The sequence below is a fragment of the Pan troglodytes genome, chromosome 20, assembly GCF_028858775.2.
Source record: "Pan troglodytes isolate AG18354 chromosome 20, NHGRI_mPanTro3-v2.0_pri, whole genome shotgun sequence".
Classification (NCBI taxonomy): Eukaryota; Metazoa; Chordata; class Mammalia; order Primates; family Hominidae; genus Pan; species Pan troglodytes.
In genome coordinates this window covers 14,080,054-14,201,668 of record NC_072418.2, presented here as the reverse complement: position 1 = coordinate 14,201,668, position 121,615 = coordinate 14,080,054, and the positions used below count along the sequence as shown (strand labels likewise).

The 121,615-nt window shown below is 53.5% G+C and overlaps 8 protein-coding genes and 1 pseudogene across 34 annotated transcripts in view; 5 read left to right on the top strand and 4 right to left on the bottom strand.

Moving 5' to 3' along the window:
* The first annotated feature begins 1,853 nt into the window (after positions 1–1,853).
* On the top strand, positions 1,854–31,570 carry ELAVL3 (ELAV like RNA binding protein 3). 3 transcript variants are annotated; one of them, XM_016935111.3, is made up of 7 exons: positions 1,854–2,300; positions 16,115–16,334; positions 16,667–16,770; positions 24,263–24,416; positions 24,588–24,813; positions 25,726–25,764; positions 28,017–31,570. In XM_016935111.3, the coding sequence occupies exons 1-7, from the start codon at positions 2,292–2,294 to the stop codon at positions 28,345–28,347; spliced, it is 1,083 nt and encodes a 360-aa protein (XP_016790600.1). In that variant the 5' UTR covers positions 1,854–2,291; the 3' UTR covers positions 28,348–31,570. The 3 variants fall into 3 exon arrangements, with proteins under 3 accessions (XP_016790600.1, XP_016790598.1, XP_016790599.1); XM_016935109.3 differs by having other exon boundaries at positions 27,996–31,570; XM_016935110.4 differs by having other exon boundaries at positions 2,209–2,300; positions 16,118–16,334; positions 27,996–28,883.
* On the top strand, positions 29,317–30,021 carry LOC107969667 (basic proline-rich protein-like). Its single transcript, XM_016935112.4, has one exon. The coding sequence runs from the start codon at positions 29,317–29,319 to the stop codon at positions 30,019–30,021; it is 705 nt and encodes a 234-aa protein (XP_016790601.1).
* Positions 31,571–31,926: 356 nt separating the features above from the next.
* PRKCSH (PRKCSH beta subunit of glucosidase II) lies at positions 31,927–47,648 on the bottom strand. Of its 13 annotated transcripts, none has more exons than XR_010153545.1 (19): positions 47,439–47,603; positions 47,180–47,241; positions 46,690–46,845; positions 46,381–46,497; positions 44,915–45,010; positions 44,762–44,819; positions 41,529–41,646; positions 40,382–40,511; positions 37,422–37,506; positions 36,536–36,614; positions 35,725–35,811; positions 35,291–35,446; positions 35,099–35,195; positions 34,597–34,666; positions 34,259–34,348; positions 33,900–33,974; positions 33,713–33,812; positions 33,325–33,622; positions 31,927–32,419 (listed from the first exon to the last, which is right to left on the bottom strand). XR_010153545.1 is itself a non-coding variant. In XM_054673581.2 (19 exons), exons 3-18 carry the CDS (start codon positions 46,766–46,768, stop codon positions 33,476–33,478), a joined length of 1,584 nt encoding a protein of 527 aa, XP_054529556.1. In that variant the 5' UTR covers positions 46,769–46,845; positions 47,176–47,241; positions 47,439–47,648; the 3' UTR covers positions 31,927–32,253; positions 33,460–33,475. The 13 variants fall into 13 exon arrangements, 6 of the variants coding, with proteins under 6 accessions (XP_054529556.1, XP_063656621.1, XP_063656622.1 ...); XM_054673581.2 differs by having other exon boundaries at positions 31,927–32,253; positions 33,460–33,622; positions 47,176–47,241; positions 47,439–47,648; XM_063800551.1 differs by having other exon boundaries at positions 31,927–32,253; positions 33,460–33,622; positions 35,270–35,446; positions 47,439–47,646.
* LOC112206456 (small nucleolar RNA U13) lies at positions 43,611–43,727 on the bottom strand (annotated as a pseudogene).
* Positions 47,043–61,132, top strand: ODAD3 (outer dynein arm docking complex subunit 3). 3 transcript variants are annotated; one of them, XM_016934180.4, is made up of 13 exons: positions 47,043–47,196; positions 51,869–51,990; positions 52,113–52,190; positions 55,833–56,003; positions 56,092–56,193; positions 56,305–56,430; positions 56,610–56,732; positions 57,709–57,861; positions 58,876–59,036; positions 59,110–59,266; positions 59,906–60,061; positions 60,526–60,610; positions 60,791–61,132. In XM_016934180.4, the coding sequence occupies exons 1-13, from the start codon at positions 47,115–47,117 to the stop codon at positions 60,901–60,903; spliced, it is 1,629 nt and encodes a 542-aa protein (XP_016789669.1). In that variant the 5' UTR covers positions 47,043–47,114; the 3' UTR covers positions 60,904–61,132.
* A 1,242-nt stretch (positions 61,133–62,374) lies between these two features.
* RGL3 (ral guanine nucleotide dissociation stimulator like 3) lies at positions 62,375–97,315 on the top strand. Of its 9 annotated transcripts, none has more exons than XR_001711627.4 (20): positions 62,375–62,471; positions 62,933–63,046; positions 64,687–64,910; positions 65,079–65,132; positions 65,592–65,803; positions 74,535–74,677; positions 74,765–74,980; positions 75,965–76,068; positions 76,160–76,244; positions 78,674–78,730; positions 78,839–78,925; positions 79,126–79,158; positions 79,244–79,365; positions 81,120–81,215; positions 81,309–81,377; positions 81,466–81,562; positions 83,810–83,962; positions 84,049–84,163; positions 86,602–86,779; positions 86,865–87,344. XR_001711627.4 is itself a non-coding variant. In XM_016935090.3 (20 exons), the coding sequence occupies exons 1-19, from the start codon at positions 62,439–62,441 to the stop codon at positions 96,850–96,852; spliced, it is 2,103 nt and encodes a 700-aa protein (XP_016790579.2). In that variant the 5' UTR covers positions 62,375–62,438; the 3' UTR covers positions 96,853–96,873; positions 97,234–97,315. The 9 variants fall into 9 exon arrangements, 8 of the variants coding, with proteins under 8 accessions (XP_016790579.2, XP_016790580.2, XP_003316122.2 ...); XM_016935090.3 differs by lacking the exons at positions 86,602–86,779; positions 86,865–87,344 and adding exons at positions 96,764–96,873; positions 97,234–97,315; XM_016935091.3 differs by lacking the exon at positions 86,602–86,779 and having other exon boundaries at positions 74,568–74,677.
* EPOR (erythropoietin receptor) lies at positions 96,866–103,865 on the top strand. 2 transcript variants are annotated; one of them, XM_016935096.3, is made up of 8 exons: positions 96,866–97,315; positions 98,177–98,312; positions 99,312–99,487; positions 99,568–99,725; positions 100,208–100,361; positions 100,446–100,533; positions 102,648–102,735; positions 102,831–103,865. In XM_016935096.3, exons 1-8 carry the CDS (start codon positions 97,201–97,203, stop codon positions 103,440–103,442), a joined length of 1,527 nt encoding a protein of 508 aa, XP_016790585.2. In that variant the 5' UTR covers positions 96,866–97,200; the 3' UTR covers positions 103,443–103,865. The 2 variants fall into 2 exon arrangements, with proteins under 2 accessions (XP_016790585.2, XP_016790584.2); XM_016935095.4 differs by lacking the exon at positions 96,866–97,315 and having other exon boundaries at positions 97,954–98,312.
* Positions 103,866–105,249: 1,384 nt separating this feature from the next.
* SWSAP1 (SWIM-type zinc finger 7 associated protein 1) lies at positions 105,250–107,955 on the bottom strand. The gene is made up of 2 exons (XM_512391.8): positions 106,490–107,955; positions 105,250–105,906 (listed from the first exon to the last, which is right to left on the bottom strand). The coding sequence occupies exons 1-2, from the start codon at positions 106,736–106,738 to the stop codon at positions 105,403–105,405; spliced, it is 753 nt and encodes a 250-aa protein (XP_512391.2). The 5' UTR covers positions 106,739–107,955; the 3' UTR covers positions 105,250–105,402.
* Positions 107,956–115,788: 7,833 nt separating this feature from the next.
* PLPPR2 (phospholipid phosphatase related 2) overlaps positions 115,789–121,615 on the bottom strand; it is a 10,460-nt gene continuing 4,633 nt past the window's right edge. Inside the window, exons 5-10 of one of the 2 annotated variants that reach the window (XM_016935074.3) lie at positions 121,527–121,615; positions 119,985–120,256; positions 118,794–118,970; positions 117,668–117,774; positions 117,275–117,326; positions 115,789–117,140 (exon numbers count right to left, since the gene is read on the bottom strand). The exon at positions 121,527–121,615 is cut by the window's right edge and continues 47 nt beyond it. In XM_016935074.3, the coding sequence (XP_016790563.1) occupies positions 117,108–117,140; positions 117,275–117,326; positions 117,668–117,774; positions 118,794–118,970; positions 119,985–120,256; positions 121,527–121,615 (730 nt within the window). In that variant the 3' untranslated portion in view covers positions 115,789–117,107. Of the gene's footprint in view, positions 117,141–117,274; positions 117,327–117,651; positions 117,775–118,793; positions 118,971–119,984; positions 120,257–121,526 lie in introns of both variants that reach the window. The other variant, XM_016935072.3, reaches the window with a different exon arrangement.

Below are 121,615 nucleotides of genomic sequence, written 5' to 3'. Positions count from 1 at the left end.
GGAAGCCGCGGGGGGAAGGGGAGTTGGCGGCGGCTGCCCTGGCCCCATTTCCCGGAGGGGGATGCTGAGGCCGCCGCCTCCTGCGGGCCGCTAGAGAGAGGGGCGGGGAGCGAGGCGCGGCCGCTAGGTGGCGTGCGAGGCGCGTAGGCCCTGGTGGCCGCAGCCACGTGACCCTGGGGACCGCAGCCGCGAGCTCAGGCACGTGCCTGGGGGAGCCCTGTGGCGCCACGCGCAGATTGGCCCCGCCGGTTCCTCACCAGTTCGGGGGATGGGGCGGGGCCCCAGCTATGCCTCAGTTCCTGCTGCGGACCGGGGGGCTACCCCAGCCGGGGACAGAAGAATCGGCAAGGATGAGCGAGTCCGGCCGCTGGGGCCGCCCCCGCGAGCTCCCTCCCCCCGCGAGGCAGGTCCCCTCCACTCTCCCCGCACTGCCGGAGCCGGCAGGTTTCCATGGGAACCGCAGCGGGGTCCGCGCGCCCAGAAGCAGCCCCCCTCCTAGCTCAGTTTCCGATGACGGAAACCGGGAGGAACACGGGGTGGGGAACAGACCATCGCTTGGGGCCCCTAGCGCCTGCAGCCAGGTCGCCCCGGCGAGCCCAAGAGGGGCCACCCGGGGATCTGCACCGCCACCGCCCCTATTGCGCGGGCCACTGCGATTGGCCTGCCCTCTCCAGGCGTGGCAGCATCCCCTGGTGCGCGCACTCCCATTGGCTCGATCTCTAGGGCATCTTCCAGTAATTGGTTATCTCAAGGGCCGCCCCTGATTGGGCAAATTAGGCTCTCCTCGCTGGTGGCGCTCTCTGACAGTCTGGAGCCTAAAGGGCGTGCAGGAACGAGGATTGGGTGGGGACTGCCGCTCTCCAGTTAGGGGGTCTGGGCTACCTCGCCGGCAGCGCCCTCGACCGGACTGTCGGATTGCTGTCTGTGGTGCTGAAGCCTCACGCCCTGGCGACCCCGCCCCAGTGTGTGCTAGTTCCCGCGCCCCGACGTAAACATGCACCGGCGCCCGCGCACCAAAGGTGGCTGCGCCACCCCCAACGCCTTAGAGAGAGGCCAGGTTCCCCCTAGCAGAAAGCGAGCATGACTCCACAGTTAGGAGGACCAATCACGAGCCTAGAAAGCCAGGACATTTATGTGGCAGATCCACCCACCCCAGTTCTGTGGGGTCCAAGAAGGATCCGTGGTTTCCCAGAGCTGCATGGCTCCAGCGATGATTGTCCAGAACACTGAGCCCCAAACCTTTTCACCCCCTTCGGAGCAGTGCGGAGTTTCCTTGCACTGGGGAGTGCCAGTCCTTACCTTTTGAACCCTAGAAGGATCCAGCTCACTCAAAACCAACAGCGTCCCAGTCTCCTTCTGCAGAAGACTAGGGCCACAGTAGCCACCCTCCCCTGTGGTCTTGAGGTGGTCTACACTGGTGCCTCCAAATCTGGGGACCCAGGCCTCTGCCTACTAAAATATTGGTTCCTGATCCCCTGTCCAGTTCCCTCAGTGGACAACACCTCTGGAAGGTCGCATATTCAGGCCACTAATACCTCCTCGCTCTGTTGGCTCCTCCAGCTCTAGGAGCTGGACGGAGGAGGGGAGCCCGTCTCCTGGCCCTAAAGCCAGCCCAAGAAGGGGTGCCAGGGTAGGAAGCAAGGGCCTCGAGGGAAGGAGGGCCCAAATCTGGCAACCCGAGCACCTAGGATGCGCTTTTGGGGGATTCAGACTCCCGACCAGTGCGCGCTCACTTCCACCTGCCGCGCCGTCGGGAGCCGCGAGGAGGCGGAGCTCGGTCGCCGCAGCCAATGAGCGACGCCGGCGCTGGCAGCTGCTGCTATAAAGGGCTGGGGGCGGCGGCGGCGCGGTCCAGAGCGCGGAGCGCGCAGCGCGGGCCGGAGGGAGGGAGGGAGGGTGGGCGAAGGGAGAGGACTTGAACACACGGGACCGGACAGGACCGACCGAGGGGCGGCGGCGAAAGGCAGAGCGCCGCGATCTCTGTCGGGAAGCGCAACCTCCCCGGGCCCCGCGGGGCCGCGCAGGGGGCGTCCTCAACCCCGCGCCCGCTCCCTCTTTCCATCCCCTGCCGCCCGCAGGCCACCCCGGGGCCCGGCCATCCGCGCGCGCATCCCCGGGTTCGGGCCCGTCCCTGGTCCTCGAGGGAGCCGCCGCCTTCATCGCCACATCTGCAGCGGCCGCACCAGAGGCCGCCCGGGCGGGACCCCAGCGTGAGCATCGGGCGCCCCCCTAGGAGTGCACCACCCCCGGAGCCCCCCTCAACACGGACCGCGCCCGCCGGGCACACAAGAATGGTCACTGTAGGTATTCCCCTGTCGCCGAAAGGGAATCGGGACGGGGAGGAGTTGGGCCCAGGTCCCGCGGAGATTGGGCGGGTGCGGCGGGGGGGTGGGGTAGGACCAGGCCTAGCTAGGCCCGGGTTGGGGGGGTAGGACCAAGCCTCGGGGCCTGAGAGTGGGCAGGGCCGCGCCCAGAGTGCTGAGGGCGCTTAGAGCTTGGTCTGAGGGGGCCTTAGGGAGACTGACTGCGATTCGGGAGGCGTCCGACGCCGCCCTGGAGGCGGGATTGCTCCCTCTCCAGCAGGCCTGATGGGGGAGGGGCCGCGGCGGCTAAGGATGCTTCCTCCATCCAGGCCCAGACCCCGCAGGCCGCCCAGGCAAACGCAGGGCCCGATCACTGGTGCTGGGCCAAGCCAAAGCGACAAAGCGTCCCCGAGAGCCCTGGGAAAGCGGGTGGCGTCGGATCGCGCGCCCCGGGCCTCGGCCGCACCCGGGAGGCGGGCGTCTCGTCCTCGAGCCCGTCGACCTTGCGGCAAGCGGGGAGGGGAGAGGAGGGGGCGCGCCCGGAGGCCCCGCGGGCCCGCCGCCGCTGCTGCCGCGTCCCTTTGTTTCTCGGCGCTTCTTCGCGGGCCGCAGCCTCGCGCGGGCGCCTCGGGCTGCGGGGAGGGGGAGGGGAGAGGAGGGCCCGCGGGTTGGGGGGGCACCTCTCGGCTCCCGGGTCTCCGCCCCCCGGGAGATGGGGTGGGAGGCCGAGACAGCCCCCCTAGGCCAGGTCCAGGCTCCCCACCTCGCCAAGGCTCTGGGCCGCGAGGTGACCTTGAGCGCGGCCCGCCCGCCTGCTCGCCCGCACCGCTAGCCCCGCGCTCGGTGCTTTCAGCAGCCACGGAGCTGGTCAGCTCCCGAGAGCGCAGCCCCTCCCGCCCGGCCACGCCCTGCCTGGCCACGCCCGGGCACGCCCATCTAGGCCCCGCCCCCAGGGCCCCGGGGGCCCGGCCTCGCCCGAGCCCTCGGATTCCCACTCGGCAGCCCGGGCGTATCCCGGGGGCGGGGCTGGCCAGTTATAGCCCCACCCCGGCTCCACCCCCGCCCCTGCCGCGCGACTCCGCTCCCCGCGCCGCCGCGCGTCCTTTGTCTGGTCCCGGCGCCTGGGCCTCCCTCTTCCACTCTTCCTATCTCTCTGTCTCTGCGTGTGTGTCTCTGTGCATTGTGTCTCTTTCCGGGCCCCTTTTTCGAGTCGTGGCTAGCACTGGGGGTGGGGGCATGATTGGCGCTCCCTCCATGCCTAAGCCTCTCCCCTCCTGGACCCTGGGACCCGCCCACCTGGCTCTGAGAAATGAGGTCCCGGAAGCCTGGCTCACCTGCTGTGTGACCTCAGGCCGTTTCTTTCCCTCTCTGGGCCTCGTGCTGTTCATCCAGGTCTGGGAACTGGAGTGTGGCCTCCTGAGGACCTCAGAACTCCCGCAACAGTCCAGCATCTCCTAAGCGTCCTCTGATCGGTTCTCTCACTTGAAAAAGGAAACTAATGCACAAAGGGAAAGAGGGTGTGGTCAGAGGTCACACAAGGGCCTTGAGGACCTAGGTTCTCCAGTGAGCGAGCCCTTGGGCAGAGATGTATCATGGGGACAGGCTGGGAGGAAGAGAGGTGACAAATTAAGACCAGGAGGACCCTGCATTGAAGAAGGGCCCAGAAGTAGGAGGCTCAGTCAGCACCACGTGGTAGCCCAGCCTCACCATGCATAGCCACTCAATGCCCTATTGTCGCCGGTATCCAGGCATCTGTCACTGTGACTGGGGCCAGGGGGCGCAGCTGGGGGCTGTGGGGGTCAGACACAGGAGGTTCTAAGAAAAAAGTGGCCTCAGGTGTGTTCACTGCAAAACCCGTACGTCAGATGTATGTGCGATGGTGGAAAAGAGGAAGAGAGAGTGATGAGGCCAGGGACACAGAACGGTTCAGAGAGGGCAGGACAGTGGAGAAGAGAGGGAAACAGAAGAAGAAAGAGGGAGAGAGAAACCAAAAGTCGGGGGAGACTTAGAAGAAGCACTGGAGAGAATGGGAAGCTTCCCTAACCCTCCATCTTTTATCTGCCCTCCTCCTCCCTGACTTTGCCACCCCCCCATCTCTGTCTGGGGCCAGTCGCCGAAGTCCCTTTGATGCCCATGTAGCCACCATCCCAGGCTGTGCACTTACTGCAGGCTGGGGCAGGGCGGGTGTGGCTTCCATCAATCTGATCCCCATTATCAGCTCAGCCGGCTCAGCCACAGAGGAAACGCGACACTGGTCCCGCTAAGCTCTGGCACAGATGGGAGGGAGAACGGGTGGTGGCCAGATTAGCAGGCTAGGCCTCAAGAACCTGGGTCTGAACCACCCAGTCACCTCTTCACTCCGCTCAGGTTGGGGACACCATGGGAGGGGGGCAGCCGGTAACTCTTTCGGCTCTGGGGTCATCGGATCAGGAGTCAGATGTTGACACCATCCCCTCCACCTCCTCCTGTCACCCTGGACAAGTCATAGGTCCCTGTGACTAACCCTCAGTGTCCCCATCTGAGAAATGGAGGAGACCCTTCATACCGTTCACTGTGGTTGTGGGAGGTCAATGAAAACTTTGCACATGCTCAGTGGAGTTCAAAAATAGGATCTAGCGCGGTGGCTCATGCCTGTAATCTCAGCACTTTGGGAGCCCAAGGTGGGTGGATCACATGAGGTCAGGAGTTCGAGACCAGCCTGGCCAATATGGTGAAACACCGTCTCTACTACAAATATAAAAAGTTAGCGGGGCGCGATGGTGCACACCTGTGGTCCCAGCTACCTGGCTGAGGTGGAAGAATTGCTTGAACCCGGGAGGCAGAGGTTTCACTGAGCCAAGATCATGCCATTGCACTCCAGGCTGGGCAAGAGAGCAAGACTCCATCTCAAAAAAAAAAAAAAAATTAGGGATCTAGCATGTCCAGAAGCAGTGGCTTGTGTACTGCCAACTGCTCACTGGGCTCTTATAGCAAATATCAGCAACTCAACATAGAACTCTTACCTCAATGAGCTTAAATGCAAATTCAGAATCCATCTCCAGGGCCAGTCATGGTGGAGCTCACACCCGTAATCTCAGCACTTTGGGAGGCTAAGGCAGGAGGATCGCAGCCTGGGCAACATGGCAAAACCTCATCTCTACAGAAAAAGAGAAAAATTAGCCGGCTGGGTGGTGCAAGCCTATAGTCCCAGCTACTTGGGAGGTTGAGGCAGAAGGAGGTTAAGACTTCAGTGAGCCATGATCACACCACTACACTCTAGACTGGGCAACACAGCAAGACCCTGTCTCAAAAATAAACAAGGAAAAGAAAAACCCCACAAAACTCTTAATGAACCAGGATGCAAATTCAGAATCCAGCTCCATACATGTGAGACCTCTGTGCCATACCTTCCTTAAGGAAGAACAGAGAGGCATAGAGAGGTGACCTAACTGTCAGAGGACAGCATGAGGAGGGTGGAGTCTGACATGTGTAGCCCTCAGTAAATATTTGTTGAATTGTATTAATAGACTCAACCGATGGAGTGGGTTTAAATGTCATGATGCCCAGGGCATGGCAGAGAGCAGGTACTCGGCTTCGCTTTGCTGTTATTATTTTGTTATTATATTACTGGTCTTTTCGTTAGGGGAGTGGGCTCTAAAGTCCAAACCCTGGAACTGAATTCTTTTTTTTTTTATTTTTTATTTTATTTTTCTAATTTTTGAGACAGAGTCTTTCTCTGTCGCCCAGGCTAGAGTGCAGTGGTGAAATCGCGGCTCACTGCAAGCTCCGCCTCCCAGGTTCAAGTGATTCTCCTGCCTCAGCCTCTCGAGTAGTTGAGATTACAGGTACCCACCACCATGCCTGGCTAATTTTTGTATTTTTAGTAGAGATGAGAGTTCGCTGTGTTGGCCAGGCTGGTCTCGAACTCCTGACCTCAGGTGATCCTCCCGCCTAGGCCTCCCAAAGTGTTGGGATTGCAGGCCTGAACCACCATGCCCAGCCTGAATTCTTGTTTCACCATTTGCCGCCTGTGCAACCCTGTTCCTATTCCTTCATTTTTTTTTTTTCCTTAAGAGTCAGGGTCTCACCCTCTCACCTAGGCTGGAGTGTAGTGGCATGATCACGCTCCCTGCATCCTCAAACTTCTGGGCTCAAGTTGATCCTCTCACCTCAGCCTCCCAATTAGCTGGGACTACAGGCATGCACCACCACACTCAGCTAATTTTTTTGGAAATTTTTTGGTGGAAACAAGATCTCACTGTGTTGCCCAGGCTGCTCTCAAACTCCTAGGCTTAAATGATCTTCCTGTCTCAGCCTCCCCAGTCACCCTGTCCCTTCATTGAGACTCTCTTTCCTCGTGTATTAAATGGAGAAAGGAATCTCATCATGTTCAACGGCAGGAGAACCACCTGGAAGTTTCACATGAGGAATTTTTCCTGGCACACAACAGGCACCTCAATACATGGTTACGGGATCAGTTAAGTATTAATGTTAGGAGACGGGAATGCAGAGCTGTGCAGTGCATGTTACTGCATCACTGCGGGTGCCGTGCAGACATTGCTAATCAACCCAATGCATGTTCCTTTTGAGGCCGGATGTGTCTTCAGAGTAGTCCTCCAGGCAGCCCTCCCAGGAGCAACTCAGCCAGTTGGAGATGCAGGGGAGCTGACCTTCTGTGCCATCTGTTTTACAAGAGTAAATGGGCCAGGTGTGGTGGCTCATGCCTGTAATACCAGCACTTTGGGAGGCCAAGGCAGGCAGGTCACCTGAGGTCAGGAGTTGGAGATCAGCCTGGCTAACATGGCGAAACGGTGTCTCAACTAAAAATACAAAAAATTCGCTGTGCATGGTGGCGCGCGCCTGTGGTCCCAGCTACTTCGGAGGCTGAGGCAGGAGAATTGCTTGAACCTGGGAGGTGGAGGTTGCAGTGAGCCAAGATTGTGCCACTACACTCCAGCCTGGGTGACACAGCAAGACTCTGTCTCAAAAAAAAAAAAAAAAGTAGATGGTGACCAGGTGCAGTGACTCATGCCTGTACTCCCAACATTTTGGAAGGCAGAGGCAGGAGGATCCCTTGAGACCAGGAGTTTGAGAACAGCCTGGGCAACATAGCAAGATCCCATCTCTACAAAAAATAAAAAATTAGCTGGGCATGATGAATTGCACTTGTAGTCCTAGCTACTGGGGAGGCTGAGGTGAGAGAATCACTTGAGCCTGAGAGTTCAGGGTCAGCCTGGGCAACATAGCGAGACAAGGCATTGGCCATAATGATGAAAAACAGCTCTGCAAACAGATCCAGGACTGAAATGAAGTTCCCTATTCATACGTCTCTGAATTCACTTTTGTCACCTGTAAAATGGAGAATGTGTTCTCAGTCTCTTAAGATTGTTGGGAGAGTAACTGAAAATATGCCTCAAAGTATTTCCCACAGTGCCTGGCACACGGTAGATGCTCAGTGTAGTGGAATGCTCATTAAAATAGCAGTATTAGGCCGGGCGCGGTGGCTCATGCCTGTAATCCCAGCACTTTGGAAGGCCGAGGGAGCGGATCACGAGATCAGGAGATCGAGACCATCCTGGCTAATACAGTGAAACCCCATCTGTACTAAAAATACAAAAAATTAGCCAGGCATGGTGGTGGGCGCCTGTAGTCCCAGCTACTCCGGAGGCTGAGGCAGGAGAATGGTGTGAACCTGGGAGGCGGAGCTTGCAGTGAGCCGAGATCGCGCCACTACACTCCAGCCTGGGCGACAGAGCGAGACTCCGTCTCAAAAAAATAAAATAAAAAATAAAATAAAATAAAATAGCAGTATTGCCCCATGCAATGGCACATGCCTGTAGTCATAGCTACTTGAGAGGCTGAGATGAGAGGATTGCTTGAGTCCAGGAGTTGGAGGCTGCAGTGAACTACAATTGCACCTGTGAATAATAACTGCACTCCAAGCTGGGCAACATAGAGAGACCCCATCTTTAAATAAAAGAATATATAGGCCAGGCATGGTGGCTCACAACTGAATTCTTTTTTTTTTTTGAGACGGAGTCTCACTCTGTCACCCAGGCTGGTGTGCAATGCTGGAGTGCAATGGCACAGTCTCAACTCACTGCAACCTCTGCTTCCCAAGCAATTCTGCCTCAGCCTCCCTAGTAGCTGGAATTACAGGCACCCACCACTACGCCCGGCTAATTTTTTTGTATTTTTAGTAGAGACAGGGTTTCACCATGTTGGCAAGGCTGGTCTGGAACTCCTGACCTCGTGATCTGCCTGCCTCGGCCTCCCAAAGTGCTGGGATTACAGACGTGAGCAACCGTGCCTGGCTACAACTGAATCCTTAGCACTTTGGGAAACTAAGGTGGGAGGATCACTTGAGGCCAGGAGTTTGAGATCAGCCTGGTAACATAGCAAGACCCCATCTCTACAAAAAATTTAAAAAATTAGCCAGGCATGGTGGCACATGCCTGTAGTCCCAGCTTCTCAGGAGGCTGAGGTGTAAGAATCACTTCAGCCCCGGAGGTTTAGGCTGAAATGAGTCAAGATCATACCACTGCACCCCAGTCTGGGTGACAGAGCGAGACCCCGTCTCTAATAATAATAATAAATAATGTAGGTGTATTATGAGGTACGGATGATGGATGTGACAAGCCTGTTTTTAATTCCCATGATCATGCCCATGACAGACATAACTAACCAATTCCAGATGCTTTCCAGCATATGGCTTTAGCTCCTACCCCAGGCCAGTGTGACTATAATATGGAGTTTGCAGCAAAATGGAGCAGAGGCTCAGAAGCACTAAGTAGTCTATCTGAGGACACACAGCTGGGAAATGTTAGAGCTGGCACCGTTCTTGGTTGGCAGTGGAAGTTGGAAATGCACACTCTGGATCAGAAAAACTCATATGCAAATCCCTGTTCCACCATTTATATGCTGCATGATCTTTGGCAATTTTTAAAATATCTCAGTTTCCTCATGTATTAAGTGGGGGTGAAGTGGGGGAGGAAAAATTCTCTTTTTAGGATTGTTGTGAATAAGAACAGAAAACTTGCATGTAGAGTGCTTTGCATAGTGCCTGGCACACAGTAGTAGCCAATATTTGGGAACAATTAAGATATTGGAGCTTGAGTCAGGGATGGCTGAGATAATATGTACCTGCTGGCTATTTCTAGTTGTGTGGCCACAGCAGACATTGCTAATCAATCACAGTGATCTTTCCTACTGAAAACTGTATGTGATTTCTTTTTCTTTTTCTTTTCTTTTCTCTTTTCTTTTTTTGAGAGGGAGTCTCGCTCTGTCGCCCAGGCTGGAGTGCAGTGGTGCGATCTCGGCTCATTGCAAGCTCCGCCTCCCGGATTCACACCATTCCCCTGCCTCAGCCTCCGGAGTAGCTGGGACTACAGGCGCCCGCCACCATGCCCGGCTAATTTTTTGTATTTTTAGTAAAGACGGAGTTTCGCCGTGTTAGCCAGGATGGTCTCGATCTCCTGATCTCGTGATCCACCCGCCTCAGCCTCCCAAAGTGCTGGGATTACAGGTGTGAGCCACCGCGCCCTGCCTCTTTTCTTTTCTTTTTGAGACAGAGTCTCACTCTGTCACCCAGGCTGGAGTGCAATGGTGTGATCTCGGCTCACTGCAATCTCCACCTCCCGGATTCAAGCGATTCTCCTGCCTCAGCCTCCCAAATAGCTGGGATTACAGGTGCCCACCACCCCACCTGGCTAATTTTTGTATTTTTAGTAGAGACGGGGTTTCACCATGTTTGGTCAGGATGGTCTCAAACTCCTGACCTCTGGCGATCCACCCCCCCCTTGGTCTCCCAAAGTGCTGAGATTACAGGTGTGAGCCACCACGCCCGGCTTCTTCTTCTCCTTCTCCTTTTCCTTCTCCTTTTCCTTCTCCTTCTTCTCCTTCTCCCTCTCCCTCTCCTTCTTCTTCTTCTTCTTTTTCTTTTTTGTTATACAGTGTCTCACTATGTTGCCCAGGCTGGAGTACAGTGGTGCCATCATGGCTCACTGCAACCTCTACCTCCTGGGCTCAAGTGATCCTCCTGTCTCACCATCCTGAGTACCTGGGACCACAGGTGCAAGCCACCATGACTAGCTAATTTTTAAATTTCTTGTAGAGACAAGATCTCACTGTGTTGCCCAGGCTGGGCTTGAACTCCTGAGCTCAACCAGTCCTCCCACCTCGGCCTCCCAAAGTACTGGGATTATAGGCATGAGCCAGCACGCCTGGCCTAAATGTGGTTTCTGAATTCTTCTTAATTCATTCCTCTAGGAAGACACTACCAATCAGTATGTGTGTTTGTTTTTGAGACGGAGTCTTGCTCTCGCCCAGGCTGGAGTGCAGTGGTGCGATCTTGGCTCACTGCAACCTCCGCCTCCTGGGTTCAAGCAATTCTCCTGCCTCAGCTTCCTGAGTAGCTGGGATTACAGGTGTCCACTACCACACCTGGCTAATTTTGTAATTTTAGTACAGACAGTTTCGCTATGTTAGCCAGGCTGGTCTCAAACTCCTGACCTCAGATGATCCACCCGCCTCAGCCTCCCAAAGTGCTGGCTGGGATTACAGCCGTGACCCACCATGCCTGGCCCAGTTCAGGTTTTCAAGTGAGGGTAAACCTATGTGCCAACTGTGCCACTGAAGAAGATGTAAGGAAATGCTGGCTACTTGACCTTCTTATGTCCCTGACAGATAAGGTCAGTCAAATCCCAGCACTGTTTCCTGCTGATTTCTGAAGTGGCTTTAAAATTCTCCTCTACATAGCCCTTCATATAGCCCTTGCCAATTGTTCTGAATTTTCAGCAAAGTGAAACAGAGGCCCTAGCAGGCATATCCAAAGACACATAGTGAGTTGTCAGAGCCAGTACCAGCCTGGTTGACTGTTACAGTAAGAAAATTGGGCCAGGTTCAGTGGCTCATGCCTGTAATCCCAACACTTTGGGAGGCTGAGGCATGAGGATTGCTGGAGGCTGTGAGTTTGAGACCAGCCTGGGCAACATAGTGACACCCCATCTCTACAAAAAAAAAAAAATTTTTTTTTTTTTGAGACAGAGTCTCTCTCTGTCGTCCAGGCTGGAGTGCAATGGCGCGATCTCAGCTCACTGCAAACTCCGCCTCCCAGGTTCAAGGAATTCTCCTGCCTCAGCCTCCTGAGTAGCTGGGATTACAGGCGTGCGCCACCACGCCCCACTAATTTTTGTATTTTTAGTACAGATGGGGTTTCACCATGTGGGTCAGGCTGGTCTCGAACTCCTGAACTCATGATCCACCCACCTCGGCCTCCCAAAGTGCTGGGATTACAGGCATGAGCCACTGCGCCTGGCTCAAAAAAAAAAAAATTTTTTTTTTGAGATGGAGTCTCACTCTGTTGCTCAGGCTGGAATGCAATGATGTAATCTCAGCTCACTGCAACTTCCACCTCCCTGGTTCAAGTGTTTCTCCTGCCTCAGCCTCCTGAGTAGCTGAGATTACAGGCGCACACCACCATGCCCGGCTAATTTTTGTATTTTTAGTAGAGACGGGATTTGACCATATTGGCCAGGCTGGTCTCAAACTCTGACCTCGTGATCCGCCCACCTTGGCCTCCCAAAGTGCTGGGATTACAGGCATGAGCCACTGCGTGTAGCCCAAAAAAATTTTTAAAAATTAGCCAGGCATGGTGGCGCCCACCTGTAGTCCTAGCTACTTGGGAGACTGAGGCAGGAAGAATGCTTGAACCCAGGAGTTTGAGGCTGCAGTGAACTACAATCACAACACTGCACTCCAGCCTGGGTAACAGAGCAAGATCCTGTCTCTAAAAAAAGAAAAGAAAATTGTAGAGTGGTCTTCACATTCGGAGGGTCTGCATTTCATTTCCAGTGCCACAGCAGATAGCCTATGTGACTTCAGCACGTTCCTTAACATCTTTAAGCCTCAGATTCTCCATCTATCATAGCAAAATTAACTTATACCATTTAATAATTAATTATTTTATTTTATTTTATTTTGAGATGGAGTTTCGCTCTTGTTGCCCAGGCTGGAATGCAATGGTGGGATCTCAGCTACTGCAACCTCCGCCTCCCAGGTTCAAGCGATTCTCCTGCCTCAGCCTCTTGAGTAGCTGGGATTACAGACATGCGCCACCACGCCCCGCTAATTTTTTTTTTTTTTTTGTATTTCTAGTAGCGACGGGGTTTCTCCATGTTGGTTGGGCTGGTCTCAAACTCCCGACCTCAGGTGATCTGCCTGCCTTGGCCTCCCAAAGTGCTAGGATTATGGGCGTGAGCCATCATGCCCGGCCTTATTTATTTATTTTATTACTATTATTTTTAGATGGAGTCTCGCTCTGTCACCCAGCCTGGAGTGCAATGGCACGAGCTCAGCTCACTGCAGCCTCCACTTCCCGGGTTCAAGCAATTCTTGTGCCTCAGCCTCCCGAGTAGCTTGGATTACAGGCGTGTGCCACCATACCTGGCTAATTGTTGTATTTTTAGTAGAGACGGGGTTTCACCATATTGGCCAGGCTAGTCTTGAACTCCTGACCTCCAGTGATCCTCCCGCCTCAGCCTCCCAAACTGCTGGGATTACAGGCTTGAGCCACTGCCCCCAGCTTTATTTATTTATTTTTGAGACAGGGTCTCACTCTGTCGCCCAGGCAGGAGTGCAGTGGTGTGATTACGGTTTACTGCATCCTTGACCTCCCGACCTCAGGTGATCCTCCCACCTCAGCCTCCCAAGTATCTTTGCTACAGGCACACAACATCACATTCAGCTAGTTTTTAAATTTTTAGTAGAGACAGGGTTTCGCCATGTTGCCCAGGCTGGTCTCGAGCTCTTGAGCTCAAGCAATCTGTCCACCTTGGCCTCCCAAAGTGCCGGAATTACAGGCGTTAAGTCACTGTACCCAGCCAACTTCTACCATTTTAGAGTCTTTGTGTGAATTAAATAAACAGCATGTCCTCCTCAACATATATGTAAAAAAATGCTAAACCACCAAAAAATTCAGCAAATTAAATCAAGCAATGTATATAAACAAAACTGCAATATGCATGACCAAGTTTGGTTTATCCCATCAAGATTGGTTTAATATTAGAAAATCAATTAACGGCTGGGCACGGTGGCTCACGCCTGTAATCCCAGCACTTTGGGAGGCTGAGGCGGGTGGATCACCTGAGGTCAAGGGTTCGAGACCAGCGTGACCAACATGGAGAAACCCCGCCTCTACTAAAAATACAAAATTAGCTGGGCGTGGTGGCGCATGCCTATACTTCCAGCTACTCGGGAGGCTAAGGCAGGAGAATCGCTTGAACCTGAGAGGCGGAGTTTGGGGGGAGCCGAGATCGCGCCATTGCACTCCAGCCTGGGCAACAAGAGCGACACTCCGTCCCCCCTCCCCCGCAAAAAAAAGAAAATCAATTAACGTAATTCATGACATTAATGTATTAAAGCTAAAAAATGGGCTGTGTGCGGTGGCTCACGCCTGTAATCCCAACACTATGGGAGGCCAAAGCAGGAGGATTGCTTGAGCCCAGGAGTTCGAGACCAGCCTGGGCAATATGCCAAAACCCCATCTCTACTAAAAATACAAAGAAAAAAAAAGTAGCCAGGCTTGGAGGCGCATACCTATAGCCCCAAGTACTGGGGAGGCTGACGTGGGAGGATTGCTGCAGCCTGGAAGGCAGAGGTTGCAGTGAACCAAGATTGCCCTACTGCACTTCAGCCTGGGTGACAGAGTGAGACCTTGTCTCAAAAATTAATTAATTAAAGCTAAAAAATGGTTTCAATTGATGTAAAAAAAAGTCAATAAAATTCAACATCCTTTTTTAAAAAAGTCTTAGGATCTAGGAATAAAAGAAAATGTTCTTAACCCGATAAAGGCCATCTAGAAAAAAACCCATAGCAAAGATCATGTTTGGCTGCAAAATGTTTAAAGCACCTCCCTTAACAGCAGGAATAAAGGGCCGGGCGTGGTGGCTCATGCCTGTAATCCCAGCACTTTGGCAGGCTGAGGCGGGCAGATCACAAGGTCAGCATTTCAAGACCAGCCTGGCCAGCCTGGCCAACATAGTGAAACCCCGTCTCTACTAAAAACACAAAAAAAAATTTGCCGGGCGTGGTGGTGGAAATCTGTAGTCTCAGCTACTTGGAAGGCTGAGGCAGGAGAATTGCTTGAACCTGGGAGGCAGAGGTGGCAGTGAGCCAAGATCGTGCCATTGCACCCCAGCCTGGGTGACACAGGGAGACTCTGTCTTAAAAAAAAAAAAAAAAAAATCAGGAATAAAGAAGCCACTATCACACTGTAGCCCCTGAAATGACAAGAAAAATAGATAACAGGTATAGACTGAAGATGAAAAAATAAAATTGTCATTATTTGAAGGTGTTTTATGTTATACAATAAAAGCAAAAGAACAAAATAGCTCAGTGGGAAAACTGGGGGTGGCAAGGGGAGATGAAGGCAGGTAAATGACTAGTAAGAAACTTATGCATGAAGCAAAAGACATAATTAGCACATTTGGGATAGGAATTACCTTTGGTGGGAGGAGACAAATAAATATGTTTAGGGAAGGGCTTATGAGGCTTCAAAGCTACTAAAAGGGCCAGGCATAGTAGCTCACACCTGTAATCCCAGCACTTTGGGAGGCCAAAGTGGGAGGATCACCGGAGCCCAAGAGTTTGAGACCGGCCTGGGCCACATAGTGAGACCCCATCTCTACAAATAATTTTAAAATTAACCGGACATGGTGGCACGCGCCTATTGTTCCAGCTACTTGGGAGGCTGAGGTGGGAGGATTGCTTGAGCCTGGAAGGTCGAGGATGCAGTCAGACTTAATGGCACCACTGCACTCCAGCCTGGGTGACAGAGCGAGACCCTTTTTCTAAAATAAAAGCTACTAAAAATGGGGCCAGACGCGGTGGTTCACGCCTGTAATCCCAGCACATTGGGAGGCGGAGGTGGGTGGATCACCTGAGGTCAGGAGTACGAGACCAGCCTGGCCAACGTGCCGAAACCCCATCTCTACTAAAAATATAAAAATTAGCTGTGTATAGTGGCATGCACCTGTAATCCCAGCTACTCTGGAGGCTGAGGCAGGAGAATCGCTTGAACCCAAGAGGCGGAGGTTGCAGCAAGCCGAGATCGCACCACTGCACTCCAGTCTGGGTGACAGAGCAACCAACTAACAAACAACAACAACAAAAACAAAGAAAGCTACTAAGTGTTAGATTTACTTTTCTGAGAGCGAAAGCATTTATTTTATTTTATTTTTGAGATGGAATTTCACTCCTGTTGCCCAGGCTGGAGTGCAATGGCGCAATCTCGGCTCACCACAACCTCCGCTTCCCGGGTTCAAGCGATTCTCCTGCCTCAGCCTCCCGAGTAGCTGGGATTACAGGCATGTGCCACCACGCCCGGCTAATTTTGTATTTTTAGTAGAGATGGAGTTTCTCCATGTTGGTCTGGCTGGTCTCGAACTCCCGACCTCAGGTGATCCGCCCGCCTCAGCTTCCCAAAGTGCTGAGATTAGGGGCGTGAGCCACTGCGCCCGACGTGAAAGCGTTTCCGGTGTGAAAGCGTTTATTATTTTGTAAATGCACAGGTTGATTTTAGGCCTCTGTTTGCGTATATAGTAGTCATATAAGGGATTTCGTGCAGTAAAAACATCAGGTGCTTTGTTTCCCCCCAATGCTTATTCCAATATATGGAATCCCATCATTATTCCCATCATTAGAATAATAAAGTGACCCCTCCCCATGACGAAGCCCCTATAAGACATGGTTAATTCATCACCACCAAGGCACTCATTGCCCAGGCCCCTGGTGTGGGGACTGGGCGGTGAGCGGATGCGACCTGTTATCTCCAGCAGATACTGGGGGCCATGGAGTCTCAGGTGGGGGGGGGCCCGGCCGGCCCGGCCCTGCCCAACGGGCCACTCCTTGGTACAAATGGAGCCACTGACGACAGCAAGACCAACCTCATCGTCAACTACCTGCCCCAGAACATGACCCAGGATGAGTTCAAGAGTCTCTTTGGCAGCATTGGCGACATCGAGTCCTGCAAGTTGGTTCGGGACAAGATCACAGGTGTGGCTGCTGGAGTTGCGGGGGGGAACAGAGGTGGTAGCCTCAGAAATACAGAGGTGATGGGGGCAGGTGGGACCCTTGCTGAGGTGTCTCGGGGGTAATCGAGGCAGGAGGTGGTCTAGGGATGTGAGGTCTGATGGGGAGATGGGTGTACCCCCTAGGTGAAGGTCTCAGGAGCGATGGAGGCAGGTGGGACTCTAGCATCGAAGGTGTCATCTGGAAACAGGAAGGTGGGAACTTGGTGGGGAGGGGACAGTCTCTCAGGCCTGAGGTGGGACACTGGCAGGTGTCAAGGCTGGGTGGGAAGGTCATCATTCTGGTTCTGCCCACAGGGCAGAGCCTTGGCTACGGGTTTGTGAACTATTCTGACCCCAATGATGCAGACAAAGCCATCAACACCCTCAACGGCCTCAAATTACAGACGAAGACCATCAAGGTTGGTGCCTCCTTCTCCAATCCCCCCATGACCGCCCACCCCAACTGACTGTCCCCAACCCCCTACTGCCACCTACCCGCCCCCACGCATCCATGTCCACTGCCTTTCAGGACTCATCCCCAGAGGGGCTCAAATCTCCCCTCCAAGACTTCCTAGCTGGGGTGGGGGCAATGGCTTTCCCTCTCTAAACCTCAGTTTCCTCACCTGTCAATGGGGACAGTACTGGCTCCACGATCTCTGGAGGCTCAGGGAGTCAGCCAGGCCCTGTAAGGCAGAGTGACCAGGGTCCTGTGAGCAGTCCCCTCCCTGCTTTTGTCATGGAAATGGGGGTGGGGGCCCATCTGCCATCTGGAGCCTAATTAGGGTCTGGGAGGGCGGGATTGGGGCGGCCCCTCCCCCATCTTTGTGAACGCCCCTCCCCCAGGACCTCCCTTCTCAGCAGCTGCAGCTGGGACCCTACAAGCCCAGGTTCCCTGGGGGGGAGTCGTCATGGAAACCCCCCTCTCTGGGTTCGCCGGGGGGTGTTTGGGCTCCGCCCTGCAAATCTGCTCCCGGACCCTGGAGGAAGCCAGGGTCGGGGGGTGGCCCATCTGGCCCCCAGTTCAACATGAGAACAGAGGTGCAGGAATCTCTTCCCTTTCCTGATGTGGGGGGTTGGGGATTGGGGTGGGGGAGTGAAGTTGTGACCCAATGGGTCCCTTCATGGCCAACGAGACCCAGAAGCCCCAGGGCATGAGGACCCCAGACCCCAGTGACATTGAGATGCAGCGTGTATGTGTGTGTGTATGTGTGTATGTATATGTGTATGCATGTGTGTGTATGCATGTGTGTGCGGTGTGTGTGCATGTATGTGTGTGGTGTGTGTGTGGTGTGTGTGTATGTGTGTGTGGTGTGTGTGTGTGTATGTGTGTGGTGTATGTGTGCGGTGTGTATGTGTGTGGTGTGCGGTGTGTATGTGTGTGGTGTGTGTGTATGTGTGTGGCGTGTAGGTGTATTACGTGTATGTGTGTGTGGTATGTGTATGTGTGTGGTGTGTATGTGTGTGGTGTATGTGTATGTGTGTGTGTGGTGTGTGTCTGTGTGGGGTGTGTGGGATGTGTGTATGTGTGTGTGTGGTGTGTATGTGGTGTTTGTGTGGTGTATGTGTATGTGTGTACGTGTGTGTGGTGTATGGTGTGTGTGTATGTGTGTCTGGTGTGTGTGTGTGTGGTGTGTGTATATGTGTGGTGTGTGTGGTGTGTGTATGTGTGTATGTGTGTGTGGTGTGTGTGTTGTGTATGTGTGTGTCTGGTGTGTGTGTGGTGTGTGTGGTGTATGTGTGTGTGGTGTGTGTGTGATGTGTGTGTGGTGTATGTGTGTGTGGTGTGTGATGTGTGTGTGTGGTGTGTGTGTGGTGTGTATGTGTGTGGTGTGTGTGGTGTGTGTGTGGTGTGTGTGTGATGTGTGTGTGGTGTATGTGTGTGTGGGGTGTGTGATGTGTGTATGTGTGTGTGGTGTGTGTGTCATGTATGTGTATGTGTGGTGTGTGTGGTGTGTGTTTGGTGTGTGTGGTGTATGTGTGTGTGTATGTGTGTGTGGTGTGTGTGTGTGTCATCTTGAGTTGTGAGATACAGTGTTAATGATCCAGGTGTCCCGTGACTCACTGTGGCTCTGGCTGTGACACAATGGTTGTGGGACACAGTGTCTGTGCGAGTGGCTGTGGCCAGGCACAGTGGCCCACGCCTATAATCCCAGCACTTTGGGAGGCCGAGGCAGGAGGATCACTGGAGCCCAAGAGTTTGAGACCAACCTGGGCAACATGACAAAACCCTGTTCCTAAAAAAAAAAAAATTTAAATTAGCTGGGCGTGGCATCTTGCACCTGTAGTCCCAACTACTTGGGAGGCTGAGTGGGGAGGATCACTTAAGCTGAGGCGGCCGAGGCTACAGTGAGTCATGTTTCACCACTGCACTCCAGCCTCGGCAACAGAGCAAGACCCTGTCTAAAAAAAAAATAGAGAGAGAGAGAGAGAGAGAGGGAGGGAGAGAGAGGCTGCTGTCAAGTGGATCTGTGTATTTAAGACTTCGGGTATATCCCTATGTGTCTGTAGGATAAGGTTTTTTTTTTTTTTTTTTGGTTTTTTGGTTTTTTGGGGTTTTTTTTGAGACAGAGTCTCCCTCTCTTGCCCAGGCTGGATTGCAATGGCGCGATCTCGGCCCACTGCAACCTCCGCCTCCCAGGCTCAAGCGATTCTCCTGCCTCAGCCTCCCGAGTAGCTGGGATTACAGGCACCCGCCACCACACCTGGCTAATTTTGTATTTTTAGTAAAGATGGGGTTTCCCCATGTTGGTCAGGATGGTCTTGAACTCCTGACCTCGTGATCCATCCACCTCAGCCTCCCAAAGTGCTGGGATTACAAGTGTGAGCCACCGCACCCGGCCCAGGATGAGGTGCTTATTATTTGACAGGTGCATATGACACTGTGACTCCGGCTGTGACCTGGTGGGGCCTCAGGGATGCGTCTGGCTCTGGCAGGATGTTTGTGTGTCACCGCGATGTTGTGTGGGTGTGTCTACCTGTGCCCTGCTCTGAGGGATTGAGTGTGATATCGTGTGTTTGTGCTGCACTGTGATGGGTATGTGGTTCTACGACCTTCACTGTAATTCTCTGAGACTCCCTCCTGAACGTTGCTGAGAATGTGACAGTGGCCTGTGTCACCCTCTGGCTGGTTTCATCTCTGAGGCTGTGCAGCGGGGCGGCACTGCATGGCCTTCTGTCTGTCCCTGGGTGTTTTTGCCTGTGTGACGGTGTTGCGCGGTCAGTCAGGACTGGGCGCTATGGCAGCTGCCCAAAATATCTCCAGCTGCCTGCCGCGGGCCAGGCCCCATCCCAGGGTGGGGTGTGGGTGGAGTTTGGTCCATCCTTGCCCTTGGGAAACCCATGTCATGGAGGGATGGAAAAGGCCTGTGAAAACCTCCTCTGTGTCTCAGACGGTGTTGGACCTCCAATATCCACCCAGGATCTTACCCCCAAATCTAATCCCTCAACCCAAATCTGATTCATCAGCAAGTACCCTCACAGCTCCTAGCCCCATGGGAGAGAAAAAAAGAAGAGAAAACTGTCAAATACATTGACATGATTTCTTTCTTTCTTTTTTTTTTTTTTTTGAGACGGAGTCTCACTCTGTCACCCAGGCTGGAATGCAGTAGCGCGATCTCGGCTCACTGCAACCTCTGCCTCCCAGGTTCAAGCAATTCTCCTGCCTCAGCCTCCCGTGTAGCTGGGACTACAGGCGCCAGCCACCATGCACGGCTAATCTTTGTATTTTTTTTTAGTAGAGACGGGGTTTCAGCATGTTGGTCAGGCTGGTCTCGAACTCCCAACCTCAGATCATCCACCCCTCTCAAGCCTCCCAAAGTGCTGGGATTACAGGCGTGAGCCACCGCGCCCAGCATGGACATGATTTATTTCTTAATTTATTTATTTATTTTTCTGAGATGGAATCTTGCTCTTACCCAGGCCGGATTACAGTGGAGCGCTCTCGGCTCACTGCAATTCCGCCTCTCAGGTTCAAGTGATTCTCCTGCCTCAGCCTCCTGAGTAGCTGGGATTACAGGCGCCCGCCACCACGCCCGGCTAATTTTTGCATTTTTAGTAGAGATGGGGTTTCACCGTGTTGGCCAGGGTGGTCTCCAACTCCTGACCTCAAGTGATCTGCCCGCCTCGGCCTCCCAAAGTGCTGGGATTACAGGCGTGAGCCACCGTGCCTGGCCTGGCTGTGATTTTAAAAATCATTATTATGGACATGACAATGGCTGATGTGATTTTTTTTTCTGGAGAACCCCAGGTGCACAAAATTATATTAATCAGACCCTGCCCCCCATTCACTCTCAAACTGCTTTATCTATTTTGTTCATTTTTAAACTAGTTATTTCTTTTTTTTTTTTTTTTTTTTTGAGACGGAGTCTTGCTCTGTTGCCCAGGCTGGAATGCAGTGGCGCGATCTCAGCTCACTGCAAGCTCCGCCTCCTGGGTTTACGCCATTCTCCTGCCTCAGTCTCCCGAGTAGCTGGGACTACAGGCACCCGCCACCACGCCTGGCTTATTTTTTATATTTTTAGTAGAGATGGGGTTTCACCATGTTAGCTAGGATGGTCTTGATCTCCTGACCTTGTGATCCGCCTGCCTCAGCCTCGCAAAATGCTGGGATTACAGGCGTGAGCCACCGCGCCCAGCTTTAATTAGTTATTTCTAATGGAGGCATACACTCTCACAACTCACTGTCTCAACTCACTGTCCCAAACAAAAGCCAGAAGACAATGACCCCTATCTATCAAGAGGTTAATTATAAGAAACAGAAAATAGAGGCTGGGCACAAAGGCTCACACCTGTAGTCCCAGCACTTTGGGAGGCCGAGGGTGGGAGGATTGCTGGAGCCCGGGGGGTCAAGGCTGTGGTGAACCATGATTGCATCACTGTACTCCAGCCTGGGCAACACAGCAAGACCCCATCTCAAAACAAACCCACAAACAAAAACCTCACTTAACAAGAAAAAGAAAGAGGAAAGGAAGGAAGGGAAGGAGGGAGGGAGGAAAGAGGGAGGGAGGGAGAGTGGAAGGAAAGAAGGAAGGAATGAAGGAAGGAAGGGAGGGAGGGAGGGAGGAAAAATAGATACGGCAGACATAAGGGGGAGAATTGCTGATGACCACGCCCCAGCCTCTTCCCCAGTCCCTGGTGACAGGTCACCCACTGAGCATTTGAGAGGTGGACTTCCCTACCATGCTTCCAGGACATTGATAAAGACACAATGAAACAAGGTCACACAATATTCCCTGCTTTGTAAATAGACTTTTCTGTCCCCCATTTTACAATACTCACCAGTCACCACCGTTTCTGGGAAATAAATATATATGTCCATCTTTTTCTCTTTTTTTTTTTAGAGACAGGGTCTTGCTCTGTAGCCCAGGCTGGAGTGCAGTGGTGTGATCATAGCTCACTGCAGCCTTTAACTCCTGGGTTCAAGTGATCCTCCAGCCTCAGTCTCCCGAGTAGCTGGGACCACAGGTGTGCGCCACCACACCCAGCTAATTTTTTTTTTTTTTTTTTTTTTTTGTAGAGGTTGTGGCGGTGGAGGATGGGGGCGAGTCTTGCTATATTGTCCAGGCTGGTCTCAAACTCCTGGGCTCCCTTGATCCTCCTGCCTTGAACTTCCAGAGCACTGGGATTACAGCCATGAGCCACTGCACCTGACCCACCATTTTTTTAAACCCCTGCAGAGAGTTTGGTTGTTGGGTTGGACTATAATTAATAATGTGATTCAGATAACAGTGTAAAATGTGTCTAATTCCTAGTTAGGAGAAGTGCTTTGAGAAAGAGTAATAGGGGTGGTGGGGGGAGGACAAATTTAGATGAGAGAGGACAGGGAGGATGTTTCAACTGATACCCAAAGAAAGAAGAGGAGGAAGAGCATTCCAGGCAGAGAGAACAGGCAATGCCAGGGCCCTGAGGCTGAGACATGCCTGGTGTGTTTGGGGAAAATGGGGGAAGTTCAAGTTGCTGGAACACAGTAATTGGGGCAGAAAGTAGGGGGAGATGAGGGCAAGGATGTCATGGGGAAGAATGTGCAGGGTTTTGCGGTCCAAGGAAAGGACTTTGGCTTTTCTGCTGAGGAAGGTGGGAGCCATAGAGGGTTCTGAGCAGAGGGGGGATGCGACCTGGCTCAGGTGTTCACAGGCGCCCTCTGGCTGCTGTAGGGGGGACAGACAGTGGGGGATGGGAGCAGGGGGGCCAGGGTGGAGGCTGCTACACTGGTCCAGGTGATCAGTAGTGAAGGCTGGGCCAGGGTGGGACAGTGGCAGTGGGGTGAAGTGTGTGGATTCTGGATAAGGAGGAAGGTAGAGCCTACAGGATTTACAGTGGGTTGGATGTGCATGTGAAGAACAGGTGTCGAGAACAACCTGAACCTGGGGACATGAGCACTTAGGAGGACAGAGTTGCCATTAGTGAGTTGGGGCAGATTGGAGGCGGGCGGGAGCAGGAGGCACCTGTGCTGTGTATGAAGTGCCCTTGACACCCCCATGTGGGGCACCTGGATGCAGTTGCCACCAGGGGTGCAGATTGGGGACATTTGGGAGCTGATGACTAAAGACCTGAGTGTCCCTGGGGGGCCCAGTGTAGCTGGGAAGAGAAGGGGCCAGTGTCTTAGGTCCACTCTCTATAGGAGTGGGAAGAGTGGCTGGGTGTGGTGGTGCATGCCTGTAGTCCCAGCTACTTGGGAGGCTGAGGTGGGAGGATGGCTTGAGTCCAGGAGTTGGAGGCTGCAGTGCAGTATGATTGCACCTGTGAATAATAACTGCATTTAGCCTGGGCAACACAGCAAGACTCCGTCTTTCAATAAAATAAAAATAGGCCAGGCATGGTGGCTCACACCTATAATCCCAGCATTTTGGGAGGCCGAGATGGGAGAATTGCTTGAGGCCAGAAGTTCAATACCAGCCTAGGTAACACAGTGAGATCCTGTTTCTACAAAAAAAAAAAAAATTTAAAGATTAGCTGAGGCCAGGGGAGGTGGGTCACACCTGTAATCCCAGCACTTTGGGAGGCGGAGGCGGGCGGATCATGAGATCAGGAGCTCAAGACCAGCCTGACCAACATGATGAAACCCTGTCTCTGCTAAAATTATAAAAATTAGGCAAGGCGCGGTGGCTCGCGCCTGTAATCCCAGCACTTTGGGAGGCCGAGATGAGCGGATCACAAGGTCAAGAGGTCAAGACCATCCTGGCCAACATGGTGAAACCCCGTCTCTACTAAAAATACAAAAAAATAAAAAAAAATTAGCTAGGCGTGGTGGTGGCATGCCTGTAATCCCAGCTAGTCAGGAGGCTGAGGCAGGAGAATTGCTTGAACCCGGTAAGCAGAGGTTGCAATGAGCCGAGATGTCGCCATTGCACTCCAGCCTGGCGACAGAGCAACACTCCATCTCAAAAAAAAAAAAAGGAAAAAAAATGCTGGCCAGGCATGGTGGTGGGCACCTGTAGTCTCAGCTACTTGCGGGGCTTAGGCGGTAGGATTGCTTGAGCCCAAGAGGTCGAGGCTGTAGTGAGCTGAGATCACACCATTGCATTCCAGCCTGGGTAAAAAAGTGAGATCCTGTCTTTAAAAAAAAAAAAAAAGGTCAATGTTTGTTGATGGACTGTCAAGCATGTGATAGTGATGTGAGCCGGCTATTCAAGGATCCCTTTGGGGTCACATGTCACCCCAGGGAGACATGTCCTCCCTAGGTGGCAGGTCCCCATCACTCTATATAGGCAGTCCAAGTTGTTACAGCCACTGCCATGTCCCCTCTCCCATATCTGACTCAGCCCCACCCCACAGTGACAACTCTAGAGATACTTATTGAGTGACGGATGGGTCACTTCTGCTAACTCTGTGATGGTTTAGACATGGCCTCACTCTCTCCATCTGTGAAATGGGTCTCCGCCTCACCCCTGTCCATCTGACCCCCTCACCCAGGTGTCCTATGCCAGACCCAGTTCAGCGTCCATCCGGGATGCTAACCTGTACGTCAGCGGGCTCCCCAAGACCATGAGCCAGAAAGAGATGGAGCAGCTCTTCTCCCAGTACGGCCGCATCATCACGTCCCGCATCCTGGTGGACCAGGTCACAGGTCAGGCAGTCAGGGAGGGTGCACCTGGCGGGGGCGCTGGGCAAAGGCAGTCAGGTGGGACCAACGTGGGGAAACCGACCAAGATGCCAGGGCATGAAGCAGGGAAGGGAGAAGTGGGGTTACACAGGAGGGGACAGGGTCGTCGTGATGGACATCCCCGCCCCCTGGCAGGTGTCTCTCGGGGTGTGGGATTCATCCGCTTTGACAAGAGGATTGAGGCCGAAGAGGCTATCAAAGGACTGAATGGGCAGAAGCCGCTGGGCGCAGCTGAGCCCATCACAGTCAAGTTCGCGAACAACCCAAGTCAGAAGACGGGGCAGGCGCTGCTCACCCACCTCTACCAGTCATCCGCCCGGCGCTACGCAGGCCCCCTACACCATCAGACACAGCGTTTCCGGTGAGCCCCCTGCCACCCAGATGGCCCCAGGCCGGGTGCCCCCAAGCTTGCAACCCTCCCTGAACCCCATTCCTGCCGAAGGGAGGGATGCCGGGAGGGTGCGCACACATGGGAGCCAAGGAGCCTATCTGTCAGGTGCCAAGGCCAGCCACTCATATACAGCAGGCCCTCAATGTGTGCTGGCCACGACGATTGGCATTCTTGGTGTTAAAAGATTTTGGCGTCATCTGGGTTCCAGCTCTGGTGGCCCCTTTCTCTTTTGGGCACGTGGCTGTAGCTCTGTGCCTCAGTTTCCCATCTGTAATAACACCAAGTATTTCATGAGTCTTTGCTGTGTGCTAGACACCCTTATTCTTCTGCAACCCGATGAGAACAGAGCTTGTGTTGTCCCTGTTTTATGGACGGGGACCCTGAGGCACAGAGAGGTGTTGGGGTTTGCCTGGCCCAAACAGAGCAGAGACTCAAACCCAGGACCTGGAGTCCAAGCTCATAGCCACTCCAAGGGGAGACAATGGAAGCCCCTTGTGGGCCCCCGGGTGGCCGGGGCAAGTTACCCACCCCCTCAAGTGCTGCGAGAATGTTGGCTGTGGTAGTTACTGTTGCCTTTGTTAGGAGTTATCTTTCCCCAGGGATCCCAGCGCCTGGGCCCAGAGGGGACCCGCCAGCCAGGAGGGGGAGGATGGATGAGGAGGCCAGTGCAGGCTGGACAGCGGTGGGGCAGGCGAGAGGCGGTGCCTGAGTGACCACGGTTCCGTGCCAGGCAGTGTCTAGCTGGGCGGGCGGGGAGCAGGCAGGCGGGGGCAGGGCTCTGCTGCAGGCCTGTTGGGTGGGGGTGGGGAGGGCAGGCCGACGGTGTCACAGCAGGGGGGCGTGACTGGAAGCCACCTCTGACCACCACCTCTGCCTCCACAGGCTGGACAATTTGCTCAACATGGCCTACGGCGTCAAGAGGTAACAGTGACCCCGCCCCACTGTCCCCACCCCTCACCATCCATGCCCCTGATGCACCCCTCCCCAGCTCACCCCCAGGGCTGCAGGCTTAGCCTTGTTTGCCTGGGTCTTGGAGTAGCATGGCCATTGAGAGATGTGACATCAAAGCCAGACGTGATGGTTCTCGCCTGTGCTCCCAGTGTTTCGGGAGGCTGAGGGGCAAGGAGCACTTGAGGCCAGGAGTTTCAAGATCAGCCTGGGCAACACAGTGAGATCCTTCTCTACAATTTTTTTTTAAGGATTAGCCTGATACGGTGGTGCATGCCTGTAGTTCAGGCTACTCAGGAGGCTGAGGCGGGAGGATCGCTTGAGCCCAGGAGTGGGAGGCTGCAGTGAACTATGATGGTGCCACTGCACCCCAGCCTGGGTGACAGAGCGAGACCTTATCTCCAAAAATTAAAAAATGTGGCTGGGCGCGGTGTCTCATGCCTGTAATCCCAGCTACTCAGGAGGCTGAAGCAGGAGAATCGCTTGAACATGGAAGGAGGAGGTTGCAGTGAGCTGAAATCGTGCCACTGCACTCCAGCCTGGGCAACAAGAGCGAAACTCCATCTCAAAAAAATAATAATAATTAAAAAATGTAAAAGAAGATCTCAGTCTGAGTCTAGTGGGGGAGGAGACAGAGAAATGAATGGTGATGAAGGCTGTGAAGTAGAAGGGGTAACAGAGGCCGGGCGTGGTGGCTCACGCCTGTAATCCCAGCACTTTGGGAAGCCGAGGCAGGCGGATCACGAGGTCAGGAGTTCAAGACCAGCCTGGCCAAGATGGTGAAACCCCATCTCTACTAAAAATACAAAAATTTAGCTGGGCATGGTGGCAGGCGCCTGTAATCCCAGCTACTCGGGAGGCTGAGGCAGAGAACTGCTTGAACCCAGGAGGCGGAGGTTGCAGTGAGCTGAGATCGTGCCACTGCACTCCAGCCTGGGCGACAGAGTGAGATTCCGTCTCAAAAAGAAAAAAAAAAAAAGAAGGGGTGAAGGAGACCCAGCAGCAGAGACCCCCCAGTCCCATCTGAGGCAACATCCACACAAAGGCAGAGTGGAAAGGGAGTTCCTAGCAGTGGGAAAAGCCTGTGCAAAGAGGGCCAGAAGGAGCGAGTCGTTTGTTCCTCGTGGTCAGGATTGAATGGTTCAGGCCCTTGGGTCCTCCCTTCCCAGCTGAGGGGTTTAATCCAAGGGCGGGATTGCCAGTGAGGAATGTGAGTGGAGCCAATTCTGTCCTTTCATTAATTCATTCAACAGACACCTCCCAAGTGCTTACTAGGTGTTGTTCAGGGGCTGGAACAAACTCTTGCAGGGAAGATGAAGTTGATGATAATAAATATATGATTTGAAAAGGAAAGCCGGGTGCAGTGGCTCACACCTGTAATCTCAGCACTTTGGAACTCCAAGGCGGTAGGATTGCTTGAGCCCAGGAGTTCGAGACCAGCCTGGCTAACGCAGCGAGACCCCACCTCTACAAAAAATTTTAAAAATTAGCGGGGCATGGCTGGGTGCGGTGGCTCATGCCTGTAATCCCAGCACTTTGGGAGGTCGAAGCGGGCGGATCACCTGAGGTCGGGAGTTCGAGACCAGTCTGATCAACATGGAGAAACCCCATCTCTATTAAAAATACAAAATTAGCTGGGCGTGGTGGCAGGTGCTACTCGGGAGGCTGAGGCAGGACAATCGCTTGAACCTAGGAGGCAGAGGTTGCAGTGAGCTGGGATCATCCCACTGCACTCCAGCCTGGGCAACAGAGCAAGACTCCGTCTCAGAAAAAAAAAAAAAATTAGTGGGGCATAGTGGTGCACCTGTAGTCCCAGCTACTTGGGAAGCCAAGGCAGGAGGATTGCTTGAGCCTGAGAGTTCGAGACCAGCCTAAGCAACATAGTGAGACTGTGTCACCACAAATCATAAAAAAAATTAGCTGGGTGTGAGGGTGCCTGCCTACAGTCCCAGCTGCTCAGGAGGCTGAGGCGGGAGGCTTGCTTGAGCCCAGGAGGTCAAAGCTGCAGTGAGCCATGATTGCACCACTGCACTCCAGCCTGGGTGACAGAGCGACACCGTGTCTCTAAAAAAAAAAATTGCATTGCAGGGGTCACACCATTCCAAGGTCATGGCACAGTCAGGGGTCATAAAGGTGTGAAGGGTCACAACGGGGTCAGAAGCATGCGGGGGGTCAGGGCAGAGCCCGCGTGACCCCCAAAGTAGTCCCCTGTCGCTCATCGCCAGGTTCTCGCCGATCGCCATCGATGGTATGAGCGGCCTGGCGGGCGTGGGCCTGTCGGGGGGCGCGGCGGGCGCCGGCTGGTGCATCTTCGTGTACAACCTGTCACCGGAGGCAGACGAGAGCGTGCTGTGGCAGCTGTTCGGGCCTTTTGGGGCAGTCACCAACGTCAAGGTCATCCGTGATTTCACCACCAACAAGTGCAAGGGTTTCGGCTTCGTGACCATGACCAACTATGACGAGGCGGCCATGGCCATCGCCAGCCTGAACGGCTATCGCCTGGGCGAGCGCGTGCTGCAGGTCTCCTTCAAGACCAGCAAACAGCACAAGGCGTGAGCCCACCCCGCCTGCCCTCCCACCCCCTCCCCGGGCAGCAGAGAGAGAGAGAGAGAGAAAGAGAGAGAGAGAGAGAGAGAGAAGGGGCCCAAGAGAGACAGCACAGGCAGCCCCACGGACGACGCGAGGGCCCCACGTCCCTGCGGAAGCCACAGGGTGAGCACTCTGGGGTGGGAGGGTCTGCAGGGAATTGGGGGGGTGCCCGGGGATCCCCCGCCCCATCCTCCTGCCCCCACCCCAGGCTGGGCTGTTCACTCTCTCGTCTTGGTTTGGTTCATGGTGAAGGTTTTTGTTTCTTTTTTCGGCTAAAAAGAATGCAGAGATGTGCCCCCACCCCCACCCTCGACCACCCCCGATGGGATGGCTTGGGGGGCTCCAGGGGGTGCCCTCCCAGACCCCCTTGCCCAGGCCTCCCCAGCACCTAGGTGGGGCCTGGGGTAGGAGGAACAGGTTTAAAAATCCCCAAAAAAGCGAACCGTGAGGAGGGGTGTGGGCACCCCCGGCCCAGTGCCCCCTGGTGGAATGCGGGGGAGCAGGCAGTGGGGCTGGAAGCAGAAACAAAATGAAAAAAAAAGGGGGGGTGGGAGGGGAAGAAAAACTCTATTTTTGTAAAAAGGGAAAAAGACCTCGTGGAGAATTTTTACTGGGGATTCTTGAACTTGAAAAAAAAAAACACAAAAAAAGACAAAAAAAAAAAAAGAAAATATTTTGGCAGGTTATGTTTACCAACTGGGGCGGGGGTGGGGGGGGCCCAGGGAGCAGGGCTTAGGGGCTGGCAGCCCACGGGGCCACACAGAGAAACAACCACGCAGACAGTCACACCACGGGGACACACGGACAGACGCAGACGGACACAGCGACATGCCCCAGACACGTTAAGGGACTGGTTGGCCAAACTCAGACACGTGGACAGGGATAGACAGAAAGAGACAGAAGCTGGGGCTACGTCCATGTGGACACAGACCACAGATGTGGGCACACGAATCCATCCACCTGTCCACGTGCACACGTGAATGTAGCAATAGATATTTGGACATCAAATTTGGACACCAGGTCACGGAGAAACACAAACACCACCCAGGAACACGCAGACATATGCCCATAGCATCCCACAGGCCCAGGCAGGAGGTCCCACCCCAGACCCCGCCCCAGACGCTCCCTCACCCTCTCGGCCCCCTCGCCCTGGCCCCCAGGTTCTCTGCAGAGATCTCTCCTGGACCCCCAGCGGTCTCCTTGGCGCCCACGAACACAGGCGTGCACACGCAGCGCACATGCATTGAGACACACGATACCTCGTTCCACCTTGGCGTCACGGTGGGCTGGAGGCAGCCCCCCCCCACACAACACTTGAGGCCAAAGGACACCCCTGTCCCCGGGGCTCAACCTCCCCCTGGGCCGAGGCCTTGGCCCACGCAGCTGAGGGAGAGGCCCAGCCCTGAGCCTCCCCCACCAGGACTGGGCCTCCCCGGCAGCAAGACCCCGGCACTCCCCGCCAGGCCCAGGGTGGGGTGGATGGGCCCAAAGGCCCAGCCCCACACTCCTTTCCCGTCCACTTGTCACCTACCTATCCCCTTTCGGTTTGTTGGGTTTTTCGTCTTTCCAGATTGCAGTGGACACAGCCCCCGATCTCGAGCCCCGGCCCCCGGCTTCTGTTTGGACATTGCATCGCCCTAGTTTTCTTTCTTTAAAAAAAAAAAAATTCCAACAGAAGCCACAGGCCGGAGCCCCTGGGAGCCCTCGCACCGCTCCCCACCCCACTCAGCGGCCCCATCGGAACTGAGAATTGCAAAACCCCGACTTTAGCTATAGTTAAGTTGCCTTCCCCCCCCCTCCCCCGGTGTCCCCACGTTTGGTGTCTGGCTATGGCGCCCCCATCTGACTGTCCAGCTCTCTCTCCCCCACCCCTCCCGGTGTTGTTATTAAACGTCTGTGGAGCTTCTGCTGCAAGGAACAAAAAAGAAAAAAAATCAAAAAAGCGACAAAAAAACACAAACAGAAGAGGAAAAAAAGCAACAAAAAAAGAAAACACACAGAAGAGATTTAAAAAAAAAAAAAAGGAAAAAAAAAAAGACATAAACTGGCACCAGTTAACTTTCTTGTACTTTTTTGCTGAATTTAGCTTCTTGTAGTTTTAACTTATTGCTATGTTAACTATTTATTCTCCTCGTTGCCCTGTAAGGACATCCGTGTATATTTCTGTTACTTCATCCGGTTTGCAAGTTAAAGGAACGACAATGTTCTCTTTGTTTCTTTAAGTTTTGCCGAGACATGGTTATGCCTAATTTATTTATAAAAGGGGAAGTGGAATCATTAAAGTAATAATAATTATTAATAACAGTAATGGTAGCCGAGTGGCACGCGGGGGCATGTGCTCTGCGGGGCAGTCCCCACGGCCAGCGACGTCCAGGTCATCAATGGGATTCTTTTTGCTCTTGTCTTGAGAATTTTTTCAGTCCTATTTAGCTGGTGAAATCCCTAGCTTGTTCTTGATACACGAACCTATTTATTCTCGTGGTTTTAAGTCCTCCCTGCCCTCTCTCCTCTCCCCTGCAGCAGGGCAGGGACCCCTCTCCCCTGCTGTCTCTTGGGGCTCTCTCCCCTCCGCCCTCTGCATTCGGGAACACGCACGTCCGCGTGGGAAGCTTGCAGCAGGGCGTCCGAGCAATAAGGGCTGGGTTTGTCCCCCACCCTGGGGGGGGCCAGGCTCCAGAGAGGGGGCACCTCCCCACACCCCCCCCCCCCACCGAGGCCTAGGCCCCTGCCACCCCCAAGACTGGGAGGGGACTTCTTTTTCTAAAACACAAAACTCAGCCCAGCCAGGCCCCCTCCCTGGAGGCCAGCCCCTCCCCGCAGGGGGCCAGGCCGGGGCTCCCAGGCGAGGGGGACTTGGGGCTTCCACGTCCCTGGGGGGCAGGGGCCAGGCCAGGGGGGAGGGGGCTCAGCCCCTCCACCCCTCCCTTCATCCTGTTATTTATTCGGAAGGTTTCAAATCACGACAGAGTCCATGTTGGAGGTGATAAAAAACTGTAAAAAAAAAAAAAAAAAAAAAAAGACAAAACAAAAGACAAAAAAAAAAAAAAAAAAACCCAACAAGAACACTTCGCGTTGCGTTTAGACTATTTATTACCGGGATCACAGGCCTGGCCGCGGTAACAGACTTTTACATGGAATTGTTTAATTATTTGTACTTTTCATGCCAGAAAATAAAAGTTCAGAATCTTAAGGCCTTGGGTGATCTCTGCACCGTTGCGCGGGGAGCACGCAGGAGCAGCCTGTGTAGTGGCGCCCAGGCCCCCGTCCTTCTCTGGGCCTGGGTCTGTCTGCAGCAGGGGCTTCGGCCCGGGAGGGAACCCTTGGCCTCCACAGAGCACAAATGAGACCCAGGGAAGGTGGGACACAGGCCCGGATGGATGCTCAAGACAGAAATGGTCCAGGGTCCATCCATCTGGTATCTTCAGGAGTGATCCCCAGATGGTGGGGGAGGCCTGGGTGGGATCTGCAGAAAGCTGCGTCCCCTGCGCTCAACCCCTGCCCACACCCCGGTCCACACCCCAGCAAAGCGAGGCAGACACAGACAAGTTTGGGTGGGGGATCACATTTATTGTACTGAGGTCACAGGTCAAGTTATTCACTAGTCCCCACTAGGAGGGGTGGCAGGGACAGGGCTGGGGGTGGTGGGGCGAGTCACCAAGGTGGGGGGCCCAGGGAGGGCAAGCTCCTTTACCCATCTTTGGAGGCTGTTGGGGCCTGGGAATGTGGACCAGCCCCGCCTGGGCCCCAGAGCAGGGCACGAAGCCCCACAAAGGTCCTGCCGCCACAGAGGAGGGCAACAGAGCCACAGGCAGGCCCAGACAGAGGGGCGGGTGGACGGCACTGCAGGGGCTGGCTTCATGCCTTCTTGAGGTTCTGGGGCAAGAGAAAGACCAGATTAGAAAGCTGGGGACAGCTGGACATGGTGATGTTTGCCTGTAGTCCCAGCTGCTTGGGAGGCTGAGGTGGGAGGATCATTTGAGGCCAGGAGTTGACCAGCCTGGAGACCTTGTCTATTTTCTCTTTTTTTTTTTTTGAGAGTCTCACTCTGTAGCCCAGGCTGGAGAGTGCAGTAGCATGATCTTGGCTCACTCCAACCTCTACCTCCTGGGTTCAAGTGATTCTTGTGCTTCAGCCTCTTGAGCAGCTGGAACTACAGGCACCTACCACCACACCCAGCTAATTTTTTTGTATTTTTAGTAGAGATGGGGTTTTACCATGTTGGTCAGGCTGGTCTCAACCTCCTGACCTCAAGTGATCCGCCCACCTCAGCCTCCCAAAGTGCTGGGATTACAGATGTGAGCCACGACGCCTGGCCTATTTATTTTCAAAAGTAAAAAAATCTTTTTTTAAAAAGCAGGGGATGGCCAGACATGGTAGCTCACGCCTGTAATCCCAGCACTTTGGGAGGCTGAGGAGGGTGGATCACGAGGTCAGGAGATGGAGACCAACCTGGTTAACACAGTGAAACCCCATCTCTACTAAAAATACAAAAAAATTAGCCAGGCATGGTGGCGGCGCCTGTAGTCCCAATTACTCAGGAGGCTGAGACAGGAGAATTGCTTGCACCCAGGAGGTGGAGGTTGCAGTGAGCCGAGATCGCGCCATTGCATTCCACATTCCAGCCTCGGCAACAAGAGTGAAACTCCATCCAAAAAAAAAAAAAGGCAGGAGATGGCCGGGTGTGGTGGCTCATGCCTGTAATCCCAGCACTTTGGGAGGCCAAGGCAGGTGGATCATCTGAGGTCAGGAGTTCGAGACCATCCAGGCCAACATGGTGAAACCCCATCTCTACTAAAAATTAGCCAGGCGTGGTGGTGCACACCTGTAATCCCAGCTACTTGGGAGGCTGAGACAAGAGAATTGTTTGAACCCGGGAGGTAGAGGTTGCAGTCAGCTGAGGTCGCATCACTGCACTCCAGCCTGGGCCAAAGAGTGAGACTCCACCTCAAAAAAACAAAACAAAAAAGCAGGGAACATGGGGACACAGGTTGATAGAGTGGCCATGTGGGTCCATCTTCCTCAGGGCCCGCCGCCTCCCCTTGCTGGGGCAGGCCGACGAGACTCCACCTCCCCGCCCACCTCTGCGCCCATCCAGCTAGAGCTCGTCATGGTCGTCTTCGGTGGGTGCTTCAGGCGGTGGCTCCGGGCAGGCGGCTGGCGTCATCAGCTCCATGAGGTACTCGCAGCGACTGGGCTCTGTGGTGCTGGTCACCATGGTCTCTTTCCCGCACAGGAGGCGCACCTGGGGATGGGGAGACGGGTGCTCGAGAGGGTTCGGCTGGGCCAGGCCTGGGTCTCCCCGCCCCAGCTCCCCTGCCTTGCAGGCACTCACGGTGGTGGAGCGGTTGGGGCCCTGCCAGCAGCCCGTGCCTTGCTCATACTTCATGGCACTGAACTTGTCGTGGTCGGGGCCAACCCATGAACCCCAGGTGCTGTGAGAGACACAGGGTGCTGAGGGCTGGGCCGGTGTCGGGGCACCAGGAGGAGGCAGAGGGAAGGGGCCAGCCCAAGCCACTCACCCGAGGCTGGTGGGAGAGCCCCCGAGTTTGGGTTTCTGCGAGACAAGCTTGAAGGGGCAGAGGCGGTAGACGTATCTGTGGAGGACCGGGACATGTGGGTTGGGGGACGTGGGGATTCCAGCCTCCTCCCACAGCCACCCCCCACCGCCTCCTCCAGTCCCCACACACAGGGCACCTCCAACTCCAATGGCCAACCCTAAGCCTGGCCCCTGGCTTCTGCTCCCCCTCAATATGGAAGGCAGCACTCTCGGGCCCCACCCGCAGATGGTTCCCCAACCATCAAGAAACTGCCGGTGCCACTTCCGGGGCCACCCGCCTCCCACCCTGCCAGTGGGGGCCCCTGCACTCCTGGGACGCACTCGTTGGTGGTGAGCTCGTAGCACTGGCTGTACAGGTAAGCAAACTCCCCGTTGGGGCCAAAGTCAAAAGAAATCTCTTGCTCCAGGTTCCTGGAAGGGGAGGCGGAGCGGTTAAGGGGCAGCTGGGGACGCCAGTGCCTGACCCAGGACGACAGACACAGGAGGGTCTGGCTGAGCAATGGTGCCCAGGCTGTCCTCCCTGCCACCTCCCAGGGACCCTCCCTGCAGGGACCAGGCCCAGCCTGTGGTTGCCTCAGTGATTCCCCATCACCAGCTCCCCTGGGAGCCAAGGAGCAGGCGCTGTGGGACAGGTGTCCCCGCTCCTCAGCCCCCGCTACCTGATGGACTCCTCCATGTCCTTCAGCGACCGCTCAGCCTCCTCGAACTTGTTGCGGGCCTCCTGGGCAGCTGGGAGAGGGGTTGGAGGTCAGAGATGTCCTCAACCCCATCCAGGAGGATGGGGAACGGGGTTCCATGGATGTGGCTGTGTGCTCCCATACCCTCATTTTGCTCTGGCCAAGGACTTCACCCCGACAGCCTTGAGGGCCTCACCAGCTATAGAGCAGCCACGACTTGCTGCCCAGGCTCCCAGCTCCTGAGCGAGTGGGGCCAGGAGTGACACAAACAAGCTGCGGCCCTTGGGGAGGCAGAAGGGCCCCTTGGGGCTGGCGAGGGTGGGACTGGCTTACCCTAGGCCCCCTTCCTGGACTCCCCAAGATACTGGGGCTTGTGCTGGCCGAGTCAGAGCAGGGTCTAAGTTCAGGATCTTTCCTCGACCTGTGCCACCACGGCAGGAAACGCTGGGCCCACCCGAGGAGCCTGGCCCCCGCCCACCCTCACCATCGATGAAGGCCTGTGTCTGCTCGTCGTAGGGCGGCATTTTGTCTTCCTCAGCAGGGCTGGCCGGCTGCGGGGGTGACAGTGGCGGTGGGGCCTCCTGGGGAAGGGGCAGGGTCAGTGAGTAGCCCTTCCCCCACCCTCTCTGTCTCCACTTCTCCCCCAAACACGGACCTTGGGCTGCTCCCCCTGCACCTCGGAATCCTCCTCCTCCTCCTCTTCTTCAGCCTCCTCTTCTTCCTCCTCCTCCTCCTCCTCCTCCTCTGTGGGCGACGAGGGCACTGGCGGCTGCTCCTCCTTGGGCTCCGTCAAGTCAGGGGCAGAAGGTGCTGGAAGGTCGGTGGGCAGTGCCTGGTGGGCGAGCGGTGCGGTCGGTGCTGTGGACTCAGGGTCCACCCACACCCTCAGGCTCACACCACAGCCCAAGGGGCAGCCTCGGTGTCTCTGCCCCTCCTGCGGGGCCTGCAGGGAGGACCGACAGCTGGGGTGGGGGGGTCTCGGTGGGGCGTGCTGGGGCCACCCAGCTGGCCAGGGTGGCCAGGTGCCAGAACCGGAGGCAGCTCCCTTGTGAGGCGGGGTGGGGGCAGTGTGGGGGGAGGACCAAGTCCCCTCCCTTCTCCTCCACTGACCTCGGACCGGTACTTGTCCCTGATGGCGGCCCAGACGCGGTCGTAGAAAGAGGTGGCGTCTGTCTGTGTGTCCCCACTGAGGAGGGCCTGTGTGTGTTGGGGGTGGTGTCAAGATCTAGGCCACCACGTGTCCCCCATCTCGGCCACCCCAGGCACCCGGGCTGCGGTGCCAGGCACGGGAGGGCTGGGCCCCGGGCCCTGATGACCAGGCCAGGGCCACGCCAGTGAGGCACTGCGGCCAGGAGGGGGCAGCACAGGCCTGTGGGAGGGGAGGAAGAGGCCGGGGGCTGGAATGGTTGGGGGCACTGAGACAGAAAGAGAGAAGCAGATGGACAAACGGACGTACAGATGGAGGAAGAGAGAGCCCAGGACCAGAGAGGGCCAGGCCCTCCAAGGGAGAGGCCAAGGCCCAGGCTGCAGATGGAGTGGGAGAAACCCAGGGGTGGGCAGAGAAGGGAGGCCAGAAGCCGGGGGCCACAGGGAAGGAGGAGGATAGGAAAGGAGACAGACAGGGGACGAGGGTGTGGGGGAGGAGGGGAATAGGGCAGGACAGGGGTGGGGGAGGAAGGGGATTGGGTGCTCAACAGCGGGTAGAGTGGGGGCAGGTGCAGGGAAACGGGCTCCAGCCCGACCTGGCTCCATCCCGGGTCCTGCCAGGCGGGAAGCGGCCCTGAGTGGCTGCCATCCCAGCTCACCCAGAGGAGGCATCCCAGGCCAGCAAGGAGCTTTCCTTGGTCCCCCTCCTGTGCCCTGAGGTCACCCTGGGGCAATGCTCCCTAGAAGTCCCCAGCCAAGGGGCAGCCGGGGGTACCTGAGCTTCTGCTTCTGACAACGCCCCATCCCCATCTGTGTCCAGCTCCGGGTGAGTCTGCAGCTCAGTCACCGAGACCCTGCGGGGGCGTGGCAGAAGCAGACTGGAGGAGTGAGGCCCCAGTGGCTCTCAGCTGGGGGCACCATGTGGCCCACCTGTTCTTCCCTGCAGGGCCCCACCCTGGAACTTGCTTCAGGACCTCAAGGTGTAGGGGCCTCCCCACCCTCCTGCCCCCTCCTCAGGACTCCATGACCCCAAAGGAGCTCAAAGTAAGGGGTGGGACTGGGAGATACCTGGACCCCCAAATGTCCGATGACCTCTCTACCAACTCACCCAGGTGGCACCTCCTTCCACCCCAGGACCCGGCACATTGAAGCTGCCATCTGCCTTGGTCCCCCACCCAGCAAAGCCCACCCCCACCCTTGCCCATTCTGCCCATTTGGTCCCTCTGAAGCCCCCTGCTCCTTGGCATCCGACATCTCCTAGGCTCCCCGTGTGCCTCTCAGCCCCCAAAAGTCCACCCTCCACCAGGTAACCCAGCAAGCTCAGAGGCACAGCCAGGATTCGAACCCAGGTCTGGCTTTCCCCAGAGCGTAGTGGGGCTGGGAAAAGCCATCCGATCACTAGATGCCTAGACACACTCCCTGAGGCTGAGGGTCTGTGCCCAGCTCCTGGGGAGAGGGTGGTCCCCCTATCTCCTCGCCCAGGGCATCCTGGACCTGGCCATCCATGAGTAAGAGGGGGGGTCACACGGGGCTTGGGATCAGCCTGGACCCCACGCCGGGGGAACCCAAGGAGGATCTGGCTGGTTTCTAGAGGCGAGGGTGGCGGGGAGGGAAACCCAGGCCCACGGAAGGGTGGGCAGCTCCAACTAGGGGACACTCACGTCCCGTCCATGTCATCATCCAGCTCCTTGAAGGCATCAGCCGCCAGCTCCTGCTCCTGTTGGGCCTTGGCGGCAGCCAGCTGCTCTGTAAAGAAGCTACCTCTGTCACCCCCTGCCCACCCACCGGCTCCCACCAGCCCCCGCACCCCACAGGGTCATTTGCCACCAAGCGCCTACTATATGCCTGGCCCCATGCTGGACCCTGAGGACACGACTGTGGAGGAGACAAAGGTCCCTGCCCTTACCAGGGGAGGACAGACGAAGAGCAAGGTGAATGGTTGAAGCCTGGTTGTGTTGGGGGAGACCGGGACAGGGTGGGGAGTGCAGAGGCAGGAGGGCCACTGGTGGGGCTGGAGCAGGGAGGTGGGAACCCAGGTGGCAGAGGGCAGCCCTGTCAGGCCACTGTTGGGACAGAGGTGGGGGCGAGGGCAGAAGCCAGGTGATAACAAGGGCTGGCCCAGGCTGGGGGCTGAGGAAGAAGCACGGAGCAGAGGCAGATTCTGGGGAGACGCAGATGGAGTGCGCAGACGGTCAGAGGTGGGAGGTGGGGTTGGGGAGAGGAGAGCGACCACTGAGACTTTAGGTTTAGGACCTGGCAGAGGCATGTCAGGGCAGGGCTGGCAGGAATGAACCTTCATGGCCAAGGATGCTGGGAGATGGGGAGGATACAGGGAGGGAGACCGGTCCTGGGGGCATCTTGGGGGTCCCCAGGGCTGCTCCCAGGAAGAGGGGCCAGCCGGACAGAAGGGGACCGAGCCTCTGTCCCAAAAGTCCCTCCTTTGTCTGTCGCTACTCTAACCTAAGCAGAGCGGAAAGCAGCCACAACAGCGGCTCCAATGATTAACTTCCTACTGTATACCAGGATTCAGTTCCCACTGTATACCAAGCTCCAGCTTGGTCCTCTACAAACAGAATAAAGACAGCTGGTATTTCCTCTAGAGAGTCTTAGGTCACCCCAGGACATCCCGCATGTCCCAGGAGACCCGGCTGACACTGTTCTGAGTCTCACAGATGAGGGCCTGAGGGGTCCCTGACCTTTCTGTGGGTGAAGGGACCTGCCCATAATCACCTAGCCAGTGAGAGGTGTAGCCTGGGGCCCAATCCAGGCCATCTACCCTCGGAGCCCTGGCTCAGCCCCGCCACCCTTTGGGAATCTGGGTCAAAACATGGCGCTTCCCTCTGATTCCACACCTCCACACTGAGAACACGTCCTGAGGAAAATTAGGCCTGAGCTTGCCCAGACCCAAGTGAAAGGAAGCTTGCAACACGACAAAGATTCAGGGCAGACAGAGCCAGAGAGTGAATTCCCTTTCTACATGCAATGTGGCCTTGCCAAAAAACACCAGGCTCTAGCACCAAAAACAAATGAAGAAGGGAAATAATATCTTCAGTTGCAGACAGAGCTGGGCGCCGTGGCTCATGCCTGTAATCCCAACACTTTGGGAGGCCAAAGCAGGCCACCTGAGGTCAGGAGTTCAAGACCAGCCTGGCCAACACGGTGAAACCCCGTCTCTACTAAAACTACAAAAATTAGCCGGCTGTGGTGGCAGGTGCCTGTAATCCCAGCTACTCAGGAAGCCTAGGCAGGAGAATCACTTGAACCCAGGAGGTAGAGGTTGCAGTGAGCAGAGATCGGGCCATTGGCACTTCAGCCTAGGCGACAGAGCGAGACTCCATCTCAAAAATAAATAAATTAAAAAAAAATCTTCAGTTGCAGACAAAGGGCCAAACCCCAGATAGAAAAAGCTCTTTATTATTTTTTTTAGATGAAGTCTTGCTTTGTCACCCAGGCTGGAGTGCAGTGGCGAGATCTCAGCTCACTGCAACCTCTGTCTCCCGGGTTCCAGCGATTCTCCTGCCTCAACCTCCCAAGTAGCTGGGACCACAGGCAGATGCCACCATGCCAGGCTAATTTTTTTTTTTTTTTTTTTGAGACAGAGTCTCACTCTGTTGCCAGGCTGGAATATAGGGGCGCAATCTCAGCTCACTGAAAACCTCCAACATCCTGGTTCAAGCAATTCTCCTGCCTTAGCCTCCCAAGTAGCTGGGATTACAGGCACACACCACCATGTCCAGCTGATTTTTGTATTTTTAGTAGAGATGGGTTTCACCATGTTGGCTAAGATGGTCTCAATCTCCTGACCTCGTGATCTGCCTGCCTCAGCCTCCCAAAGTGCTGGGATTACAGGCATGAGCCACTGTGCCCGGCCATAATTTTTTCTTTTAGTAGAGATGGCGTTTCACCATGTTGGCCAGGGTGGTCTCAAACTCCTGACCTCAGGTGATCTGCCCGTCTCGGCCTCCCAAACTGCTGGGATTACAGGCGTGAGCCACCATGCCCAGCCACAAAAAAGCTCTTACAATTAGTGAAGACAAATACCAAACACCTGATAGGAAAAATGGTCACTGGATTAACTAAGTCCTGCTAAAGTCATATAACAAAATCTACATTGATGTTAAAAGGAAATAGGCGGCCGGGCGAGGTGGCTCATGCCTGTAATCCCAGCACTCTGGGGGGCCAAGGCAGGTGGATCACTTGAGGTCAGGAGTTCAGGACCAGCCTGGCCAACATTGTGAAACCCCGTCTCTACTAAAAATACAAAACAATTAGTTAAATGTGGTGGCAGGTGCCTGTAATCTCAGCTACTCAGGAGGCTGAGGCACAAGAATTGCTTGAACCTGGGAGGCAGAGGTTGCAGTGAGCTGAGATCACGCCACTGTACTCCAGCCCGGGTGGCAGAGGGAGACACTGTTTCAAAAAACAAATTATTTAAACAATTTTTAAAAAGGAGGCTCCTGACATATGCCACAATCCAAGCGAACCTCAAAGCACACAAGGCGATGGGCAGCATGATCAAAAACCTGCTGAAACTGACAACAGATAATGAGCGGGAGACTCCTAGGCCCAGACCTGCTCCCACCCAGGACTGAAGGTGAGTCCTTGGCCATTTCTGCCGTACCTTCCCACAGCTTCTGGTGCTGCTCTTTGGCCTCTCTCTCTGGCTTCTCAGCTTCCTCCTTCACTGTCCGCAGCATCTCCACCTGGTCTTCCAGAGACTTCTTCCCAGCCTGTAGCTCAATGAGCTTTTTCTGGGTGGGCAGAAGGCAAGAGACCAGCTCTCCTCTGTTCTGCCTCCTCCTCATTGACTACTACCTCCCTGCCTCTACTCTACAGGGCAGCAGGGAGATGTTCCAAAACACACACCAAGCTGGGTCTCTCTCCCGAGCTGGGGTTCCCTGTAGCCCTCTGGAGAGAAGCCCAAACGCCTCAATGTAGCCCGCAAGGGCCCCTGCCTGATTCTCCAGCCCCATTTGCCTCATCCCTATCTCACTAGGATCCAGTCGCCCTGACAACATTCAGACCCCCAAACGCTCTTCTGCCTCCGGTTCTTCAAACATGCTGTTCCTTCAGCCTGGAACACTCTACCTGGCTAACTCCAAATTACCCAACAGATTTCATGTGAGATAGAGGCCTCCTCCTCCTCCAAGAAGCCTTCCTTGCCTCCTGCCCCCAAGGCAGAGAGGGAGAGGAACTGGGCAAGAAGTCTCTACCCCGAATTTCCCTTTGTCCAGCAGCTCTGGCTGGCTGTCCCTCCCACTAGCAATGAATGCCTTGAGGCAAATCCAGGTCAGTTTCCAGCCTCCTGCCCAGTACACAGGCAAGGCAGGGAGAGACACACACCTAGGGACCCCAAAGCACCCACCCTATGGAATTAATCCAGCTGCTACTGGCTGACGTTATCTTTCTAACATCAGAACTGGGGAGTCATCTGGTCATCAGCCCATCTTACAGGCAATGGCACCACAGATCCGGGGTACAGAGAAGCAACCCTCCCATCCCCAGGAGGCAAAGAGGCCCTTCCAGCCTGCTTTAGTCTGATGCCCGAGGCCCTGATAAACACCTAAGCCGACAGCCTCCCCCTCGGGAACTATTATACTTAGGCAATGACTAAACGCCTAGCACACAACTGAGAAAGCAAAGCTCTGAAAGGCAGTCACTTGCCCCAGAACAGCAGTGAGGGGCAAACCCCTCCCCAGCCTTGCAAGCCCACGCTATGAGGCCTCAAGGCCCAGATCACCCTGGGGCAGCCCCCGCGGGTTCCTTACCTGCTTCTCCTCCCGTGCCTTCTTCCAGTCTTCAATAAGGATCTTCTTCAGACGGAACCCTTCGCGGGTGACCTCGGCCATCTGCTGCAGGGACTCTCTCTCCTTACGGCCCTTCTCTCTGCGGTGGGGAGACACACAGGCACCACCAGTGGGGCACTTAGGGTCCACCAGGTCTGCCTCTTCCAAAATAGCTCAATCCAGCTGTGGCCCCCCACCAAGCCATGCTGGGAAAGATGAGAGCAAGCCTTCCTCCCAGGTTCTCTCAACATCAGCATCCTTCATTCCTGTCCTTGAAAGAGGAACAGTGGGTTCTGTAAGCCCCTGGGGTCACGGAAGGGACTAGGGAGTGCCAGGAGGTGGAGCTAGATATCAACTCTCAAGAGACAGGAGACCGGCTGGGTGCAGTGGTTCATGCCTGTAATCCCAGCAGTTTGAAAGGCCAAGGCAGGAGGATCACTTGAGCCCAGGAGTTCGCAACCAGCCTGGGCAACATATAAAGACCCTGTCTTTACACATAATTAAAACAAATAAAAAAACCACAGAAGACAGAGAGAACAGAAATCATGACTCCCAGACAAAAAGACAATCTGGTTACTAAGTGTGTTGGTTGGCTGGGCGTGGTGGCTCATGCCTGTAATCCCAGCACTTTGGGAGGCCAAGGAGGGCAGATCACCTGAGGTCAGGAGTTCGAGACCAGCCTGGCCAAGATGGTGAAACCCTGTCTCTACTGAAAATGCAAAAATTAGCTGGGCGTGGTGGCGCCCAGCTACACGGTGTAATCCCAGCTACACGGGAGGCTGAGGCAAGAGAATCACTTGAACCCGGAGGTGGAGGTTGGGGTAAGCAAAGATCATGCCACTGCACTCCAGCCTGGGCAACAGAGCGAGACTCTAACTCAAAAAAAAGTGTGGGCCAGGCGCGGTGGCTCACACCTGTAATCCCAGCACTTTGGGAGACCGAGGCGGGCGGATCACAAGGTCAGGAGATCGAGACCATCCGGGCTAACACGGTGAAACCCCATCTCTACTAAAAATACAAAAAAAAAAATTAGCCAGGTGTAGCGGCGGGCGCCTGTAGTACCAGCTACTCGGAGGCTGAGGCAGGAGAATGGCATGAACCCGGGAAGCGGAGCTTGCAGTGAGCGGAGATCACACCACTGCACTCCAGCCTGGGCGACAGAGCGAGACTTCGTCTCAAAAAAAAAAGAAGTGTGTTGGTTGTGTTCAATCCACCTTCTATTTAAAAGATGTGGAATCCAGAGAGTTTTACACCATCTGCCAACAACTGATAGGACTTTGTTTTTTTGTTGTTTTTTTTTTACTTTTTAGCTCACTGCAACCTCTGCTTCCCAGGCCCAAGCAATCTTCCTGCCTCAGCCTCCTGAGTACCTGCGACTACAGACACGCACCAACACACCCGGCTAATTTTTTAACAAATTTTCAGCCAGGCATGGTGGCTCACATCTGTAATCCCCGCACTTTGGGAGGCCAAGGCAGGTGGATCATGAGGTCAGGCGTTCAAGACCAGCCTGGCCAATATTGTGAAACACCGTCTCTACTAAAAATACAAATTTTAGCCGGGTGTGGTGGTGGATGCCTGTAGTCCCAGCTACTCGGGAGGCTAAGGCAGAAGAATCGCTTGAACCCGGGAGGCAGAGGTTAGAGTGAGCCGAGATCGCGCCACTGCACTCCATCCAGCCTGGGCAACAGAGTGAGACTCTGTCTCACAAAAAAAAAAAAAAAAAAAAAGAAAGAAAAAAAAATTTTTCTGAGACGGGTCTCACTGTGTTGCCCAGGCTGGTCTCAAACTCCTGGGTTAAGGTGATCCTCTCGCCTTAGCCTCCCAAAGTGCTGGGATTACAGGTGTGAGCCACATGCCCAACCAGTAATTTTTTAAATTATAATTTCCAATTTTTATTTTTACTTTTTAATTTTTTTTTTTTTACTTTTTATAGAGATAGGGTATCGCTATTTTGCCCAGGCTGGTCTCAAACTCCTGGGCTCAAGCCATCTTCCTGCCTCAGCCTCCCAAAATGCTGGGATTACAGGCAGGAGCCACCATGAGCCGGGTCTCGTTTTTTCATATCAGACAGGTAATGCGGCAAGGTCGCAACAAGGTTTAAGGGAGGCGCATCTCTCACACGTGCATAAAAACCTAATCATCGGGGCCAAGCGCGGCGGCTTAGCACTTTGGGAGGCTGAGGCGAGCAGATCACCTGAGGTCAGGCGTTTGAGGCCAGCCTGGCCAACATAGTGAAACCATCTCTACCAAAAATACAAAAGTTAGCCGGGCGTGGTGGGGGTACGCCTGTATTCCCAGCTACTTGGGAGGCTGAGGTGTGAGAATTGCTTGAACCCGAAGGGCAGAGGTTGCAGTGAGCCAAGATCACGCCACTGCACTCCAGCCTGGGCGACAGAGTGATACCCTGTCTCAAAAAATATAAATAAATAAAAATAAATCATCATGCCTATGAACTACAAAAGGATCAGCTGGCAGGAATTGAGAACAGCTGTTCCTCTAGATGCCACAATCCCCACCCCTCCGTATTGCCTCATACTCGGCCTCCTTCTGTTGTATGCTTTTTTTTTTTTTTGCTTTTTTTTGAGACGGAGTCTCACTCTGTTGCCCAGGCTGGATTGCAGTGGTGTGATCTCGGCTCACTGCAACCTCTGCCTCCCGTGTTCACGCCACTCACCTGCCTCAGCCCACCGAGTAGCTGGGACTACAGGTGCCCGCCACCACACCCAGCTAATTTTTTGTATTTTTAGTGAGACGGAGTTTCACCATGTCAGCCAGGATGGTCTCGATCTCCTGACCTCGTGATCTGCCTGCCTCAGCCTCCCAAAGCGCTGCGATTACAGGTGTGAGCCACCGCGCCTGGCCTCCTTCCGTTGCATACTTTACCTGCCTGTGGGTGTTTCGGTTTTCAGGACCTGCTGCAGAGCGTGACAATGGAAAGTTTAGAGTCCAAGTGCCGGCTCTGCTATCTCCTATGTGACCCTGGGGAAGTCATTTCCCTTTCTAAACTTGAGTTCCCCCATCTGTTGAATCGGGAAACAATCCTACCTGCTTCCAGACTAGAGGGAAAGGTGGGGATTAGGATTCACAAGGCACCTGGCACAGACAGAGAACCCGATACAGAAAAGCAGAAGAGAGAGTGGGCCCGATTCACTGGGTGGAGCCAGGCAAAGTCTTGGGGTGGGGTGATGGGAGGGGTACTGTCACCCACGTACTTGCAGGTGTTCTCACAGATGACGCCGCTGTTGTACTCGTCTGTTCCATCGCAGCAGTCTGTGGCAGAGGCAGAAGCCGAGATCAGACCTGGCAGTGCCTCCTCCCTCCCTCCCTCTACCACCTTTCCAGAATCCTGGTGCATCTTCACTTACCACAAACACCATCGTTGACCCGGTTGGAGGGGATATACAGGGGCTTATAGCCAGTGTTGGTGCAGTGGAAGCTGCCGTTAGGACAGGCAGCCGTGCCTGTGAGGAAGAAGGGAGGGAAGGTTTTCGGAGTCAGCTCAGGGACAGACATGTCCCATCCATCCACAGATAAGAGCCCCTGACCCACACTGCACACAGCACAAGAAAGGAAAGGAAACCAAAGGAAGGAAAGAGTTGTACACTGCACACCCAGGGCTCGAAATAAAGCTCTCCAGTGCCGCCTCCTGCCTCTTCTCACTGAGGCCCTTCAAAACAGGGTCTCCACCTGGCACGGGGGCTCACACCTGTAATCCCAGCACTTTGGGAGGCCGAGGCGGGTGGGTCACCTGAGGTGATGAGTTTGAGACCAGCCTGGCCAACACGATGAAACTCCATCTCTACTAAAAATACGAAAAATTAGCCGGATGTGGTGGCATGTGCCTGTAATCCCAGCTACTCAGGAGGCTGAGGCAGGAGAATCGCTTGAACCCGGGAGGTGGAGATTGCAGTGAGCCAAGATCATGCCACTGCACTCCAGCCTGGGCGATAAGAGTGAAACTCCATCTTAAAAAAAAAAATTAAAAACAAAACAAAACAAGGCCAGGTACGGTGGCTCACGCCTGTAATCCCAACACTTTGGGAGGCCGAGGCGGGTGGATCACAAGGTGACGAGATCGAGACCATCCTGGCTAACACAGTGAAACCCTGTATCTACTAAAAATACAAAAAAAAACTAGCTGGGCGTGGTGGCGGGTGCCTGTAGTCCCAGCTACTCAGGAGGCTGAGGCAGGAGAACGGTGTGAACCCGGGAGGCGGAGCTTGCAGTGAGCCGAGATGGCGCCACTGCACTCCAGCCTGGGAAACAGAGCGAGACTCCGTCTCAAAACAAAAACAAAACAAAAGACAGGGTCTCATCCAGGCACGGTGGCTCACACCTGTAACCCCAGCACTTTGGGAGGCCAAGGCAGGAGGATGACTTGAGCCCAAGAGTTCCAGGCTGCAGTGAGCTATGATCATGCCACTGTACTCCAGCCTCAGCAACAAAGCAAGACCCTGTCTCTTCAAAAAACACAAAAACAAAAAGCCAGGGTCTCCCTTCACCTCTGTCTCCTGCTGGATTGCTCTTGGCCCCACCCTGACTCCCACTTCTAGGGGTTTGCCCGTGTTGACCCCTCCATCTGCAGCACCTTCGGGATTCAACTGAAACCTCACCTCCTTGGAGGAGCCTTCTCTGACCCCGAGGCTTGGGAGGAGGAGGACTCTGGGCTCCTCCAGCTGCCCGGGGCCATAACACTGACCACTGACTTCTGAGCTTGTTTCTTCCCACTCAAAGGGGAGCCAGCAGAGGTAATATCTTGGTCACACAGACAGGGCCTGGCACTGAGCAGTGTTCAATAAACATCTGATGGATGAACAGAGAAAAGGCTCACCTGGCTCGTCAGAGCCATCTTTGCAGTCGCAATAGTCATCGTTGACCTGATCAAATGGGATGGTGGCCGAACCGTCTAGGCAGGTGAAAGGCTTGGACTCATCGTAGAAGTGATGATCTGCGGGGTACAGGAAGCTCAGCCCAGGGCAGGTAAGCGCCTTCTCCACCAAATACCACCTCTGTCCTCCCACCCCCACCAGCGGAGCACTACCGGGAAACTGAGTCAAAAGGCTGTAAATGCCTATCCCCAAGGCCCAATGTTGGCCCCTCCCACCTCCAGCCTGGCGGGAGGGTGAACAGGAGGACTCACTGGTGAGGGAGACGCCCCGGGGCCTCTTGACCTCCACGGCCCAGCACATGGGTAGCAGCAGAAGCAGCGGCAGCAGCATCTCACCAGACGCTCTGAGGCCCGAAACGGGTTCTGTGGGAGGAAACCTACAGCGGGGAGATGCGCTGTGTCTTCACGCTGTAGGAAGAAAGCGGATCCCGGTCAGTGGGAGAGGGCTACTTCCAGCCAATTGGATTCCTCCATCGCTTCCAGGCAATGAGGCCTCACTTTGTTTCCGATATGGGGGCAAGGGGCAGCGATCTCCCCAATCCTGGCCAGTCTCACTTTGCTCAAATCAATGGCGAGGATCTCAAGATCTCAAAACCTCCGCTCCCTGTGCCCAACTGTGACCCAATTCCCGCCAATAGACCAAAGGGATTAACAGCCTTCGCCGTCCACACCCACACATGTACCCTCCGGTTGCCCCCTGTAAGAAACTGAGGTGCCCTCCCACCCGCTCGTTCACACCTACACGAGGCTGGAGCAAAGGTCAGTATCCACCGCACCCCTCTTGTCCAGCAGCCGCGGTTCCTGCTGCAGAAAGAAAGCGGAAATTTCTGGGCCCCGTCACTTCCGGTCGTACGTTCCGCACCGGGAACGGAGACTCAGGGTCGCCATGTTGGGAGAGGCAGGAGTGGGGGCGGTGCCAGAGCCGAGACGGCCATCTTGGGCAGGACTGTGAAACCTTAGGATAGTTCTGAGAGCTAGCTCTTAATGGCGGCGCAGCGTACCTCCATCTTGGGAGTGGCGGCTTCTCAAGCCGGAAAAAAAGTTCCTGAAAAATGCCCGCGAACCCCCAGGGGCGGGATAAGGTTGGGGGAGGTAGGGAAACGGAATGAACACGTGACCCCAAAGTGTCCAGACCCTCCGTCCTGCGGCGCGGCTCTACCCCGCCCACTGTTGGGACCGCCCCTCTATGCAGCCTCAGCCAATGAGAACGCAGTGTCAGCCACGGAACGCGGGTGGTCTCCATGGAAACAGTGGAGCGAGACGGGGAGGCGGTTACCTGGCAACCGAGAGATGCGGAGCGCAACCACCTAGCGGTCGGAAAGTGCATTTTTCAGAGCCCTAGGAATCCGAGCTGACGGATCCCTGACAGGGGCGATTGACTCCTAGTTATCCCCCTAACCCCTAGGGGCCTTCAGCCCCAACCCCATCATGACATCTCCTCTGTGCAGGGCGGCCTCCGCCAACGCCCTGCCTCCTCAGGACCAGGCTTCGACGCCCTCTTCCAAGGTCAAGGGCAGGGAGGCTTCGGGCAAACCCAGCCACCTCCGAGGCAAGGGCACAGCCCAGGCCTGGCCCCCAGGCCGTTCCAAGGGAGGATCCTTCCACAGAGGTGCAGGGAAGCCCTCTGTGCACTCTCAGGTGGCTGAGTTACATAAAAAGATACAACTGTTAGGTAAGATGGCTCCAGAGGGTACAGAGGGTCAGGGGTCAACAGTGCCCATCCAATCTTCAGACCAGGCATGGTGTGACAAAGGTATTTCTCCAGCATGAGTCTAGGTAAACCGTTTCTGGGCAAAAACTCATACTTGGTTCATGTTTTTCCTTCTCTGTCTCTTAAAACTTCTCATGGGTTCAGAACCGACTGAACTGTACTTCATACTTTCTTGTAATTTCTTTTCTCTTTTTTTTTTTTTTTTTTTTGGCAGAATCTCACTCTGTTGCCAGGTGGGAGTGCAGTGGAACGATCTCGGCTCACTGCAACCTCCGCCTCCCGGGTTCAAGCGATTCTCCTGCCTCAGCCTCTTGAGTAGCTGGGACTACAGGCACACGCCACCACGCCTAACTAATTTTTGTATTTTTAGTACAGAGGGATTTCACCATATTGGCCAGGGTGGTCTCAATCTCTTGACCTCCCAAACTGCTGGGATTACAGGCGTGAGCCCGCCTCGGCCTCCCAAACTGCTGGGATTACAGGCGTGAGCCACTGCACCCGCTCTTTTTTTTTTTTTTTGAGACAGGGTCTCGCTCTGTTGCCTAGGCTGGAGAGCAGTGGCATGATCTCGGCTCACTGCAACCTCTGCCTCCAAGGTTCAAGCAATTCTCGAGCCTCAGCCTCCTGACTAGCTGGGACTATAGGTGCGTGCCACCACACCTAATTTTTATATTTTTAGTAGAGACTGGGTTTCACCATGTTGGCCCGGCTGGTCTCGAACTCCTGATCTCAAGTGATCCACGGCCTTGGCTCCCAAAGTGCTGGGATTACATGTGTGAGCCACCGCGCCCAGCCTTCTTTCTTTCTGACAGGGTCTTGCTCTGCTGTTCAGGCTGGAGTGTAGTGGTTGGATAATAGCTCACTGCAGCCTTGACCTCCTAGGCTCAAGCGATCCTTCCACCTCAGCCTCCTGAGTAGCTGGGACTACAGGCATACACCACTGTGCTTGGCTAATTTTCTTACTTTTTGTAGAGATGGGGTCTCACTATGCTGCCCAGGCTGGTCTCGAACTCCTGGGCTCAAGCAATCCTTCCTCCTCAGCCTCCCAAAGTGCTGGGGTTACAGGCATGGGCCGCTGCACCTGGCCTGAGCATAGATTTTAGAGCCAGATTTTCTGGGTTGGAATCCTGGCTCTGCATAATAGTTGTCCAACCTTGGGGGACTAAGAGTAACCTAATTGTTCTCAGTTTCTCGATGTGTGAAATGGGGATAGTAACGGTACAACATAGGTACCTGAAATGTGTAAAGTGCTTAGAACAGTGCCTGGCACATAGCAAAGTACCATAAGGTGTAAACCAGTGGTTCTTGTTGGAAAAGGGTTGGTTTGCCCCACAGGGGCCATTTGGCAATGTCCTAAGACATTGAGACCAGCATGGCCAACACGGTGAAACACTGTCTCTACTAAAAATACAAAAAATTAGCCGGGCATGGTGGCATGCATGTCTGTTGTGGGTGTGTGTCTGCCACTGGCATCTAGTGGGCAGAGTTGAAGATGCTGCCCAATATTCTGCAAAACACAGGAGAGCACCCCACAGCAAATAATTATTCGGCCCAGTTGTTGGTCATCCTGAGGTTGCAGAATCCTTGTGTGTAAGCTATTATTATTGCTTTTGTTGATATTATTAAGAGGTAATCATGGCTGGGCGAGGTGGCTCACACCTGTAATCCCAGCACTTTCGGAGGCTGAGGTGGGCGGATCATTTGAGGTCAGGAGTTTGAGACCAGCCTAGCCAACATAGTGAAACCCCATTTGTACTAAAAGTACAAAAATTAGCCGGGCATGGTGGCGCACGCCTGTAATCCCAGCTACTTGGAAGGCTGAGGCAGGAGAGGGGCTTGAACCCAGGAGGTGGAGGTTGCGGTGAGCCAGGATTGCGCCACTGCACTCCAGCCTGGGTGACAGAGTGAGATTCCGTCTTAAAAAAAAAAAAGGGTAATCTTGCATGGTTGCTTGTGACCTTAAGCAGTTTAATCAGCCCAAGCCTCTGTCTTGTCATCTGTGCAAGGGGTATGATATGCGTATGCCATGGATACCTATTGGCACGTGATATATGGCATTCGGAAACCTCTTAGTCCAGCATCCAACACATCATAAATGCTCACAGTGAAGTAGAGTTGACCCTTGAACACCATGTGTTCACATATATCATTCATCCTTTCAAGTTAAAAAAAATTGAGATGGGCAGGCCGGGCACAATGGTTCACACCTGTAATCCCAGCACTTTGGGAGGCTGAGGCAGGAGGATTGCTAGAGGCCAGGAGTTCGAGACCAGCCTGGGCAACATAGTGAGACCCTCGACTCTACAAAAAATAAAGTAGCCAGATGTGGTGGCACATGCCTCTAGTCCTAGCTACTTGGGAGGCTGAGGCAGGAGGACTGCTTGAGCTCAGGAGGTTGAGGCTTCAGTGAGCAATGATAGCACCACTGCACTTCATTCTGGGTGACAGAGCAAGACCCAGTCCCAAAAAAGAAAAGAAAATACAACAGTCCTGGAATGCAAAACCTGAGTATACAGAGGGACAACTGTTTGTATCTGCAGGTTCCACAGGGCTGACTGTGGTACTTGAGTATGGAAGGATTTTGGGTTTTTTTGTTTTTGTTTTTTTTTTTTTTTGAGACAGAGTCTTGCTCTGTTGCCCAGGCTGGAGTGCAGTGGCAGGATCTCAGCTCAATGCAACCTCCACCTCCAGAGGTCAAGTAATTCTTGTGCCTCAGCCTCCTGTAGCTGGGATTACAGGCACCCACCATCATGTCTGGCTAATTTTTTTTTTTTTTTTTTTGAGGCAGAGTCTCACTCTGTCACCCAGGCTGGAGTGCAGTGGTGCGATCTCGGCTCACTGCAAGCTCTGCCTCCCAGGTTCACACCATTCTCCTGCCTCAGCCCCCTGAGTAGCTGGGACTACAGGTGCCTGCCACCATGCACAGCTAATTTTTTTTTTTTTTTTTTTTTTTTTTTGTATTTTTAGTAGAGGCGGGATTTCACTATGTTAGCCAGGATGGTCTCGATCTCCTGACCTCGTGATCCACTCACTTTGGCCTCCCAAAGTGCTGGGATTATGGACGTGAGCCACCGTGCCTGGCCATGCCCAGCTAATTTTTGTATTTTTGTAGAGATGGGGTTTCACCATGTTGGCCAGGCTGATCTGGAACTCTTGACCTCAGGTGATCCGCCCGCCTCTACCTCCCAAAGTGCTAGGATTACAGGAATGAGCCATCATGCTCAGCCTCACACCTGGCTAATTTTTGTATTTTTAGTAGAGATGCGGTTTTACCATGTTGGCCAGGCTGGTCAACGACTGCATTCTTATAATATTAAGTTGATGAGCCTGGCACAGTGGCTCACACCTATAATCCTAGGACTTTGGGAGGCCTAGGACTTTGGGAACACCTGAGGTCAGGAGTTCGAGACCAGCCTGACCAACATGGAGAAACCCCATGTCTACTAAAAATACAAAATTAGCCAGGTGTGGTGGTACATGCCTGTAATCCCAGCTACTTGGGAGGCTGAAGCAGGAGAATCTCTTGAACCCGGGAGGCGGAGGCTGTGGTGAGCCGAGATTGCGCCATTGCACTCCAGCCTGGGCAACAAGAGTGAAACTCCATCTCAAAAAAAAAAAAAAAAAATAGTTGATGATTGCAAAAAAGGTCTTTCCTCTGGGATGTTGCACCCATGCACCCACCCAGTAACTGTGTGTCTGTCCACCTCACCTGCCTGCCAGAGGGTGACCGGAAGGCTTTTTTTGAGAGCTCTCAGTGGAACATCAAGAAGAACCAGGAGACCATCAGTCAGCTCCGCAAGGAGACTAAGGCACTGGAACTAAAGCTGCTGGACCTGCTCAAGGTAAGGGGCAAAGGGGTGGGTGTAGGGTTCCTGCGGTGGTGGATGGTGGGGGACAAGGAGGCAGCACCTGGCCTTAGCTGGAGGTGGCATGCTGAAAGGTGACTGGACTTCCCTCCTTGCAGGGAGATGAGAAAGTGGTCCAGGCAGTGATTCACGAATGGAAGTGGGAGAAGCCATACCTGAAGAACAGGACAGGACAGGTTTGCCCACCCTCGCCCCACCTCCTCCTTCATTTCCAGCCTGGGTCCCCTCACCACTGGACTCCAGGCTCACCCTCTCCAATCCTTCCTGCACACTAGCTGCCATTCATGTGCTCATTCAATTAAATCTTTATTACTCACTATCCTTGTATCTGGCATCCTGGCATGGTAGTAAATGCAGTGAAAAAGCAGACCAAGTCTCCACTTCTAAAAACAGCTCATATCCTAATAGGGAAAACAAGTTAAAAAAAAAACATCACAGCCAGGCGCGGTGGCCCACGTCTGTAATCACAGCACTTTGGGAGGCCAAGGCGGGCAGATGACCTGAAGTCGGGAGTTCAAGACCAACCTGACCAACATGGAGAAACTCTGTCTCTACTAAAAATACAAAACTTAGCTGGGCATGATGGCACGTGCCTGTAATCCCAGCTACTCAGGAGGCTGAGGCAGGAGAATCGCTTGAACCCGGGAGGCAGAGGTTGCAGTGAGCCGAGATCGTGCCATTACACTCCAGCCTGGGCAACAAGAGCGAAACTCCATCTCAAAAAATAAATAAATAAATAAAAATAATAAAAAAATAATAAAACATTTTAAAAAGTCATTGAACCCAAGAGGCAGAGGTTGTAGTAAGCTGAGGTTGTGCCACTGTGCTCCAGCCTGGGAGACAGAGTGAGACTCAGTCTCAAAACAAACAAACGAAAACAATGACCAGTGGCACATGCCTGTAATCCCAGCTATTCAGGAGGCTGAGGCTGGAGGATTGCATGAGCCTAGAAGTTTGAGACTATAATGAGCCACAATTGCACCACTGCACTCCAGCCTGAGTGACAGTACAACCTGTTTCTTTAAAAAAAAAAAAAAAAAGGCTGGGCGCGGTGGCTCACGCCTGTAATCCCAGCACTTTGGGAAACCGAGGCGGGTGGATCACGAGGTCAGGAGATCGAGCCCATCCTGGCTAACACGGTGAAACCCCGTCTCTACTAAAAATACAAAAGGCCGGGCGCGGTGGCTCATGCCTGTAATCCCAGCACTTTGGGAGGCCGAGGTGGGTGGATCACAAGATCAGGAGTTGTAGACCAGCCTGGCCAAGATGGTGAAACCCTGTCTTTACTAAAAATACAAAAATTAGCCAGGTGTGGTGGCAGGCACCTGTAATCCCAGCTACTCAGGAAGCTGAGGCAGAGAATTGCTTGAACCCAAGAGGCAGAAGTTGCAGTGAGCTGAGATCGCACCACTGCACTCCAGTCTGGGCGACAGAGTGAGACTCTGTCTCAAAAATAAATACATAAATAAAAAATAAAATAAAAATAAAAATACAAAAAATTAGCCAGGCATGGTGGTGGGCGCCTGTAGTCCCAGCTACTCAGGAGTCTGAGGCAGGAGAACAGTTTGAACCCGGGAGGCGGAGCTTGCAGTGAGCTGAGACTGGTGCCACTGCACTCCAGCCTGGGTGACAGAGCGAGACTCTGTCTCAAAAAAACAAAAACAAACAAACAAACAAAAACAAAAGATAAAAAATTAAAGGCCGGGCGCGGTGGCTCACGCCTGTAATCCCAGCACTTTGGGAGGCTGAGGCGGGCGGATCACCTGAGGTCGGGCATTTGAGACCAGCCTGGCCGACATGGCGAAACCCCGTCTCTACTAAAAATACAAAAAATTAGCCGGGCATGGTGGTGCATGCTTGTAATCCCAGCTACTCAGGAGGCTGATGCAGGAGAATCCCTTGAACCCGGGAGGTGGAGGTTGCTGTGAGCCGAGATCATGCCATTGCACTCCAGCCTGGGCAACTCTGTCTCAAAATAAGTAAATAAATAAATAAATAAATAAAGCACAGTCTAGGCATGGTGGCTCATGCCTTGTAATACCAGCGCTTTGGGAGGCCAAGGCTGGAGGATCACTTGAGCCCAAGAGTTTGAGACCAGCCTGCCAACATAGTGAAACTTTGACTCTACAACAAATACAGAAGATTTGCCAAATGTGGTGGCACAGGATTGTAGTCCCAGCTACTTGCCAGGCTGAGGTGGGAGGATCACCTGAACTGGGGAGGTCGAGGCTGCAGTGAGTCATGTTTGTGCCACTGCACTCCCGTCCGGGTGACAAAGCAAGGCCTTGTCTGAAAAAATAATTTTAAAAATTAAAAGGCTGGGCGTCATGGCTCACGTCTGTAATCCTAGTACTTTGGGAGGCCAAGGCAGGTGGATCACTTGAGCTCAGAAGTTCATGACCAGCCTGGGCAACGTGATGAAACCCTGTCTCTACCAAAAATACAAAAATGTACCCAGGCGTCATGGCATGCATCTGTGGTCCCAGCAACTGAGGACGCTGAGGAGGAAGGATCACTTGAGCTCAAGGGGCGGAGGTTGCAGTGAGCCAAGATCGAGCCACTGCACTCCAGCCTGAGTGACAGGGTGAGACCCCATCTCAAAAAACAAAACAAAACAAAATTGGGCTGGGTGCAGTGGCTCTTGCCTGTAATCTCAGCACTTTGGGAGGCCGAGGAAGGAGGATGGCTTGGGCCCAGGAATTCGCGACCAGCCTGAGCCACATAGCGAGACCCTGCCTCTGTAATTTTTTTTTTTTTTTTGAGACAGAGTCTCGCACTGTCGCCCAGTATGGAGTGCAGTGGCACCATCTTGGCTCACTGCAAGCTCCGCCTCCCGGGTTCACGCCATTCTTCTGCCTCAGCCTCCTGAGTAGCTGGGACTACAGGCGCCTGCCACCATGCCTGGCTAATTTTTTGTATTTTTAGTAGAGACGGGGTTTTACCGTGTTAGCCAGGATGGTCTCGGTGTCCTGACCTCGTGATCCACCCGCCTTGGCCTCCCAAAGTGCTGGGATTACAGGCGGGAGCCACCGCGCCCAGCCTAAAACATTTTTTAAAAGAAAAAAATGGCCAGAAGATGGCTGGGTGAGGTGGCTCACGTCTGTAATCCCAGCACTTTCGGAGGCCGAGGCAGGTGGATCACCTGAAGTCAGGCGTTTGAGACCAGCCTGGTCAACGTGGTGAAACCCTGTCTCTACCCAAAATACAAAAATTAGCCGGGTGTAGTGGCACATGCCTGTAATCCCAGCTACTTGGGAGGCTGAGGCAGGAGAATTGCTTGAACCTAGGAGATGGAAGTTGCAGTGAGCCGAGATCGTGCCACTACACTTCAGCCTGGGCGACAGAGCGAGACTCCGTTTCAAAAAAAAAAAAAAAGAAAAGAAAACAAAAACAAAAATTAGCCAGGCATGGTGGTGGGCACCTGTAATCCCAGCTACTCGGGAGGCTGAGGCAGGAGAATGGCGTGAACCCAGGAGGAGGAGGTTGCAGTGAGCCGAGATTGCACCACAGCACTCCAGCCTGGGTGTGAGAGCAAGACTCCGTCTAAAAATAAAAAACAAAAGAAAGAAAGAAAAATTAAAAAATATTTTTTTAGAACCCTGAGCCGGTGTAAGATCACCAAGGTGGTCGATATAGACAGAGAGAAGACTCCAGTGCTGTCTCTCCAAAAACAGCACAGAAGGGGTGGCCAGGGAGGTGGGTAGAAAACGGGAGAGGGGAGTCCTGGAAGCCACAATATGGGAAAAGGAAGGGAGGAAGGGCTAGGTGTGTGTCGGGGTAGGGTGTTCAGGCTCCTGCTTTCGGTCCCCTCCTTGCAGCAGGCCCTGGAGCACCTAGACCACCGGCTGAGGGAGAAGGTGAAGCAGCAGAACGCCCTGCGGCACCAGGTGGTGTTGCGGCAGAGGCGGCTGGAGGAGCTCCAGCTGCAGCACAGCCTGCGCCTTCTGGAGATGGCGGAGGCGCAAAACAGACACACGGAGGTGGCCAAGGTAGGGGCGGGTGAGGCCTGCAGGGCAGAGGGTCGTGTGGGAGGGATTGAGTGCGGAGGGCCCTCAGCCCAGCCCTGCTGCTCTCCAGACCATGCGGAACCTGGAGAACCGCCTGGAGAAGGCCCGGATGAAGGCGCAGGAGGCGGAGCACATTACCAGCGTGTACCTGCAGCTCAAGGCCTATCTAATGGTAGGGGCTAGGAGGGCTCGGGTGAGATGACAAACAGGGAGGGCGGGCTTGGCTAGGGACAGCAGTCACAGACCTGCACCACCTCCCCTACCCCTCCCCACCACGCCCCAGGACGAGAGCCTCAACTTGGAGAACCGGCTGGACTCCATGGAGGCTGAGGTGGTGAGGACCAAACATGAGCTGGAGGCACTGCACGTGGTGAACCAAGAGGCCCTCAATGCCCGGGACATTGCCAAGGTGCCACCCCTCTTGCTCTCGGCCATCCTGCCCAGCTGCCGCGGTCTCCCAGCTTGAGAATCTGACCTCAGCTGTCCCTGAGCTTCCCCTACGCCCCCGCCCCCATCTATCTCCCAGCACCCTGCGGCGGGCAGTGGTAGGTGCCAGCTGGTCTCCCTGCTCCCCTGCCCGCCCTCCAGAACCAGCTGCAGTACCTGGAGGAGACCTTGGTTCGAGAGCGCAAGAAGCGGGAACGCTACATAAGTGAGTGCAAGAAGCGCGCCGAGGAGAAGAAACTGGAGAACGAGCGCATGGAGCGCAAGGTGGGCGCACCCAGGGGTGCGCGCCTGTGACTCCAGCCCAGCCCAGCACAAACCAGCCATGCCCTGGCTCTCCCTCATCCTAGGCCTTCTCCCATTTCCTAAGTTTCTCCTAACCCCGCCCCCTCTCTGACTCCACCCCCACTTGGTGCGAAGACCCCTCCCACATCCCTGACCCCGCCTCTCCTCCCCTCCCCTCCTAAGCGACTGCACCATTTTGGCTCTGACATGGCCTCCAGCCTTCCCCTTACTCAGTGACCCCCCTACCCATCCTTTCCCACCTGACTAGACTGCCTGTCCTGAATCTGACCGTGCCTCTAAGCCAACCGTTGCCTACGGCCCCGCCCCCTCACTCTTGGCCCCGCCCCTGCACCTGCCCTGAGGCTGCCTCCCGTCCAGCCCTCACCAAAGCCCTGTCCTGCCTTTTTGTTTTTTGGGTTGTTGTTGTTGTTGTTTGATAGGTTTTTTTTTTTTTTTTGCATATATATATATATATATATATATATATATATGGTTTTTTTTTTTGAGACACGGTCTTTGTCGCTCAGACTAATTATAGCTCACTGCAGTCTCGACCTCCTGGGCTCAAGTGATCCTCTCACCTCAGCCTCCCAAGTAGCTGGGACTACAGGCGCCCCACCACGCCCTGCTAATTTTGGTGTTTTTTGTAGAGACGGGGTCTCGCCGTGTTGTCCAAGCTGGTCCCGAACCCCTGGGCTCAAACAATCCTCCCGCCTCAGCCTCCTAAAGTACTGGAATTAAAGGCGTGAGCCACAGCCACCGCCACCGCGCCCGACCTTGTCCCACTTTCTTGACACCTGCCCGGGTGCCTTTATCTGGCCCCAAGCTTTTGCCCTCTCCCTTCCCTCCAGTTTGAGCCCTGTTCCCTCGCGGGCCCCTGTCTGGATCCCCCTCCCCGGCCTCCTTCCTAAGCGCTGTCCACCAGCTGACCCTGGCTCTGACCTCAACCCACGAGCAGACCCACCGCGAGCACCTGCTGCTACAGTCCGACGACACCATCCAGGACAGCCTGCATGCCAAGGAGGAGGAGCTGCGGCAGCGCTGGAGCATGTACCAGATGGAGGTGATCTTTGGCAAGGTCAAGGACGCCACTGGCACTGACGAGACGCACGTGAGTTCTGCCCGCAGCCCTCTCCGCCGCGCCCCACCCCCACCCCAGACGGGCCCCAGGGGTGCCTAAGCCGGTGAAACCGACACACCCTGTCTCCCCTCTCTGCCAGGTCAGTTATTCAGCTCACAAACCTGCTCCTTTCTTGAAAAACATCCCTTCCCCCTCCAGCTACCGTTCAGTTTTTTGCTGCCCTTCGCAGCAAAACCCCTAGGAGCTGTCTACACTCGCCGTCATTTCTACACTCGCCTTCCGTTCTCTCTTGCACCATGCTAACTCCTTTGCCATGCCAGCTCTAGGAGAACTGGGAGTTTCGTCTCTTGTTCTGTCTCCAGTGTCTGTAACATGGTCTGGGACCCAGTGGACCGCCCAGTACCATCCTCAGATCCTGGCAAGTGGGGTCCCTGCGCCGGGTCCCTCACTGTAAAGTCTTCCTTGCATTATTCTAAGACCGCTGTGTCCCCCTTGGGTCCTGGTTCCCGCCGGTGAACACTGGACCCCAACCCTGTTTCTCCCCTCTGGGTGTCCGCCAACCTGCTGCTCCTCCGATGGGGCCGACCCCTGAGGACTTCCGGGACTCCCACCTATAGGAGTACACCTATGGGGTCATCTGGGGCACTGAGGCGCAGCCCCTTTCCAGATGTGGGCCTTGTGAGCGGATGGCTCCGAAGACGGGCGGTATTTCCTGCGGAATCGGGCGAGATTCACGGCCAGAAATTGATGGCACTTTGATTTTGGAAAGAAGCTATGCTCGCCTCTCCAGTTGCCCCCGAATTTGGGCTGACTCAAATTCCTTATATAGGCCAGAAAGGGCCCCGCAAAAATGATATATCCAGAGCTGCTCACCCTTGAAGCAACCCTGAGTCCAACCCACAGTGTCCCCATACATTGCTGTGCAAAAGACGCCAGCTCAGGCCACCTGTCCTGCGTGCGAGGGTTCGCAGGGTGGGGGAGAGGAGGTGGAGCGCCCCTACGCTCCCTAGGCCCTGGCTCTGACTGGGGCTGGGTGGCCCGCAGTCGTTGGTGCGGCGGTTCCTGGCCCAGGGCGACACCTTCGCGCAGTTGGAGACGCTCAAGAGCGAGAACGAGCAGACGTTGGTGAGGCTGAAGCAGGAGAAGCAACAACTGCAGCGGGAGCTGGAAGACCTCAAGTACTCGGGGGAGGCCACGCTGGTGAGGTGAGGCACCGGGGCTCTGGGGAGGGCGGCGGGGCGGGCTGAGCCCCCGGGGTGACCTCCCGGCTCCCTGCAGCCAGCAGAAACTGCAAGCCGAGGCGCAGGAGCGTCTCAAGAAGGAGGAGCGGCGGCACGCCGAGGCCCAGGACCAGCTGGAGCGCGCCTTGCGGGCGATGCAAGTGGCCAAGGACAGCCTGGAGCACCTGGCCAGCAAGCTGATCCACATCACTGTGGTAAGCCCCGCCCGGGGGAAGCCCCGCCAGGCCCTCCTGGGACCACAGAGGCGCAGCCACGAAGCGGGGGTTCCTGCCACACCAGCCTGCCCGAGGGAACGTGGCCTGCCACATCCTCTGTCCCGGACGTCAGAGGCCCCGCCCACAGGGGAAGCCCCACCCCATTCCTCAGAGTCTCCGCCCCACCTCCCTGGGGAAGCTCTCACTCCCCAAGGAAGCCCAAGACTTCAGAGACCCTGTCCCGTCTCAAGGTCCGCCTCCAAGGGAAAGAAGTCCCACCCTGTCCCCGAAAAGCTCGGAGACCTATCTGCAATTCTGGAGCAGCCCGAGACAGAAGACCTATCCTGCCCGCAGCAGAGGGCCATTTCTTCAGGAGGCCATCCCACAATGGCCTCCCTCGAATCCTTACTGTTCCCAAGAGGCCTCCCCGAAACCTTTTCATATAGAGTTAGAGTTCAGAGGCTCCCCCATCACAGACGTGGCCTTGACCTAAGTCCCCGCCCCCAATGGCTAGGATCGACCCTGCAGGTGGGCCCTTACCTCCTAGGCCCCGCCCCCGAGAGAAAAGCCCCGCCCCTGGGTGGAGCCTTCCAAGAGGCCCCTCCCCTCTCGGCTGACCCGGCTCTACCCTGGCCGCAGGAGGACGGCCGCTTCGCGGGAAAGGAGCTGGATCCCCAGGCAGATAACTATGTGCCAAACCTGCTGGGCCTCGTGGAGGAAAAGCTGCTGAAACTGCAGGCGCAGCTCCAGGGCCACGACGTGCAGGAGATGCTGTGCCACATCGCTAACCGCGAGGTGCCCTGCAGCCATGGGGCAGAGCTCCAGAGATCTAGGAGTAGGGCTGGGTCGGAAAACCAGGGAACCGGGGGCAACTTCGGGAGACCACATTGCAGGCTGATCAGCCAGGAAGGGGTCTCGGGGACAACGGGCGGGGTTTGACGAGCCAGGGGTGAGCCCGAGCCACGAGGGAAGAAACCAGAAGAGGTGCGGGCGGGTCCTGTGAGGCTAGAGGACGCGGCTGGGGGATCCGGATGGGGAGAGGCCTAGTGGCAGGGCCCCAGAGACCAGGGGCGGACCTGAGTGATGAGGGGGTGAAGCTGGGTATCAAGGTGCCTGCTGAAGGAGGGATGGGAGTGGGCAGTGGTCTCCAGTTGGAACTAGGGCATATCTCGGAATGGGGTAGGGAGGAGGGGGAACGTGACTTCTCGGTGGCCCCTGGCCCCGCCCACCTTCCTCTCTCGCTTCCCATCCCCGCTTAGTTCCTCGCCAGCTTAGAGGGAAGGCTGCCCGAATACAACACCCGCATCGCCCTGCCCCTTGCCACTTCCAAGGACAAGTTTTTTGGTCAGTATGGGTGGGGGGATGAAGGGGTGCGGTTGGGGCCCCAAGCTGGGTAGCAGGAGGTTGTCAGATACCCTGTTCAGGGCCAAGGTGGGGGTGGAGTGGGGTGGTAAAGGGAAGGGGAGCCAGGGATGGGGACCTGGATCCCACATCGCTCCCTGCTCATCCCCCCACCCCCCGTAGACGAAGAGAGTGAGGAGGAGGACAACGAGGTAGTGACCCGCGCATCACTCAAGATCCGTTCCCAGAAATTAATCGAAAGTCACAAGAAGCACCGTCGCTCTCGGAGGTCCTAGACTCGTCCTGACACCCACCTGGCGGCCCCCTTCGGAGCCCCCGATCCCTCTGGGTCTAGCGCAGGCCCCACGGGGCCCCTTCAGGGGCTGAACGCGGCCCGGACCGGGAACGGAGGCGGCCAGCGGCGCCGGAGGGGAGGAAGGGGCCGGGCCAGACGTTCCCACAGTAAATCTCCCCAGCTGGGTCCGCCCCGGCCTCAGAGTTGCGCAATAAAGGTTACCGACCATGCCCCTGGGTATTCATCTGTTTTTGACCCTGCACCACCCAAGAGACGGCTGTCCCTGAAAACCCAGGGCCACAGACTGCCTCCTCCAACCTGGGTCATGATGACTCCCATCAGCTAGTGACGCAGATGGAGCTTAAAAATGGGAGATGGCCCGATGTAGTGGTTTTATGCCTGTAATCCCAGTATTTTGGGAGGCTGAGTTGGGAGGATCACTTGAGTCCAGGAGCTCCAGGCTGCAGTGAGCTATGATCGTGCTACTGCACTCCAGCCTGGGCCACAGAGCCAGACCCTGTCTCAATAAATAAAATAAGGGCGGGGTGCAGTGGCTCATTCATACCTATATTCCCAGCACTTTGGGAGGCTGAGCTGGGTGTGTCGCTTGAGCCCGGGGTTCCAGACTAGCCTGGGCAACATGGTGAAAACCAGTTTTTACCAAAAAAAAAAAAAAAAAGCTGAGCATGGTGGCATATGCCTGTAGTCCCAGCTACTTGGGAGACTGAGGCAGGAGAATGGATTGAACCCAGGAGGCGGAGATTGCAGTGAGCCAAGATCAAGCCACTGCACTGCAGCCTTGGCAACAGGAGTGAGACCCTGTCTCTAAAAAATAATAAGGCTGGGCGCCGTGGTTCATGCCTGTAATCCCAGCATTTTGGGAGGCTGAGGTGGGCGAATCTCTTGAGGCCAGGAGTTTGAGACCAGCCTGGCAAGCATGGCAAAACCCCGCCTCTACAAAAAATACAAAAATTAGCTGAGCATGGTGGCGGCACCTGTAATCCTAGCTACTTGGGAGGCTGAGGCACAAGAATCCTTTGAATCTGGGAGGCGGAGGTTGCAGTGAGTTAAGATCAAGCCACTGTACTCCAGCATGGGTGACAGAACGAGACTCCATCTCAAAATAATAGCAATAATAATAAAAAGTGGAAGATGCCCCCACACTTGATCAAGCTAGACCCTTCCACTGGAGGACAGAGGACTCTGGTCTGGGGACACACACATGCCCCCACACAGGAGCTCCCCCACATCTGGGGATACAAAAAAGACCCCTTGGGGACAGATATGTCCTTTCTTCTGGGGACAGATTGATAGGCACCCAGCGGAAGAGCCAGGACCTCTCCTGGGCTGGCGCTGGGTCCGGCTGGAGGCACCCAGAGGCTGGGTCCGGCCTGCCCTGCCCCGCCCCGCCCCAGCAGCTCGGCCGCTCCGCCCCTCTGGCCTCAGCGCCCGGCCACTGCCCGCCGCCCGCCACCCGCCACCCGCCGGCCCTTCCGCCTCACTCAGCGGCGCCACTGAGAGGGACGGGCGCCGGCCATGGAGCGCACAGCAGGCAAAGAGCTGGCCCTGGTAAGGGGACAAGGGATCCCCGGACCCCGCATCCCTGGTGACCCGCAGGTCCAGAAACTCCAAGCGCCCGCCCGTCGGACGCTATCTGCTCCCAATCTGAACTTGCCCTGGAGTCCCCTCCTGGGGACTCGCGGCCCTTGACCCAGTGAAGCGACTGGTTCCTCTTAGGGATGGGGGCGCGAGTCTCTGAGCGCAGTCGGCAGAAAGAGCTAGAGACAGGTTCTATTAGACTGGGCCCTGGGACATCCCCAAATGCCACCCCATGTCCTCAGGACCTGGGAGGAGGGGACCCGCAGCGAGGAGGGGACTAGCCTGGGACCCCAGCCCTAGTGTCGCAGCTTCTGGCCGGGAAGGGGCGTGGGGATGCAGCAGGAGGACTCGGCCCGAGTCCGAGCAGCCAAGGAGGCTGAGGCCCCAGGACCTGTGCCCCTTTGGTGCCCTGAGTCCGCCTGTGCATCCAGGCACCGCTGCAGGACTGGGGTGAAGAGACCGAGGACGGCGCGGTGTACAGTGTCTCCCTGCGGCGGCAGCGCAGTCAGCGCAGGATCCCGGCGGAGGGCCCCGGGGGCAGCCAGGTGAGGAGGGGGTTTGGTGGGTGGCGCGGGGCCGGAAGCGACCAGTTGAGGGCGGAGCTGGAGAGCCGAGCACAGGCCGCCAGGTGCAGTGGGCGGAAGGAAGGGAGGGGCTCGGACGCGACCAGATGAGGCGACCAGGTAGAAAGGGGACTGGAGGCGGCCAGGTAAGTGGGGGGAGATCCAGGGAATGGGGTGGGGCCAGGCGATGGCCGCGCAGTTCCCCAGAGGAGCCTAGGGACAACTTGGTAAGGACAGAACTGGACGGCAGAGTTGGGAAAGGCAGGTTTAGAGGGCCGGGGCTGGAAGGTGGAATGGGGTTGGTTTAGAAGTGGCTAGGTGAGGGCGGGTGGGGCAGCCAGTGAAGCGCGACAGGAGGGCTGAGGGAAGCCCTGGGTGGAAAAGAGTGTGTGTGGGGGGCGGGGGGGTGGGGGGAGGGGACGGGAGGGGGAGGGGACTGGAGGGGGAGGGGACGGGAGAGGGAGTAGGGGACAGGGCATGGGAGAGGGAGGGTTTCCAGGGCAAGTTGCAGGAGCTATTTGTGGATGGGGAGGAATAATAACTTCAAGCGGGCAGGGAGTGGGGCACACACCTATAATCCCTGCGCTTTGAGAGACCAAGGCAGAAGGCCAGGAATTGGAGACCAGCCTGGACAACACAGCAAGATTCTCTCTAATAAAAATAAAAATTAAAAAACTAGCTGTGCGTGGTGATGCCCAGCAGTAGTCCCAGCTACTCAGGAGGCTGGGGCAGGGGGACCGCTTGAGTCTAGGACTTGGAGGCTGCAGTGAGCTATGATTGTGCCACTGCACCCCAGCCTGGGCAACAAAACAAGACCTGTTTCTAAAAAAAACAAACCAAAACAATAACTCCAAGAAGCCGGGAGTCAGAGGAATCACATGAAAGAATGGTGCTACAGGCGGGGCGAGGTGGCTCACACCTGTAATCCCAGCACTTTGGGAGGCCGAGGCAAGTCGATCATCAGGTCAGGAGTTCAAGACCAACCTGGCCAAGACAGTGAAACACCGTCTCTACTAAAAATATGAAAAAACTAGCTGGGCATGGTGGCAGGTGCCTGTAATCCCAGATACTTGGGAGGCTGAGGCAGAGAATTGCTTGAACCCAGGAGGCGGAGGTTGCAGTGAGCCAAGATCACGCCACTGAACTCCAGCCTAGGTGACAGAGTGAGATTCTGTCTCAAAAAAAAAAAAAAAAATAGTGGTGCTACGGGCTGGGCACGGTGGCTCACGCCTGTAATCCTAGCCCTTTGGGAGATTTTGGGAGGCCAAGGTGGGCGGATCACTTGAGGTCAGGAGTTCAAGACCAGTCTGACCAACATGGTGAAACCCTATCTCTACAAAAATACAAAAATTAGCTGGGCTTGGTGGTGTGCGCCTGTAGTTTCAGCTACTTGGAGGCTGAGGAAGGAGGATTGCTTGAACCCAGGAGGCAGAAGTTGAAGTGACCCAAGATCGTGCCACTGCACTCCAGTCTGGGCAACAGAGTGAGACTCTGTCTCAAAAAAAAAAAAAAGAAAAGAAAAAAGAAAAAAAAAAGAGTGGTGCTAGTGATGAATGTGACTAGAGAAGTGGTGCTGCGAGGACCACTCCTGCTCTCTCATGGCCACCTCTCCCCTCCTGCAGGCCCCCAGCCCCATTGCCAATACCTTCCTCCACTATCGAACCAGCAAGGTGAGGGTGCTGAGGGCGGCACGCCTGGAGCGGCTGGTGGGAGAGTTGGTGTCTGGAGACCGTGAGCAGGACCCCAGCTTCGTGCCCGCCTTCCTGGCCACCTACCGGACCTTTGTACCCACTGCCCGCCTGCTGGGCTTTCTGCTGCCACCAGTGCCGCCGCCCCCACCTCCCGGGTCAGTAGCAAACCAGAACCTCCATGTTCCCCACCCTAGAACCCCAATTGGGCACCCCCCTCCACCTCCTCAGGTGTGGAACCTGGAAACACCTCCCAGACCCAGAGCCCTGTTCCTAAGCCCCCTCTAGGATCCCCCTTCTTCACCTGCTGGGGGGCCTCTTCCCAGGGTAGAGATCAAGAAGACAGCAGTACAAGATCTGAGCTTCAACAAGAACCTGAGGTGGGTCCTTCATCCAGATAGGGGAGTGCGGGGAGGGAAATCCCAGAGGTCAAAGATTAGCAGTCGGCCTGGGGTTTTGAAAATTGCAGGTTGGGTAATAAGAGACTGGGAGTCAGGTGGGGCCTGGTGGCTCATGTCTGTAATCCCAACACTTTGGGAGGCAGAGGCAGGTGGATCACTGGAGGTCAGGAGTTAGAGACCATCCTGGCCAACATGGTGAAACCCTGTCTCTACTAAAAATACAATAACAATAAAAAAGGTAGCTGGGTGTGGTGGTGCATGCCTGTAGTCCCAGCTACTCGGGAGGCTGAGGTTGCAGTGAGTCAAGATCAGGCCATTGCACTGCAGCCTTGGTGACACAGTAAGACTCTATCTCAAAAAAAAAAAAAAAGGTACCAGGAGTCATATTCTATGTCCCCCACTCTGGACCCAGCTCTGAGACCCTGCCTCTCTGGCCAGGGCTGTGGTGTCAGTGCTGGGCTCCTGGCTGCAGGACCACCCTCAGGATTTCCGAGACCCCCCTGCCCACTCGGACCTGGGCAGTGTCCGAACCTTTCTGGGCTGGGCGGCCCCAGGGAGTGCTGAGGCTCAAAAAGCAGAGAAGCTTCTGGAAGATTTTTTGGAGGAGGCTGAGCGAGAGCAGGAAGAGGAGCCGCCTCAGGTGTGGACAGGTGAGGGGTTTTCAGATCCAGTCGTGTTCTGAGAAGGCCTTTCCTGTCTGCTTCTTCCCACACAGGCTTTCTCTCCCCTCTCAGAGCTACAAAACTTAAGCAAGATTTTTAACTCTAAGTCTCAATTTCTTCATCTTTACAATGGGGATAATAATTCTTTGTCAGCCGGGCGTGGTGGCTCACGCCTGTATCCCAGCAGTTTGGGAGGCCAAGGATGGTGTATCACCTGAGGTCAGGAGTTTGAGACCAGTCTGACAAACATGGAGAAACCCCATCCCTACTAAAAATACAAAATTAGCCGGGCGTGGTGGCGCATGTCTATAATCCCAGCTATTCGGGAGGCTGAGGCAGGAGAATCATTTGAACCCGGGAGGCGGAGGTTGCGGTGAGTCGAGATCGTGCCATTGCACTCTCGCCTAGACAACCAGAGCGAAACTCCGTCTAAAAAAAAAACAAATTATTTGTCTGAAGTATTAGCATGTGTCTAATACTTTTCCCTCCTTGGTGCCGTTGGGTCAGGATGCTCTGTGCTTCTAGCTACAAACCATTGCCTTGATACTTGTCTTTATTTTCTTTTTTTTTGAGTCAGGGTCTTGCTCTGTTGCTCAGGCTGAAGTGCAGTGTCTCCATCATGGCTCACTGCACGCTCAACATCCTGGGCTCAGGTGATCCTCCCGCCTGGGTCTCCAAAAGTGCTGGCATTACAGGCGCGAGCCACTAAACCTAGCCTGTAAAATTTTTCTTATTTTTGAATTTCTTTTTTAATTTAATTTAATTTTATTTTATTTTTAATCTATTTTTTGTTTAGACAGAGTCTCGCACTGTTACCCAGGCTGGAGTGCAGTGGCATGATCTTGGCTCACTGCAACCTCCACCTCCTGGGCTCAAGCCATTCTCCTGTCTCAGCCTCCTGAGTAGCTGGGACCACAGGCACATGTCACCACGCCCGGCTAATTTTTTTGTAAAGGTGAGGTTGTGCCATGTTGCCCAGGCTGGTCTCAAACTCCTGAACTCAAGTGATCTGCCTGCCTTGGCCTCCCAAAATGCTGGGATTACAGCCATAAGCCATTGTACATGTGCAGCCTCCTTACTTGATTATTGGCTTTTGCTCATCTCATAGGCTGTGAGTGCATGAGAGGAGGACCTGTTGTTCTTGCTCCCAGCTCTGTCCCCAGGGGCAGGAACAACACAGATTAGTTTGCTGAATAATTGCATCCTGCTTAGGAAGTATCATCTTTCACCCATCTGTATTTGATCTGATCCACATCACAAAAGCATCTCTATCCCTAATCCCCATCGCTTAATCTCCAGATTATAGTGGCCACCTTCCTGTCCAATTTACAAAGTAGCAGCCACTTCTCTATCCATGGTGACAAAGTCTCAGTTATTTATATATATATAAAGCTATATATATATATATAAAGGTATATATATATAAAAAGGTATATATATATATATAAAGGTATATATATATATATATATATATGATTTCTCCAGCTGATTCCAAGTCATTAGAGCTCCATAGTCCACTGTGGTAGCCACTAGCCCCTGTCGCTATTTAAATTAATTAAAATTGGCTGGGCGCGGCGGCTCACGCCTATAATCCCAGCACTTTGGGAGGCCGAGGGGGGCGGATCCCAAGGTTAGGAGATCGAGACCATCCTGGCTAACATGGTGAAACCCCGTCTCTACTAAAAATACAAAAAAAAATTAGCCGGGCCTGGTGGCGAGCGCCTGTAGTCCCAGCTACTCGGGAGGCTGAGGCAGGAGAATGGCACGAACCTGGGAGGCGGAGCTTGCAGTGAGCTGAGATCAAGCCACTGAACTCCAGCCTGGGTGACAGAGCGAGACTCTGCCTAAAAAAAAACCAAAAAACAAAATAATAATAATAATTAATTAATTAATTAAAATTAAATAAAATTCAGGTCTTTTCTTTTTAGAGATGGGGTCTTGCCATGTTGCCCAGGCTGGTCTCGAACTCCTGGGCTTAAGCAATCCTCCAGCATCAACCTCTCAGAGTGCTGGGATTGTAAGTGTGAGCCACTGTGCCTGACCCTGCCTTTTTTTTTTTTTTTTTTGAGACGGAGCCTCGCTCTGTCACCCAGGCTGGAGTGCAGTGGCACCATCTCAGCACACTGCAACCTCCTCCTCCCAGGTTCAAAAGATTCTCCTGCCTCAGCCTCCCAAGTAGCTGGGATTATAGGCACCTGCCACCACACCCAGCTAATTTTGTATTTTTATTAGAGACAGCGTTTCACTATGTTGGTCGGTCTGGTCTCGAACTCCTGACCTCAGGTGATCCACCCACCTCGGTCTCCCAAAGTGCTGGGATTACAGGCGTGAGCTACCATGCCTGGCCCGCTTTTTTTTTTTTTTTTTTCTTTTTCAAAATCCAGTCAAGCAAAGGCAAAAATTCAGGTCTTCAATCCCACTACCCACATTTTGAGTGCTCAGCCACCACACTGGACATAGCAGATAGATAATTTTTCCACCATTGCAGAGAATTCTATGGAAAGTGCTGCCCTAGTTTCTTTGAGGTCAGAGGAGAAAATTAACATTTGTTTAAGACCTTCTATGTGCTAGGCCTTGGGACACACTTTATTTCATTTTATTTTTATTTTATTTATTTTTATTTTTATTTTATTTTGAGACAGAGTCTCACTCTGTCACCTAGGCTGGAGTGCAATGGCGCGATCTTGGCTTACTGCAACCTCCACCTCCTGGGTTCAAGTGATTCTCCTGCCTCAGCCTCCTAAGTAGCTGGTACTACAGGCGCCCGCCACCATGCCCGGCTAATTTTTTGTAGTTTTAGTAGAGACCGGGTTTCACTGTGCTAGCCAGGATGGTCTCGATCTCCTGACCTCGTGATCCGCTTGCCTCGGTCTCCCAAAGTGCTGGGATTACAGGCGTGAGCCACCGCACCTGACTATGAATTTTATTTTTAGATACAGGGTCTTGCTCTGTTGCCCAGGCTGGACTCGAACTCCTGGGCACAAGTGAGCCTCCTAACTCAGCCTCCTGAGTAGCTAAGACTACACTTGCACCATGTAGTTTAGAAGAAAGTAGATGACCACCATGCTCATCTATTTTATTTTAACAACTTTATTTTGGATTCACCTTTTGCTATGGAAAATTTCAGACATATACAAAAGTAGAGAGAATAGTATGAAGAACATTCAGACATCCATCACCTATCATCAACGATGATCAATTTCACAAAAAAATATTTTCAGGATGATTTTTTAAAAAATCCCGGGCTTATGTCAGTTCATACATAAATGTTTTGGGTACACATGTCTGACAACAGGCTTACTTTTTTTTTTTTTTTTTTTTGAGTCGGAGTTTCGCTCTTGTTGCCCAGGCTGGAGTGCAATGGCAGGATCTCAGCTCACCTCAACCTCTGCCTCCTGGGTTCAAGTGATTCTCCTGCCTCAGCCTCCCGAGTAGCTGGGATTACAGGCGTGCACCACCACACCCGGCTAATTTTCTATTTTTAGTAGAGAGGGGGGTTTCTCCATGTTTGTCAGGCTGGTCTCGAACTCCTGACCTCAGGTGATCCGCCCACCTTGGCCTCCCAAAGTGTTGGTATTACAGGCGTGAGCCGTGGCGCCCGGCCCTTTTATTTTTATTTTTTAATAACCTTCATGTTCATACTTAAAAAAAACCAGAAATATTTGATATAAAAAAAATCCAATCCAGGCCAGATGCAGAGGCTCCTGCTGGCAATCCCAGCATTTTGGGAGGCCAAGGCAGGTGGATGGCTTGAGCCCAGGAGATTGAGACTAACCTGAGCAACATGTTGAAACTTCGTGTCTACAAATAATTAGCTGGGCATGGTGGTGACTGCCTATAGTCCCAGCTGCTTGGGAGGCTGAGGCAAGAGGATCATTTTAGCCTGGGATGGTCAAGGCTGCAGTGAGCCGTGATTATGCCACTGTACTCCAGCCTAGGTGACAGAGCGAGACCCTGCCTCAAAAACAGAAAAAATACCCAGTCTATATTCAAATATTCAAATCCCCTGTTTGTGCCTGAACCTTTTTTTGGACACTGGGTTTTCCTATTTTGCCTGGGCTGGGCTTGAACTCCTGACCCTCCCACCTCAGCCTCCTGAGTAGCTGGGACCACAGGTGCCCACCATGGCACCCAGCCCTAAATTTTCTTTTGACAGTTGTTTCTGGCCAGGTGTTGTGGCACATGCCTATAGTCCCAGCTACTTAGGATGCTGAGGTGGGAGGATCTCTTGACTCCGGGAAATCAAGGCTGCCGTGAGCTGTGAGCATGCCCCTGCACTCCAGGCGATAGAGCTGGGGGAAGGAGGAATAGTTGTTTCTTCAAATTGAAATCCAAAGATCTACTCAAGGTATTTGGTTGTTTGCTTCTCTTTTTTTTTTTTGAGACGGAGTCTCACTCTGTTGTCCAGGCTGGAGGGTAGTGGCGTGATCTTGGCTCACTGCAACCTCCGCCTCCTGGGTTCAAGCGATTCTCCTGGCTCAGCCTCCTGAGTAGCTGAGTTTACAGGTGCCCACCACCACGCCCAGCTAATTTTTGTATTTTTAGTAGTGAGGGGGTTTCACCATGTTGGCCAGGCTGGTCTTGAACTCCTAACCTCTAGTGATCTGCCCACATCGGCCTCCCAAAGTGTCGGGATTACAGACATGAGTCACCACGCCCTACCGGTCGTTTGTTCCTAAGTCTCTTTTATTCTGTAACAGATCCCCCTTGCCTCTTGTTTGAAGCCATTAGAGGGCAAAAAAAATGGGTCATTTTTCCTGAGGTATGTCTCACATTCTTTTGGACTTACCTCATGGTTTCATGCAGCATGTTTCTCTATCCCCATAATTGCTGTAAGATTTAAAGGTTTGATTAGATGTAGGGCATTTTTTTTTCCAGTGCCCACTTTTTTTGGGGGTGGGGGGAGGAGAGACAGTTTCTTGCTCTGTCACCCAGGCTGGAGTGCTATGGCATGATCACAGCTCACTGCAGCCTTGACCTCCTGGGCTCAAGAGATCCTCCCTCCTAAGCCTCTTAAGTAGGTGGGACAGCAGGTGTGCTTCAGGATGCGCAACTTTAAAAACATTTTTTTGGAAACATGGGGTCTCACTACGCCGCCCAGGCTGGTCTCAAACTCCTGGTCTCAAGCAATCCTCCTACCTCAACCTCCAAAAGTGCTGGGACTATAGGTGTGCCCAGCCCAGTACCCACTTCTAAAAACTAATATTTTGCAATGCCACCTGTCCTAATTTAAGATGAAAGAGGTAATTACACAGATTTACAAAGATTATTTTAAAATAATAGTATTGGGGCAGGGTGCTATGGCTCATGCCTGTAATCCCAGCACGTTGGGAAGCCGAGGCAGGAGGATCACCTGAGGTCAGGAGTTCGAGACCAGTCCGGCCAACATGGTGAAACCCCGTCTCTACTAAAAAAAATAAAAAATAAAATAAAATAAAATAAAAAATAAATAAAAAATAAAAAAATATATATATATGTAAATTAGCTGGCTGGGCATAGTGGCACCTCCTGTAGTCCCAGTTGCTCAGGAGGCTGAGGCAGGAGAATTGCTTGAACCCTGGAGGCAGAGGTTGCAGTGAGCCGAGATCGAGCCACTGCACTCCAGCCTGGGCGACAGAGCAAGACTCCGTCACAAAATAAATAAATAAAATAAAATAATAGTATGATGCCATAACTAGTACTAAGGAGAAGGAAAGTGAGAGTAACTTGCACAGCAATAAACCATGTTTTCAATGGGTAATGCTTGGGTATGCCCCACTAGGACACATGATGAGGTTGTCCCGTGTCTTTGCCTGTCCTAGCGTCACAGTAGAGTGTCACGGTGCTGTTGTACTGACAGCAACAAGCACCAACGAATGCACGGGAGGGCACTGGTGAGGCAAAGACAGCAACATAGGTTCTGGGGACATCATTTTCCAAACTTGTGAACAACATTTGCAATTTGCAAACAAAACAAAGCCCAGACTTTCGTGGTCCTTGCATTCTTGGAGCCAAAAAAATTTGTGTTTATGAACAAAATAGTCAGGTTCTAGGTGCATATTATTGCAAACATGTTTTTCTTTTCTTTTTGTTTTTGTTTGTTTGTTTGTTTTGTTTTGTTTTTTGAGATGGAGTCTCGCTCTGTCGCCCAGGCTGGAGTGCAGTGGCATGATCTCGGCTTACTGCAAGCTCTGCCTCGCCGGTTCACGCCATTCTCCTGCCTCAGCCTCCTGGGTAGCTGGGACTACAGGCGCCCACCACCACACCTGGCTAATTTTTTCTATTTTTTAGTAGAGACGGGGTTTCACCATGTTAGCCAGGATGGTCTCGATCTCCGGACCTCGTGATCCACCCGCCTTGGCCTCCCAAAGTGCTGGGATTACAGGCGTGAGCCACTGCCCCCAGCCTTCTTTTCTTTTCTTTTCTTTTCTTTTTTTTTTGAGACAAAGTCTCTGTCACCCAGGCTGGAGTGCGGTGGCGTGGTCCTGGCTCACTGCAACCTCCACCTTCTAGGTTGAGGTGATTCTCTAGCCTTAGCCTCCCGAGCTGGGATTACAGGCACTTGCCACCATGCTCAGCTGATTTTTGTGTTTTTAGTAGAGACAGGGTTTCGCCATGTTGGCCCGACTGGTCTCGAACTCTTGACCTCAAGTGATTCGCCTGCCTTGGCCTCCCAAAGTGCTGGGATTACATGTGTGAGCCACTGTGCCAGGCCCCTTCTTCCTTTCTTAAAGACAAGTCAAGTGCAGTAGTGAGAAGGGGGGAAAGAGTAGAACAAGGAGTTCGATCTGTAACTGTGAACAATCAATTGAGATAAGTCACTACCTTGGGACCAGCCACAAACAGGTTTTTCAAAGACACAAATGTCTGGAGATACATTTGGAGGCTGGAGGGCACAATTCAGGATCCCAGCTTCCAAAGTTTCCCCTCCGGGGTGCCACCATCAAAATCCACTAAAGTAAAATTATTCATATTTGTTCAGCACTTTATAGCAGTCTGGTAGCATGATCTTTTTTTTTTTTTTTTGAGATGGAGTCTTGCTCTGTCGCCAGGCTGGAGTGCAGTGACACGATGTCGGCTCACTGCAACCTCCGTCTCCAGGGTTCAAGCGATTCTCCTGCCTCAGCCCCCCGAGTAGCTGGGATTACAGGCGCGCGCCACCACGCCCGGCTAATTTTTGTATTTTTTTTTTAGTAGAGACGGGGTTTCACCATGTTGGCCACGCTGGTCTCAAACTCCTGACCTCAGGTGATCCACCCGCCTCGGCCTCCCAAAGTTCTGGGATTACAGAAGTGAGCCACAGCGCCCAGCAGCATGATCTTAAACAAAAACAAAAACGAAATCCACAGCCAGGCGCACTGGCTCACACCTGCAATCCCAAAACTTTGGGAAGCCAAGAGGGAGGATCGCTTGAGCCCAGGTGTTTGAGACCAGCCTGGCAACATAATGAGACCCTGTCTCTACAAAAAATAAAAAATTAGCTGGGCATGGTGGTGTGTGCCTATAGTCCCAGCAACTCAGGAGGCTGAGGCAGGAGGATCACTGGAGCCCAAAAGGTTGAGGCTGCAGTGAACTGTGATCACACCACTGTACTCCAGCCTGGGTGACCAAGGGAGAGCCTGTTTCAAAAAGAAGGCACAGCTTACCCCTGCAATCCCAGCACTTTGGGAAGTCGAGGCAGGCAGATCACTTGAGGTCAGGAGTTCAAGACCAGCCTGGCCAACATGGTGAAACCCTGTCTCTACAAAAATACAAAAGTTAGCTAGGCATGGTGGCTCGTGCCTGTAATCCCAGCTACTTGGGAGACTGAGGCAGGAGAATTGGTTGAAACCTGGAGGCGGAGGTTGCAGTGAGCCAAGATCACGCCATTGCATTCCAGCCTGGGCGACAGAGTCAGACTCCGTCTTAAAAAAAAAAAAAAAAAAGGCACAGAGAGGTTAAAATACATGCTCTACACAGCAAGCTAGTGGACGAGTTTGCATCTGAGTTTGAGACTTTCTGACAATAGCCTTCCCTGAACCAGGAAGTCGTATCACCTCTTTCCAAAAAAAAGAGGTCAGATTAATCTTATCCTAATACATGTTAAAAATCATAAAGCTCTATTTTCTTCTCTGGCCTTTGAGTACCCGGCTTCAAACCCCTGCCCTGCCATTTACCAAAGGTGTGACAAATTGTTCTTTGCCTCCCTTTCCTTAACTGTAAAAGGTGGATAAATAATAGTACCTCCCTCACTGGACTGGTGTGGTGAGTTACTGAGTAAATCCACACTAGCTGCTTAGTGAACATTACTGTTGCTGTTACATCCTTAAAAACACTCAGGGCCAGGCGCGGTGGCTCACACCTGTAATCCCAGCACTTTGAGAGGCCAAGGAGGGCAGATCACTTGAGGTCAGGAGTTTGAGACCAGCCTGGCCAACATGGTGAAAGCCCGTCTCTATTAAAAATACAAAAATTAGCCGGGCATGGTGGCATATGCCTGTAATCCCAGCTACTCAGAAGGCTGAGGCAGGAGAATCACTTGAACCCAGGAGGCGGAGGTTGTGGTCAGCTGAGATTGCGCCATTGTACTCCAGCTTGGGCAACAGAGTAAGACTGTCTCAAAAAAAAAAATTTTTTTAAGAGAGCTCTCCGTTTTACAAATGAGGAAAGTGAGCCTCAGAGAGGGACAGGGACTCACCCAAGGTCACACAGCCAGTCTTGGATTCAAAGTTGAGAGTTTGTAACCCTTTCTAATGATCAGGACCTCCCAGAGTTGCCCAAACTTCTGACCCAGACTCTTCAGAGGCCTGCGCGGAGGAAGAGGAAGGGCTCATGCCTCAAGGTCCCCAGCTCCTGGACTTCAGCGTGGACGAGGTGGCCGAGCAGCTGACCCTCATGGACTTGGTGAGGATCCCGGACAGGGTCGGGATGAGCCACAGTGAGGGGACAGGTTCTGCTAAGCACCAATCCCACACCCCTCCCCTGGCCCAGGAGCTCTTCTCCAAGGTGAGGCCCTACGAGTGCTTGGGCTCCGTGTGGTCGCAGAGGGACCGGCCGGGGGCTGCAGGCGCCTCCCCCACTGTGCGCGCCACCGTGGCCCAGTTCAACACCGTGACCAGCTGTGTGCTGGGTTCCGTGCTCGGAGCACCGGGCTTGGCCGCCCCGCAGAGGGCGCAGCGGCTGGAGAAGTGGATCCGCATCGCCCAGGTGTGTTGCGGGCGCGGAGAGGGGATGCGGGGGCGGGCCCCGGGGCAAGGGGAAAAAAATGAGGGCTCCGGAGAGAGATAGGGGCGAGTCTAGGCGAGGGAGGGAACGGGGTGGAAAGTTGATACCTAGGGTGAGACTTGGGTTCAGGGAGGAGGGTCTGGGTCCTGCAGAGAGGCTGCGGGCACGACTAGGTCCCAAGGGAGCTGGGAGAAGTAGGGAGCCCGGACCGGAGAAGTCAAGGTCGGAGGCAGGGGCTGGAGGGGCAGCTGGGGAGGGGCTGGAGCCCGAGGGAGGAGGGAGGAAGGGAATCCTAGGGAATAAGTGGGAGTCTTGGTAGCTTGTTGGATGTGAGACAACACCCAGGGGTCCGACCTGGCGTCACAAGTCACGGGATCAGGCCCGGCGCAGTGACTCACGCCTGTAATCCCAGCACTTTGGGGAGAGGGAGGATCGCTTGAGCCCTTGAGTTTGAGACCAGCCTAGGCAACATAGTGAGACCAATGTTTCTAAAAATAAAAAATAAAAAATAAAAAAACTAAAAATTAGACTTACAAAAAAAATTAGCCAGGTGTGGTGGTGTGCCCCTGTAATCCCAGCTACTTGGGAGGCTGAGGCAGGATAATCTCTTGAACCCGGGAGGCGGAGGTTGCAGTGACTCGAGATCGGGCCACTGCATTCCAGCCTGGGGGATAAAGCGAGACTCTGTCTAAATAATTAATAATAATAATAATAATAATAAGCCATGCATGATGGCGCGCGCCTGTAGTCCCAGCTACTGAGGCAGGAGGCTGAGGCATGTGGATCGCTTAAGCCCAGGAATTCCAGGCAGCAAGTGAGCTATGATCGAGCCACTGCACTCCAGCCTGGGCCACAGACCCTATCTCTCTAAAAAAAAAAAAAAAAAAAAAAAAAAAAAGATGAAGAAGTTTCAAGATGAAAGGTGGATAATGCCTGGGTCTGACCTGCGTCCCCACCGCCTGGCAGCGCTGCCGAGAACTGCGGAACTTCTCCTCCTTGCGCGCCATTCTGTCCGCCCTGCAATCTAACCCCATCTACCGGCTCAAGCGCAGCTGGGGGGCCGTGAGCCGGTGAGCTGGGGCGGGACCTCTTCCCCACCCCATCCCAGGTCTGACCCTCCCAAGCCACTGACCCCTGACCACCCTTCTCCTGTCCTTCCAGGGAACCGCTATCTACTTTCAGGAAACTTTCGCAGATTTTCTCCGATGAGAACAACCACCTCAGCAGCAGAGAGATTCTTTTCCAGGTAGAGATGGATGCAGACTCCAGGGATTTTAGGCCCGGGAAGTCGGGGGAGGGACTTGGGGCCAGGCAGGGGTAATCTCCCTGCTGTAGTCAGGACACTCTGTCCTTCCCTACCGCTCAGCAATGACCTTATCCTTGTCCCTGGCGGGTTGCACGTTTTTCTTTCCTCTACTTCCTGCGTTATAGTTGACTGTCAGTGACTGCCCTATTTATTCACTCAGCAAAACACAAGAAGTCACAAAGAAAAGGTTACTTAAGGCCAGAGTCATAGCACAGGGTGGGAACAAAGAAAAAATGTTCTGAGGACTTTACCTTGATAAGCAAAACTAAAAAATGTGTGTCAAAAGTCTGGCTTATTTATAGGCAAGATTTAGATTCTCATTGCAATGAGGCGCTGGTTTTTAGAGTGAATCTAGAATAGATCCCTGGGCCTGGAACATTCTCCACGCCTCCAGGTTTGCATGCAACTTGCTCACTCACCTCCTTCTGGTCTCTGATCAAATGTCCCTGCCTCTGAGAGGCCTTCCCAGCCTCCATCATCCCCAAAACCACACATCTGGTTTTTTGTTGTTGTTGTTGTCGTCATCATTTGTTTTTTTGTTTCTTTGTTTGTTTGTATTGAGACACAGTCTCGCTCTGTCACCCAGACTGGAGTGCAGTGGCACGATCTTGGCTCACTGCAACCTCCACCTCCCAGGATCAAGCAATTCTCTCTGCCTCAGCCTCCCATGTAGCTGGGATTACAGGCACCCACTACGACGCTTGGCTAATTTTTGTATTTGGTAGAGACGGGGTTTTGCCTTCTTGGCCAGGCTGGTCTCGAATCCCTGACCTGAGGTGATCCACCTGCCTTGGCTTCCCAAAGTGCTGGGATTACAGGCGTGAGCCATCACTCCCAGCCAAATTTCACCTGGCTAACAGAGTGAAACCCTGTTTTCCTGCCCAGCACCTAGAACAGCACGTGAGCTGGGCTCAGTGGCTCACGCCTATAATCCCAACACTTTGGGAGGCCAAGGTGAGAGGATCACTTGAGCCCAGGAGTTCAAGACCAACCTGGGCAACATGGCAAAACCCCATCTCTGCAAAAAATACAACAATTAGCTGGGCGTTTGTGGTGCACGTCTGTAGTCCCAGCTATTCAGGAGGCTGAGGAGGGAGGATCGCTTGAACTTGGGTGGTCAAGCCTTCAGTGAGCCAAGATCAGGCCACTGCACTCCAGCCTGAGTGACAAAGTGAGACTCCATCTCAAAATAAAATGACATAAAAAGTAAATAAACAACAGCAAATTCAGGATACCTAGGAGATCCCTGGCAGGCCTGTGCCATCCAGCTGCGGACAAGGATTCTCTCCTTGTTAAGGCCAGCCCTGGGGGCCACCACCCCCACAAGCCCCACCTCTCATGGGGCCTGCTCCCTGCTGTTTATCTCCTCCCTACCCTCATCCAAGGTTAAGGGCCTTAACCCCTGGCTTCTTTTTTTTTTTTTTTTTTTTTTTTTGAGATGGAGTTTTGGTCTCCATCTGGAGACTCCAAGCTGGAGTGCAATGGTGCGATCTTGGCTCACTGCAACCTCCGCCTCCCGGGTTCAAGCAATTCTTCTGCCTCAGCCTCCCGAGTAGCTGGGATTACAGAAATATGCTACCATGCCCAGCTAGTTTTTTATATTTTTAGTAGAAACAGGGTTTCACTCTGTTAGCCAGGCTGGTCTCAAACTCCTTACCTCATGTGATCCACCAGCCTCGGCCTCCCAAAGTGCTGGGATTACAGGCGTGAGCCACCATGTCCAGCCCTTTTTTAAAAAAAATTTTTTTGGCCGGGCACGGTGGCTCACGCCTGTAATCCCAGCACTTTGGGAGGCCCAGGCAGGCGGATCACGAGGTCAGGAGATCGAGACCATCCTGGCTAACACAGTGAAACCCTGTCTCTACTAAAAATACAAAAAATTAGCTGGGCGAGGTGGCGGGCGCCTGTAGTCCCAGCTACTTGAGAGGCTGAGGCAGGAGAATGGCGTGAACCCTGGGGGGCGGAGCCTGCAGTGAGCCGAGATCGCGCCACTGCACTCCAGCCTGGGTGACAGAGCGACACTCCCTCTAGAGTGCAGCCTCTGCTTCTCAGGTTCAAGCTATCCTTCTGCCTCAGCCTCCCAAGTAGCTGGGACTACAGGTGTGAGCCACCATACCTGGCTAATTTTTGTATTTTTAGTAGAGACAGGGTTTCACCATATTGGCCAGGGTGTTCTGGAACTCCTGACCTCACATGATCTGCTCGCCTTGGCCTCCCAAAGTGCTGGGATTACAGGTGTGAGCCATCGCGCCTGACCTACCACTGACTTTTGATTACTCAAAGCATGAAGGGTATATACGATGGGTCTGCAGGCATCGTCCCTGAGGAATGGAGACCCCAGACCTGGCTCAGTTTTTCTCTTCCCTCAGGAGGAGGCCACTGAGGGATCCCAAGAAGAGGACAACACCCCAGGCAGCCTGCCCTCAGTGAGTGATTACAGTTTGGGATGGGGACAAGTGGGACCTTCAGGGAGGGGTGTGGATGGTGATGGGGTCAGTAATGGCCCCAAGTGACTGGAGCTTTGGGGGCTGCAGAAACCACCCCCAGGCCCTGTCCCCTACCTTGGCACCTTCCTTACGGACCTGGTTATGCTGGACACAGCCCTGCCGGATATGTTGGAGGTCTGACCCCTGACCCTTGACCCCTGACCCCAGCTCCACTTGCCCCCAGCACAATGGGCCTCCCGATATCCACCCTTGATCCTACCTGTACTCCTGACACCACCCCACACTCCCTTACTACAGTGGGGCTCCTGACATCCCAGCCCCTGACCTTGACCCTTGACCCTGGGTGCTGCAATTCAGACACACTTTGCCCCCAGGGGGATCTCATTAACTTTGAGAAGAGGAGGAAGGTGAGTGGAGGCTACAGTGGGTGTGGGGGTGGTGCCTGAGGGTGGGGGTGGGGCAGGGGTAGGGTCTCAGAGGCTCGTCCTCCAGGAGTGGGAGATCCTGGCCCGCATCCAGCAGCTGCAGAGGCGCTGTCAGAGCTACACCCTGAGCCCCCACCCGCCCATCCTGGCTGCCCTGCATGCCCAGCACCAGCTCACCGAGGAGCAGAGGTGACCACCCTGTAGCCTGTCCCAGCCCCACCCCAGCTGAGCCTGGGTCACAAACTGGATTCCACCCATTCCATACACACCTCCAGCTCCTCCCAAGACCCCCTCTTGAGCCCTGATCCCCCACTACAACCTGTGACCTTGCAGTATCTCCAGTCGAATCAAATAGACTGGGCCTGGTGGTTTACTCGTGTAATCCCAGCACTTGGGAGGCCAAGGTGGGTGGATCACTTGAGCCCAGGATTTTGAGACCAGCCTGGGCAACATGGCGAAACCCCATCTCTACAAAAAAATACAAAAATTAGCTGAATGTGGCTGGGCACGGTGGCTCACGCCTGTAATCCCAGCACTTTGGGAGGCCGAGGCAGGTGGATCACATGAGGTAAGGAGTTTGAGACCAGCCTGGCTAACAGAGTGAAACCCCGTCTCTACTGAAAATACAAAAAAAAAATTAGCCAGGTGTGGTGGCGGGCGCCTGTAGTCCCAGCTACTTGGGAGGCTGAGGCAGGAGAATGGCGTGAACCCGGGAGGCAGAGCTTGCAGTGAGCCGAGATGGTGCCACTGCACTCCAGCCTGGGCAACAGAGCGAGACTCCGTCTCAAAAAAAAAAAAAAAAAATTAGCTGAATGTGGTGTTGAGTGCCGTTGGTCCCAACTACTTGGGAGGCTGAGGTGGGAGGATCGCTGGAGCCTGGGAGGCTGAGGTGGGAGGATCGCTGGAGCCTGGGAGGCAGAGGTTGGAGTGAGCCAAAATCACGCCACTGCAGTTCCAGTCTAGGTGACAGAGTGAGACCCTGTCTCAAAAAAAAAAAAAAAAAAAAAAGTCACAATTGACCTCTGACCTCAGTTTCGACCCCATCTGATTTTCTGACCTCAACTTTAGCATTCAGCTGGCCATTCAACTCAACTGTCCCATCTGTTGACTTCCCCATCTTTGGTCCTATCTGACCTATGACCTTATTCATGACCCCTCATCTGACTCTCTGACCACAACCCTTGACCCTCAGTTCTGAGTAACTGACTCCAACTTTTATGTTTATTTGACTGTCCAGCTTGACTATGACAACTGTGTCCTTTCTTTCTATATAACTGTGACCCTAACCATTGACCCCAGTGGTGACCTGACCCCAGTCTGACCCTGACTTTATTTAATTAATTAATTAATTAATTTATTTATTTATTTATTTATTTATTTATTTTTGAGACAGAGTCTGGCTCTGTTTCCCAGGCTGGAGTGCAGTGGAGTGATCTCGGCTCACTGTAGCCCCCGCCTCCCAGGTTCAAGCAATTCTCCTGCCTCAGCCTCCTGGGTAGCCGCGATTACAGGCGCGAGCTACCACACCTGGCTAATTTTTTTTGTATTTTTAGTAGAGACGGGGTTTCACTATATTGGCCAGGCTGGTTTCGAACTCTTGACCCGAAGCAATCCTCTTGCCTCGGCCTCCCAAAGTGCTAGGATTACAGGCGTGAGCCACTGCACCCAGTCCTGACCCTGACTTTAATCCTGACCCAATTTGATTCCTTAGTGCCACCCTGTGAATCTCTTTGTGACCTCCTGACCAGCCATCCTGTCCCATCTCTGATAAGACCTTGATGCTCAATGACCCTCATTTACCACCCTGACCCTGGCATGTGGGGTGCCACCTCTGGCTGCTCCCCCTTACACCCCAAACCCACCTCCCAACTGATTCCAACTCTTATCTCTCCATCCCCTGTATTTCCTGCCCCCATCACCTCATCCACATATTGACCCCTCAGCTACCGGCTCTCCCGGGTCATTGAGCCACCAGCTGCCTCCTGCCCCAGCTCCCCACGCATCCGACGGCGGATCAGCCTCACCAAGCGTCTCAGTGCGTGAGTCTCGGGGTGTGTGTAGGGGCGGTGATGTGGGCAGATATCAGCAAGGGCTGCTCCTGCCTTAGCCTCATCCCCTGTCCCCATCCTTAGGAAGCTTTCCCGAGAGAAAAGCTCATCACCTAGTGGGAGTCCCGGGGACCCCTCATCCCCCACCTCCAGGTGAGCATTCTGCTTGGTGATGGGACTGGGGATCATGGGATCAGGAGTCAGCACAGCCACCCCACCTCAACCTCTGCATCTCCCCCAGTGTGTCCCCAGGGTCACCCCCCTCAAGTCCTAGAAGCAGAGATGCTCCTGCTGGCAGTCCCCCGGCCTCTCCAGGGCCCCAGGGCCCCAGCACCAAGGTACCAAGACGGCTTGTGTGTGCATGCGGGCCTGCGGGCACCCAGGCTCTGTGTGCACGTGTGTGTGCATGCACATGTGTACACACAGGATTGTGGGGCCAGGAGTGTATACAGGAGGCACACTGAGCGCCCGGGGTATCCATCCAGGGGATTGCGTGCATCTGCACGGCCCTGTTTGGGTGATCACTCATAAATCCGACTCGTGCTCAGATCTGGACCTGTGTAACTGCTTGCCCATGGGTCATCTAGGATGCAATCACATCACACTCCTTTTTATTTGAAACAGGGTCTTCTTGCTCTGTCATCCAGGCTGAAGTGCAGTGGTGCAATCTCAGCTCACCGCAACTTCCACCCCTCCCCCAGGCTCAAGCAATCCTTCCACCTCAGCCTCCCAAGTAGCTAGGACCACAGGTGTGCACCACCATGCCCTGCTATTTTTTTTATTTAGTAGAGATGAGGTCTCGCCATGTTGCCCAGGTGGGTTTCAAACTCCTGAGCTCAAACAATGCACTCACCTCGGCCTCCCAAAGTGCTGGGATTACAGGTGTGAGCCACCGCACCCAGCCTACACTTTTTTGAGGACATGTATGTCCCTAAGAATCTGCATACCATGGCAGACACGGTGGCTATTGCCTGTGATCCCGGCACTTTGGGATGCCAAAGTGGGAGGATTGCTTGAGGCCGGGAGTTCAAGACCAGCCTGGGCAACATAGTGAGACCCTATTTCTATTAAAAGTCAAAAAAATTAGCTGGGTGTAGTCCCAGCTACTCAGCAGGCTGAGGTGGAAGGATCGCTTGAGTTTGAGGCTGCAGTGAGCTACGATCATGCCACGGCACTCTAGCCTGCATGATAGAGCGAGATCCTATTTATGAAAAAAAAGAGACTGGGCACAGTGGCTCACGCCTGTAATCCCAGCACTTTGGGAGGCCGAGGTGGGCGGATCACGAGGTCAAGAGATCGAGACCATCCTGGCCAACGTGGTGAAACCCTGTCTCTACTGAAAATACAAAAATTAGCTGGGTATGGTCGCACACACCTGTAGTCCCAGCTACTTGGGAGGCTGAGGCAGGAGAATCACTTGAACCCAGGAGACGGAGGTTGCAGTGAGCTGAGATGGTGCCACTGCACTCCATCCAGCCTGGTGACAGAGTGAGGCTCCCTCTAAAAGAAAAAAAAAAAAGAAAAGGAAATGACGGAAATGAAGACTGGGCATGGTAGCTCATGCCTGTAATCCCAGCACTTTGGGAGGCCGAGGCCGGTGGATCACTTGAGGCCAGGAATTTGAGACCAGCCTAGCCAACATGGTGAAACCCCGTCTCTACTAAAAATAAAAACATTAGCTGGGCATAGTGGCACAGGCCTGTAATCCCAGCTACTTGGGAGGGTGAGGCATGAGAATTGCTTGAACCCGGGAGGCAGAGGTTGCAGTGAGCTGAGATGGCACCACTGCATTCCAGCCTGGGTGACAGAGCAAGACTCTGTCTCAAAAAAAAAAGAAAAGAAAAAGAAAAGAATCTGTGTACCAGAAGAGGAAATGTGGGCCTGAGTATTCATGAGATCATGTGTGGGGTTGCTCATTGGCATGGGCTGTGGGTGTATAACCGCTGTCAGCATATGTATGTACACAGGATTTCTTGTGTATGAGCATGGGTTGTGTTCATGTCTGTTTCTATAACAGGCAACCAAAGTCTGTATATGGTAGGGTGGTGTATATGCAGGCTTGTGAATGTACTCCAGTTGCATGTCCCAGGCTCTGCATGTGTAGGGGGTAGTAGTATGTTTTCTTGAGATTTTATTTTATTTTATTATTTATTTTTATTTATTTATTTATTTTTGAGATGGAGTCTTGCTCTGTCACGCAGGCTGGAGTGCAGTGGCATGATCTTGGCTCACTGCAACATCTGCCTCTCGAGTTCAAGTGATTCTCCTGCCTCGGCCTCCCAAGTAGCTGGGATTACAGGCATGCGCCACCAGGCCCTGCTAATTTTTGTATTTTTAGTAGAGACGGAGTTTCACCATGTTGGCCAGGCTGGTCTTGAACTCCCGACCTCAAGTGATCCGCCCACCTCGGCCTCCCAAAATGCTGAGATTACAGGCATGAGCCACTGCGCCCAGCCAATGTTTTCTTGAGATTTTAAATGTGGGGCTATTGAATACACCAGTGGTGGCTGGTGTGTTCATGCTTTTCTAGCCCTCAGCATCTGCAGATGGGCCAAGCTGTAGCCTCCACCCCTTACTGCCTGCAGCTGCCCCTGAGCCTGGACCTGCCCAGCCCCCGGCCCTTCGCTTTGCCTCTGGGCAGCCCTCGAATCCCCCTCCCGGCGCAGCAGAGCTCGGAGGCCCGTGTCATCCGCGTCAGCATCGACAATGACCACGGGAACCTGTATCGAAGCATCTTGGTGAGGGGCTGGGCTGGGGGTCTGCTGGAGGCTGCCCTGCCCTTGGGGCCAGGGCCCTCACCTCACCTCCCGCCCCTCTGTTCCAGCTGACCAGTCAGGACAAAGCCCCCAGCGTGGTCCGGCGAGCCTTGCAGAAGCACAATGTGCCCCAGCCCTGGGCCTGTGACTATCAGCTCTTTCAAGTCCTTCCTGGGGACCGGGGTGAGCAGGGATGGGTTGGAGCTCAGGATAGGGGGCAGCGGGGAGGCGAGCAGACTGACCACGCTCAAGGATGGAGCCCAAGGTTACCTGGGTTCACAGGGCTGTGAGGTGGTTCAGGCAGAGAGTAGGGGTAAGATAATCAGAGTGGGGGTAAGAGGACACAAAATATCTGTAACCCAACGATGTAGGGTCATGAGATTGTCTCGGCTCAGTGTGAGAGAGAGGCACCAAAGGTCATCTTCCTAGAATTTAAAAGACAATAAGATTGTCCAGGGTCCGGCCAGGCGCAGTGGCTCATGTCTGTAATCCCAGCACTTTGGGAGGTCAAGCTGGGCGGATCACTTGAGGTCAGGAGTTTGAGACCAGGCTGATCAACGTGGTGAAACCCTGTCTCTACGAAACATACAAAAATTAGTCGGGTGTGGTGGCACACTCCTGTAGTCCCAGCTACTCAGGAGGCTGAGGCAGGAGAATAATTGCTTGAATCTGGGAGGCGGAGGTTGCAGTGAGCCGAGATCATACCACTGCACTTCAGCCTGGGCAGCAGAGCGAGACTCTGTTTAAAAAAAAAAAAAAAAAAAAAAAAGACTGTCCACGGACAAGTGGCAGAAGGGAGTGTAGAAGGTGGTCTGACCTTCAATTTGTAGGATGGGCTGGGCATGGTGGCTCACAACTGTAATCCCAGCACTTTGGGAGGTCAAGGTGGGTGGATTATCTGAGCTCAGGAGTTTGAGACCAGCCTGGGCAACATGAGGAGACCCCATCTATACAAAAAATAGAGAAATTGGCTGGGTGTGGTGGCTCAACGCCTGTAATCCCGGCACTTTGGGAGGCCAAAGCGGGTGGATCACTTGAGGTCAGGAGTTCAAGACCAGCCTGGCCAACATGGTGAAGCCCTGTCTCTACTAAAAATACAAAAAAATTAGCTGGGCATGGTGGCACATGCCTGTAGTCTCAGCTACTCGGGAGGCTGAGGCAGAAGAATCGCTTGAACCCAGGAGGCGGAGGTTGCAGTGAGCCGAGATCGCACCACTGCACTCCAGCCTGGCGACTGAGCAAGACTCTGTCTCAAAAAAAAAAAAAAGAAAAAAAAAATATATATATATAGAGAGAGAGAGAAATTAGCTGAGCATGGTGGCATGTGCCTGTATTCTCAACTCCAACTACTGGGGAGGCTGAGGTGGGAGGATCACTTGAGCCTAGGAGGTGGAGGCTGCAGCGAGCTGAGATCACGCCACTGCACTCCAGCCTGGGTGACAGAGCAAGACCCTGTCTCAATTAAAAAAAAAAAAAAAGGGGCCGGGCATGGTGGCTCACGCCTGTAATCCCAGCACTTTGGGAGGCTGAGGCGGGTGGATCACGAGGTCAAGAGATCGAGACTATCCTGGCCAACATGGTGAAACCTCGTCTCTACTAAAAATACAAAAAATTAGCCAGGCATGGTGGCAGGCGCCTATAGTCCCAGCTACTCAGGAGGCTGAGGCAGAAGAATCACTTGAACCCAGGAGGCGAAGGTTGCAGTGAGCCAAGATTGCGCCACTGCACTCCAGCCTGGCGACAGAGTGAGACTCCGTCTCAAAAAAAAAGAAAAAATAGATTGTCTAGGGTCGAGTGAGAGAAGGGAGTGTAGAAGTTTGTCTGATCTTAAGTTTGTAGCATCATGAGATTGTTCAGGCTCAACCTGATGGGATGGGAGACTAAAGGGCATCTGGGTTTAGATTTGTGAGGAACTAAGTTTGTTCACCACTGGGACCCTGAAGTTATCTGAACTTGGGACGGGAGAGAGGCAAATGGATAGCAGGGAAGCATGAGATTGTCCTGTCTGACAGGGAGAAGCAAGGGATTGAGCGTATTCACGCTGAAGTACATGGCATGAGGTTGGCTGGATATTAGGAAAGGATGCTTGTGGTTGTTCAGGTGTTGAGTGTGAGGCCACAGGCTCGTGCAGGCTGGAAGTGGGAAGTTGTTCAAGTTCACGGTGACAGCAGCATGGGATTGGCTGGGAGTGGTTGTGGGGGAGGGGTGGGGTGATCAGGAAGTTGTTTGGCGGGGGGTGGTCTAGGGTGGTCTAAGTTTGCCCAAACTTTTACTGCAGGTTGTCGGTTTTGTTTTTTTGTTTTTTTTTTTTTGAGATGGAGTCTCGCGCTGTTGCCCAGGCTGGAGTGCAATGGCAGGATCTCGGCTCACCGCAACATCCACCTCCTGGGTTCAAGAGATTCTCCTGCCTCAGCCTTCCGAGTAGCTGGGATTACAGGCATGTGCCACCATGCCTAGCTCATTTTTTTGGTATTTTTAGTAGAGACGGGGTTTCACCATGTTGGCCAGACTGGTCTCGAATTCCTGACCTCAAGTGATCCACCCACTTCGGCCTCCCAAAGCGCTGGGATTACAGGCATGAGGCATCGCGCCCGGCCAATTTGCTCAAACTTTTACTGCAGGTTGCCTTGTCTCTATGGTGAGGGGGAGAATATTAGGAGGTTGCCCAGGCTTATGATAAGGGAAGGCATGAGGTGGTGCAAGTTTTCAAGTGAGAAGTCGTCCAGGTTCCCAGTGACAGCAGAATGAGCTTGGCTTGGCAGTAGCTGCAGAGGGACCCATGGCTGTTCAGGTTCGCGGGTGAGTGGCAGGAGGCTCCCGGGTCCTCTGTGGGGGTGACACAAGGTTGTGAGGGCCTATTACCACCATCTCCACTCCTGACCAGTGCTCCTGATTCCTGACAATGCCAACGTCTTCTATGCCATGAGTCCAGTCGCCCCCGGAGACTTCATGCTGCGGCGGAAAGAGGGGACCCGGAACACTCTGTCTGTCTCCCCAAGCTGAGGCAGCTCTGTCCTCTCCACAAGACACAAGTCCCACAGGCAAGCTTACGACTCCTCTCCTGGAAAGCTGCCATCCCCCAGTAGAGGCCACTGTGCTGTGTATCCCAGGACCACCACCCAACTGTAGCCCATTGGACCCCATCTCTTTTTCTGACTCTGTTGGTACTAGATCCATATTCCAAAGACATCAGCCCATGGGTGGCTGGTGGAGAGCTCAATCCCATAAATGTAGAAAGAGGTGGGGCATGGATACGTCAGATCCCCATGGATACGTCAGATCCCTCCCCAGAGAAATCTTATAAATGTTAGAGACGCATCAGAAGTGACAGATGCGGATGAAAATAGTGAACAGAGTTATGAAACAGGTGTCAGTCTTGTTTATTTTGCGCCTGTGTGCCATGTTCACCCTTTATCAAGATAAAGGAAAACAGCTACCACACACACACCCACACACACACACACAAACACACAGAGAGAGAGAAACCTAAGAGCCAAGACCAGCCTGGGCAACATAACGAGATCCTGTCTCTACAAAAAATACAAAAATTTGGCTGGGCGTGGTGACTCACGCCTGTAATCCCAGCGTTTTGGGAGGCCAAGGCAGGCAGATCGCCTGAGGTCAGGAGTTCGAGACCAGCCTGGCCAACATGGCAAAACCCCATCTTCTAAAAGTACAAAAAATTAGCCGGGTGTGGTGTCATGCACCTGTAATCCCAGCTACTGGGGAGGCTGAGGCAGGAGAATTGCTTGAACCCGGAAGGTGGAGGTTGCAGTGAGTGGAGATCACACCACTGCACTCCAGCCTGGGTGACAGAGCAAGACCCTATCTCAAAAACAAACAAACAAATGAACAAACAAAAAATTTTCTGAGCGTGGTGATACGAGACTGTAATCCTACCTACTTGGGAGGCTGAACTGGGAGAATCACCAGAGCCCTGGGAGGTTGAAGCTGCAGTGAGCAGTGACTGGGCCCCTGCACTCCAACCTGGAGGACAGAGGGAGATCCTGTCTCAAAAACAAAAAAACTAAGAGCCCTAAGAAAGGTGTTGAGTCGGGTATGACACTCAACCCAGATGCCAGAGAGGATCCTGTCTGGCCGGACACAGTGGCTCAGGAGGGTAATCCCAGTACTTTGGGAGGCTGAGGTAAGAGGATTGCTTAAGTTCAGGAGTCCGAGAGCAGCCTGGGCAATACAGTGAGATCACGTCTCACTAAATAAATAAATAAAGGATCCTATCACACAAAGAGGGTTTAGGACTTCCTTCCCCAACATTTTTGGGGTGATATGCCTCTTTTCTACTGTATATATGGGAGAGTGACTAACTGAAATTCCATCAGAATTAGAAACAAATAGCATCATTACCCATGAGTCAATAAGGGCTGTGAGGATGGGCCCTTTCACTTGCCCCCACCTTCTTCCTCTTCCTGTCACAGATAACCCATCTGTGCAAAGAAGAGAAAAAGAGGTTGGGTGTGGTGGCTCACATCTGTAATCCCAGCACTTTGGGAGGCTAAGGTGGAAGGATTTTGAGCTCAGGAGTTTGAGACCAGCCTGGGCAACATAGTGAGACCCCATTTCTACAAAAAAATACAAAGATTGGCCAGGCGTGGTGGCTCACGCCTGTAATCCCAGCACTTTGGGAGGCTGAGGCAGGCGGATCACGAGGTCAGGAGATCGAGACCATCCTGGCTAGGTGAAACCCCGTCTCTACTAAAAATACAAAAACAAAATTAGCCGGGCGTGGTGGCGGGCGCCTGTAGTCCCAGCTACTCGGGAGGCTGAGGCAGGAGAATGGCGTGAACCCAGGAGGCGGAGCTTGCAGCGAGCCGAGATCGCACCACTGCACTCCAGTCTGGGCGACAGAGGGAGACTCCATCTCAAAAAAAAAAAAAAATTTAGCCAGGTTCGGTGTCCTGCACCTGTAGTCTCAGCTACTCTGGAGGCTGAAGCACGAGGATCACTTGAGCCCAAGAGGTGGAGGTTGCAGTGAGCCGAGATTACTGCACTCCAGCCTGGGTGACAGAGCGAGATCCTGTTTCAAAAAGCAAAAAAAGGGCCAGGCGCAGTGCTCACACCTGTAATCCCATCATTTTGGGAGGCTGAGGTGGGCGGATCACTTGAGGTCGGGAGTTCAAGGTCAGCCTGGCCAACATGGTAAAACCCTGTCCCTACTAAAAAATATAAAAATTAGCTGGGCGTGGTGGTGGGTGCCTGTAATCCCAGTTACTCAGGAGGCTGAGGCAGGAGAATTGCTTGAATCCAGAAGCAGTGAACCGAGATCATGCCATTGCACTCCAGCCTGCGTGACAAAGTGACTGTATCTCAAAAAAAAAAAAATGCTGGGCACAGTGGCTCTAGCACTTTGGGAGGGCAAGACGGGTGGATTGCTTGAGGCCAGGATTCCAAAACCAGCCTGGCCAACATGGTGAAACCCCATCTCTACTAAATATACAAAAAATTAGCCGGGCATGGTGGCAGGCTCTTGTAATCCCAGCTACTCGGTAGGCTGAGGCAGGATAATCACCTGAACCAGGCAGGCGGAGGTTGCAGTGAGTCGAGATCGCTCCACTGCACTCCAGCCTGGGCAACAAGGGCAAAATTCTGTCTGGAAAAAAAAAAGAAAGAAAGAAAAAGAAAAAGAAAAGGATTGTGAGGATGAAAAGAGAGGCGTGAGCTCTCTGTCAGCGTTGGAGTACAATAGAGAGGATGAAATGAGCTGTAGGGCGAACTGCTACATAGTCACAGCAACAAGAATATGCCCACTTATGAGCTCCTACTCAGCAGAGAACATCAGCTACGGTCTTTACATCTCATTGCACTAATCGAGTTCTTTCTGTTGCAAGCGACCAAAAATCCAATTCAAACAGGCATGTGCAAAAAAGGAAATTTGTGGCTCATGCAATTGAAATGTCCAATGAGTAGGGCTTCAGGCACAGTTGCATCCAGGCACTCATAAGATGTCATCAGGGTTTTCTTTCTGTCTCTTTGCTCTGATTTGCTCTGAGAATGAGATAGTCCATTGTCCCCTCAAATTTAATCACCTTCTTCTATGGTAATGGAACCACTGATTTTTAGCTGGCCTCCCAAAGTAAAAGCCATATTTCCCACCTCCTCTGCAGCAAGGTGTGGTCATATCTGGCCACTGGCTAAGTCTTGGCCAATAAGATATAAAGGGAAAGGATGTGAACAAATTTCAGAGCCTGCCCTTAAAGGGAAGCGGTGTGTCCTTCTTTTCCCCCTTTCCTCCCTCCTGCTGGTGGGAATGAAGACGTGGAGTGGATCATTTTGGATTAGGTGGTTCACACTGTCTGAATAGCTGAGCAACAAGCTAGAAGGAGCCTGGGCCTGTGAGACCAGGGAGCTACCATATTGGACTGTTGATACTTGGAGTGTTACATAAAAGAGAAATAAATTTTTATCTTACTTAAGCCACTATTATTTGAGTTGCTGTTACAGTAGCCCAAATACTATTTTATTTAATATAGCTCTACTCATAGCTGGGTGTGGTGGCACGCACCTGTAATCCCAGCTACTTGGGAGGCTGAGGCAAGAGAATTGCTTGAACCTGGAAGGCGGAGGTTGCAGTGAGCCGAGATCACTCCACTGCACTCCAGCCTGGGAGACAGAGCAAGACTCCGTCTCTACGAAAAAAAAAAAAACATATATATATAGCTCTACTCCAAGGCAGGCTCATACCTTGTGGAGGCATAGGCTTATACCCCAACAGCTCCCCCATCCCATGCAAGCAGAGCCCCTCCTTCCCATCAGCTCCAGCAAAAAGTCCCAGAGCAGGCGACCATTGGGCCAATTTGTGTCATGTGTCCACCCCTAAACCAAACACTGTGTTCAGGGGAATGAGATGTGCTGATTAGCCAGGCCTGGGTCCTGCGCCCACCCTTTGAGCTGGCACAGAAACTTTGAATCACAGGGGTGGAGCCTGGGAGAGTCCGTAAGTGGACATTAAATGTGGGGGCTGTTATGAGGAGAAGGGGGAGTTCTGGTGAATGGGCAAAAAATAATCACTAGGTTTTCAAACATTATCCCTGGAGCAATAATGAGGAGTGCCCAGGAATTATGTGGGTTGGGAGTAGAGATACAGAAATTTAAGTATCATATAAGGTCTGATGAAAGACCAATTACTAGCACACAACATGCATTTTTTTTTTTTTTTTTTTTGAGACAGTCTTGCTTTGTTGCCCAGGCTGGAGTGCAATGGCGAGACCTTGGCTTACTGCAACCTCCACCTCCCCAGTTCAAGCGATTCTCCTGTCTCAGCCTCTTGAGTAGGTAGGATAACAGGCGCGTGCCACCACGCCTGGCTAATTTTTGTATTTTTAGTAGAGACAGGGTTTCACCATTTTGGTCAGGCTGGTCTCGAACTCCTGGCCTCATGATCCACCTGCCTTGGCCTCCCAAAATGCTGGGATTACAGGCGTGAGCCACCGTGCCTGGCCGCTCCTTTACAGGCTTTTTTAAAATTTTGGTCTTCTGTGAGTATTAAGACCTTAAGACCAGCCAGGTACAGTGGCTTATGCCTGTAATCCCAGCACTTTGGGAGGCCGAGTCAGGTGGATCATGAGGTCAGGAGTTCGAGACCAGCCTGACCAACATGGTGAAACGCCATCCGTACTAAAAATACAAAAATTAGCCAGGCGTGGTGGCGCACGCCTGTAATCCCAGCTACTCAGGAGACTGAGGCAGGACAGAATCGCTTGAACCCGGGAGTCGGAGGTTGCAGTGAGCCGAGATTGCACCACTGTACTCCAGTCTGGGTGACAAAGAAAGACTTTGTCACAAAAAAAAAAAAAAAAGAAAAAAGAAAAGAGAAAAGAAATGAAAGCCCTTAAGACAATTTGGATATTTTTTGCCCAGATGGGTATTTTTTTCCTCTGTCTCCCAAATCCCAAAGTGTTGGGATTACAGGCATGAGCCACCGCACCCAGCCTCTTAAGATCATTTGGATGTTAGTTCAGCATCCTTCTTGAACTAGTTTAAGCAAATTGCTATACTTACTGAATGCTTATTGTATGTCAAGATACTGTTTTAAGAACTTGACACAGGGGCCAGGCGCGGTGGCTCACGCCTGTAATCCCAACACTTTGGGAGGCCGAGGCGGGCGGATCACCTGAGGTCAGGAGTTCGAGACCAGCCTCAACATGGAGAAACCCGTCTCTACTAAAAATACAAAATTAGCTGAGTGTGGTGGTACATGCCTGTAATCCCAGCTACTCGGGAGGCTGAGGCAGGAGAATCGCTTGAACCTGGGAGGCGGAGGTTGCAGTGAGCCGAGATTGTGCCATTGCACTCCAGCCTGGGCGACAAGAGCGAAACTCCGTCTCAAAAAAAAGAAAAAAAAAAAAAGAACTTGACAGAATCTAATTTAATCTTTACCATAGCTCTGTGGAGTAGACATTATTTTCACTTTATACATTTTATTTATTTATTTATTTATTTATTTACTTATTTATTTATTTTTAGAGACAGTGTCTTGCTCTGTAACCAGACTGGAGTGCAGTGGTGCGATCATAGCTCATGGCAGCCTTGAACTCCTGGACTCAGATGATCCTACTCAACCTCCTGAGTAGCTGGGACTACCGGCACATACCACCACACCAGGCTAATTTTTCTTCTTTTTTGTAGAGTCAGGGTCTTGTTATGTTGCCCAGGCTGGTCTCAGACTACTATCTTCAATTGATTCCCCTGCCTCGGCCTTCCAAAGTGCTGGAATTACAGGCAAGAGCCACCATGTCTGGGCCGGAAGAGACACTTATCGTCCACTAGTTTTTTGTTTTTTTTTTTGAGATGGGGTCTCACTCTGTCACCCAGGCTGGAGTGCTGTGGTGTGAACATGGTTCACTGTAGCCTCCACCTCCTGGGCTCAATTAATCGTCCCACTTCAGCCCCCTGAGTAGCTGAGACCACAGACGCATGCCACCTCGCCTGGCTAACTTAAAAACAAAGTTGGCTGGGTGCGATGGCTCACGCCTGTAATCCTGGCACTTTGGGAGGCTGAGGCGGGTGGATCACCTGAGGTTAGAAGTTCAAGACCAGCCTGGCCAACATGGTGAAACCCTATCTCTACTAAAATACAAAAATTAGCCATGGCGGGTGCCTATAATCCCAGCTACTCAGGATGCTGAGATGGGAGAATCACTTGAACCTGGGAGACGGTGGTTCCAGTGAGCTGAGGTCATACCACTGCACTCCAGCCTGGGCAGCTGAGCAAGACTCCGTCTAAAAAAAAAAAAAAAAAAAAAAGTTGGCTGGGCGTGGTGGCTCACACCTGTAATCCCAACACTCCAACACTTTGGGAGGCCAAGGCAGGTGCATCACCTGAGGTCAGGAGTTCGAGACCAGCCTGGCCAACATATAGCGAAACCCCGTCTCTACTAAAAACAATACAAAAATTAGCTGGGCATGGTGGCACACATCTGTAGTCCCAGCTACTCGGGAAGCTGAGGCAGAAGAATCGCTTGAACCCGGGAAACAGAGGTTGCAGTGAGCCGAGATGGCGCCATTGCACTCCAGCTTAGGCGACAGAAAAAGACTCCGTCTCTCAAACAAACAAACAAACAAACAATGTTTTGTAGAGACGGGATCTCACTCTGTCACCGAGGCTGGACTGCAGCGGCATGAACATGGTTCACTGCAGCCTCCACCTTCTGGGCTTAAGTGATCCTCCCACCTCAGCCTCCCGAGTAACTAGGACCACAGACGGGTGCCGCCTCATCTGGCTTACTTAAAAAAACAAAAACAAACAACAACAACAACACAAAAACGTGTTTTATAGAGACAAGGTCTCACCATGTCAGCCAGGCTTCAGGCAAGGGAGGGTTAAGTAACTTACTCAAGGTCCCATGGTAAGTGGGTGCTGTTCAAATATTGATCCAACTCCAGAAAACATGCATTTAACTCTGGGGCCGGTTTGCCATTCATAACAATTTATTGTGACCAAATTTTGAAACAGGTGTCCGCCTTGTTTGTTCCACCTCCCTCTCACATACATGCACAGTCTAAATATCAATTTCCTGAGGAAGAGATTTGCGTTGACTTCCGTTTTTTAAAAGCGCAGGGTTACGCAGGCACAGTTGTACCCAGTGGCTAACACGAGATCAGCTGTTTCTCTACCTCTCTCAGCTTGATTTTCTCTACATCTCTAATCTTTTACTCCACAAAATATTTCTTGAGCTTCTACTGTGCGCCAGGCCCTGTTCTATATGCTAGGGATACAGCAAAGAACAAAAGGGTAAAAAAAAATCCCTGCCTGAGGCTGGGCTTGGTGGCTCATGCCTGTAATCCCAGCACTTTGGGAGGCCAAGGCGGGCGGGTCACAAAGTCAGGAGTTCGAGACCAGCCTGGCCAACATGGCGAAACCCCGTCTCTACTAAAAATACAAAAAAATAGCCGGGCGTGGTGGCGGGTGCCTGTAATCCCAGCTACCCGGGAGGCAGAGGCAGGAGAATCACTTGAACCCAGGAGGCGGAGGTTGCAGTAAACCAAGATCATGCCATTGTACTGCAGCCTGGGCAACAAGAGCGAGACTCCACAAAAAAATAAATAAATAAATAAAATAAATAAATCCCTGGCTGGGCTCAGTGACTCATGCCAGTAATCCCAGCACTTTGGGAGGCTGAGGCGGTGGGATCACTTGAGGTCAGGAGCTCAAGACAAGCCTGGCCAACACAGCAAAACCCCGTTTCAACTAAAACTACAAAAATTAGCTGGGTGTGGTGGCACACACCTGTAGTCCCAACTACTCTGGAGGCTGAGGAAGGAGAATCGCTTGAATCCAGGAGGCGAAGGCTGCAGTGAGCCAAGATTGTGCCATTGCACTCCAACCTGGGCGACAGAGCAAGACACCATCTAAAAAAACAACAACAAAAAAAACCCTGCTTTCATGGAATAGTAAGGGCAGCGAATCAATAACAAAACATCAAATACATGTCAGGTGACAATAAGCACATTGGCTACAGACAAAAACAAAAAACCCACCTGCTTAATAGCAACAGGGTAGGAGTATTGCTATTTTATTTTATTTATATTTATTTATTTATATTTATTTATTTATTTTTTTGAGACGGAGTCTCGCTCTGTTGCCCAGGCTGGAGTGCAGTGGCGCAATCTTGGCTCACTGCAAGCTCCACCCCCTGGGTTCACACCATTCTCCTGCCTCAGCCTCCCGAGTAGCTGGGACTACAGGCACCCGCCACCACGCCTGGCTATGTTTTTCTATTTTTAGTAAAGACAGGGTTTCACTGTGTTAGCCAGGATGGTCTCGATCTCCTGACCTTGTGATCCACCCACCTCAGCCTCCCAAAGTGCTGAGATTACAGGCATGAGCCACAGTGCACGAACTATTTATTTATTTTTTTGAGACAGAGTTTCAATCTTGTTGCACAGCCTGGAGCGCAATGGTGCGATCTCAGCTCACTGCAACCTCTGCCTTCTGGTTTCAAGCAATTCTCCTGCCTCAGCCTCCTGAGTAGCTGGGATTACAGGCACCCACCACCACGCTCGAATATATATATATATTTTTTGAGACGGAGTCCGCTCTGTCACCAGGCTGGAGTGCAGTGGCACAATATCGGCTCACTGAAACCTCCGGCTCCCGGGTTCAAGCGATTCTCCTGCAGCCTCCCAAGTAGCTGGGATTACAGGCATGCAGCACCATGCCCAGCTAATTTTTGTATTTTTGGTAGAGATGGGGTTTTACCATGTTGGCCAGGATGGTCTTGATCTCTTGACCTCGTGATCTGCCCACCTCGGCCTCCCAAAGTGCTGGGATTACAGGCGTGAGCCACCGCGCCCGGCCTACGCCTGGCTAATTTTTGTATTTTTAGTAGAGACGTGGTTTCGCCATGTTGCCCAGGCTGGTCTCGAACTCCTGACCTCATGATCCGCCTGTCTCGGCCTCCCAAAGTGTTGGGATTACAGGTATGAGGCACTGCGCCCAGCCAATTATTATTATTTTTTGAGATGGAGTCTCACTCTGTTGCCCAGGCTGGAGTTGCAATGGCATGATCTTGGCTCACTGAAATCTTCATCTCCCAGATTGAAGCAGTTCTCATGCCTCAGCCTCCTGAGTAGCTGGGATTACAGGCACACGCCACCACACCTGGCTAATTTTTGTATTTTTAGTAGAGATGGGATTTCACCATGTTGGCCAGGCTGGTCTCAAACTCCTGACCTCAAGTGATTTGCCCACGTCGGCCTCCCAAAGTGCTGGGATTATAGGCGTGAGCCACCGGGCCCAGCCCAAGAGAATAAAAATGTGGGTGGTAAAAATTTTTTTCCCAAAAATTCATAAATGAAAATCTCACATATTATTCATACTGCCCAGGAGCATGGCCTAGCACTGTGTAAACACTCAACTGCTGGTCATTGCAAGGATTATTATTGGCCGGCTTCAGTGGCTCGTGCTGGTATTCCCAGCACATTGGGAGATGGAGCCTGGAGGATTGCTTAAGTCCAGGATTTCAAGACCAGCCTGGACAACATAGTGGGATCCCATCTCTACAAAGAATTTTAAAAATTAGCCAGGTGCGGTGGGAAGATTGCTTCAGTCCAGAGGCTTCAGTGAGCTATGATTGTGCCACTGCACTCCAGCCTGGGTGACAGAGCAACACCCTGACTGAGACAGAGAGAGAGAGAGGGAAGGAGGGAAGGAAGGAAGGAAGGAAGGAAGGAAGGAAGGAAGGAAGGAAGGAAGGAAGGAAGAAAGGAAGGAAGGAAAGAAGGAGAGAGAGAGAGAGAGAGAAAATAATTTTTATTTATTTCCAGGCTGGGAAGAGATGCTGATTTCTGTGATAAAATCAGTAGATACATTTTTTGGAATGTTCGCTATGTGCCAGGCTAGATTTTACAGATGAGAAGTCTGAAGCTCAGGTAAGGTAAGTCACCTGTCCAGGGCCACAAAGGAAAAAAAAACGTGTGTCTGAAGCCAGAACGGGAGCTGTTGCGGCCCAACTCCCTCCCCTGCCCCCAAGCGGCCTCTGGGCTCGGGAAGGGCCCCTGCCTCCTCCCGCCAGGCACTTATCTCTACCCAGGCTGAGTGCTGGCCCCGCCCCCTCGGGGATCTGCCACTTAGAGGCGCCTGGTCGGGAAGGGCCTGGTCAGCTGCGTCCGGCGGAGGCAGCTGCTGACCCAGCTGCGGACTGTGCCAGGGGCGGGGGACGGAGGGGCAGGAGCCCTGGGCTCCCCGTGGCGGGGGCTGTATCATGGACCACCTCGGGGCGTCCCTCTGGCCCCAGGTCGGCTCCCTTTGTCTCCTGCTCGCTGGGGCCGCCTGGGCGCCCCCGCCTAACCTCCCGGACCCCAAGTTCGAGAGCAAAGGTAAGGATGAGCTGCGTGTGGACCCCTACGCTGGAGCCTGCAGGACCATGCTGGGGCCTGAACTCCCAGCCTAGGTCCTGGGGGCCATGCCTGTTTCTGGACTTCCTGACCGGGTCCTGGGGGACCAAGCTGGCATCTGAACCCTTAGACTGGGTCCTGGATGGGTGGTGGGCGGGGTGGGGTATGTTAGGATCCAAGACTCCTGATCGCGTCCCGGGCAAGAGCTAGAGTGGGCTTAAGATTCCCGTTTTACCTTTTCAGGGAGTCTGGGACATGCTAAATCCTAAGGGGGCTGACTTGGTGCTAAGGTCCCTGGGGGGTGGGGACCAAGCCGACCCTCCCTAGGGGAGGGAGGGTAAAGCCCGGGTCCGAGTTAGAGGGGCCAAGCCACAGGCTACTGTAAACACGGTTTGTGTGAGGGCGCCAGATCACTTGCCCGGCCCGGTGGAGGGAGGGAGGCGGGGGGCACGGTTGGCGCTATCGGTTGGCGGGGAGCCTGCCGGGGCCGATAGGGGGCCCGCCTCTCCGCACACACCCCCAGCCGCGCGCGTGTCCTAGGCTGGGGCGGGGCTGGCAGTCCCGAGCTCGAGGTCTTGAACGCCGCGCCCAGCTCAGCTGGCCGCTGGGTGGGCAGGTGTGCGCCAGTGGTGACGGCGGGGGACAGTAAGGCGAGCAACTTGCCTCTGGGAATTAGGGGGGCACCACCTCTGCGGACCCCTCCAAGGGCCCCGCTTGGGAAGATGGCAGGGCGGGGCTTTTTTCTTATCGGGTCCGCCCAGGCTGCGGGAGGGAAGAGGAGGGGGCTGTCTCCCGAGGATAGAGCTCAGATCCCCATGCCCTTCCTTTGTCGCCCCTCCCCAGCGGCCTTGCTGGCGGCCCGGGGGCCCGAACAGCTTCTGTGCTTCACCGAGAGGTTGGAGGACTTGGTGTGTTTCTGGGAGGAAGCGGCGAGCGCTGGGGTGGGCCCGGGCAACTACAGCTTCTCCTACCAGCTCGAGTGAGTCCGATCCGGCGGGTGCCTCCACGGGCGGAGGGAGGGGGTGGGGCAGAGCTCCCTGGAGGTCGTAGCCTCGTATGTCCCCTGCTGTTTGAGGCCCGACGGCGCCTCCAGTCGTGGTCACTGGAGGGAAACCTGCGGGTCCAGGGCTGGCACGCCCTCTATGGGCCGGGGCGCGAACACTCCGGCGATCACCGCTGGAACGCGACCCCAAACATCAGGCTGGGATAACAACGCCTCCAAATCGAGGGTAAGGCGTTACTACGTCGGGGCTGGGACGCCTTCTCGAGGTAGTATCCAAAAGGAGGCCAGCAGTGGCTCATGCCTGTAATCCCAACTCTTTGGAAGGTCGAGGCGGAAGAACCGCTTGAGCCCAGGAGTTCAAGACCAGCCTGGGCAACACAGCGAGATCCCCGTCTCTTAAAAAAAAAATTAGACTGGGCGCGGTGGCTCACGCCTGTAATCCCAGCACTTTGGGAGGCTGAGGCGGGCGGATCACCTGAGGTCGGGAGTTTGAGACCAGCCTGGCCAACATGGAGAAACTCTATCTCTACTAAAAATACAAAATTAGCCGGGCGTGGTGGCGCATGCCTGTGATCCCAGCTACTCGGGAGGCTGAGGCAGGAGAATCGCTTGAACCCGGGAGGCGAAGGTTGCGGTGAGCCGAGGTAGCGCCATTGCACTCCAGCCTGGGCAACAAGAGCGAAACTCCGTCTCAAAAAAAAAAAAAAAAAAAAAAAAAAGCCAGGCGTGGCGCGTGCCTGTGGTCTCAACTACTTGGGAAGCTGAGGTGGGAGGATCCCTTAAGCCCCAGAATTTGAGGCTGCAGTGAGCCATGATCGCGCCACTGCACTCCAGCCTGGGCGACGAAGGAAGACCTTGTCACACACACACACAAGGATAGACCTTGTGTCACACATACACACTGCCCCCCACAGGCCGGGCAATGCCAACTCCCCGGTCCCCCCTCCCAACCTGCTCCCTTCCCTGGGCGCATAGGGATGAGCCATGGAAGCTGTGTCGCCTGCACCAGGCTCCCACGGCTCGTGGTGCGGTGCGCTTCTGGTGTTCGCTGCCTACAGCCGACACGTCGAGCTTCGTGCCCCTAGAGTTGCGCGTCACAGCAGCCTCCGGCGCTCCGCGATATCACCGTGTCATCCACATCAATGAAGTAGGTAAGTGCTCTGGGAATGGAGGAGTGGTCGGAGGAGAGGGTCTCAGTCCTCGCCCACCTGACCAACCCCCATGCCTGCAGTGCTCCTAGACGCCCCCGTGGGGCTGGTGGCGCGGTTGGCTGACGAGAGCGGCCACGTAGTGTTGCGCTGGCTCCCGCCGCCTGAGACACCCATGACGTCCCACATCCGCTACGAGGTGGACGTCTCGGCCGGCAACGGCGCAGGGAGCGTACAGAGGGTGAGGCCAGCCCCTACGGCCCAGCCCCCAAAGCTCCACTGACTACGGCCCAGCCACGCCTCTCGAGGTCGCGCCCGGTGCCGCTTTCAGGGCCGGTCCGTAACATCCCACATCCCATTACCCTGGTGCTGAAGACCGTTCCACGCCCACAGACACACCCCCTTTCCTAATGTCCTCGCAAGCCTGCTGAACCCCAACTTCTTCTCCCTCCGGCCCGTAACCCTAGACCCCTTTAGCGCCCGCGTCCCTCTACGAGTGCTAGCCCAGATATTAAATTGCCCGGGTCCCGCCCTTTCGTACCAGAGACTCTCTCTCTGATTGGCCCTGAGCTTTCTTGGGCTCCTCCCCCTATTCTTATTGGTCCCATTGCAATTCTAGGGCACCGTTTTCCTTTCCCCTGATTGGCTCAGTTCCACCAGGGCCCGCCCCCACGTGATCTATTTTTGTCTGCTACGCGTCCCTCGCCCTGATTCCGCCCCCAGGTGGAGATCCTGGAGGGCCGCACCGAGTGTGTGCTGAGCAACCTGCGGGGCCGGACGCGCTACACCTTCGCCGTCCGCGCGCGTATGGCTGAGCCGAGCTTCGGCGGCTTCTGGAGCGCCTGGTCGGAGCCTGTGTCGCTGCTGACGCCTAGCGGTGAGGCCCCAGGCGGGGGTGTAGGAGGAGCCAGGGCGAATCACGGGGCAAGCCCCCCGCCCTGACCTCCTCCCCGCCTCTTAGACCTGGACCCCCTCATCCTGACGCTCTCCCTCATCCTCGTGCTCATCCTGGTGCTGCTGACCGTGCTCGCGCTGCTCTCCCACCGCCGGTGAGCTCCCCATTTGGGCGCTGGGCCCAGACTCCTCTCCGCCAACGGTCCTCTTTCACTATGGAAACCTAGGCTCAGAGAGAGACACGCACTTGCCCAAGGTCACGCAGTAAGGATTCACATCAGTGGCAGGGCTGGGATGCATGCCAGACTAGACCCAGACTCTTCGTTAACATTTTCTGCTCTTGGGGACTTTCACCTGATTTTCCTTCTACATCAGGGGCTGCCATTTCTTGGGTCCCTTTGTTAGTTCCTTTCCCCAGTGTCATCACCTTTGTAAAATCAACTAGATGGATTTAGTGAAAGAATTTAAGACCCTGAATGCCTCCGCACCCCTGCGGTCAAGCTTCTCAGACACTATGATCAGACTAGCCGTTCTGAGGTATTTGTAATTCCAAGCACACACTAGGTGGTTTCACACCCCCAAGCTTTTGCCCATGCTGTTCCCTCTGCCTGGAATGCCCTTCCTGCCTTGTCTGCTAAGCAATCTGCTAGTCGTCTTTCATGGCCCTGTTCATTTACTTGGTTGGAAAATACAAACAGAGTGCCAAACATGTGCCAAGCACTGGAGAGAGAATGGAGAACAAGCTAGACCCTGACCACAAGTCCCTGACCTTGTGGATCTCAAGTCAACAAACAAGGGACCCAAGAAATATTTGATGACAAATTGTAATGAGTGATATCACAGAAACAAACAGAATGTGGTGACATGACAGGATGGTCAGGGAAGGCCTCCAGGAGGAGGTGACATCAGAGTGGAAACCTGAAGATTGGAAGGAAGCAGCCGCTTGAAAAGTGGGGAGAAGAAACAGCAAGTGCAAAGGCCCTGAGGTGGGAATGAGATTGGAACATTCAGCCAGCTTCAAGAATTGCCACATGGCATGGCCTGGCATGGTGGCTCACGCCTGTAATCCCAGCACTTTGGGATGCCGAGGCAGGCAGATCACCTGAGGTTGGGAGTTCGCGACCAGCCTGACCAACATGGAGAAACCCCACCTCTACTAAAAATACAAAATTAGCCAAGCGTGGTGGCACATGCCTGTAATCCCCGCTACTCGGGAGGCTGAGGCAGGAGAATCACTTGAACCTGGGAGGTGGAGGTTGCGGGTGAGCCGAGATCGTGCCATCGCATTCCAGCCTGGGCAATAAGAGTGAAACTCCGTCTCAAAAAAAAAAAAAAAAAATTGCCACATGGCTAGAGTGGTATGTAAGGGGGTGTGGCAGATATTGAGATGAGGGAGGTGACAGGGGTCATATAATGCAGGGCCTTCTGCAGGGTGGTGGGGAGGAGTTTGGAATTTTTTTTTTTTTTTTTTTTGAGACAGAGTCACTCTTGTTGCCCAAGCTGTAGTGCAGTGCAGCAGTCTTGGCTCACTGCAATCTCTGCCTCCCAGGTTCAAGCGATTCTCCTGCCTCAACCGCCTGAGTAGCTGAGTAGCCAGGCGTGCATGCCTGGCTAATTTTGTAGTTTTAGTAGAGACGGGGTTCCACCATGTTGGCCAGGCTGGTCTCAAACTCCTGACCTCAGGTGATCTGCTCACATCAGCCTCTCAAAGTGCTGGGATTATAGGCATGAGCCACCGTGCCCGGCTTGGATTTTATCCTAAATGCCTTCTCTCATTACCCCAGAAGGTAACATAATATTTATCTATGAAGTAACATCATGGGCCTCCTGGAAAAATCTGGGCCAGGGTTTTGGGTTTTTAAATTTATTTTATTTTATTTTTTTTAGAGATGGGGTCTCACTACGTTTCCCAGGCTGGTCTTGAACTCCTGGGTTCAAATGATCCTCCCACCTCAGCCTCCCAAAGTACTGGGATTATAGTGCTGGTGTAAACCACTGCACCTGGCCATGGCCAAGATTAAAGGGAGAATGACCAAGGTATATTGAACTCCTATGCACCCTTCAATACCCTGTTCCATTTACCCTTTTGTAGGGCCTTGCTGATGCTTCAGCCAAAACCCCTGTCTCCCCCGACCCTGATGTACTCCTCTGCCTCCATTGTGATCACAGGGACCAAGTGTATCTGTGCCCCTATGACTGGGAGTGGAGGGGGTATTGGTGAGTATTCAATGAGTCATATCTATGTAACTATTTCTATTGGCTTCAACAGGGCTCTGAAGCAGAAGATCTGGCCTGGCATCCCGAGCCCAGAGAGCGAGTTTGAAGGCCTCTTCACCACCCACAAGGGTAACTTCCAGGTAGGTGGCCTGGTTGTCCCCTCAGTGCCTGGGCTTCCCTGCTTCTTGCAGCCAAACTGCAGGCCTCTCTGAGCAGGTTGGTGCTATTTCTTCAGCTGTGGCTGTACCAGAATGATGGCTGCCTGTGGTGGAGCCCCTGCACCCCCTTCACGGAGGACCCACCTGCTTCCCTGGAAGTCCTCTCAGAGCGCTGCTGGGGGACGATGCAGGCAGTGGAGCCGGGGACAGATGATGAGGGCCCCCTGCTGGAGCCAGTGGGCAGTGAGCATGCCCAGGATACCTATCTGGTGCTGGACAAATGGTTGCTGCCCCAGAACCCGCCCAGTGAGGACCTCCCAGGGCCTGGTGGCAGTGTGGACATAGTGGCCATGGATGAAGGCTCAGAAGCATCCTCCTGCTCATCTGCTTTGGCCTCGAAGCCCAGCCCAGAGGGAGCCTCTGCTGCCAGCTTTGAGTACACTATCCTGGACCCCAGCTCCCAGCTCTTGCGTCCATGGACACTGTGCCCTGAGCTGCCCGCTACCCCACCCCACCTAAAGTACCTGTACCTTGTGGTATCTGACTCTGGCATCTCAACTGACTACAGCTCAGGGGACTCCCAGGGAGCCCAAGGGGGCTTATCCGATGGCCCCTACTCCAACCCTTATGAGAACAGCCTTATCCCAGCCGCTGAGCCTCTGCCCCCCAGCTATGTGGCTTGCTCTTAGGACACCAGGCTGCAGATGATCAGGGATCCAATATGACTCAGAGAACCAGTGCAGACTCAAGACTTACTGAACAGGGATGGCGAGGCCTCTCTCAGGAGCAGGGGCATTGCTGATTTTGTCTGCCCAATCCATCCTGCTCAGGAAACCACAACCTTGCAGTATTTTTAAATATGTATAGTTTTTTTTGTATCTATATATATATATACACATATGTATGTAAGTTTTTCTACCATGATTTCTACAAACACCCTTTAAGTCACATCTTCCCCTGGGCATAGGCCATAGGGATAGAAGTTAAAGTTCTTGAGCTTATTCAGAAGCTGGATCTGCAATCTGAATGCTACTCATAACATAACAAAATAGTATGTTAAACAGCTCTTAAATCTTACTGGCTTACCACATTAAATGATTTCTCTCTCCTAACTCAGCTCAAATGGGCAGCCATCCATGGGATGAGTCAGAGGTTCAGACTCTTCCAGTCTGTAGCTCTACCTTCTCTTAGGGTACTTAGATGGATCCCCTGTTCTACAAACTGCCAGTCAGCAAGGGAAGAAAAAGGGCAGCAATGACCCTCAATGGGCCACTTGAGGGATCTGGCCTGGAAATGGGCTTCCTCTCTTCTTCTCACACCTCATTGGCTGGAAACAGTCACATGACCCCAGTCACATGAAAGGCCAGGAAACTTAGTTTAGCTGTACACCCAGGAAGAGCAAAGCTGTTTAAGGGCCACTAGCTAGTCTCTGCCACTAATAATAATAACAGTAATTCTGAATCAGGCCATGTTCTAAGAAAGTACTCTGATGACACTTGGTGTCAACAAGTAACTCAATGGGAGTTTTGCTTTAACTACTTCTTTTTTTTTCTGAGACAGGGTCTCACTCTGTTGCACAGGCTGGAGCCCAGTAGCTCAAACATGGTTCGCTGCAGCCTCGACCTCCTGGGCTCAGGCGATCCTCCTGCCTCAGCTTTTCGAGTAGCTGGGACTACTGGTGTGCACCACCAAGCCTGACTGATTTTTTTTTTTTTTTTGAGACGGAGTCTCGTCTTCATCACCCAGGCTGGAGTGCAGTGGCTCGATCTCAGCTCACTGCAACCTCTGCCTCCCGGGTTCAAGCAATTCTCCTGTCTCAGCCTCCCAAGTAGCTGGGAGTACAGGTGCATGCCACCATGCCTGGCTAAATTTTGTATTTTTAGTAGAGACGGGGTTTCACCATGTAGGCCGGGCTGACCTCGAACTCCTGACCTCAGGTGATCCACCTGTCTCGGCCCCTAAAAACACACACACGTACCAGGGCATGTGTGCAAGAATGTTCGCAGCAGTAAACAAGGCAATCTGATGAAGAAATCAGGGTATAGTCACCCATGGAATTATATGCAATATGGAAAAAGGAATGAACTAAAAAAATGTAGATGAATCTTAGCAACAACGTTGAGTGCAAAAAGAAGGAAGTCTCAAACTTTTTTTTTTTTTTTTGAGATGGAGTCTCACTTTGTCACCCAGGCTGGAGTGTAGTGGCACAATCTCGGCTCACTGCAACCTCCGCTTCCTGGGTTCAAGCAATTCTCCTGCCTAAGCCTCCTGAGTAGCTGAGACTACAGGCACCTGCCACCACACCCAGCTAATTTTTTTTGTACTTTTAGTTGATACAGGGTTTCATCATGTTGGGCAGGCTGGTCTCCAACTCCTGACCTCTGGTGATGTGACCGCCTCAGCCTCCCAAAGTGCTGGGATTACAGGCGTGAGCCACCACGCCTGGCCTGAAGCTCTTTTTATAAAGTTTAAAGCAATGAAACTATAAACAACATATTGATTGGGTAAAATATATACAAGATAATGCTATACTTTTAAAAGAGAAAAAGCACTTTACATTGTTTAGGTCTTTGGATCTGCATATGTCCCTGAGGTAAGTATTCCAGCCATGGGAAACTGAAGCACAGAGAGGTAGTCACCCACCAAAGCTCAGGGCTGGCCTCCAGAGCTTGAACCCTTGCCTGAGCTGGGGTCACCAGCCTGGGTGGGCCACGGAGCGATCATCATTTCTCCATCTGATCGGAAAGTCACCCACCACTCTGTTCTGGGGCCCAGCCCGCCTGGCTCCAGGCAGGCTCGGAGGCCGTGCTCTCCTGGACCTGGTGCATCTGGCTGCAGCCAGCACTGGGCAGGAAAATACCGCTGGAGCAGTGCCAGGTGCAGGACGTCCCCACTATCTGCCTCCTCCTGGGTCTGGAGGGCCACCATGAGCCCACAATCCCGGCCAGGCCCAAGCCGGTGGCTGAAGTGGGCAGCTGTGTCTAGAAGTAAGGCAATGAGGTAGGCGGCTTCCTGGGGCTCTGGGTCTTCCGCTAGGTACTCTTCTAGGCCGTCGAGCAGCAGAAGGGAGGGGGCTGGCCCCGGGGCCTCATGGGCAGAGCACAGGAGCCGGAAAAGCTCTCGGGTTGAGGGTGGGTACTGGAAGCGGATCTTCTAGAAGGAGAAACAGAAGGAAAGGGCCGGATTCAGCACAGGAAGCCAGACTCCTTAAAAGTAACCCTGCCTCCTTGCATACTTTCCTTGGTTCCAGGATGAACCAGCTCAGAGCTGTTAAATATTCTTATATTCGCCCGTTTTTCCAGCACTCATCACTGCCGAGTATTAGTTGAGGGCAAGCCATTTTTGCTTGTTTGTTTTTGGCCAAATCTCTAGCGCAATTTTTCCACGGAAAACCCTCCCCCAGCATTCTCGGTCTGACCCCATCCTTGACACTAACAGGAACCAACTCAGGTCCAGAATGGACCCAAGCTTAGCCCCGCCCCTTGATGGGCCGGACTTCAATCTCTGGGCACCGCCTCTTGCTAACACCGCCCATCATTGGATGGGCTCTCACTTCAATCTTAACTAAGCTCCGCGTGGTGCCACGCCTCACTCCGCCGGTCTGACTCCGCCCCATCGTGGCTGCCCTGGCTCGCCCTTCCACCGTCCTCTCCATTGGCTTGTCTACCTGTTACTCAATATCCCGGATCTACTCAACCATTGGCTAGAACGCCTCTGCTCCCACCCCCACGGTTACCTGGAGTCGCATTGGGTCTAGAGTCGTTCCGGTCCCGCGGGGCATGCTTTGAAGAGGCCTTCGTGTCAGGAAGAGGACTGGGCCTTGGCCCTCCCCCGCCGCCTCTAGGGCCGCAGCAAATAGCAGTGCTGTTTTTCCAGATCCTGGTGTACCGAGCAGCAGCAAAGGCGGTCCGGCGGCAGGCGTGTTCTCCTCCCCGGACCAGGCCGCACCGCCCTTGGTTAGCACCCGCCTCAGCGTCTCCGCCATTCGCCGCGTAGCTCTGACCAATCGGTGGCTCGTTCCCAGCCTTAGTCCCGCCCAAGCCGTGGCCGCGTCGGTACAGTTCACTTAGTTTCTCTATTGGTCTAGGAATCTGTCCATCAAAACTCGATTCCTCTGGTGAATGGGCAAATGGTTAGAACCTATGCGGAGGAATGGGTGCATTCGAGGGAAATAAGACCCTTCCCTGAGGGAGGCTGCTGGGGGAACCAGCACGATTACTATTATTGTTAGCTAATCAGACAAATATAAGGGTTGAGAGTTGGAGGAGTAGACCAGAATGAGTGACATATTATTTAAAGTCTCCTAGCCTCAGTTTGCCCTGCTGTAAAATGGGGCTTATGATATCTCAGAGGAGTATTGTGATCGGCATGTATTTGTGTGTGGTTTTGCTGATGTCATCCAATGACAACTGAGAGTTTTGGAGAGGGGGATGAGCTGTGTGCTTGTCTTTCTGTGCACCTGAGTATGGGCCGGAGTGTGTGTCTGGGGACACAGGCTCGTGGACAAAACATCAACGGCCATCCCCGAAAGTCTGTGAGATGAAGCCTCTCAACTTACTTCCTCACTGGCTAAGGGGTTCTGTGGGGCCGCCTTTGTGGTACGGGGGGAAGGCAGGACCGCAGGACAAATAAGGGAGCAGGAGAAATAAAGAGACAGGAGCTGGAAGACTGAAGGAGAGATACAGCAGGGACATTGTCTTGTTCACTTCTGTTCTCCAGTACCCAGAATAGCACCTAGCACATTTGTAGGTTCTCAAATACGTGCTCGTTAAGACAATGAAGGAAGGGAGGTGGGATTGATGAGAAGCAGGGAGAAAGGGAGGAACAAAGTGAATGATCGTGATCCCTGGCTGGATCTTCTCACCCAGACTTCGCCCCAGAGCTGCCACTCACGCCTGTGTTGCCCTGGCAACCTTGTCTCCTGGTAACTCCAAAGTGGTGCGGTTGCCTGGAGACCCAGGGGCAGGGAGAAAGTGAGATTTCCTGGGCTTTCTCTCTCCCTCTGGGACCAGAAAACAGCTCCACGACATCCCCCAACACACCCACTCACACAGCTGGGCTCACTCACACCCCTCTACACACACACACATACACACACACACACACACACCATGGCATCTCTGAATATATTCTACTTTCAGAATCCCCATCATCCACATGCTCCAACCTTGCCCTATCCTGACACAAAGCATCCCATACAAACTCTGTCCCACATTCATCCCCCACACCCTTTCTCTTGCAAAACACGCAACTATGACATTGCCACTACACACACAGTGAAGCACACCGATACACTGCGCTGTCAAACACACCACCTCAGCCCCCATCCCCCAGCAGATATACAACCCATGATTCACCTCACATTTCAACACTCCAAATGCACAAACAGGCCAGGGTAGTGGCTTATGTCTGTAGTCCCAGTGCTTTGGGAGGCCAAGGCAGGAGGATTGCCTGAGGCCAAGAGTTCAAGACCAGCCTGGGCAATGTAGGGAGACCCCCATCTCTACAAAATACTTCAAAATTAGCCAGGTGTTGGCCGGGCGCGGTGGCTAACGCCTGTAATCCCAGCACTTTGGGAGGCCGAGGCGGGCAGATCACAAGGTCAGGAGATCAAGACCATCCTGGCTAACACGGTGAAACCCAGCCTCTACTAAAAATAGAAAAAAAAATTAGCCAGGCATGGTGGCAGGTGCCTGTAGTCTCAGCTGCTTGGGAGGCTGAGGCAGAAGAATGGCGTGAACCCGGGAGATGGAGCTTGCAGTGAGCCGAGATCGCGCCACTGCACTCCAGCCTGGGCGACAGAGTGAGACTCTGTCTCCAAAAAAAAAAAAAAAAAAAAAAAATTTAGCCAGGTGTGGTGGCGTGCACCTGTAGTCCCAGCTACTTGGGAGTCTGAGGCGGGAGGATTGCTTGAGCCCAAGGAAGTCAAAGCTGCAGTAAGCAGTGATTGTGCCACTGCACTCCAGCCTGGGCAACAGAGCGAGACCCTATCTCAACAAAAACAAACAAAAATGCACAAATACTCAGTAGTGACACCCACATCACAGAGTCCAGCACAGTTACATACATGGGAGCATGCTGCATACAGCCTCACCACAAGTCTTTGCACTTGATGTTCTCGTGTGTGTAGCAGTCAGCTTCCAGATATACTTCTGGCTTTTTTTTTTTTTTTTTTGAGACGGAGTTTTGCTCTTGTTGCCCAGGCTGGAGTGCAATGGTGCAATCTTGGCTCATCGCAACCTCCGTCTCCCAAGTTCAAGTGATTTTCCTGCCTCAGCCTCCCAAGTAGCTGGGATTACAGGCATGTACCACCACGGCCGGCTGATTTTGTATTTTTGGTACAGACGGGGTTTCTCCGTGTTGGTCAGACTGGTCTCAAACTTCTGACCTCAGGTGATCTGCCCGCCTTGGCCTCCTAAAGTGCTGGGATTACAGGTGTGAGCCACCGTGCCCAGCCGACTTTTTTTTCCCTCCACTCTTTTTAGGTCTTTGGTCAAAATATCATCTACTCAGAGAGGCTTCCCCTGACTGCCTGCCCAAAATTGCACACATTTCACTCTTTAACTGATTATCTGTTTTTGTTGTTATTGTTGTTGTGTTGTTTTTTTTTTTCGAGACGGAGTCTCGCTCTGTCACCCAGGTTGGAGTGCAGTGGCGCGATCTCGGCTCACTGCAGCCTCTACCTCCCGGGTTCCGGCAATTCTCCTGCCTCAGCCTTCCGGGTAGCTTGGATTACAGGTACACACCACTATGCCCAGCTTATTTTTTTTTCTTTTGTATTTCTTTCAGTAGAGACAGGGTTTCACCATGTTGGCCAGGCTGGTCTCAAACTCCTGACCTCAGATGATCCGCCTGTCTTGGCCTCCCAGAGTGCCAGGATTATAGGCATGAGCCACTGTGTCTGGCCTGTCTTCACATCTTGACAGAAGAAGATTTACCATAGAGGAGAATCATGGAGGAATGTACCTGCCTGCAGGTAGGGTTGGACCTGGGGCTACAGGGTAGGAACTAGGTGGCTTGGGGTCACTCTGTGCCTATCCTTAGTTTACTGGCATCCTCAAGCAATAAATTCATGCATTTAACAAACATTTATTGAGTATCTACTATGTATCAGGGCCCATTCTAGTAACTGTAGACCCCACAGTGAACAGACAACAGATCAAATCTCTGTCCTGGTGGAGCGACATCCGAGTGAGGGAGACCTATAAAGACCCACTGAGCATCACGAGGAATTGAAACACTGTGTGAGCACATGACAAGCATAGGCAAAAAGACATTTGCATAAGGGACCGGGCACGGCGACTCACCCCTGTAATCCCAGCACTTTGGGAGGCTGAGGCGGGCGGATCACCTGATGTCGGGAGTTTGAGGCCAGCCTGACCAACATGGTGAAACCCCATCTCTACTAAAAATACAAAAATTAGCTGGGCGGGGTGGGGCGCCTGTAATCACAGCTACTCAGGAGGCTGAGGCAGGAGAATCACTTGAACCCGGGAGGTGGAGGTTGCAGTGAGCTGAGATCGCACCATTGCATTCCAGCCTGGGTGACAGAGCAAGACTCCATCTCAAAAGAAAAAAAAAAGAAAAGAAATTTGCACAAGGAAGGGAAGTTAGAAGGAAGGGCCAGTTGTTTTTTCAATTTTGAATAGGGTGGTTGGGTCAGGCTGGGAAGGCGACATTTGAGAAAAGGCCTGAGAGAGGTCAGGGCGTGAACTGTGCAAATATGCAGGGGAAGAACATTCTAGGTGGAGAATTCATTCAGTGCATTCATTCAGTGCAAGGGCCCTGAGGCATTGGGAGAAAGTTGGCTTTTACTCGAGTCATGAGGAGACAGGAGAGAGCTCTGTGCCTGGGATAGTTGTGTTGTGACATTCTAAATCAGAGCTCTGTTTTAGTCAACTTGAGATTGAGATGCTGTGAGACCCACAGGTGCATGTTGAGAAGGCTTTTGATTTTTGTTGTCGTTGTTGTCTTTTTTTATTTTTTGAGACCGAGTCTCGCACTGTCACCCAGGCTGGAGTGCAATGGTGCGATCTGGACTCACTGCAACCTCCGCCTCCCGGGTTCAAGTGATTTTCCTGCCTCAGCCTCCTGAGTAGCTGGGATTACAGGCGCATGCTGCCACTCCTGGCTAATTTTTGTAATTGTAGTAGAGATGGGGTTTCACTATGTTGGCCAATCTGGTCTTGAACTCCTGACCTCAGGTGATCTGCCACCTCAGCCTCTCTGAGTGCTGGGATTACAGGCGTGAGCCACTGCTCCAGGCCTAAACGCTTTACTTTTTAGAGAGCGGGGTCTTGCTACATTGCCTAGGCTGATCTCAAACTCCTGGGTTCAAGCAATCCTCCTACCTAGACCATAGTGTTGGGATTACAGGAGTGAGCCACTTGTGCCCAGCTGAGAAGGCTTTCATTTTTTTTTTTTTTTTTTTTTGAGCTGGAGTTTCGCTTTTGTTGCCCAAGCTGGAGCGCAATGGCATGATGTCTGCTCACTGCAACCTCCGCCTCCTGGGTTCAAGCGATTCTCCTGCCTCAGCCTCCTGAGTAGCTGGGATTACAGGCACATACCACCACGCTCGGCTAATTTTTTGTATTTTTAGTAGTAATGGTGTTTCACCATGTTAGCCAGGCTGGTCTCAAACCCCTGACCTCAAGTGATCCGCCTGGCTCCGCCTCCCAAAGTGCTGGGATTACAGGCGTGAGCCACCACGCCCAGCCAATCCCAAACAGGTACAAGCCAGCCTGTGTTCTCTAAGATCATCTATCCCAGTATGGGAGTTGGTGCAAGGCCAGGGCTGCTGTCACCACCCTCCTGAATGGGACCTGATTCTTCCCCCACTATTCCCATTGTTGGCCAGCGCTCTGCGTCAGCATCACAGACAGGGCCTGCTGGTTTGGGTGGTGGCGCTGTCCATTGTGCTGAAGCTTTGCTTTCTTCCTGGCCCCAGTGGAGACAGCTGTGTGTCAGGAGAGACCACGGGTCTCAGGTGTATAAGCTCTGGAAACAGGAGCCTTGGTCAGTCAATCAGGGGGCCTCATGATGCTGTCTTTCCTCTGCCATCAGCTATCTGATGCTCTCATCTCATCCCCCCAGTGTCCCATGATCAGCTCCACCATCTCCTCAACTTCCCCACCGTCTCCCCAACCTCCTTTTCTTCTGTCTCCTCCTTGCTCACCCTGTGCCAACTACTACACAGGCCACTTTGCTGTTCCCTGAACACAGAAGGCACGTTCCCACCTCAAGGCTTTCACACTTGCTCTTCCCTTTGCCTAGAGGTCTCCCCACCACATATTTGCATGGCTCCCTCCCTCCCAGTGTCATCTCAGAGAAAACTTCCTTGATCACTTTTTTAAAAATTGCAAACCATAGCCCAGGCATGGCAGCTCACCCCTTTAATCCCAGCATTTTGGGAGGCCGAAGTGGGAAGATCGCTTGAGCCCTGAAGTTGAAGACCAGCCTGGGGAATATAGTAAGACATTGTCTTTACTAAAAATTTAAAAAATTAGCAGGCATGGTGGTGTGTGCCTGTAGTCCCAGCTACTTGGGAGGATCACTGGATCGCTGGATCCCAGAAGTTTAAGGCTGTAGTGAGCTATGATCATGCCACTGCATTCCACCCATCGCTCAGCCTGAGCAAAAAACAGAGCGAGACCCTCCCTCTCTCTTAAAAAAATTGCAAACCATGTCCCTATCCCACACTTGTCACATCGGCTTCCTTAGCTTGAGTGTTCTCCTTATCACATATCGATATCTAACATATCAGAGATCCCTTAGCTAAATCCATGATCCTGGAGTTGGAAATTCAGGATTTTTCAGATTTTAAAAAAGTAATAGGGTATAAATACTATGTATTTCATACCCCTGGTGGGACCAGGAGTAACATCCTCAAATCACTTTATCTTCAGCAAAACACAAGAATATTCACATCAAGTGAAATAAATAAAAGCTATATATAATCTCAGGTCAGTTCAGGTTAGCTTTTGCCATAAATGAGTTATGAAAGGATTTTGGTCTTCAGACTTCTTTTTCTTTTTTGAGACAGAATCTCACTCTGTCACCTAGGCTGGAGTGCGGTGGTGCGATCTCAGCTCACTGCAACCTCTAACTCCCGGGTTCAAGCGATTCTCTTGCCTCAGCCTCCCTAGTAGCTGGGATTACAGATGTGTGTCACCACACCTAGCTAATTTTTGTATTTTTAGTAGAGACAGGGTTTCACCATGTTGGCCAGGCTGGTCTTGAATTCCCGACCTCAGGTGATCCGCCCACTTCAGCATCCCAAAATCCTGGGATTACAGGTGTGAGCAACTGCGCCTGGCCTAGTTTTCAGACTTCTATAAAAATTTGGAATTGTGAATCTGTATATAGCTCATTTATTTTTATATTTATTAATTTGTGTATTTATTTATCCAGAGACATGGTCTTGCTCTGTCACCCAGGCTACAGTGCAGTGGCATCATCACAGCTCACGACAGTCTCGACTTCCTGGGCTCAAGGGACTCCCATCTCAGCCTCCTGCATAGCCAGGACTACATGTGCGCACCAACATGCCCAGCTAATTTTAATATATATATATATATATATATATATATATATATATATATATATATATATTTGTACAGACGGGGGTCTCACTATGTTGCCCAGGTCATTCTCCAACTCCTAAGCTCAAGCAATCCTCTGGCCTTGGCCTCCCAAAGTGTTGCGATTACAGGTGTGGAGACCAGGCCCCATTTACCTTGTTTATTGTCTTACATATTAGAACGCTCACATCCGTGACAGCAGAGGTTTGTGTCTGTTGTTTACTGCTGTAACCTCCCCCCGCCACAACCCCCACCCTGTGCCTAACTAAACAGCACCTGTGCTTTGGTCTGAATGTTTGTGCCCCTTCCCCCGGTTCATATGTTGAAATCCTAACCCACAGTGATAGGAGGTGGGGGCCTTTTAAAGGTGATTAGGTCATAAGGGTGGAGTCCTCATGAATGGGATTAGTGCTCTTATAAAAGAGGCCCCAGAGAGCTTCTCCACCTTCTGCCATGTGAGACTAGAGTGAGTCTATGAGGAAGCAGGCCCTCACTGGCCACCGAATCTGCTGGGGCCTTGATCTTGGACTTCCCAGCCTTCAAAACTGTGAGCAATAAACTTCTGTTAGGCCAGGGGTGGTAGCTCATGTCTGTAATCCCAGCACTTTGGGAGGCTGGGGTGGGTGAACCACTTGAGCCCAGGAGTTCAAGACCAGCCCGAGGAACATGGCACAACCCTGTCTCTATTAAAAAAATAGGCCAGGTATAGCGGCTCATGCCTATAATCCCAGCACTTTGGGAGGCTGAGGCAGGCAGATCACAAGATCAGGAGTTCGAGACCACCCTGGCCAATATGGTGAAACCCCATCTCTACTGAAAATACAAAAATTAGCCGGGCGTAGCGGTGGGTACCTGTAATCCCAGCTACTTGGGAGGCTGAGGCAGGAGAATCGCTTGAACCCAGGAGGCAGAGGTTGCAGTGAGCCGAGATCGTGCCATTGCACTCCAGCCTGGCAACAGAGCAAAACTCCATCTTAACAAAAAAAGAAACACACACACACACAATAAAAATAAGGCAGGTGCAGTGGCTCATGCCTGTAATCCCAGCACTTTGGGAGGCTGAGGCAGGCAGATCACAAGGTCAGGAGATCGAGACCATCCTGGCTAACACGGTGAAACCTGATCTCTACTAAAAATACAAAAAATTAGCTGGGCGTGGTGGTGCGCACCTGTAGTCCCAGCTACTCAGGAGGCTGAGTGAGGCAGGAGAATCGCTTGAACCTGGAAGGTGGAGGTTGCGGTGAGCCGAGGTCCCACCACTGCACTCCAGCCCAGGTAACAGAGCGAGACTCCGTCTCAAAATAAATAAATAAATCAGAAATTTATTATTATTATTTTTTTTTTTTTTGAGACGGAGTCGCGCTATGTCCCCCAGGCTGGAGTGCAATGGCACAATCTCGGCTCACTGCAAGCTCCACCTCCTGGGTTCACGCCATTCCCCTGCCTCAGCCTCCTGAGTAGCTGGGACTACAGGCGCCCGCCACCACACCCAGCTGATTTTTTGTATTTTTAGTAGAGACGAGGTTTCACCCTGTGAGCCAGGATGGTCTCAATCTCCTGACCTCGTGATCCACCCTTGTCGGCCTCCCAAAGTGCTGGGATTACAGGCCTGAGCCACGGTGCCCAGCCAAGAAATTTATTTTTTAATAACTAGTAGAGGAATTTAATAGTAGTAGAGAAATTTATTTTTTAATAATTTAATAAATAAGCCCTCCTGTCCATGGTATTTTGTCACGGCAGCTGGAACAGACTAAGACCATCTAGCACACAGTAGGGGTTCTACAGTGTTTGCTTAATGAATGAGTGAATTAATTAAGGAGAGAAGGGAAACAGACTCCCTTTTCCTGGTTCCTGAGTGACTCTGGGTCCCAAATGCCCTGTCTGAAAGCCCTCAGAGCCACAATTGCGGGAGGGGTCCTGTGGCTCCCTCTCCCTCACCCTTTGAACATCCCCAGTATCTGCTGAGTTCTCAGGGGGGTTGGGTCTTGGTGTAATCTCATACTCAGCACCCCTGTTCTCATCTACACAGCCAGGTGTTCCGCTTGGAGGTTCTTAGTGCCCCTCAGCATCCCCCATCCCTCTCAGGACCCCCAGGTATCCTCACCCCATTCCTTGTGCCCTCTGTGCCCTGGCCTGAGACACACAGGGCATGTACGGCTCCTGATGTGGGTTTGTGTGCCTTGGTGGCTTGAGTGACTGTTTGCCTTTGATAGATGAAGAAACAAGGGCACAGAGAGGTGAATGAACTTTTCTGAGGCCACAGAGCCCAGAATGCTGAGCCAGGATTTCAGCCCAAGTCTGAAGCTCCATGAAACCGGGCTGCCTTTCCACAATCGTCCTTAGATACACTGCGGCAACACACCCACACCCAGCTCCACAGACATCTAGACCCACGATGAAAGTCCTCCGCACCCCCACCCCCCACCACCCGGGGGAGGAAGGCAGGTGGCCAAACTTCTGTTACAAACAGGTCTTTATTAAAGATGAGAAGCCAGGTCTTTATTAAAGATGAGGAGGGGGCAGGAAAGGGGGGCAGTGCCTCCTCTACCCACTGCCTTTGCCTGCCCGGGGTGAGGGAGCCCCTCTGCTCCACCCATGCCCCCCATGATGGCACATCTGTATGAGGCTGAGGCATGGGGGGCAGTGTGAAGAACAGGGGCAGGTTCCAAGAAAAAGAAGAAAAACCCTTCCCACAGCCCTAATAAATAACAGAAGCGTTTGGGATGACCTGGGCACAGGCAAGGGGAGACACAGCACCCTGAACCCCAAAACCTCTGAAGTGGGGCAAGCCCTACTTAAGTAGGGGATTAGGAGAGAGTGGGTGAGAGGTGGAGAGGCCGCACACAGGGAGGGGCTAAGAGGAAAAGGGGTACCCCAAGGACCCTGCCATGGGGGAGCCTGCCCCCCACCCTACAGCTGGGCTCGCTGATTCTGAGAGAAGACTCAATGACAAACAATGACCTCATCTCCCTCCTCTCCTTTGCACATGCTTAGACACGGGCGGTCCCCCATTGACTGGAATCATGCCCACCCACTCTAGAAATTCTGGAAACCAAGGGCTCCTATTGGCTGTTCAGTCGCTGAACACTGGCTGGCGTTGCCCTCTTGCAGGAGGATTCTAAGAAGTGAGGGGAAGGCTCCCATTGGCTGGAGCCAACTCCTTTTGGTTAAAATTCTGAGAACCAGGAGTTCTCATTAGCCAGGCAATGGCCAATGGGGTCAAGCTTTGGCCCTTAAAAGGGCAATAGTAGGGGCAAGTGCGCACCTTCCAATTGTGCCCATCGGGATATCTCAGAGGGCCAGAGAGGCAGATGTCTCCTAAATGTCCTTCTAGCCATCTTCTAATGTCTGGGTCTGGCTGGCTTGGGGGGCAGGGGACTTTGGCACTCACGTGGCACACGCACACACACGCGTGGCAGGGAAGAAGTGGGGACTGGGCAGATTCTGGGTGGGTGGTTGGGCCTCACAGCAGGTGGTCACGGCTGGCAAACAGGTAAGGGCTGAAGTTGTCCCGGTGGAAGGGGGAGGGATACAGTCCACTCAGGGTGTACAGGTCCCGCAGCAGGGGCGTGGGCAGCAGCAGCTTCCGGCCACGTCCACCACCCCCGCCTGGCCCCCCAGGTCCAGGGGAGGAAGGCGAGGGGCCCTGGCTGGGGGTGGGCGCTGGCAGGGGTAGGGGCAGGGGCAAGGGCGTCGGCTCAGACCTCAATCGAGGACGGGGCACACGGGGCGACGAACACATGGCTGGGGCCCTGGAGGAGACACAGCTGGGGATCAGGTGGCCACGGCGGGCGCAGTTCTGCGACTCTGGTGGTCAGAAGCCAGATATCAGGGGATCAGAAAACTCGGGAGGCAGCATAAAGGCCTAGGTGAGACCTCTGGGGCAGTGGCTGCCCACCTGGAAGTCCCCCTGTTTAGCCCCCCACTCCCCCAACACTCACTGGATGGGGTGAGCCGTGCCGGTGTCGAATGCGGCCTGCAGACCTCGGGTTCCTGAGACAAAGAGACAGATGGAAGGGGCTAGTGGCCCCCTGGGCCCTACCGGCCACAGCCACAAGGAGCTCATCAGGTGAAGAGCCCCATGGAAAAGACAACCACAGTTCTCATGATTAACCGTGTCCCCTTGGGAAGAAGACGGGGGTGCTCCCTTTCATTCTTTGGGGCTGTCCCCCCAGGACCTATATCCACAGAGATGGGTGATCCCTCCACTTCCCCATGGTTCTGAGACCCCCACCTCTTGCCTGACTTCCTTCCTGTCTCCTTGGCCCCCTCCACCCACCACCCTCTCCAGCCGGGAGCAGCCCCCGGCCCCCCTTACCTGCGCCACACTTAACTTTTCGAGGGGGCTGTCCATGGTGGGGGCTTGGCCCAGGTCCTCCCAGGGAGAGAGCCTTCGGCCAGAGGGTGGCCGGCTCTGAAAGTTATGCACAACGCAGGTGACCTGGAATAGAGGGAGAGGAGAGTGTTGAGGCCTGGGGCAAGTCACATAGGAGCTATGTAAATACCATCCCCATTTTTCAGATAAGGAAAGTGAGGCTCAGGTTTTCAAAAACAGCTAATGCATAGTATGTGCCAGGCACTGTTGGTTCCATTTTACTACGAGGTAGGTGCAATTATTATTTATCCCACAGACCCCAGATTAGGGTAAAGTAAGTAAGACCAAGTTGTACAGTGGCAGGATTTAATTTTTTAATTTTTTATTTTTTTGAGACAGTCTCACTCTGTCACCCAGGCTGGAGTGCAGTGGTGCAATCTCAGCTCACTGCAAACTCCACCTCCTGGATTCAAGCAACTCTCTTGCCTCAGCCTCCTGAGTAGCTGGGACCACAGGTGTGCACCACCATTCCCAGCTAATTTTTTTTTTTTTTTGAGACAGACTTTCGCTCTTTCACCCAGGCTGGAGTGAGGTGGCACGATCTCGGTTCACTGCAACCTCCGTCCCCCGGGTTCAAGCGATTCTTCTGCCTCAGCCTCCCAAGTAGCTGGGACTACTATGCCTGGCTAATTTTTGTATTTTTAGCAGGGACAGGGTTTGGCCATGTTGACCAGGCTGGTCTCGAACTCTTGGCCTCAAGTGATCCGCCTGCCTCAGCTTCCCAAAGTGCTGGGATTACAGGCGTGAGCCACCGCACCCAGCCTTGATTCATCTTTATTTAGAATTTTTATATTCTGTACATTATGATAGTTTTGTATTAACTTTGATTTTTAAAAATGTTTTGTTAAAATATTAATCTTGATTACTGAGTGTTGGGCACCCTCTTAAAATTTGCATTCAAGGCCTTGCCTCACCCTGATCCTGGTATCTCATTTCACAGATGAGAATATCCAGGAAGGGTAATGTTAAGGGATTGGCCCAAGGTCACACAGAGTCCACACCCTTCTCCATCATGTGGTCCTGCCTCTTGGGTCAGAGAGCTGGTGAGGGTCTTCCATGCTGGGAAGGTTGAGGAGGCAACTCACCAAAAAGGTGGCGATGGCCGCCCCTGTCAGGAAGCCAGCCAGCACGTCCGACCAGTGGTTTCGGTACTCGGCCACGCGGACCACGCCCACCAGGAAGGCTGGGCACAGCAGGGCCAGGCAGAGCGAGGGTTTGACCAGGCGGGAGCCCTTCACGCGGAACACGAGAGTCACGTACATCTGCGGGGAGCCGGACTGGTCAGGGGGATAGTGGAGGCAAGTCGCCGAACCCAAGTGGTCGCTCCTTTCTGGGCTAGAGCGCATGGCCAGAGCGTTGGGGCTGGAGGGAGTGGCCAGGGGCTCCAGGGTTGGAGTCATGGGCTCCCAGTGGGCTTTTCCAGGGAGCGTGACCAAAAAGGCAAAGGGGGGGGGTCAGGGATTGAGGTCTTGGAGTCTCGTGGGCACCACCTGCAGGGCTAGGTGTGGCCAGAGCTCCCAAGAGCAGAGGACAAGGTCTGGGGCCCAGGTGTCCCTGGTCCGGAGTCGCAGATGGGGACAGACACTTACTGGATTAGGGCGTGGCCACAGAACCAGAGGGTGGAGTCAGGGCGAAGGGAGCTGTAGGAGCTGTAGGAGGTGGAGCCCCTGACCCCCAGGGGACCACTGACAGGGTGGGAGCATAAACCCGGATGCCAGAAAAAAGAGTTGAAGCAACAGGGGGTGTGACCAGGAAAAAGCAGGGGACAGAGTTAGAAATCCCAGAGCAGTTAAGAGCAAGGGGCGTGGCCAGGGCTACAACAGGAGGGAACAAGGCCCCCAGGAGAGGGGCAAGGGCTCCAGAAGAGGGGCAAGGACTCCAGGGGGCCGTCCCATCTGCCCAGTCTCCCAGCTAATATCTAGCGCCTGTAGCATCCTGGGGGCCTGGCTAGGCTATAGGTGTTCCGAGTCTTGCACATCAGGGACTGTCCTGATGCCATAGGGTAGAGCCAACAGTTTCCCTCGCATTACTGGCTCAGGAGGCGTGGCCAGAGGGCAAGGGGCGGAGTCAATGGACAGCGATAGCCTCTGGCTGGGGGCGTGGCTAGGATCTGGGAGGAGGAGGGAGAGCTTCCAACAGGTCGGGGCGTGGAGCGAGAGCTTCCAACAGCACCCGGGGCGTGGAAGAGCAAAGGCTCCAACCCTGGCGGCTTCCTGGCTGCTGGTCGCTGTCCAGCCCGCACACCCATTTCCGACCCCGAAGCTCCCGAAGCTCACCGCTGTGTAGGTGACCGCGTAGGCGCAGAGGGCCGCATCCTTGCAGGGGAAGGCGCGGCGCGCGGCGGCCACGAGGCTGGGGCTGCCAGCGCAGGCACCCTGGTCAGTGACAAAGCGGTCGGGACCTGGCCGATCCGGAGAAGGTGGCCCGCAGCCCAGGGCCGTGTAGTTGGGGCGGCACACGGACAGGAAGTGTGGCGTGGGATTGCCGGTCACCACCTGCCCCGCGTTGGCGAAGATGGTCGTGGTGAAGAGGCCGAAGGAGTAGACCCCTAGGGGTGGGATAGTGGAAGGGGTTCATGCGCCAGGCCCTGATGCTCCCACTGATTCCATTGGGCCTCTTAGCTCCCTTTTCCTGTGACTGTCATTAAAGCACACTTGGGACCCTGTAGTTGTGCCAACATCCCCCTTCCTTTAGGACCACCATGAAGGTATTCTGAGGCCTCCTGCCCCCGGGGACCCTCATTATCTGGCCCCTGTCTTTCTAGGATTACCACTATGTCAGGGGCGGATCCTCCCTTGGAGCCCCATTATAGCTGGGCTTGGACCCCCGCCCCAACACCATTACATCAGGATCCACCCCATGCCTAGGACGGCTAGGGAAAACCCTAATGGCATACCTGGGGCTCTTCCTGCCTGCCCCTAAACTGGCTACTACTGAGTTCAACACTCTCCTCCTGGGGCCACTAATAAGTTAGAGCTGGGTCTCCCGCCCTCTGCCCTGGGACCATCATTATAGGTAAGGTCTGCCCCTCCCCCTTTCCCACAGCCACTACTTGAGGCTGGGACCCCATTTAAAGCACAGCCAGAGTCTCATCTCCCTACCCAGGGGCCCCAGGGTGTTTGTCCTGTGCCTGTGTCTCTCTTTTGTGCCTGAGACTCTCCTTATGGCATTCTGGGACCCTCTTCCGACAGTTGCCATCATGGTTGGGTTAGGCCCCACCCATGTCCCTAGAACCTCCATTACATCTGGTCTGAGCCTAAGTCCCTTGTTGCTTCCTAACATCCCCATCATGGCAATTCCAGGTCCTCTTCCTTCCCCCCTGGAATTCCCTTTTTTTTAAAGAGGTGGGATCTTGCTCAGTCTCCCAAGTAGCTGGTACTCCCAAGTAGCTGAGTCTCTGCCTCAGCCTCCCAAGTAGCTGGGGCTACAGGCATGTACCACCATGCCCAGCTTTTCCCTGGAATTCTTCTTTTTTTTTTTTTTTTTTTGAGACGGAGTTTTGCTCTTGTTGCCCAGGCTGGCACAATCTTGGCTCACTGCAACCTCTGCCTCCCAGGTTCAAGGATTACAGGCACCTGCCACACACCCAGCTAATTTTTTGTTTTTAGTACAGACAGGGTTTCGCCATGTTGGCCAGGCTGGTCCTGAACTCCTGACCTCAGGTGATCGCCCACTTGGCCTCCCACAGTGCTGAGATTACAGGCGTGAGCCACCACACCCAGCCTGGAATTATTATGACTGTCAGACCCATGACTCTTTTCTTCTATACCCACCTCCCCACCATTACCATGGGGCTGACCCCAGGCCATGTCTCTCACCCAGGAAGCGGACCAGCCTCCGCACTGGGGGGCTGAAGCGGCAGCAGGCCCCAGACACGATGGTGCTCTCCCCGATGACTGGGACGGCT

Bases quoted from the DNA above. Each gene is read 5' to 3' on its own strand.
- SWSAP1 (XM_512391.8), bottom strand. From the start codon at position 106,738: ATGGCGGAGACGCTGAGGCGGGTGCTAACCAAGGGCGGTGCGGCCTGG. The intron at 105,907-106,489 runs GTAACCGTGGGG...TTCTCCTTCTAG, and splicing joins TAGACCCAATGCGACTCCAG to AAGATCCGCTTCCAGTACCC.
- EPOR (XM_016935095.4), top strand. From the start codon at position 98,056: ATGGCAGGGCGGGGCTTTTTTCTTATCGGGTCCGCCCAGGCTGCGGGA. The intron at 99,488-99,567 runs GTAAGTGCTCTG...CCATGCCTGCAG, and splicing joins CATCCACATCAATGAAGTAG to TGCTCCTAGACGCCCCCGTG. The intron at 100,534-102,647 runs GTGAGCTCCCCA...TGGCTTCAACAG, and splicing joins GCGCTGCTCTCCCACCGCCG to GGCTCTGAAGCAGAAGATCT.
- PRKCSH (XM_063800551.1), bottom strand. From the start codon at position 46,768: ATGCTGCTGCCGCTGCTTCTGCTGCTACCCATGTGCTGGGCCGTGGAG. The intron at 37,507-40,381 runs GTACGGCAGAAA...GCTTCTTTACAG, and splicing joins GCACCAGAAGCTGTGGGAAG to AGCAGCTGGCTGCCGCCAAG. The intron at 34,667-35,098 runs GTGAGGGTGGGC...CCCCTCTCCCAG, and splicing joins GACACAGGCCTTCATCGATG to CTGCCCAGGAGGCCCGCAAC.
- LOC107969667 (XM_016935112.4), top strand. From the start codon at position 29,317: ATGTGGGCACACGAATCCATCCACCTGTCCACGTGCACACGTGAATGT.
- RGL3 (XM_003316074.5), top strand. From the start codon at position 62,439: ATGGAGCGCACAGCAGGCAAAGAGCTGGCCCTG. The intron at 65,804-74,534 runs GTGAGGGGTTTT...TCTAATGATCAG, and splicing joins GCCGCCTCAGGTGTGGACAG to GACCTCCCAGAGTTGCCCAA. The intron at 81,216-81,308 runs GTGAGTCTCGGG...CCCCATCCTTAG, and splicing joins CTCACCAAGCGTCTCAGTGC to GAAGCTTTCCCGAGAGAAAA.
- ELAVL3 (XM_016935109.3), top strand. The intron at 24,417-24,587 runs GTCAGGCAGTCA...GCCCCCTGGCAG, and splicing joins CCTGGTGGACCAGGTCACAG to GTGTCTCTCGGGGTGTGGGA. The intron at 25,765-27,995 runs GTAACAGTGACC...CCCCCAAAGTAG, and splicing joins ATGGCCTACGGCGTCAAGAG to TCCCCTGTCGCTCATCGCCA.
- ODAD3 (XM_063800387.1), top strand. From the start codon at position 47,866: ATGACATCTCCTCTGTGCAGGGCGGCCTCCGCCAACGCCCTGCCTCCT. The intron at 51,991-52,112 runs GTAAGGGGCAAA...CCCTCCTTGCAG, and splicing joins AGCTGCTGGACCTGCTCAAG to GGAGATGAGAAAGTGGTCCA. The intron at 56,194-56,304 runs GTAGGGGCTAGG...ACCACGCCCCAG, and splicing joins AGCTCAAGGCCTATCTAATG to GACGAGAGCCTCAACTTGGA.